General features: G+C 45.5%; 3 protein-coding genes across 10 annotated transcripts; 2 read left to right on the forward strand and 1 right to left on the reverse strand.

Annotated features, from left to right (window-relative positions):
* The first annotated feature begins 3,157 nt into the window (after positions 1-3,157).
* Positions 3,158-63,283, forward strand: MLLT1 (MLLT1 super elongation complex subunit). Of its 2 annotated transcripts, none has more exons than XM_073323691.2 (12): positions 3,158-3,258; positions 9,105-9,285; positions 23,692-23,774; positions 34,041-34,184; positions 36,448-36,573; positions 38,820-39,364; positions 46,234-46,331; positions 47,940-48,051; positions 50,514-50,613; positions 53,357-53,428; positions 56,195-56,266; positions 57,788-63,283. In XM_073323691.2, the coding sequence occupies exons 1-12, from the start codon at positions 3,247-3,249 to the stop codon at positions 57,914-57,916; spliced, it is 1,674 nt and encodes a 557-aa protein (XP_073179792.1). In that variant the 5' UTR covers positions 3,158-3,246; the 3' UTR covers positions 57,917-63,283. The 2 variants fall into 2 exon arrangements, with proteins under 2 accessions (XP_073179792.1, XP_073179793.1); XM_073323692.2 differs by having other exon boundaries at positions 38,820-39,365; positions 46,244-46,331; positions 57,788-63,282.
* Positions 63,284-68,217: 4,934 nt separating this feature from the next.
* ACSBG2 (acyl-CoA synthetase bubblegum family member 2) lies at positions 68,218-106,081 on the reverse strand. Of its 2 annotated transcripts, XM_073324354.2 has the most exons (15): positions 105,976-106,081; positions 95,579-95,696; positions 89,510-89,589; positions 88,697-88,935; positions 86,913-87,001; positions 85,901-86,021; positions 85,008-85,088; positions 83,308-83,457; positions 79,053-79,229; positions 77,961-78,142; positions 76,783-77,016; positions 75,374-75,591; positions 73,270-73,409; positions 71,944-72,190; positions 68,218-70,117 (listed from the first exon to the last, which is right to left on the reverse strand). In XM_073324354.2, exons 2-15 carry the CDS (start codon positions 95,689-95,691, stop codon positions 70,011-70,013), a joined length of 2,178 nt encoding a protein of 725 aa, XP_073180455.1. In that variant the 5' UTR covers positions 95,692-95,696; positions 105,976-106,081; the 3' UTR covers positions 68,218-70,010. The 2 variants fall into 2 exon arrangements, with proteins under 2 accessions (XP_073180455.1, XP_073180456.1); XM_073324355.2 differs by lacking the exons at positions 85,901-86,021; positions 86,913-87,001; positions 88,697-88,935; ... (1 more) ...; positions 95,579-95,696; positions 105,976-106,081 and adding an exon at positions 85,611-85,704.
* Positions 105,773-121,658, forward strand: LOC140903297 (uncharacterized). 6 transcript variants are annotated; one of them, XM_073324359.2, is made up of 4 exons: positions 106,330-106,664; positions 111,537-112,353; positions 113,829-118,266; positions 120,832-121,658. In XM_073324359.2, the coding sequence occupies exons 3-4, from the start codon at positions 117,738-117,740 to the stop codon at positions 120,960-120,962; spliced, it is 660 nt and encodes a 219-aa protein (XP_073180460.1). In that variant the 5' UTR covers positions 106,330-106,664; positions 111,537-112,353; positions 113,829-117,737; the 3' UTR covers positions 120,963-121,658. The 6 variants fall into 6 exon arrangements, with proteins under 6 accessions (XP_073180463.1, XP_073180460.1, XP_078706734.1 ...); XM_078850608.1 differs by having other exon boundaries at positions 111,537-112,333; XM_078850609.1 differs by having other exon boundaries at positions 111,537-111,776.
* Positions 121,659-121,896: the final 238 nt, after the last annotated feature.

Raw genomic sequence — 121,896 nt, forward strand, 5'->3', positions numbered from 1 at the left:
CTGTGCCATTTTTCTCATGCAAGATAATCAGCAGCGCATTGCACTTTCCCATACTGAATCATCTGTCTCCATGGAACATGAAGGACAGTTTAGATCAAGATGACACACTCCATGCTAGGAGACCAGCGTGCACATAGGGAGCTGTACTGTTTCTGCTGCACTGTGTTCTGGAGATTCTCCGCCTCCAGCTGGCTGAAGGGGTGATTCATGTCAGAGCTGTAGCTCTTGCCCTGGTGTGATGGGACCACGGGCCCTGCAGGGCTGGTGCAGGCAGGGGTGCTGGAACAATTTGTACAGTGGGGGTGCTGAGAGCCATTAAATCAAACTGCAAACCTGGCGTAGGATAGAAACCACTTCAAGCCAGGGCATGCAACAGCACCCACAGTTCCAGCACCTATGGTGTGATGGGGCCCACTGGGAGCCAGGGGCCCTGCAGGACTGGTGCAGGGGGTGTGATGGGGCCTGCTGGGAGACAGGGGCCCGGCAGGGGTGGTGCAGGGGGTGCGATGGGAGACAGGGGCCCCCGCGGGGGCTGGGGCGGGGAGGGGGGGCGATCGGAGCCAGGGCCCCGCGGGACGGGCGGGAGGGGGGGGGCGATGTGGGAGCCAGGGGCCCGCGGGGCTGGGCGGGGGCGGCGATGGGAGCCAGGGGCCCCGCGGGGCTGGGGCGGGGAGGGGGGGGCGATGGGAGCCAGGGGCCCCGCGGGCTGGGGCGGGGAGGGGGGGCGATGGGAAGCCAGGGGCCCCGCGGGCTGGGGCGGGGAGGGCGATGGGAGCCAGGGGCCCCGCGGGGCTGGGGCGGGGAGGGGGGGGCCATGGGAGCCAGGGGCCCCGCGGGGCTGGGGCGGGAGGAGGGGGCCATGGGAGCCAGGGGCCCCGCGGGGCTGGGGCGGGGAGGGGGGGCCATGGGAGCCAGGGGCCCCCGGGGCTGGGGCGGGGAGGGGGGGCCATGGGAGCCAGGGGCCCCGCGGGGCTGGGGCGGGGAGGGGGGGGCCATGGGAGCCAGGGGCCCGCGGGGCTGGGGCGGGGAGGGGGGGGCCATGGGAGCCAGGGGCCCGCGGGGCTGGGGCGGGGAGGGGGGGCCATGGGAGCCAGGGGCCCCGCGGGGCTGGGGCGGGGAGGGGGGGGGCGATGGGAGCCAGGGGCCCCGCGGGGCTGGGGCGGGGAGGGGGGGGGCGATGGGAGCCAGGGGCCCCGCGGGGCTGGGGCGGGGAGGGGGGGGGCCATGGGAGCCAGGGGCCCCGCGGGGCTGGGGCGGGAGGGCGATGGGAGCCAGGGGCCCCGCGGGGCTGGGGCGGGGAGGGGCGATGGAGCCAGGGGCCCCGCGGGGCTGGGGCGGGGGAGGGCGATGGGAGCCAGGGGCCCCGCGGGGCTGGGGCTGGGGAGGGCGATGGGAGCCAGGGGCCCCGCGGGGCTGGGGGCGGGGAGGGGGGGCCATGGGAGCCAGGGGCCCCGCGGGGCTGGTGCGGGGAGGGGGGGCCATGGGAGCCAGGGGGCCCGCGGGGCTGGGGCGGGGAGGGGGGGCCATGGAGCCAGGGCCCCCGGGGCTGGGGCGGGGAGGGGGGGCCATGGGAGCCAGTGGGGCCCCGCGGGGCTGGGCGGGGAGGGGGGGCCATGGAGCCAGGGGCCCCGCGGGGCTGGGGCGGGGAGGGGGGGGCCATGGGAGCCAGGGGCCCCGCGGGGCTGGGGCGGGGAGGGGGGGCCATGGGAGCCAGGGGCCCCGCGGGCTGGGGCGGGGAGGGGGGGCCATGGGAGCCAGGGGCCCCGCGGGGCTGGGGCGGGGAGGGGGGGCCCATGGGAGCCAGGGGCCCCGCGGGGCTGGGGCGGGGAGGGGGGGCCATGGGAGCCAGGGGCCCCGCGGGGCTGGGGGCGGGGGTGAGGGGGGGAGCCCATTGGGAGCCAGGGGCCCCGGGGGCTGGGGCGGGAGGGGGGCCATGGGAGCCAGGGGCCCCGCGGGGCTGGGGCGGGGGAGGGGGCCATGGAGCCAGGGGCCCCGCGGGGCTGGGGCGGGGAGGGGGGGGGGCGATGGGAGCCAGGGGCCCCGCGGGGCTGGGGCGGGGAGGGGGGGGGCGATGGGAGCCAGGGGCCCCCGCGGGGCTGGGCGGGGAGGGGGGGAGCGATGGGAGCCAGGGGCCCCGCGGGGCTGGGGCGGGGAGGGGGGGAGCGATGGGAGCCTGGGGCCCCGCGGGGCTGGGGCGGGGAGGGGGGGGGGGGGCGATGGGGAAGGGCCAGGGCCCCGCGGGGCTGGGGCGGGGAGGGGGGGGGCGATGGGGCCGGGGCCCGGGGCTGGGGCGGAGGGGGGGGGGCGATGGGAGCCAGGGGCCCCGCGGGGCTGGGGCGGGGAGGGGGGGGGGGGCGATGGGAGCCAGGGGCCCCGCGGGGCTGGGGAGGGGGGGGCCATGGGAGCCAGGGCCCTGCAGGTCGCCCAGGAGCCGGGGCCGCGGGGCGGGGCAGCATTGTGCACTGGGGCAGCGCCCGGGGGCTGGCGTGGGGCACTTCTGGGAGTCAGGCGCCCAGCCGCTGGCGGGACCCCTTTCTGTGGGTGGCCCCCAGGGCCGGGGGTGAACAGCGCGGGCCGGGCCGGGCCGGGCCGGCCGGGCCGGATCCTCCCGGGGCCCGCGGAAGCGGGGGGGGGGCGGGGGCTCGGCTCAGGGCCCAGCCCCCTCAGCTCCACGCTGCCGCCTGACCCCAGCAATGCGCCGGCTGGCCACGCCCCCACCCGCCTCCCATTGGCCGCAGCGCCGGCCACTCAGCTGGCGGCGGCGGGGGGCTCGCGGTTCCACGCGCTATCTCAGAGTTTCTGTGGGTGGCCCCCAGGGCCGGGGGTGAACAGCGCGGGCCGGGCCGGGCCGGGCCGGATCCTCCCGGGGCCCGCGGAAGCGGGGGGGGGCGGGGGCTCGGCTCAGGGCCCAGCCCCCTCAGCTCCACGCTGCCGCCTGACCCCAGCAATGCGCCGGCTGGCCACGCCCCCACCCGCCTCCCATTGGCCGCAGCGCCGGCCACTCAGCTGGCGGCGGCGGGGGGCTCGCGGTTCCCGACGGATGCCCCGCCTCCTGGATGCGGGCTGAGCTCCCATTGGCGGCGGAGGCTGCCCGTCCGGGCGCGTCTAGTTCCGGTTCCGTGGGGCGGGCTGAGGGGGGGAGGGAGAGGCAGGGACTGTGCCTGTGAGTGACACACAATGAGGCGAGGGGCCGCGGCGGGGCCGTGAGGGGCCGGGACCGAGCGGGGGGAAGCAGCGGGCCCAGCCATGGACAATCAGGTGAGGAGGAGGAAGTCCGGCCTCCCACACACGGGGAGAGGCCAGGGGTGATAGGCCCCTCGCCCCCTCAGCGCCATGGGGGAGGGGCAGCAGCGGGACTGTTGCTCCCCCTCCCCTCCGAGTCATAATTCAGGGGAGGGGCAGCAGCGGGGCTATTGCTCCCCCCCCGTCTCCTCAGAGTCGTATGGGGGGGGAGGGGCAGCAGCGGGGCTGTTGCTCCCCCCCCCGTCCCCTCAGAGTCGTATTGGGGGGGGAGGGGCAGCAGCGGGCTGTTGCTCCCCCCCCCGTCCCCTCAGAGTCGTATGGGGGGGGGAGGGGCAGCAGCGGGGCTGTTGCTCCCCCCCCCGTCTCCTCAGAGTCGTATGGGGGGGGAGGGGCAGCAGCGGGGCTGTTGCTCCCCCCCCCGTCTCCTCAGAGTCGTATGGGGGGGAGGGGCAGCAACGGGGCTGTTGCTCCCGCCCCCCCGTCCCCTCAGAGTCGTATGGGGGGGGAGGGGCAGCAGCGGGGCTGTTGCTCCCGCCCCCCCCCGTCCCCTCAGAGTCGTATGGGGGGGGAGGGGCAGCAGCGGGGCTGTTGCTCCCGCCCCCCCCGTCCCCTCAGAGTCGTATGGGGGGGGAGGGGCAGCAGCGGGGCTGTTGCTCCCGCCCCCCCCCGTCCCCTCAGAGTCGTATGCGGGGGGAGGGGCAGCAGCGGGGCTGTTGCTCCCGCCCCCCCCCCCTCAGAGTCGTATGGGGGGGGAGGGGCAGCAGCGGGGCTGTTGCTCCCGCCCCCCCCCGTCCCCTCAGAGTCGTATGGGCGGGGAGGGGCAGCAGCGGGGCTGTTGCTCCCGCCCCCCCCCGTCCCCTCAGAGTCGTATGGGGGGGAGGGGCAGCAGCGGGGCTGTTGCTCCCCCCCGTCCCCTCAGAGTCGTATGGGGGGGGGAGGGGCAGCAGCGGGGCTGTTGCTCCCCCCCGTCCCCTCAGAGTCGTATGGGGGGGGGAGGGGCAGCAGCGGGGCTGTTGCTCCCCCCCGTCCCCTCAGAGTCGTATGGGGGGGGGAGGGGCAGCAGCGGGGCTGTTGCTCCCCCCCGTCCCCTCAGAGTCGTATGCGGGGGGAGGGGCAGCAGTGGGGCTGTTGCTCCCCCCCCCGTCCTCTCAGAGTCGTATGGGGGGGGAGGGGCAGCAGCGGGGCTCTTACCCCTCTTATCCAGCTCTTAATTTGTTTTAGGGCTTGCCAGGGCTCAGCCCTGGCACTTCTCAGCTTGGCAGTTCAGAGCCCCGGCACCTCTGGGCTTGCCGCATCAGTTATGAATGTGTAAAAAAAAAAAAAAATGCTTGAGGCCTGGCACCTCTTTCAGTACAAATTAAGCCCTGCTTGTCCCCTCAGAGGCATAAAGAGAAGGGTGGCAGCAGAGCTGTTGCCCCCCTACCCCCTCAGAGCCATAATGGAGGGGGGGTATTGCCTGCTCCAGAGGAGTAATGGAAGGAGCGGTAGTAGGGCTGTTGCCATCCTGCCTCCACAGAAGGATAAGGGGGCAGGAACACGGTGGGGCTGTTCCCCCCCATTCAAAGGCATAAGGCGGCAGAAAAGGCCAGTGGGGTTATTGTCTCCTCCTGTCCCCTCAGAGGCGTAATGGTTGGGGCCGGGGCAACAGCGGGGCTATTGTGTTCCCCTGCTCTCTCAGGCATAATTGGGGAGAGGGGAAGCAGTGGGGCTGTTGCCCCTCTGCCCCCTCAGAGACATGAGGGGAAGGGGGGCGATGATACAGCTGGCCTGTAGCCAGCTCACAACCTACCCAGACATGGGAAGGGGGTATGATGGGTAGCAACAGGCCTGTTGCTCCCTCACTCAGACATGAGGGAAGAAGGACAGTATCGGTAGCAGGGCTTTGCATACTGCCCCCTCCCACAATGCGTGAGCAGAGCAACTGCATCTGAGGGGCATTGTCTTCTCTAGGCATTAGTTTGGGGGAGGATTAGCGTCAGCATTAAGGTTCTTGCCCTGCAACTACCCTTCACTCAGCTCTGCTTGAGGGGAAGTCATGTCAGCGGTAATGCTGTTGCCCCTTGTCAGACGTGGGGGAAGAGGTAGCGTTATCAACAGGGCTATTGCTGGCCCTGGTCATGCGGGGAGACCCTGCATTCTCAGAACAGAGTTTATTTCAGATCATCATTTTTTCCGTCTTCTTCCATGTGTCCATGTATGTATTTTGACATATCCTATCCGCACAAGTTCAGGCTTATGAAGTCATACGGGAGGCTCAGTTAGTGCTTGATTGATAATCCAAAAGGAAGAGAGAATAGGTAGAGTTGGTGACTTGAAAACAATTGATACATCAAAAGAAAATTAGAGGGGAGGGTTGAAGACTTTAGTAAATTATTGTAGAGTATGTTCATCCCCACCATCACCAGTAGAACAGGGTTTTTGTTTCCTCAGGGCATGAGAGAAATCTCTTACTCCATAATTTCAAATGGGGCAAATTAAAATATTTTAGGTTTTATTTGGATTTCCTTTCAGCTATTAGCTGGACCTGAAGAGAATGTTGCGAATAGTTCCCACTCGAAGCAGTTCTTTTCTATATTTAATTTTCCCCTCATCCATATAGTTTTAGCTGAGAACTGTATGGGACGCAGTCACTGAAACTGAGGAACCTCCATAGGGTAATAGCCATTTATACTTCTCTGAAGAGTAGAGTGTGTTGGATGCAGTAGCAAAATTTAAGGTGTAGTTGAAGCTACAGAATAAAATGAATCTGTTGAAAAGAATTCCTGTTTGAATATCATGGGAAATATCCCAGATAAACTTGCTTTCAAGAGGTTCCCCCATGGATGTCAGAATTTAGGTAGACTATCTACACAATGGTGCATCACCATGTACTAGGTTCTTGTGTGTTGATTAAAACTCAGTTTGCCTTTTTCCTTGGACCTTCATGATTTTTAAGCCTAAAGAAAGGGAAGCATTTGTTAGGAAACAGAAATATTTGACAATGGAGCACCATTATCTGTAATATTGAGGTGCAGCTCATGGAAATGACAGGTGCCAACATGCAGAAGAAGAAAATGACCAAGCAAGATATCTTTAAGAGGAAGGTGACTCAAGAGAAAGACTTCTGTAGAATGGATTAAGCAGTTAATTAGAAGAGCTGGTACCTGGGTTTTATGGTTGATACATGAACTGCTGATCTCTGAAAGTATTTGATGGTGCAGGTGATAGCTTGGAAGAAAAATTTTAAAATCTTTTTGCCTTAGAGAAACAATTTTGAAGGTAGGTTTTGTGATTGAGGTACTAGACTGGGACTCAGGAGATCAGAGTTAAATTCCTGGCTCTACTATAGATTTCTTGTGTGATCTTCAGCAAGTAGCTTAGGCCAAGATTTCAGAAAGCTGTCTGATTTTTGGCTGCTCTAATTAAGACTCCTTAAAGGGTCTAGATCGGGGTGATGAAACTTACTGACCATACGAGCCGCGTACGACAGTCTTCAGAAGTTCGAGAGCCAGGGCACACCTGTCAAAGCTCGGGGCTTCAGCTCCATGGGAGGCATCTGTCAGGGCTTCAGCCCAGCTCCTGCTGAAGCCCTGGCAGGTGCACCCTGCAGGGGTGAAGCCCCAAGACTCCCCTCCCTTCTGGGCAGAAGCCCCAGCCCCACCACTCCACTGCAAGGCAGAGGTCCTGAGGCACCCCTCCTCCCCCCCCAGCCTGGTAGGTGGAGAATGTGAGGGAGCATGGGGGGGCACTGCGAGCCGCACTTAAACGATAAAAGAGCTGCATGTGGCTCGTGAGCCACAGTTTGGCCACCCCTGGTCTAGATTATCAGAAATTGCTAAATAAACACCTTCTGAAAACCAAGCCCCTTCCAAGTGTGTCAAGTTTGGACACTCAAAACTCATACTCTCAGATCACCATTTCATATATGGAGAAAATACCTTTTTCAACTAGTATCTGTCTAGACCAGTGTTTCCCAAACTTGGGACGCTGCTTGTTCAAGGAAAGCCCCTGGCGGGCTGGACCGGTTTGTTTAGCTGCCGCGTCCGCAGGTTCGGCCGATTGTGGCTCCCACTGGCCGTGGTTTGGCTTGGAGCAGCAAATGGCAGCCAGTGGGAGCCACAATCGGCTGTGGCAGGTAAACAAACCGGTCCGGCCCGCCAGGCGCTTTCCCTGAGCAAGCAGCCTCCCAAGTTTGGGAAACACTGGTCTAGACTAAGCATTTTAGGGAAGGGACTCTTACTAAGTATAAAGAAAAGGAGTACTTGTGGTACCTTAGAGATTAACAAATTTATTTGAGCATAAGCTTTCATGAGCTACAGCTAGCTCACGAAAGCTTATGTTCAAATAAATTGGTTAGTCTCTAAGGTGCCACAAGTACTCGTTTCTTTTTGTGGATACAGACTAACACGGCTGCTACTCTGAAACCTGTTACTATGTATAGGTCCTATGCCTAAAACAGTGGGTACCTTGATCTCATTTGGGGCCCCTGCATGCAGCTGTAATACAAATAATAATGTTCCCCTTAAAAATGCCCATCTGAGACCTGACTAGGTTACACATACAATTTATAAGTGAAATCAAATCCCTTATTCCTCATAAATCTTAGTTGAGTGGGAATCCGAACCAAGCACTGCCAACCTTCATGTGGGTTTGAACTTCTACTTGGTTAATCTGATCATTTTATTAAATTTAGTGTAAGATGGTCTTGGCAACTACTTCAGTTTGTATAGGGCACATACTTCAAACTAGAGTAATACATACGTGGCACATATTCTCAGGTGAGTCTCTGGCTCTTCAAATCTCTCCTGAAACCTTTTGGTGTGCTTTAGTTTTTTTTAAATTAATACTTGCCTTCCCTCTCCTACATCCACCTACCTCCTTCCACTGTCTCCGAGATGTAAATTGTCTACAGTAATGTATGCATCTTAATTTAATTTCAGTTGTTTCTTATACTCTGTGTAGTGGGCTTTTTGTTCCTTGTATGGGGCACAATACCCATTTTTTTCTAGTGTTATCTGTTTAATATTATTTAGACTAGACTTCAGAAACTTTATTTGGGGCTAGGTCCCTATAGTGCTGGGTGTTTTACATATACATACAAAAACACAGTTCCTGCCCTTAAAGAGTCTTGTGATCCTTTCTTTGAAAGAGGTTACATAAATTATTTGGTAAACACACAGAACATCATAGTTACATTTTTTTTTGTAAATTACACAATTCTTCTACTAGCAAACACACAATAGTGTATTGTCTGTATAAGTCCATGTAAGCATAGGCCATGTAAATCAACTAATGTATGAAACTTATAATGCAACTAAATTCTAGTTCCTATGAAAATACATGATACTTGTGTCCTGGAAGTTTACTAACTCAAGTGCTGGGAAAAAGCAGTACTGTAAGATTTTTTTTTTTTTGTGGGCTTTCATAATGGTCTAACCCAGTGAGCAAATGCCTAATACTCTTTTTAAGATTATTTTACTATCTGCAAATGCTGTAAACAATTTGGATCTGAGATTCCAGTTGTTCTGCTTTGTCTTCCTGAATGATAAAGATGGTGGAGTCAGAACTTAGCTTACAGCTTAGTTGATGTATCTGTCTTCTATAGCTGTATTGACTCTGCAGAGTAAGGTGTGACTCAGGCACACAGAATAGATTTATGATGTTAGAAACCATTTTCACAATCACTTTTCTGACTGACCACAGTTTAGTTTTAAAGAATCGCCATGATCTTCTGTGGCAACTTAGTTTCATTGTGATAAACACTTGATTTGATTCTTGTCCTTCTGATACTTAGTATCTTCTGTCTGTAGATCTCAAAGCTCTGTAAAACAATGTCATCTGGCCTGTATTGACTAGTGTCCCACATCTCTCTCCCTTTCCAGTGCACGGTGCAAGTGAAGCTAGAGCTGGGGCACCGAGCCCAACTCCGGAAAAAGCCCACCACCGAAGGGTTTACTCATGACTGGATGGTATTTGTCCGTGGCCCAGAACAATGCGACATCCAGCACTTTGTGGAGAAGGTGGTCTTTCGGCTACATGAGAGCTTCCCTAAACCCAAACGTGGTGAGCGTGCATGTTAACTAGCATTCAGTCTCCTTTCTCTGGGGGATAGTCATGCAGTCTGGGTCTGGCATTGCACTGTTGTTTCTGTGAAACATTTTCTTAAGGAGGAACAAAACACATTGCATACACTTGAGTCTTGAGGTTTGCCACTTTTGTTTGAGGAAGATTAGAGAGAATGTGACCTTTCCTCTAATGAAAGGGTCAAAGGTGAAATGCTTCCTCCCTCTTTTTTTTGTTTTGTTACTGAAGTATTATTATTTGCGTGTTTTCAGAGAACTTAATGCCAAGAGAATGGGGACAAATGACTACCATGTTACATGGTGGGAAGTGCCACTGGTGGCTATGCAGCTGTCTTAAGGGTATATACTTGTCATGGTTATTTGTAAAACTCTCATGCTGTGAAAAGCAACTTGAAAGGTGGTAGTTCTGTCTTAAACCTGTGCAGGTAATACATATAATGATTATGTCTGCCACAAGGTGGTGGCAATAAAATTGATGTATGATAGGAAATTGGACTGCTGAACTAGAAACAAATTTATAGAAAGACTTGAATAAAAGTTGCAGTTTATGCTGGTTGACAAGGATCCTAGCACAGCAATTACCTTATAACAAACATCTTGATGACTATTCATCTTTGCTAACCAGATTACTGTGTCACCCAGCACTAAAAATGGTAGTTTGTTTCCCCCTTCTTGATTCACACTTACCTTGAGGTTCACCATGATGCCAACCTGTTTTTCACCAAAGAGGGGTTGGAATAGAGGGATTTTGCAGTCCATCAGTGCTATTCCTAGACTGGCCTGAAGGGTTGTTGCAAATGACTCTTTCCCTAACCTGAAGCAAGAGATTGCTGACATGGGCTGGGCTTCACTGCACTGCTAACAAGTTATTTTAACAACTAAAATATTGTAGAAACAGTTTTTAATAAAATAAAAAAGGCGGCCTGCAAATAGTCTAAAAATCTGAAATCATTTCATGGTAGGATTTTAATGTGAAATCAGAGTTAAAATCAAGTCAATTGACCCTTATTTCAAACCGGCTTTTTTGTTGTTGGGAATGCAGGGAATTGTTGAGTTACATCTCTTGGCACCCTTACTATGGAGTAAGAGTGTGGAAGTGGGGAAATTAACTTGTGTGGTGTTAGATTTGAGGAAATTGCCATTTCCTAATCAAGCTATTAATTTAAAATTCTTTGAGTGTTGGTCCCTGTATGTATTCCATATGTGGGTGCACGTGTGGCATGCACCTGAGTTTGGAAGTGTTCGTTAGCAGTGTCCTTTGACCCGAATGTGCGTAGTGTATCCCCTCCTGCTTGCTGCTGAAGGTATACTAGGTTGTGTGGGTTGATGTCTCTCCAGTTCCCTCTTACTGCTGCATTGCCTGAGTCGGAACCTTTGTTCCTTTGTGCTCTTAGTTTTTGCAAAAAAAGTTACTTCTGTCCATTTGTTGTAGATTGTAGTTTTAGAGTAGATAATTTAGTCCGACGATGCCCTGGATTCTGGGTTTTAAAAACTCTCTCTCTTGCCCTCGCCCATTCTCTGTGATTGACAAGCCTTTGTTGCCTTGGCAAGGCTCGCATTGTGGCTTGCTGCTCCATTTTTAAGTCCTTCCTGCCCCAAACCTGGGAAGCTCAGGAGCTCTGCCTCCATAAGTTCCTAATGGAGTAAGCTATGCGACCACATGCACTCTCGGATCCAGGACCATCAGATCCCCTGTACAATGGCCGTCAGCCAGAGGTGAGTGATCTTACGAGCACCTCACAAGCCCCAGGTCTGGTGATACTGAAGACAAACAAACTCTAACATGAGACTCTCTCATGGGCACAAAGAGCTGCAGACTGCTCCCAAGTGCAGCTTTTCCTACCTGAGCTGGGCCAGGTTGGATGAGATGTCTCGCATGAATCCTGCTGGACCAGCACACAGGCTTCCCTGGATGGAGGGTGAAGCTCATTGCAAACAGGATTCAGTGATGACTCTGGTACCCATGTGTCTGGAGTGCTCACTGGCATGTGCAACACCTATCCTGCCATTTTCCTCGTGGCTCCTGGAGAAGCTGGCCCTGCAGATGCCACCAGGGCCCTATGGTATCTCCATGGACACACCAAGGACTCCTGGCCGCTTGGAGCCTCTCTTGTCAGCAACAGAGCTGATGCTCCCATACCTGCCATTTCCTCTCCTCTCTGGACCCTTGCTTGTTAGAGATGTCCCCACTCCAGAAGACGAACCTCTTCTGCTGTTGCCGGACAGACCCCTGCCATGCTGCGGCCCTCCTGTGTCACCGATTCCCCCACTGCCAGAACTATCCTTGGAGTCGGAAGAGTTTTCGGAGCCAGAACCCTCATTCTCCCCAACGTCGCGCTGCAGTTCAGACTTGTATCCCTACCAGTGTATGATCCAGCAGCAAGGACCATAACCTACTGCATCCGTGGGACCCTTCCCCTTGGCTGTACCGGGCACCCTCACACCCCTAGCGCCAACAGCATGCACGCTCCCAGGCATCTTACCGTGCCTCCCCTGCTCTTCCACCAGCACCGTTGAGTTCTGAGGAAGAGGCAGACATTGAACTGGAACTGTCTGCTCTGCCGGTCCCAACGGCTGCTTGCTCTTACTGAAGTGCTTATTTCCCTCTCGCTTTCTCTGCCAGACAACAACTGGTAATATCAGGGTAGCAGCAGACCTGGGGATTCCCTTGGAGGAGATTCAGGACAAACAACATCAACTTCTGGACATGCTCCAACCTCAGGCCCTCTAGTTTGGCACTACCTATTGATGAGACCATCTTTCAACCAGTGTGGGCAGTGTGGCAGGCCCTTGCCTCCTGTGCCCCCACACCGAAACAGGCAGAGAGGAGGTATTTTATATCTGCTAAGGGGTTTTCTTTTTTCCCATCCACCCCCCAGCTCTCGTCATCCACACAGCAGCAGAGCACGCATGCCAGCACTGACAGAAGTCGACCCTTCCAGACCAGGCAGCAAAACACACGAAAAGTATATTCTTCAGCAGCACTGCAGTTCCGGATTGCAAACTATCAGGCTGTGATGGCCACGTATGATTTTAATAACTATGTGAGGCTAGTAGAGTGCCGGGAAAAGCTGCCATCACACTAACAGCAGCAGTTTCAGTCGCGGGTAGACTGGGTGCCTAGTGACCACAGTGGGCCTATAGGCAGCTGTGGATGCAGCTGATAAGTCTTCTCGCTCTCTCACAACTGGGGTCGTCATGCAATGACATTCATGGGTCCGGTCATCCGGCTTGCCCAGGGAGGTCCAAAATACAATCGAGGACCTCCCCTTTGATGAGAACAGATTGTTACACGACAGAATGGATGAATCCCTTTATTCGTTGAAGGACTCCAGGGCCACGTTACGGTCCCTTGGTGTGTATGTGTGTTCTGGCGCCATGATGCAGACAACAGAGGCAGCAGTTCTGTCTGTGCCCCCACACTTCCTACTCAGCCTACTATCAGCATCCTCAGGAGGCCCCACATAGGTGGCACCACTCTCAACAACCTCGATTCCCTGCCTCTTCCACAACTGCCTCTGCCACAACCGCCTCCGCGACTTTCTCCCACCAGCAGTCAAAAGCTCAGTTTTGACATGCCGATTGACACCTAAGAACCTCCCCTGACGCCACCCATGGTGCTCCATGTCGTCTTTGGGGGTTGTCTTGCTCTATTTGCATGCAATTGGGGCAAGATCAACATGGACATTTAGGTACTGGAGATCATCCACTATGAATACGCCATAGAATTTCTCTCATCTCTCCTCTGCCCCCCCAGCATCATCTCACTTCCCACCTCCAGGGAGCCATAGAGCATGTCCCACCTCACTACATGGGATGAGGCTCCTACTCACCATACTTCCTCATCCCAAAGAAGAGCAGAGGCACCGTCCCATTCTCGATCTTCGGGTGCTGTACACCTTTATCAGAAAGTCCAGACTGTTCACCCAGCCCACTGCAAATTTCTCCGTTTTTGGGTAGGACACAACCACTACAATTCCGGGTCTTTTCGGCATAGTGGCGGCTCTGCGAGTCTTCACGAAGGTCTTCACTGTGGCAGCAGCACAAATGCATCACCTTGGCTATTTGGTATACCCCTACCAAGACTGACACGACAGTCCGACGTTGTCTCTCTCTCTGTGAACATATGGCAGCCTGCACCTTTGTGACGCTACACATGTCTGCACATGCACTGCCTCCAGATATGGCTCCTCTCTATCTATGAACCATATTGTTCCCCAGATTGTGCTGACCTCTCTCACTTGGTGGACTGATCCTTCCGAGGTCATAGTCGGTACCCCCTTCATCCCTCCCACCCCACAGGCCACCATCACAACAGACGCTCCTCTCGTGGGTTGGGGAGCCCATCTAAACCATCACACAGCCCAGGGAGTGTGAATACTATGGGAAGCCAGGATGCATGTAAACATACTAGAACTGTGGGCAGTCTGTTTTGCATGCCAGGCATTTCTTCCTTTCATCCAGTCCCACCATGTTCAGTTGTTCTCCAACAACAGTGCAGCAGTTGTGTACATCAACAAGTAGGGCAGCGCCAAGGCTCCCTCCCTCTGTTCCAATTCCACCCACCTTTGGAACTGGTGCATCAAGCACCATATGAGGCTCCAAGCCATGTACATCCCAGGCATCCAGAATTCACTAGCCGACACGCTCAGCAGGACTCTCTACCTCAACCACGAGTGGGAGTTGCGCGACGCCACACTCTGGTACCTCTTCGACAAACGGAGCACCCTTCGGTGGGACCTCTTTGCCACTTACGAGAACCAAAAGCTCCCCCTTTATTGTTCTAGGGGAGTAATAGGAGAGGACTCGCAGGGTGACACTATCCTCCTCCCCTGGACAGGTGACCTCTGCTATGCCTCCTCCCACGAGTGATACGCAAGAACCCTTGGGACTGGGTCACTGTGGTATTCGTAGCCCTGTTCTGGCCCTGTCAGTTCTGATGCATGGACCTCCTCAGACTCTCCACCCACACACCGCTCTGCTTCCGAGCCCTCCTGGATCTCCTCACACAAGACTGGGGCCGGAACTGGCCCCCCAATCTGAGCCCTCTTCACCTCATGGCCTGGTGTTTGGATGAGGCTTGAGGGTAGATAGGGCATGCTGCAGCCCAGTGCGACATGTTTTTAACCAGAGCAGAGGGCATCCACCATGGCCTGCTACCGAGCTGAATGGAGATGCTTCACATCATGGGCTCACCACAGTCCCCACCACTGAGTGCAATATCTATACCTATCATCCTCGACGACCTTCTCAATCTCAAAACGTCAGCAGTGCTCAGTGCCTTTCCTCCTCCCATGGATGGCACCGCTCTGTTTACACCCCCAACCACCATCTGTTTCATGAAGGGTTTACTTAATTTAATACCTTCCTGCCAGTAGTCAAACCCACACCCCCATGGGACCTTAACCTTGTTCTCTGTACTCTACATTGAGTGCTGGCAACGTGCTCCCTCTCTCACCTCTCTCTTGGTGGCCATTACCTCAATTAGATCGGTCAGTGAACTGGTGGCTAGGATGGCAGACCCCTCTTACACTGTATTCCACAAGGATAAAGTGTCCTTACGATTACACCCTAAATTTCTCCAGGAAAGTTTTTGGAAAGGGTAGGGGACAATTTCCTCGTGCAAGTGCTGGAGGAAGCAACTAGGGGCAGAGCTCTTCTTGACCTGCTGCTCACAAACCGGGAAGAATTAGTAGGGGAAGCTAAAGTGGATAGGAACCTGGGAGGCAGGGACCATGAGATGGTTGAGTTCAGGATCCTGATACAGGGAAGAAAAGAGAGCAGCAGAATACGGACCCTAGACTTCAGAAAAGCAGACTTTGACTCCCTCAGGGAACTGATGGGCAGGATCCCCTGGGAGAATAACATGAGGGGGAAAGGAGTCTAGGAGAGCTGGCTGTATTTTAAAGAATCCTTATTGAGGTTACAGGGACAAACCATCCCGATGTGTAGAAAGAATAGTAAATATGGCAGGCGACCAGCTTGGCTTAACAGTGAAATCCTTGCTGATCTTGAACACAAAAAAGAAGCTTACAAGAAGTGGAAGATTGGACAAATGACCAGGGAAGAGTATAAAAATATTGCTCGGGGATGCAGGAGTGAAATCATGAAGGCTAAATCACACCTGGAGTTGCAGCTAGCAAGAGATGTTAAGAGTAACAAGAAGGGTTTCTTTAGGTGTGTTAGCAACAAGAAGAAAGTCAAGGAACGTGTGGGCCCCTTACTGAATGAGGGAGGCAACCTAGTGAGAGAGGATGTGGAAAAAGCTAATGTACTCAATGCTTTTTTTGCCTCTGTCTTCACAAACAAGGTCAGCTCCCAGACTACTGCACTGGGCAGCACAGCATGGGGAGGAGGTGACCAGCCCTCTGTGGAGAAAGAAATGGTTTGGGACTATTTAGAAAAGCTGGATGAGCACAAGTCCATGGGGCCGGATGCGCTGCATCCAAGAGTGCTAAAGGAGTTGGCAGATGTGATTGCAGAGCCATTGGCCATTATCTTTGAAAACTCATGGCGATCGGGGGAAGTCCCGGACAACTGGAAAAAGGCTAATGTAGTGCCCATCTTTAAAGAAGGAGGATCCGGGAAACTACAGGTCAGTCAGCCTCACCTCAGTCCCTGGAAAAATCATGGAGCAGGTCCTCAAGGAATCACTTCTGAAGCACTTAGAGGAGAGGAAAATGATCAGGAACAGTCAGCATGGATTCAGCAAGGGCAAGTCATGCCTGACTAATCTAATTGCCTTCTATGACGAGATAACTGGCTCTGTGGATGAAGGGAAAGCAGTGGACGTGTTGTTCCTTGACTTTAGCAAAGCTTTTGACACGGTCTCCCACAGTATTCTTGCCAGCAAGTTAAAGAAGTATGGGCTGGGTGAATGGACTATAAGGTGGATAGAAAGTTGGCTAGATTGTCGGGCTCAACGGGTAGTGATCAATGGCTCCATGTCTAGTTGGCAGCCGGTATCAAGTGGAGTGCCCCAAGGGTTGGTCCTGGGGCCGGTTTTGTTCAATATCTTCATAAATGATCTGGAGGATGGTGTGGATTGCACCTTCAGCAAGTTTGCAGATGACACTAAACTGGGAGGAGAGGTAGATATGCTGGAGGGTAGGGATAGGATACAGAGGGACCTAGACAAATTAGAGGATTGGGCCAAAAGAAGTCTGATGAGGTTCAACAAGGACAAGTGCAGAGACCAGCACTTAGGACGGAAGAATCCCATGCACCACTACAGACTAGGGACCGAATGACTAGGCAGCAGTTCTGCAGAAAAGGACCTAGGGGTTACCGTGGACGAGAAGCTGGATAGGAGTCAACAGTGTGCCCTTGTTGCCAAGAAGGCTAACGGCATTTTGGGCTGTATAAGTAGGGGCATTGCCAGCAGATTGAGGGATGTGGTCATTCCCCTCTATTCAACGTTGGTGAGGCCTCCTCGGGAGTACTGTGGGAGTTTTGGGCCCCACACTACAAGAAGGATGTGGAAAAATTGAAGGGAGTCCAGCGGAGGGCAACAAAAATGATTAGGGGACTGGAACACATGACTTATGAGGAGAGACTGAGGGAACTGGGATTGTTTAGTCTGCGGAAGAGAAGAATGAGGGGGGATTTGATAGTTGCTTTCAACTACCTGAAAGTGGGTTCCAAAGAGGATGGATCTAGACTGTTCTCAGGGGTAGCAGATGACGGAACAAGGAGTCTTAAGTTGCAGTGGGGGAGGTTTAGGTTGGATATTAGGAAAAACTTTTTCACTAGGAGGGTGGTGAAACACTGGAATGCGTTACCTAGGGAGGTGGTAGAAACTCCTTCCTTAGATGTTTTTAAGGTCAGGCTTGACAAAGCCCTGGCTGGGATGATTTAGTTGGGGTTGGTCCTGCTTTGAGCAGGGGGGTTGGACTAGATGACCTCCTGAGGTCCCTTCCGACCCTGAGATTCTTTGATTCTCCCAAAAGTAGTGTCAGAGTTTCACCTACATCGATGCGTCCTCCAACCTGTTTTCTTCCCCAAACCACACGTCTCCTACGCAGACAGGGTCCTGCATTCCCTTGATATCTGCTGTGCACTGGCATTCTGCCTCCACAGAACTCGCTCCTTTTGCACATTGCCAAAACTATTTCTGGCCATTGTGACCGATCCAAGGGCCAAGCGCGCTCCTCCCAGCGTATCTCCAAAGGGATCTCGGCGCATCCACGCGTGCTACACACAATCCAGTGTACCCACTGCCTGATGGAGTCACAGCACACACTACACGAGCACAAGTGCTCCTAGATACAGCAAAGACCATGTGGAAAACTCCTGCCATCATTTTGGCAACTTGTAAATGGGCAATAACATACTATCTCCCCGTGCTCGAGACTCAGAATTTTTGTTTACCCATCCCCACCTAATTCCCTGGTGCTGAATGCCATAAATGAGCAGGGTAGACAACATTACTCTAGGTCTACTCTTTATGACAAGGACCAGAAAAGGTCCTTTTTGAATGGAAGGCCTACTCATCTGCAACCCTCCAGTTTTGAATTGCAAACTATCAGGCGATCATGGCCAGGTATGACTAGATGAATTGCAACAAGTTTGCATCCTTTATTGAGCATCTTCCAGAGGAGCATAGAGAGTGCTTCCAGGCTGTCTTAAGGAGGGTCTTTTATTAGGCAGAACCTCTCTCCGAGCATCTTTGGATGCAGGAGACACTGCTGCTAGATGCATCTCCACAGCAGTTGTCATGTGCAGGGCATTGTGGCTCCAGTTGCCAGGATTTCTGAGAGAGGTTCAGAATATAGTTGAGGCCCTCCTGTTTGATGGTCAGAAACTCTTTTCAGGAGCTATGGACGCATCCCTGCACACCTGAAGGACTTCAGGGCTACATTGAGGTCTTTCAGTATATACAGTCCTGCTAAATGTCCTCTTATTTGTAGATCTCAAACTGCCCAGAGATTGCACCCAGTACAATTCTCTGATTTTTACAGAACCACCGAACATACTAGGAAAAGAGATTCCAGAGCAAAAGAGCTTCCCACCCTCCTTCAGCTCCTACCTAGTTATCATTGAAAGAACAATTTTCACAGGTTGATTGAGAGCTCAACTCTTCCCTCACCTCTAGTTTGCAAGCCGCAACCTTTTGCCTACCTCCCCACTTCTGGAGGCTGCCTTTCCTATTTCCAACAGGCCTGGCAGCATAGTACAACAGATAAGTTGGTCATAGTGGTTATAACCTCGAGCTACACCATCCGCTTCATGTTTCTCTTCAGGGACCCCTTTCATGAGACTATTTTGAGTCAAGAAGTATGCTCCCTCCTTTGTTTAGAAGCCAATGAACCGGTCCCATCCCCTCACAAGTGGAAAGGGTTTTAATCAAAGCATTTTCTTGTGTCAAAGAAGGATGGAGGCTGATATAGATCTAAGACAACTGAACAAATTTATAACGTCTCAAAAGTTCCAGATGGTGACTCTGGCAGCTCTAATCCCTTCTTTAGAGGCAGGAGATCGGTTTTGGCCCTCAGCCTTCAGGACCCCTATTTCTTTATAGTGATACATCCCACCACACAGGAAATACCTGCATTTCACCAGGGGCCAGGATCATTTTCAATAGTGAGTACTTCCCTTCAGCCTCTTTTCAGCCCCAAGGCTGTTCTTGAAGGCTTTAGTGGTAGTGGCTGCTTACCTTCATAAAGAAGTAATTTTAGTCTTCCTGTATCTCAATGCATGGCTCCTCAATGGCTAATGTTATGAAGCAGTACTAACTTCCACTCAGATGGCTCTCCCTCTTCTAGGAGTTGGATCTCCAGTTAAATGTAAAAAAATCCAACTTAGCCCCTGTTCAGAGAATACAATTGATAGGGTGCATATTTGGATTCATTGATAGCCAGGCCTTCCTTCCCACAGACAGATTCATAACTTTATCGAGTCTGGTTGGGACAATTCAAGGAATCCCCCATACTACATTAAAGAACTGTTTGGAACTCTTGGGTCATATGGCAGCTTGCTCCTTTGTGATGGAGCATGCAAGATTATGCCTCTGCTGTTTTCAGGGCTGGTTTAGGGGGACCTATTCCTCAACCAGAGACAGCTTGGACAAACAGGTTACTGTTCTCCTCTAGATGAAGAACTCCCTGGTTGGTGGAAAGATCAATACAATGTATGCACAGGCGTCCATCTATCCACCCAGCTCCAACAATAACAGTGACAACAGATGCATCGCTGTTATTGTGTGGGAAGCACGCGTCAACACACTCACAACTCAGGGCAGATGGTCACCTCAGGAAACTGGTATTCATATCAACTTATTAAAACTCAGGACAGTTAGGAATGCCTGCCTTCAGTTCTTATCCCTCATCAAGGGCAAATCAGTCAGAATCAGGATGGAAGAACAAGGTCCATCTCTCTGTGTGCCAAAGTTATGAAGTTATGGAAATGGTGTATTAGCCCATCAGATTGCTGTTTTACCTTCCTGGAGTTCAGAATGTCACAGCCAATATGCTCAGCAGGTGCTTCTTCCAGGACTATGAATGGGAGCTGGACACTCACATCCTTCATGGGATATTCCAGAGGTGGGGACTTCCACAGGTGCACCTATTCTCCACATCCAGCAACAGGAAGTGCCCATTATTCTGCTTGAGGGGAGGTCTAGATTGCCTTTCTTTTGGGAGACCCTTTCTCCTTCCTTGGACAAATGGGGCTTATTCTACGCATTTCCCTCCAATACCACTAATTCTAAGAGTGATGAACAAGATCAGGCAGGAACAGGCCAGGGTTATCCTTGTGATACTGGCCAGACTGAGGCAAGCTTGGGATCCTTACTTCCTTCACCTGTGTGTCCAACCAGTGCTCAAGCTTCCGACCTTCCCTCATTCCTCTCCCAGGATGCAGGTCGTGTGCTTCACCCCAGCTTAGGGGTCTTCTGTCTCCAAGTATGCTCCTACATGGTTCCCGGGATTAGAGTACTCCTGTCAAACAGATGGACAAGTATTACTAAATGGTAGAAAGAAAAGGAGTACTTGTGGCACCTTAGAGACTAACAAATTTATTTGAGCATAAGTTTTCGTGAGCTACAGCTCACTTCATTGGATGCATTCAGTGGAAAATACAGTGGGGAGATTTATATAGAGAGAGAACATGAAACAATGGGTGTTACCATACACACTGTAATGAGAGTGATCACTTAAGGTGAGCTATTACCAGCAGGAGAGCGGGGGTTGGGGGGGGGGGAGGGAGAGGGGAAACCTTTTGTAGTGTTAATCAAGGTGGGCCATTTCCAGCAGTTGACAAGAGAGTCTGAGGAACGGGGGCGGGGGATAAACATGGGGAAATAGTTTTACTTTGTGTAATGACCCATCCACTCCTAGTTTTTATTCAAGCCTAAGTTAATTGTATCCAGTTTGCAAATTAATTCCAATTCAGCAGTCTCTTGTTGGAGTCAGTTTCTGAAGTTTTTTTGTTGAAGAATTGCAACTTTTAGGTCTGTAATCGAGTGACCAAAGAGATTGAAGTGTTCTCCAATTGGTTTTTGAATGTTATAATTCTTGACTTCTGATTTGTGTCCATTTATTCTTTTACGTAGAGACTGTCCAGTTTGACCAATGTACATGGCAGAGGGGCATTGCTGGTACAGATCACATTGATAGATGCGCAGGTGAAAGAGCCTCAGATAGTGTGGCTGATGTGATTAGGCCCTATGATGGTGTCCCCTGAATAGATATGTGGACACAGTTGGCAACGGGCTTTGTTACAAGGATAGGTTCCTGGGTTAGTGGCTCTGTTGTGTGGTGTGTGGTTGCTGATGAGTATTGGCTTCAGATTGGGGGGCTGTCTGTAACCAAGCACTGGCCTGTCTGCCAAGATCTGAGAGAGTGATGGGTCGTCCTTCAGGATAGGTTGTAGATCCTTGATGTTGCATTGGAGAGGTTTTAGTTGGGGGCTGAAGGTGATGGCTAGTGGCGATCTGTTATTTTAATAAATAATAATATATAATAATATAATAAATCTGTTATTTTCTTTGTTGGGCCTGTCCTGCAGTAGGTGACTTCTGGGTACTCTTCTGGCTCTGTCAATCTGTTTCTTCACTTCAGCAGGTGGGTATTGTAGTTGTAAGAATGCTTGATAGAGATCTTGTAGGCGTTTGTCTCTGTCTGAGGGGTTGGAGCAAATGCGGTTGTGTCGCAGAGCTTGGCTGTAGACAATGGATCGTGTGGTGTGGTCTGGATGAAAGCTGGAGGCATGTAGGTAGGAATAGCGGTCAGTAGGTTTCCGGTATAGGGTGGTGTTTATGTGACCATCGCTTATTAGCACCGTAGTGTCCAGGAAGTGGATCTCTTGTGTGGACTGGTCCAGGCTGAGGTTGATGGTGGAATACCCGCCCCTCGCTGGAAATAGCTCACCTTAAGTGATCACTCTCGTTACAGTGTGTATGGTAACACCCATTGTTTCATGTTCTCTGTGTATATAAATCTCCCCACTGTATTTTCCACTGAATGCATCCGATGAAGTGAGCTGTAGCTCACAAAAGCTTATGCTCAAATAAATTTGTTAGCCTCTAAGGTGCCACAAGTACTCCTTTTCTTTTTGCAAATACAGACTAACACGGCTGCTACTCTGAAACCTGTCATAAATGGTAGAAGGCAGTCAGCTTGAATTACTTACCTTCAGAAATGGAAGAGGTTCAACCACTGGTGTCCACCATGTGCCAGAATCTTCTCTGCTCTCAATTGTCCGCTGGACTTATTTAATAAACCCAGGTTTCAGAGTAGCAGCCATGTTAGTCTGTATTTGTAAAAAGAAAAGGAGTACTTGTGGCACCTTAGAGACAACCAATTTATTTGAGCATAAGCTTTCGTGAGCTACAGCTCACTTCATCGGATGCATGAATCCATGAATCAGTGAATGCATGCATCGGATGTAGCTCACGAAAGCTTATGCTCAAATAAATTGGTTAGTCTCTAAAGTGCCAGAAGTACTCCTTTTCTTTTTAATAAACCCAATTTTTTTAAACTGTATTAAGGTTCAGCTCACCACAATATCAGGATTTTATTCCCGACGAGGAGGGTTTTCTATTTTTACTTCCCCTATGTCATTGAGATTTATTAAGGGTCTGGAAAACCTTTACCCCCAGGGTAAGAATCCTACTCTGACACAGATATGGAGGCCGCATAAGGTTTGATCTGCTCCTTACTTCACTTATCTATGAAGATGGCCTTTCTAGTAGCTATCACGTCAGCCCACAAGGTTGGAGAAATTGGAGCCTTGATGGCAGCAGACCCTTCTTTGATGATATTTTTTTCAAGAACAAGATGACCCATGACTGCACCCAAAGTTCTTACATAAGGTGCTGTCAGATTTCTATTTTAACCACTCTATTTATCCACCAGTATTTTTTTCTAAACCACATCAATCTCAGTGGGAGACTTCCCTTCCCATAGTTGTATGACAGGCATTTGTCTTTTATCTGGATAGGACCAAGCAGTTTTGGAAATCACCTAGACTCTTGTCTGTATCGCAGAAAGATCAAAGAGATCCATGATGTCTTCACAGAGACTGTCAAGCTGAATCTCTGGGTGTATTACTGCTTTCTGTGATGCAGCTGGTGTGTTGCATCCTCAAAGAACTATGGCACACTTTATCAAATCACAGGCATTTTCCATGTTGTTACTCAAAAACATTCCTGTGTCTGAGATATGCAGAGCTCCTACTTGGGCTTCAGTGCTTACCTTTTCTAAATATTATGCCTTAGTCCATGCTGCCAGATCTAGTGAGTCTGTTCTGCTGTACTGTCTTCAGTCTTTTGTACTTAATTCTGAAGCTAGCTTCTCCCTGTGAGGATAGTACTCGGGAGTCAACAGAAGAGGAGAAGCCCTAGGGACACTACTTGAAGAAGAAGAAGAAAAGGTTACTCACTTTGTGCAGTAACTCTGGTTCTTTGAGATGTGTGTCCTTGTGGGTGGTCCACTATCTGCCCTCCTTCCCCTGTGCTTCCGACTGTTCTTCTTGGACGCTCAGCTACAGACGGACGTGACTGTGGTTCCCTCGGGCAGCCCTATATACCTTTGCAGCACAGCATGAGGCTGCGTAGGGTGCATGCGCAGGCAGAACAGACACTACTAATAAAAAAATCTCTGAGGGCTCAAGAGAGCCACTTGCACCTGAAGTGGAGCACCCTTAGAGCGCACATCTCGAAGAACCACAGTTACTGCACAAGGTGACTAACCTTTCATTTTTGAGGGTAGCGGGCAAGCAGTTTTCCTACCCCTAATTAAGCATAGGATCTTATTCTGTGTTTATAAAGGTCAGAGGTTTGCCCTGCATTGTCAGAGGCTCATTTCTCTTCCTTGTAATTGCTCTGATCTTGGATACTGTTACATTATGTCTGAAGCTAATGTTTGTTTTGCTTTTTTCTTCTTAGTGTGCAAGGAGCCTCCTTACAAAGTGGAGGAGTCCGGCTACGCTGGTTTCATTATGCCCATTGAAGTACACTTCAAAAATAAGGTAGAGTCCTATTTGCCTAATTGTTTTGATTGCTTTGAACTGCACCAGACAGTTAAACTGCTTGGCAAAAATGTGCTAAATTATGTGACCATTTTGTGTGGTTTTTATTGCTCTGATAAACAGAAATTGACTCTGATTTTTGGAAGTTATAGCAAGCTTTCTGCCAGACTTTGAAAGGAAACACTCCTGTCTGGTAGAGAGAAAGTTGTAAAGAAAGGTAATATAAGGATAGTGTAGCAAGTTATGGGCTTGTCTAAACACAAGTTTGTATAGTACAGATCCCCAAGTGGGGGTGAAGTTATATTGATATAAAGATGTGTATACCAGAGTAATTTATTTGTCTTGCTGTACAGGAGTAAACTATAAGCTCCTTTTATATTGGTATAATGTCTTCCACACTAAGGATTGTACTGCTATTAAAAAAAATTTTCAAAAAATCACACCCTTAACCTAAATAGTTATACCAGTATTAATATGGTATGTAGACACAAACATAAGACTTGTGTGTCTTGGACATAGTAATTCACAATAGAGACTATAGGTCTGAGTTTGTTCACCCCAAAAGAAAATGCGAAAGACTTTAAATCTTAAGATTCAACGATAACAATGTGAAAGTTAAAATGTAGTATTCGCTGCATACGGTGAAGATAAAGTTTAGTCCTGCCTCAAAAGTCCTATGCCACATGACTTAAAGAAGGTTACGGAGACTAGGGATTTGTCAAACCAACTTTGCACTCGCTGGTTGTATATTCAGTTTCAAATTAACTCTTTGTTATGATCGTTGTGTTGAGCGTTCCCTTCTTTTGGTTACTATACAAAAAATTGGATGTGAACCAGTTGTTTGTTATGTATAATATTGGAATGATCATAGAATATCAGGGTTGGAAGGGACCTCAGGAGGTCATCTAGTCCAACCCCCTGCTCAAAACAGGGCCAATCCTCAATTTTTACCCTGATCCCTAAATGGCCCCCTCAAGGATTGAACTCACAACCCTGGGTTTAGCAGGTCAATGCTCAAACCACTGAGCTATCCCTCCCCCCATAGCTGACATAAACCCAGAAAAGCTAGGAAATGAAACCATTAAGCCACCTAACAGTACATAACCTCTAATTCCTCACCCATGGGTAGATACTTTACCATTACCACAATTACTGTATACCACACACCAATACCGTAACTCTACCTATCTGCCTTCCAGCACCTCCTTTACTGAACACATTAGGCTGTCTCCATCCTTGCCTTCTGCACCTCTCTTCACCACACTACCTCCTCCCAACACTATTAGATGTGAATGTTTGGTGTGTTTGTCTGCTTTCCCTTTGTAGCTTGTGGAGCTCTGACCTTTATTACTGAAGCAGTAATGAGCTGGTGAGCAAGTCCGATAAATTTCTCATGTTTTGCCACAGGGGGAGCACCTCTGACATAGCATTGGAAGCTTTTTTTGCCCAAGATTGTCACTGTTCTGAGGCTGGGACATGGGGGAGTCCAAGGCATGTAAAGGGAAGTGGGGATTGCGGTGCATGGGGCATGAGGGTGGGTGATAGAAGCAGTTTTGGCCAGACCCACAAAAATAATGAGATTTTAAATAGGCAAAGTTTGTGACTTTTCCTTCCGATTTTTTGAAAGCTTTTAGGTGAAAGCCACACCTCCTCCTCCCTTCACTCACTCCAGGTTCAGAATTCACCTTTAAATAACCAAACAAAAAATGTGATCCTCTCCCCTTAGGAGAGTCCCCTCCCAGCTGCCAAATCCTGGTGTGGGTGAACAGTCATTCACTTGCTCTTCACTTCTCTCTCCTATCGCTGTCTTTTCCTCTCTTCCATTTTCCTCCCATTCTTTTGCCCCACTTGCATTCTACCTTATAATCACCTGTCTTTCACATGCCCTCAGTCTCCCATCTCCCCACATTCTCTTTCCTGCACCCACACTCGATTGTCCTTCCTGCCCTCCATATTCTCTTGCTTTCCCTGTCTTCCTTCCCTATTCACATGCTTGTCAGAGTCCGCTCTTTGCCACCTAATGGCATATAGGGCTGCCACCTTCCCTGAATATAGCTTGGTTTCACCCTTTTGGGAAACAATGGGAGGTGGTGGCCATTATTGCAAAAGACTGCTTAAATCTCTTCCTTCACAGATATTAGGGACATGGTGTCCATCTTAACTGATAAAAGCAGGGGGTGCTCTCTTTCCCACTGAGAACAATGGGAGACGGTAGCCATTTTGAGGGTCTTTGCAGAGACGAAAATGCGAAGAGGGGAGGAGGAGAAGACAGGAAAATCCCAAAGATCAGGAAGTGGAGGAGAAACACAAAAGAAGATGAGGAAGGAAAAGAGAAGGCAGGATTACTAGAGTCCCGCAAATCTGCGGATATCTGCTTTATGTCCGTGGACCATGTTTGCAGATCAGATGCAGATACAAATTTTGTACCCACGTCGGGCTCTAAGGATTACTGTTGGCTTATAGGGGAGCATGCTTTCTCACTGAGTGATTGAAAGTGACATTAGTTGTTTGTTCAGTACCTTAAATGTTTGTTACTTAAAGGCTGTATCCTCCCCATGATCTCTGTGCAAACCTACTGATGTTAGCGACAGGTCTGCTATATATTGTGGGCACATATAGTCCTGAATTTATATCACAGTTCATGGGTCATAATTAAATATGGAATTTGGCCCTGACTTCCAAATGAGTTTGATACCCCTGCTTTAGCTCAGTTAGAAGTTTTGGATTTGATACAGGAATCACTTAGTGAAATGCTCTGTAGCCTGTATCTATGCAGGAGGTCAGACTAGATCACACTGGTCCTTTCCGGTCTTAAAATCTCTAAATTTTGACAGTTTTGGCGGATGGTTGAAATGTGTCCGATTGGTGACTGCGGTGTTCGTCAGTTTCGACCCTCATATCCTGTTCCTGTAGGTGAATTGAGATTTACAAAGGGTTTTAGGCCCTGTAACAATACCACTTTTTAATACCTTTTGAAAGGTTGAAGTGTGGGAGGGTGGAAACACACTGGAGAGGCAATGGACTCCTAATCCACGAGGGTAGATCTTTTTCATGGTTTGCTTAAATTAATTTTTAATTCCAAGGTTTTAGTCTTTCCTTTAACTCTTCCACTTTCCCATTTGGTTAGTTTCTGAATTGTTGCTAAAATGGGAAGTATTGTTTGTTGGAGCCAATGTACTCTTTACCTTTTGCGTAATGAAGCATGCTGCCATCTAGTGCTATTGGAGAACCTTACTTTGAGAGTATCTTCAATGAGCTTCATCGGGGACTTCTGCCTGTCAACTCTGTCCTCTGCATTTTCTCACCGCCCAGTTGGAGTTGGGAGAGTCAGCAGCCCCAGCACCGCCATAGCTGGCGCATGTTTGCCTTCTCAGAGAGGCACCAGAAGTAGAGATGGCAGAGTACAGAACAGGTGTTGTTGGGAGCTGTTCTTAACCTCCACCCCATGTGGCCCCGCCTTGACACTGTGTGTTCACCTTCACTATACTGTAATGTGGTTCATCGTGGGTGGGTGAATGCTTTTAAACTCTTGCCCATTTGACTTGGAAAAAGATCCTAATGATCTGAAGGCAAATGATTTGAGTCCTCCACAATGTCAGAGTAGGCCCTGTGGGAAGTAAGACTTTCATACCATAAAGGTGGGGGGGATCCTTTCATTTGCTAATCTAGTGCTGGTGGCCAGCTAGAGCTCCTGCCTCTGGAATCAAGCCTGAAAATAAAATGGAAGGTTCTCAGCAGATTATGTGAAAAGCAGTTTTGTGAAAGTGAAATTGACTAATAGTAACTGCCAATTCATTTGGGACTGTTTGACTGAAAATGTTAGCTCGCCCACTTCTATTTTTAAACCCTTTCTATTTCTTCCTGTAATTGGATCAGTATGAACTGGTTACAGTAAATGCATTGCAATCTTTCTCCTACTCCTTCCCCAGAAATCTGGTGGTATTGAAATTTATCACAGCCTGCTGCTTATTTCCAAATACATATTTCAGAACAGCAACCAGTTAAATCTACAACATAAAATTATAGGTACGGTTTGTGGTTTTCAGCCACTATTATTACATTGTGGACACTGACCAAATGATTATAAACCATTACAACTAAAGAACCAAATACAGTTTCATATTATACCAAGATCAGACAGAAGATATTAATGTGATAGGTATCTAAAACCATTGCATTAGGACCTAAATAAAGTTTACCATCTTCAAACTGCAGTGTTAAAAAGAGAGACGATTTTCAGTATTTACATAATAGAATACATACAGTGAAACTTAGTTTATTCTCCATTACTAAGAAGGGAGATGGGTGGGGAAGGAGAGATACCAATTTGGTTCTTATCAAACATTTTGCTTTTATTTAAAAAATGAGGTTTTTTTACTTTGTCTAATATTTGTTTTGGAAGAAAACTTCTTTTGTATTAGCAAGTCTCCTTCAGGATTTGAGTTAACTGTTTATGGTGATCCAAAAGAGTGTAACTAGGAGAAAAGGGATGGAATGAACAAAGGAAAACTTAGGCTAAATAGCAGGAATCTTCCTGTCAGTGAGATATATTAATTTGTGGAATCGTCTTCCAGGGAAATTGTGGAGAACGCATTTTACCTGAGACACTTAAAACTTTACTGAAGAAAGCATTTTTAAGGTGCTGTATGGGAAAATTCCTACACTGATTGGGGGTGAGAAGGGATAGATTTGACCTCTTTCATCTGTTATTTAATTGTAGCATGCTGAAAAAAACAAGAGTTTAGTTTACTATTTATTTTGTTCATGCTTTAGATCAGCACATTGTGATCTTGCATTTTTCAATAGCATTCCTTACCTGATTCTCAATCAGCCCTGCAACATTTTCTAGTGGGCTGCTGTTGAACAGAGCAATATTTGTACTTCCTCTTAAATTCGTAATTGTTGCTTTGTTTTAGCCATTTTCTTTTTGGATGGACTGGAGTTTGTTCAGTATGTTTCCTCAGCCTAAGTTTTCTGTGTGTCTTGCTGCCTTTCATAGGTCTTCCAGTTTGGTGCTCAAGGATTTATGTGGTGCCTCTTTACGTGCAATTCTGTATGTTACGCATCACTGTCACTCTGGCTGGCAGAGCAGTGTTGTCAAATGTGGTTGCAGATTGGTTAGGACATATCTTAAGCTTTGCAGTAGGCTGTTCCTGGTCTATTTATTTAATGGTGTGTCAGGATTGAGGGATTGTTGTCCATGTGGAGTGGACAGAACCTCAGTTTCCAAAGCCTCTAATTGAAAAGATCCATACAAGATTAACAGCATGAAGGGCTGAGTTAATCCTTGGACTTGAATTTGAGTTCTAGCAAGTTTTAGCATTGCAGAGACACTGTTGAAACATCCCCACTAACTGTCTTCTTGGAGAGGTAGGAGATCTGTCCCTTTAAGAAGGGACTTGAACTCTGCAAACGTTTTGCCTTTCCCCTTATGCATCTGTTTGTCACTTCTTAGAAATTAATCTTGCCACATATCTATTTGAATGTGCCTAGTTGGCTCTTCCTTTCTTGGCATACTTATCAGCATCAGAGGTTGGGCTCTATATAGTGGGATCATTTGAGCCTACAACAGTTACCAGCCCTTATCTCAGCAACTCAAGTAAATAACAGTGCTGAGTCCTCATGTCACGTGTATATGAGGCCTGGGAGAAGAGCAACTGTGCATGCAGCTGTGCACCTAAGGCAGTTTCGGAAAGGAAGAATGGAAAACCTAGTTTCTTATTTAGAATGGCTTTGAAGTCTGGCCTTGTAGATGTACTGGGACTTTCACTTTAGAGTTGGAGGGTGAGTAGCCTGTAATAAATCATATTGTGGAGGTGCTCCTGGGCTTTCCTAGGTGTGTGTTTGGAGAGTCCTAGGGGAGAAACTGGATGATCTTAACCTTCTGGGACCCACAGGGTTCTAAGCTCTAGTGGTCAGTGAACCCAGCACTGAAGAAACACATACTTGCTAGCAGCTCTCTGGTTTAAGGCTGCTTGCAGTCATTTCTCTGGTATGATACCTTTTTTTATTTAAAAATGCTTGTTTTCTAGAGTTGAAAACCTGTGTGAAATGGAGCGTATTTAATGCTTCTCTGACTACTAAATGGATTATTCTCCCATACAGGGCTGTTTGCATCTAGAGAAGAGAGGACAGGTGATCTTATGGGTAAAGCACTTGACTGGGACTCAGGAGATTGGGGTTCAATTCCCAGCTCTGCCACAGTCTCTGACTTTGGGCAAATCACTTAATTCCTCTGTCTCAATTCCCCATCTGTAAAATGTGGCGATTCATCATAGAGTTGTTAGAATAAATACATGGGAAACCCTCAGTTACTTTGAGGACCATATAAGTATCTAGATACATGAGATGAAAGGGAATGATCTCTTCTGCTTCTGTACATGTAAATCTATTTTGAAAACAGTATAGCTGTGCTTCCTCATTTGCCTACTATTACAGGATAATGGTCTTTAGATAAAGCTTGCTTTTGCTAGTTATGTCCTCGAGCCATTGACTCCATGTGGCAAACCTTGAAAAGTCTTTTAGAAACAATTCTATGTACGTCACACTTTCTGGGGCTCTCTTCATCTATTTAAGTTATATGAGGCAATTGCATATGTTTGCAATCTTTTGTTCCAGAATTAATTACTTTTTCTGTATATTTTGCACCTGAGATTGTTACCTCAGCCTTCAGGATACCCTCCATAGCAGCTATAGATTCCCAACAAGTGGAGAGAAGAAAGTGCAGAGGTCTTTAAATTCTCTGTTCATGAAAATGTCCTTTTTGACAAACTGAGAATGAAATTAAACTGTGTCATCCTTACTAAATATATTTTTTTCCACTTTCCTGTGAGGTACCAGTGGCTCTTTAACATAGCACTGAGAAACTGGATTCTCCAAAACTTACCTTAGGGGTTCCTTGGATTTTAAAGACCCTGTCTTCATCTGTGTAATTTGTATGTTCACACTGTGTTTACCTGAGAGCCCCAAAACCTTTGTGCTATAGCACAATCACTTGCACATTAGTCTTCTTCTGGCCTGGGAAGCTAGAGACTAAAAACTTGACTCCCAAGCTCTCTCATAGGTACTACTTCTGATGAAAGGCCAGCTGTGGTCACAGATGTTTGTTTTAAGGTTAACAGTGGCTTAGCTCTTAAGGGGAGTCGCATTTATTTATATATATATATATATATATATATATATATATATATAAAAAAAAATATTACGTGCACACACTAGTATCTCCATGGCAAACTTCCAGAATCTGTGTGGTCTGAGAATTGCCAGCTCTTCATTAGATCTGCTGAAAATAGGTTGACTTGGGCTAGAAGCCCAAGGCTTCTGTTCTTGTATAACAGCTGCACTAGACTGGTAAATGAAATTGCAGGAAGTGATCTGTAGTAAGTAAGACTGTTGTGAAGTTGCTGAATGTTATGGACTGAATGCGACATGCATGGAATGCATGCATGCAAGTATGGGATCTTCTGAAAGGCCCCACATAGCTTCAGAAGGGTCCCCTTTGCTATGCTCAGTAGCATTTCTTGAAGCATTGCTTTCTGGGATGATCCTAGGAAATGGAGTATCAATATACAGGGTGATGGACAAGTGTGTACAATGATCTGAAGCACATGAGGGGAAATGGATTGGTGCTGTCCTGATGTGGACAAGAATGCATCTGAAGAAGCTTATGCCCAAATAAATCTGTTAGTCTTTAAGGTGCCACCAGACTCCTCTTTGTTTTTGAAGAATGCTTTGGTAGCTATAGGACAATCCCTATGACATACTCACTAATGAAATCTGGCATAATAGAAATGCAGCTTCCATCCATACCAAGCCTTATCTTGTGACCAAACAGTTCATTGTTACATAGGAGAAGATCAGGAAGTTTCCTAAGGTCAGGAACATCAGAGGGTGTCTGCGTGGCCTCCAGGAGTGTCGGGTGTGACGCTATAGCTGAGTCACTGGCAAATGTCACCCTCTGGCCATGTTCAGCAGCATTCATTTTGAAGGGATCTCTGAAAGGGATTTGAGTAGTAAGAGCTTATCAGGGTGGTGTTGACTGTAGTACCTAAACAAAGGGGTAGGGTAAAACAAAAGGACTAGGGAGAAGAGGACCCAAGCTTGACTGTCTAGGGAGCCAAAATCTCCCTTCCCTCTCCTTAAAATAGAAACAGAATGTTGGTCTGAAGCAGGCTTCTGTGCTCCCTGTGTTTGTAAGAAAGAAGGCAATACTGGTTCACCCTGGTCCTTGAGGCTTTTCCCTGTTGTAATATAAAGGACATGTCTAATTTCAGTGGTGTCATGAGGACACGTGGGCTGCAAATCCCCAGAGGAGAAAAGCACTTGAAATTATAGTATTAAAGGTGATACATAGCCTTAAATAGGCAACTAGAGGAAGGTTTCTCTTCCTAGAGACCATTATCCATGCAATTTGCCAACTAAAACTGTTCTTTCACTTATTACCACAGACTGGGCTGCAAATTGGGCCGGATGGGCATTCCATTTTATTTTTCTAGTGAAATCTGTTATTGTACACCTCCCTAATAGCGCTGTGTGCTACGTTAAGGATCATCATCTGAGTTAACAGAACTTCCTCGCAACCTCACTCAGGGCTGTGAAACATTTCACTCCTTGTGTGATGTAGTTAGGCCAACCTAACCCCCACTGTAGATGCAGCTATGTTGACATAAGACGGAGAAGTGCATTAACTGCATTGACAGAAAAACCCTTTCTGTTACTGTAGTGATGTCTATGCTACAGCGGCATATCTGCAGCACTGCATCTGTTCCCAGCAGTGATTGTATTGTAGACATACCCTTACGCTTATCTGTGTGTGTAAGGTGATAGATACTCCTGCAGCAAGCAGAGTCCTTCCATTAGCAGTAGAACTAGACACTGCACTGACAGAGACTGATAAAGCATCACAATGGCTGAGAATTCCCCTCTCACTAATGGCTGCACTTACGTTAGTAGCAGCCAAAAAACTAGCAGCCAGTGGTACGTGAAAGGGACACAGTCGGCATAAAACTCATATTTAAAACCCTTATTTCTGTTACTAGCCTCACCTTGGATTACTAACTCAGTTTTAAACACGTGGTTTGTTTTACACCACTTACGTTGTTTATTTTCTCCAATTGCCTTATGGCTGGATGACAGAAAGAAACTAATCCGTTTCACTGATGTACGTCTTCATTTTCTGGTTCTCCTGACCTAGTACAAGGAATCAATTGCAGGAGACAGGGTTTTGTGGGTTTTTTTGTGTTTTTTTTTCATAGCACTGAAGACCAACAATATTCATATTATCTTTTGTAAAACCTTTAATATAAACCTGGGAACTAAAACTAGTAAATGTCTGTCCATTTGCTAACCTAGTATTATCGATTCTCCTAGTTTCTTGATATACGAGGATAGGTGACTGAGGCGATGTCACTCCTACTTTTTCTGAAGAAGATTAAGGAATTGTGTTACCCGTGTGGAAAGAGTTCCAGCAGTGCTCTGCCCCATACTGTCTGTCCCATACAACAAATGCATGAGAACTCTCTTCACTGATGCAGCAAGTGGAACAGAATCAGTTGGCCACAAATAGGAAACCCAGTCTGAACTTGTACACAAATGCCAAACTTCATCAGATAAAGATGGCTCATTTACAGTGCTTGGAAAGCTGAAAGGACTAGGGCATTTGCTCCTTCATCAGCTTCCACCCAACTCATTCAGTTTTTATTTCAAAAGGGATTTTGCATATCTAGCACTCCTTCCCTCACAGTGGCTAATCTTTCTAGAACCCGCATCCCTTTGGAGTGCAGGAGTTGTCCTTTCCCTAAATAATAAAGCAAAATATGTTTCTAATGGGTGGTAACTATAGTTCCATTATTCTCCAAAGAGGCTGAATAGATAGATTGTATGTTTGCACTAAAGAGTGGAATGGATAAAATTTGTACCTTCTTTCTTGGACCTTGGATGCCTAACAAAGACCAGCATCCCTATAAACAATCGGTTTTGGCAGGTGTCAGTCAATATCCTTATCTATAGATTGTCACTCTAGGGAAAATTCATGTCTGAGTTTTTTGGTGTGAGTTTTTTGGCAACTGCAATCATTGCAGGCATTTTAGAAAATGAGATATTTGTACCTAGATTTTGAAAACTCTGTGATTCCCAAGATGAAAAACTGTTATGAATGTGACATTCATTCAAGAGTTAGTTCAGCATTCCTAGGACTGACCATTTGAAACCTCTGACCTAGCACACTTGCCAAAACACTTCATGAGTCTTCTGCTTTCTTGGTTTTAGGAGGAACCGAAGAAAGTTTGCTTCACATATGACCTTTTCCTGAATCTGGAAGGAAACCCACCTGTGAACCATCTTCGCTGTGAGAAACTGACATTCAACAACCCCACCAAGGACTTCAGACGCAAACTGATTAAAGCTGGAGGGGTGAGTGCCGAAAGAACCAGGGATGCGAAGAGACTTTTAGTGAAAAGGTGTAGCCAACTAATTCTATTCTGGGGGTTCTTTCTGTACTTGAGACCCAGCTGTTTTCTGAATAACTTAACTATTTAGATACCCTTATTATAAACAATCTCAACTGAACACTTGCTGCATTTGTCTTGGGGCAGATTCAGGTTCTGGTGACTTAATTGAAATGCTAGCAGCTGCAAGATGTTCTTGTGTGGATCACTTGATGCATTTGTATTTTCAGTGTAAATTTGTCTGCACACTGTGCCAAGGCCATAAACTTGTGGCTGCAGGCACCAGTCTGTGGATGGTGACTTTTTTTGTCCATCTGGCTGTTTTCAGATTGTGTGAGCTCCTTTTGTGAACTGGTTGGTGTCAATAACTTCCTCCAAATGTTCTAATATACAGAAGGAGACTCAAGAAAAAAGATATCCTAGTGTCCCTATTCCTCTTTCCCACAAGCAGGCTTAATAGTTGGCACTTCTGGCCAGTAAGTGTCCCCTAATCCTGGCATCCGCTGCCTATCGCATAGGAAGCAGAACCAGGGAGAAGTTCTGGGTGCCAGATTATTTAAAGCAGGCTAAGAGGAGAACACGCCTCTGCATGTGAGAAAACATTCTTTCTCTGCATATGCTGGTGGGGGCCACCAGTTGCAGAGGAGAGAGGAACCATTTCATCATGTCTGCTTTTTTAAAGCTGGTATGTCTGTCGAGAGGTTAGAAACACAAACTTGGAGAAATAGAGAATTAGAATGAAAGGGAAAGAGAAGAAGGAAATGGAGAGACACGACATGCCAGGAGAAGCAGAAAATGAAGGAAACTGAGTTAAAGGAGAACAGGAAATATGGGGGATCAAGATTGTGTGATGGAGAATGGAGGCAAATAATGGTAAAAAGAAGTAAATAGTAAAAGTAAAGTTATGGAGAAAAGCCTAGACAGACCCTTGAAAAGCTGCAATAATGAAGACTTGGGCAGCCACAGTGGGTAAGTTACTGGTTTTGTGGAAATTGGTACTGAGGAATCATTCACTGAATATTGCCAAATAGTTGTATAAGGTCTAAGCAAATTACCTTGACCCACATTCCCTGTGAGATCTGGCAAATTCGCAGTTGGGGTTCTAATATTTTGACAGTAAGTCTTTCCCTGAGTCTTTTTTCAGCTGAGGTTGTAATGTGACAGGGTTTTAGGGCACACCTGACACATGACTCCATTCCAGTCAAGCACCTTACTATTCCAGGTATTCCTAAATTAATCTGAAAAAAAGTTGTCTACCTAAAACCATCTTTCTGGCCTGGGATGGTAGAAATAGTCTTGTTCCATGAAGAAGTTTGTAAGCAGAAGATCTCAGAAGTGGAACTATTAATTTATTTGACTAAATTCTAAGTCAGTCTATCCAGAACTTCCCTACAAGTCCCACATCCTCCTGCAATGAGGATGAAGAGGAAGAGGCTTATTTCAGCCATACAATGGTGCTGAGCACTGTTTGCTTTTTGACACTTTTTAGGATTTTACTCATGCATTTTTCTTGCACGTCTCTAGGATCATCAGATATTGGAGTAACATCATATTTGGACCGTTATTTAGAAACTGGGTGGATCAACTGAGAGTCACGTCTGATATGACACATCAAAAATCTTATTGGTCCCATAGCTCATTGGCAAAAAATGTGGAAGACATTTCTTTCAGTCCCAAATTCTCAGGGGAATTACTTTAGCTACATTGAGAGGAGCCTAGAGACATTCTGGCCTCTCATGGCTATCCATGTGTGTTTCTGATGTTGCCAATAAATGTTTTTCATGGAGGTTTTTTGGCTGAAAGAATCCAACTATCTCATATTCTGTGAAATCTTGCTCTCCCTGGCCCCCAGTTTGCCTCCAAACTGTTTAGGGCATAAGAGAGGCTGGTGCATTTTACTCTGTGTCTCCAGCCTCTCTTGATCATAGCCACAGTTATGCATCCTACTTGTACACAGGGTGCTGAAGTTCCCCTTGGTGGAAATGAAACTTGTCATTGCATCTTGGCTCCCAAACTCATCTCTCTGAATGGTCTCTATTTAGACATTTGTCATTGGAGCTGGGAATCTTAACTGGAATTATTCAGGAGATATCTTACATCTTTAAAGGGAAAAAAGACCTAAATAATAGTAGCTAGAAATGATCAAAAGTCACTTGCTGAAGAGTAATCATGTTAAAATAGTCAACATTTCTCCTTACTTGTATATCATTTCTCCTCTTTATTACTAGGTGATGGTAATGCCAGAAGGAGCAGAAACAGTGTCCAGGCCAAGTCCTGACTACCCTATGTTACCCACAATACCACTCTCTGCCTTCTCTGATCCCAAGAAGACCAAACCATCCCATGGGTCAAAGGTCAGTGAGGCATGCTGCATTTATTTTGGAGCATTGGAGTACAGGGCTCTGTTGCTGGAAATGCACCCCAAAATTAAGTTTCCTCTGTAGTAACTAATTCTGGTTACTTACTCTGAGCATCTGGGATTTCTTCTTCCTTAGACTCTAGTTAGTGACCCAAGCAATTTGCGTTGTATTTGCTCTGTAGGATTCCCTTCCAAGCAACAGCACTGCGATTTCCTCAGCTTTTAATGGAGGAGGCGCAGCACTTGGTAACCATTGTTGTCATCCTCTGTATCTGACACGTTAAGAACCCTTTAAATGCCTCCGAGGAGCCTAGGTTTCCTTTCTAGTAGCTCATGCACACAGGCTATTATTTAGTCCCTACCTAGTGTAGTGACAAGTGCTTTGGAAATTCATAGATGAACATGTCCCTAGTGGAGTCCCATTGAGCCCACTGCTCCTGTTTCTCTCTATCTCAAGTCCAGAAGGCCTTTAGAATTCTTGTGACTTCCTGGCCCCTCTGAAGAGATTTTAAATAATTAAAGCCGACAGGATTTGTGAATATTTGTGAGCTAAGCCTACATGCTCAACTGCTAGAGCTGATATCTTTAACTGAGTCTAGTAAAGCTTTCTTTTTAAGTCATTTCCAGTTGTTATAACTTGTTTCCATATCACTGGATGTAGAGTAATTGAATGCAGCTTTTGCCCCCTGTCTCATGTAATAGCTGTGGTCAGAGTCCCTGAGGAATTCAACCTCCCAGCAGGAAGGAGAGGTTGACTAGAGAATCAAAACTTACTCTAGCAGTGTGAATGCTTGGGATGGCCATGTAAAGAGCACAAGATGTGCTGGACCTGATCAAGCCAGTAGTTTGAAGATTTTGATATCCTGCCTGTAGCAATAGCTAGTTCCCAGAGGCTCCAGAAGAAGGTGAAATTCACCTTCAGCCTCCACCAGCCTAATGCAGCTGACCTTGTGTAGGTTTTTGTACATAGCAAGGGCAATTCTCGCATGATCCCCACAGGCAATGTGCCTTGAAGCAGATTACATGTATTCTGTCGGTTTGCATAGCTACAAAAATTAATGGCCAAACAAAATGCTCAAATGACCTGAAGAAGAGCTCTGTCTAAGCTCGGAAGCTTGTCTCTTTCATCAACAGAAGTTGGTCCAATAAAAGCTATTACCTCATCCACCGTGTCTCTCTAATGACCAATGAGTTCAGTCCTACTATACGTTTTCTCCATTCTTCTAAAGTTATTGTATTTTGGCTGTGTCTTGATTCTTATGGGATGCAACAGGGAAAAATTACTTTGAATCATGTATTGCTTGTCTAATAGTGGCTGATTTGATTTTTGGACAGGTATTCGATAGAAAATGCTGAATCAGGAAGAAAGACTATGGCCAGGTCTACACTAGCAAGTTTACAGTGGTGCAGATGTCCCGATACAGCTGTGCCGCTGTAAGATTGCTCGTATAGCCACTCTATGCCGATGGGAGAGAGCTCTCCCATCGACCTAATAAAACCACCTAAATGAGCCACGGTAGCTATGGCAGCAGGAGAGTGTCTTCCGCTGACATAGTGCTGTGCACGCGAGCACTTATGCTAGCAAAACTTATGTCGCTCAGGTAGGTGGTGTTTTTTTTTCACGCCCCGAGTGACATAAGTTTTGCCAACAATAAGGGGTAATGTAGACCTGGCCTAAATTAGAGATGCTTTCTCAACTGTCTCATTCCGTACAGACCCTCTCTCTCCTGCTTCCATGATGGCAGAGCAGCATGTGTGCACTAACTGGGGCCAGCCATCCAAAAATGGCAAAGGCAAATGGCTCCTCATTATGCATTTCTATCCCCTGAGATAGGCAGGTGCCTACTGAGGTGTGTTTTTGTACTGCTTGTTAAGCTAAAGATGTGCTGTGGCAGGAAGCCTTGGCTGTGATACAAGTGTCAGAGACCTCAATCATTTTCCTAAGATCCAACATAGTATTAGTTTAATGCTTGATAGGTAAAGCATTTTTGGAGGGGGATGGGTGTGATCACAGCTTACTCTGGCAGAGTAAAAGATCTAATAATTCTCCTCCATTGAATTGTTTTGTTCCTAAAATGTGTCTGTTTTTAAAAGGACAGCTTGGTATAAAAGTTCACCTTATGTTTAACACTTACGTGAAGTAATGTAGTCTTTACCACAGTCTGAGCAAATTTGGATTATAGTGCTGTACTGAGTTTCAGGTTTTTATGTAGCTTCTGTGTTTCTGTCCCTAAATTTTAGGATGCAAACAAGGACAGTAGTAAAGCATCCAAACCACACAAAGTAACCAAGGAGCACAGAGAGAGGCCAAGGAAAGACTCTGAGAGCAAAAACTCCTCCAAAGACCTCGAACGAGAACAAAGCAAGCCTTTGAAAGATTCCTCCAGAAAACCAGCTGAGAACAAACTGCCTAAGGATGAGAAAGCACCTCCTAAAGCTGCTTTCAAGGAACCAAAACTAGCCCTGAAGGAGACCAAACTGGAGAACACTTCTCCAAAGGGTGGACCACAGCCGGAGCCAAAATCTTCCAGCAAGAGGCCCTCCAACGTGGAGTCACCAAAGCCAAGCGCCAAAAAGCAAAAAAAGAGCAGCTCCAAAGGGGTAAAGAACATCCCAGGAACTTCTCCCCGAACTGCGTCTTCCTCATATCCAGAGAAGAAACAAACCAAGGAGAAGATGAATGCCAAAGTGGAGAAAGTAAAATCTGAAAGCGAAGCCAAGGAGATCAAAAAACCCGTGGAGATGGAGGAGTCCAATTCAGAGGATGAAACTTCTTTTAAATCAGAGGTGAGAGAGAGTTTTTCTCCTACCTGGCCTGGTGGGCATGTTGCTTGGGTTTCTTCATGGGAAAAATGCAGACTAGATATAGTCTTTGATCTAATCCTGTTTCAAAGAGGACTAGATGAAAGTGCAATAATGAACTGTTAATGCATGATAGTGGGGCCTTAGGGGAAGGGGTGGGCTGGGCTGGGCTGGGGGCAAGCCTCCCCGAGCCCATGGTTCACCCACCGCCCATGTGTCTAAGTTATGATCTGTCATTCAGACTTAGTTTCTTTGCAGTAACATTTATGGTACAGGCCTGAATATGCCTTCAACTTCTTTGGTGATAACATCATGATTTTATGCCCTCGTCCCAGTTAAAGAACTGAGTAAATAATTTTTCTTTTCGAAAAGCATCATAACTGTAAAAATAGAATGTACTGACTTGTCTGAGGCTGATGGCAAGAACAGAGAATATAGTACTATTAGGCAGGCCTCAGAAACTCTACCTGATTCTTGCTAGCCTAGCCAGAGGACCAAACATACTAAGTGACGGGTGGTTCTACAGATAGGCACCTGCAGTGGCTCCAGGATCATCACAAGGCCTTGTAATAAAATTAATTTATGGCACCAATCTTGACTGAGTAGGTTTAGTTCTGTGGTGTAGATGTCTGCTGCTTGGAGAAGCTCTACACCAGTAGGGCATACCCTCTCTGGGGGGACAAGGAGGAACATCCGGGGGGGGGGGGGGAGGGTTGGGAGGGAGAGGGAAGGTGCAGCAGGGCCTGGGCCAGCCCCCATGTTGGCCTGGAGGGGGACCTCCCAGCCCTGCTCTGCTCCAGCTCCACTCTCGGCTGCCAGCCCACAGCCCCCGCTCCCTGGCCGTGGCCCCCTACCTGGCCGCAAGTCCGCTACCAGCCATGGAGGGGCACACCACATTGCATTACTGGTAAGGTTGGGGCACAAGAGGAAGAGGTTGGGTACCACTGCTCTACTCCCTCTTTTCCTACTGCCTCTCTATGAGCTAGGGTGCGATTCCCAGCTCATGTAGACATACTCGTGCTAGGTCTCATCTGAGCAAGTGTGCTAGCATGGGCAGCAACCCGTCTGAATCCCATATGTATCTACGCGGCACAGCTTAGCTCATGCTGCTGCTGCCTGTACCCACTCAGCTACCGTACTTTTTTAGCACACGAGCTCAGATGAGAGGTAGAATGAGTATATCGATGTGAACAGGGAATCACACCCCTAGCCCATAGTGTAGATGTAGCCTTGGTAAACTGAGAGTTCCATTCATTCATTATCTCTCCCCTATCTTTGGCTGCTGGGAGAGGCAAAATGCCACTTTCTCCCTCAAGGATGGTTGTTTACCTGTTCTGCATTGAATCACAGGAGCACTCCTCTTTTGCCCTTGGAGTGCTCAAGTGGAGTGCTCCGTTGGTGTGTTCTGTGATTTGCTTTTCTGCCTGCGTATTTCAGGCAGAGAGCCGTAGGGGACTGGACCATGGACAGGACATCACATACCCTCTTGCCAATTGGCTATGGCAGAGGGCATTTTTTCCAATCCCTGCCCTTTGCATGTCTTTTCCTCAATGTTTTGATTCAGCATTAAACTCAGGAAGGGCCTTGGATGCCTTGGTGAGAACTGCATGGAATTTGGAAAATTGAAAAAAGTTTACAAAGAGAACAGCATTCTGAATGTGCGCTCAGTTTCCTGGTAGAATGTCCATGCACCTTACTGCTCAGGATGAAGCTGGTCTCAAAAGAACTCCCTCCTTCCTGTTTAGAATGGAGTATAAAATGGTTGAGCTTCCCTCACTGTCGCAGGACAGTGGTCTTACCCACAGCAGTACATAATACAATGCTTAGATCTAAATAAGTGTAATACTTTTTAACTCCATTGTTTTTATAACCGCCTCAATGAGAGGTGATACTTAAAAATAAACAACTGGAGAGGCTTGTTGCTAAATTAGCATTGGTGTTGACACTGATCTGTAAAAATAATCTGAGCCCAAATTTTGGTCAGCTTCTGGACATTTGTCAGAAGATGAAGGGCTACTGTCCATATGCAAAAAATTGAGATAGGTGTAGCTATTGTTATGGGGGTGCAGTTGTGAAACATGTTCATTGAGCAGTGGAAATTGGCAAAGGTAATTCAGCCAGTCACAAGTGATTTTATTCATTTGTAACTTTGATCACATTAGTTAAAATGCTCTAAATTTCTTCTTCTTTTATCCTGGTTATGTCAGTCATAAAATGTACAATATCCATCTGAGGAGGATATAGGTAGAGAGGGACTTCAGGAGTGAAATGTTGACTTACCTGCCAAATAGAGATTTTTTTTTTAAACCCATCATCGCTTATTTGTGCTTCACAACCTCAGAAGCTTGTCTCTCTCTCACCAACAGAAGTTGGTCCAATAAAATATATTAACCTCACTCACCTTGTCTCTCTCTAGTATCCTGGGACTAACATGGCTACAACACCACTGCATGCTTCACATATAGACATAGGAAATAGGATGTGGTTATAAGATCATGTGTGATATGATCACCTGATGCTCATGGATAATCCCTGTCATCCCAGGGAAAGGCATCCAACTAATTTTTCCTGGAGGAAGTTCTTTCCAGGTGTCAATGTGTATGTAGTGTGTATATATAGGTTATGTACAATATGCATGTGTATAGCAAAGAATGACTATTCCATCAATGATTTTTGGAAATATAAACAATCAAAATTTTAGATGGAATCATTTTCCTGGAACTCACTGTAGCCAGTCTTATTCATAATGCAAACTCTGAACTGTTTAAATTTTAAAGCTGCTAAAACATGTACTAATGAACTGATATCTATTTTAAGAGAATGTGTAAAAGTGAAGGAGAGATCACTCCCACAATCTGGAATGACGAAGTGGAAATCTCAAAATAGTCAAATAAGAGTTGGGTCAGATTGTTCTAAAAGTAAAGATTCCTCTCTTTCCAGTTTTAGTATGACATTCTTCTGTATGGGTGAGGTGTTCCAGTGATGCTCTAGATCAGTGGCTCCCAAAATATGGGGCATGTGAAGGGTACTTGAATAGGCCTCCCATTTGTTCTTGAGTCTGAGCTTTTATATAAGGAGAAAAAAATCTCTAGCGGTTATGGTTGAGCAGAAAATCTTCAAAACCTGACGACGTGTAACTGATACAGTGGAGTCTGCCTGAATTTGCAAAGAGCCTGAAACAACAGTTCTGAGGTGTGAATTTCCCTATTTAAACCGATGGGTACTAAATCAGATTACAGTAATATTTCAGATGTTGACACTAACTATTTCACTGCTCCTCAAGGTATGTAAGAGAGAAAAAGTAGTATATTATTAAGGTCTACGCCAGCATTTTATGAAGTTGTGGGAGAGCATGGCACGAAGGCCTAGGTGGGAGGCAGGGGAATGAAAGATGTAGAAGGTGTGTAGGTCTTTTAACAACATGTAGCAGAGTTGCAGGGGAGGATGTGTGAGATTGGCTTCATTTTTCCTTAGTGAAAGTTCAGCTTTCACAAGTTTAGGAAATGTCAAAACCATGACCTTTCTACGAATTGGGGATGCTTTATTCCAGATAAACAAACATAGGTAAATAGTTAGAAACACACATAATTCCACCCTGGATAGGGTGGGGAAAAGCTACTTTAGGTGGTAACGGAGTAGATTTTGGATGCAGCAGGTGACAGATGCTGTGGAATATTGCAGGAGGAAATTAGTCTAATCAGTTGTTCTATAAAGACAACTATTTCACTCAGCTGTTAACTTCAGCCCAACTTCAGATTGTCCTTGCTCACAATAATATGACAGGTAGAACCTCATCCAGCAATCATAAACGCAGTCCAATCTACTTGTCTGAGAAGAGGCCACGTAATTGGAAAATAGCTTTGCCGTAGTCATCCTTTAGTCCATAGTTTAGTATTTTTGTGTGCCCAAAACTATTGACTGGAAAGGTGTTGGCTGAAACAAGCTTATAAGATCCCATGTCGTAAAACAGAGATCCCTTAACCTAGGGTAATTTTGAAACTGTAAATGCAAGGCAAAAAGACCTGTCTTTCAGGACAAGAGCTTCCCACCGAGCGAAGCATTTTAAGCATATTTCTTTGATAGTCTGCAAGGAGTAGAGTAAACTGTAGCTAAGTGGTGTGCAGGGTGTGGCTACCTGCCTTAGTAAAGTGGGATGGACCAGGAAAAGCATCTAACACCTTGCTGTGTGCTCTGCACTGATGCCAGTCGCCTGGGTACATTTATAGATGGTAAAACCAACATCTTGAATTTCTAAGTAGCTTGTAGCCCATGTACCTCAAACAGGTTTTCCCTGTGACTCAGCACAGCTAAGGTTGCTGAAAAGTGCGGTCAAAGGGGGTCCTGTACAGTGTCCGGTCAGATGTACTGACCGGACACACAAGTCCAGTTGCCTGGGTGGGGGAGGGGTGCTGGGTCATCAACCACACTAGCTCCTACTCAGCCGGGGCCACCTCCTACCGGCATCTCATGGGCAGGCAGGCTCTGCATCAGGGGCTGCAGCTCCTGATCCAGCCCTGGAGCAGAGGAAGCCCAGCCTGAGGGAGTGGAGGGATGTGGGGAGGCTTGAGTGACCGGGAGAAGGAAGAGGAGTGAGTGGGGTGGGGCCTTTAGGGAAGAGGAGCAGCAGAGGTAGGGCCTTGAGGGAAGAGGCGGGGCAGGGGGAGGTTCCCGTGCTCCTGCTATAGTGTCCGGTTTTCAGAAATTAGAAAGTTGGCAACCCTAAGCACATCTCTTTGTTCATCTGGAATGCTTCAGTTAACTGTTCCAGGGAGGCCCAAGGAAGCAGGGGGCAGTATGAGTAGTGTGGGGGTTTTTGCTTTGTTTTTTGTTCTCTCCTTATCCTGGGGGAAATGTTGTTTGTAATCTAAGCTGTGCAAAGTGTGCCCAGCTACTGCAATGCTGGATGCCTCCCAAGTGTTTGAAATAAATGGATGCTAATGAATGACCCCTCCCCTAAGTAGTTAGTTGTTTAAGGGGCCAAGAAGGCGCAGTGCAGGGGAAGAACACCTGTTAGTTGGTCAGGTACCAGAGTTATCAGGGTGGCTCCCAGATCTAAGTTCAAAAGCAGCACCTTGGTGAGAGTAGCAGCACCTCCTGTTCCCAGTAATCCTGAAGGAGCTCTGCTGTAGGTCTTTGGTATCTGCTTCTGCTTAGTAGGTTTAATCCTCATGGGCAAATAAGTGTCTTGTGAACTTTCTAACCCTTGCTGCTATATGCCAATGTATCAAATATCCCCAGTGTTAAAATGTTTACTTTGCTATGGAATAAGTTGTAACTGTAGAAAGATCTTGTTTTACACTTGTATTTCCCTGGTTTTGGTATGAGATACATGCATCTCTAGGTGCGCTAGATAATAAACCTACAACATAAAAATAAAAAGAGAAAATGCGGTCACTGCCTTCTTTTGCTAATGTTAAAAGCTGACATGTATGTTGCTGAGTCCACTGCACACTCCTATATCGTATTAATGTTTCCGAGTATATAAAATATATTCACCAATAGAAAAGTAAGGTTTTCAGACTCAGTATTCCATTGTATGAAATAATAACCATTGGCTTTCTAGGATTATGTACAAATTTAAAATGCTGTTTCCTGGGAGAACTACCAACAAATAGCACTGCATCCTGTTACAAAGGGGAACTTAAAGTAAATCTAGACCCAAAGGACTATCTCTTACAATAATCCTTACAACAAATAATTAAAATTATCTTTTTACTTTCTGCTGTTTTGGACCAGAATACTTGATTTAGCCTTGACTGCCACCTTGTGGTCTCTGGTACTACAGAATGTGGGTGCTCTGCAAATACCTGATGCTACATGAAATACTGTAAAAAGATTTTAATACTTAATTTCCATATGTTACTAATAGCACCTATTAAAACTCCTATTTACTTGTCACAATTTTATACTGTTTGTTTCTTGCATTTCTGCTTGGAGGGGTGTCCCTGAAGTTAATTTCATCTGTTTGGTCACTTTCATTTTCAGGTTCTCAGTGTTGGCATTGCAAACAATGCAAGGGAATATTTAATGGTTTTCATTGGTATTTTTTTAAAGATGGAAGCATTTTTATTGATCTTGGCTTTTGTTACAATTTCTATAAAAATCTAAACTGGAGCCAAATCACAGTTGTCTTGTAAAGCAGTCACAGCTAGGAATGCTTAGTTTAAAGATGTACTGTCAGTTTAACATATATAGTTCTAAATAGAAATATTCTTAGTTTAAAGAGCATTTTAGGCTATGAGGATTAAAGTAATCTTAAACATTTAATTTATTTTTCATGATTTATGCTGGTTGTTTACATTTTGCATTTCGTCTTTCACAGTGAAAATAGACTTTGTATCCACTTTCACTTCCAGGTTGTCATACAAGTTGTCATACTATTTCATGCTTTTTGAGATGATCTGAGACTCAGTAGCGAGGGTGGTGTGTATTGGAAGCTTGTGCTGCTGCTGTTTCAGCTGTCTTGGGACTACACAATCCCAAAAACTAGCAGCCCAGAATAGGGTGATCAGAGAGCAAGTGTGAAAAATCAGGACACTTTTTTTTTTTTTTAAAGGGGCGTGGGGTATATAGTTGCCTATATAAAACAAAGCCCCTAATATTGGGACATCTGGTCACCCTAGCTAGTCCAGAACCTTTCACTAATATTAATTAATTGAAATTACATTTTATATGTTTTTAAAAAAATTAGTGAGCAGTGCTGTAGATAAAATGATGTAGAATGGAATGATAATGTGACGTTCTTGAGCACTGCTAGACCATGTTGCATTTTGGTCATTCTTTTCTGTGGATTGAAAGGTTAAGATTTTTTTTTCTTTTCTTTTTTTCTTTTTTCTTTTTTTTACCTTCTATGGGGGGTGAAGTCTGTCCACTCCAGTCCTTCCAACTCCAGTTCCAGCTCAGATTCCAGTTCTGACTCGGATTTTGAACCATCTCAGAACCACAGTCAAGGTGTGTTGCAAGAAGTGATATCCTTCAAAAACCTTCTCGCTTGATTTGTATGTTACATATGTTACATATGTTACAGTCCAGGAATTCCCCAGGGGGATATAATAGAGCCTAAGGGGGGATATGATAGAGGTTTATAAAATCATGAATGATGTGGAGAAAGTGAATAGGGAAGTATTATTTATCCCTTCACGTAACACACGAACCAGAGGTCACCCAATGAAATTAATAGGCAGCAGGTTTAAAACAGAAGGAAATACTTCTTCACACAACGCACAGTCAACCTGTGGAACTTGTTGCCAAGAATGTTGTGAAGGACAAAAGTATATCTGAATTCAAAAGAGAATTAGTTTAATTAAATAAGTTTGATAAATTCATGGAGGATAACTCCATCAATGGCTATTAGCCAAGATGGTCAGGGATGGAGCCCCATACTCTGGGTGTCCCTAAGCTTTTGATTGCCAGATGCTGGGACTAGATGATGGGATGAATCACTTGATGATTGCCCTGTTCTGTCATTCCCTTTGAAGTGTCTGGCATTGGCCACTGTTGGAAGACAAGGAGTACTTGTGGCACCTTAGAGACTAACAAATTTACAGGGCTAGATGGACCATTGGTTCGACCCAGCATGGACATTCTTATGTTATCCTTTTTACACCACCATTCAACAGGCAGAATTTAAACCTGCTTCATCAAGACTATCTAAGGCCAAGGACATAGCTTGGTTTTGCTGAATGGAATTGATGCATGTTGAATTTACTATGTGATTCTATGCAAGGGAAAAAGTAGTACCTTATGTATTTGCCATAAACAAATATTTGTTACTTTGGTAGTTAATCTGTGGGCACTGAATATCTCTGGAACTGGATTTTTCCTGCACAATGTGTTGGCTTCTGCTTTTATTTAATCTTTTAAGATTTTTGTGATCTGTTCAGTTTAAGAGGTTTTAGTTTGTGAATTTGTTCAGTGCTGACTAAAATCTCATGGCATCACCAGGCTTATGACTTTGTCCCACAAATTCAGTTTGTCCCAATTAATAGAAATTAGAGATGGAAAAGACCTATTAATTATATCAAGTTCATCCCCTTGCCAATGCAGGCATGTTCCCATTATTACATTTCCAGTGCTTTGTTCTGTCCAGCTTTAATTACCCGAAGAGATGGAGCATCCACCGCTACTTTCGGCAGTCTTAACAAGCACTGTGGTGCTGCAAATGCCACTTCTTGGGTGACACTTAAAACTTGCCTGGCACATGCACTGAAAAGTGGCTGTTTTTATTTTGACACGAGCAGGGGGAGTAGAAAAACCCTTTAAAGTATAAAAAGGGTTTTTAAAAGTGAATGTTCTTTTCCCAGTGAACTATGTTAGAAAACTGAATTTCCAACACTACTTCAGTCTTGAGAAACACAAGCTGACATATCCTTGGATAGAACTTAAACATCTGTGATGCTTGTCTAATAAATCATGACTCTTCTGGGTTACCTTAGGGATAAACAAAGCCAAGTTTAGTTTGTAGCAGTCAAATACGATTCTGTAGCAATCATGCTGAAGACATATTGCATCTGCGTTAAACTGCTTTTCTCCCTTTTCCTCCCTTACCTCTAATCTCAGGCCCACTGCGCTCCATGGTAGAGGATCTACAGTCAGAGGAATCAGACGATGATGACTCCTCTTCTGAGGAAGAGGCAGCAGTCAAAGCTAACCCGGTCAGCCGGGATTCCAGGTGATAAGGGAATGAAAGATGCCTAGCCATCGCTTCATTTTGCTTATGTTTATTTGTCTTTGTAACGTCTATGACCATAACTTTGTAAGAGAAAGGAAACAAGGGCATTGACATGAATGCTGGGGTGAGGAATGGTTTTTTGAAAGGAACAAATTCATGGAGGTTTAAAGAAGAGGGCCTTGAGTAGTAGTATGTGGCTGCTAGACTTAAGGTCAACAAAGTGACTAAGGGGAATTGGTATGGTAGAAAACCCCTTAGACTTGAAAAGGAAGAAGTCATTAGAGTCTTGTGAGAACTGTTCCTCTGGAATACAGAGGACAGAAGTTGAGTTGGAAGAATTAGAAGAGAGAGATGAAGGGGAGCAGGTCAAAGTGCTTGGAAATAAAGACCATGTTCGATAAGACAATGAGGAATAGAGGTAGACTGAAGACTTCTGCAAAATCTAGGCTTTTTCAGTGAAAGCTGCTAGTCCTCATAGTTAAACCTTTAAACCTTCCACCAGTGCAGTGTTGTCCTACTGAGGCCTCAGGCAGCCTGTGACGTTCTTATTTGCATTGCAGTAGCACATAGGAGCTCCATTTATGAACGGTGGCCCTGCAGTGCTAGGCACTGTACAAACAACAAAATAAACTCCCCTCTCTCTCCTTCCACTTTAATCTCGCTGGAGTGTTGATACTAAGGCCTAATATTTGTGGTAGTGGTGTAGCTATGTTGGTCCCAGGATATTAGAGAAACAAGGTTGATGAGGTTATATCTTTGATTGGACCAACTTCTGTGGGTGAAAGACAAGCTTTCGAGCCACACAGAGGAGTTCTTCAGGTTCCAAAGCCTAATGATATTTTAAAGGTCAGCATGGACTATTTAATTGCTGATCGTTTTAGTGGAGGGGATGCAGTAGAGGTAGAGTGAAGCCTGTGGGCATTGCGGGTGGCATTGGGAACTTGTAGATGCTGCAGAGAAGAAAATGCAGAAGGGATAAAGGGGGTGGGGGGTGGGTACAGAGAAAAGAAGAGATGGAGTAGAAATAGTAAAGATCCCCAAAGGAAACATAATTTTCCATGGAGTGGTGCTGGATGTGACTTAAGGTAATGAACTACTATTAGTAGTAGCAGCAGTAAATATTTATTTATGGTAACACGCAACCAGGATTGGGGTTCCATGTGCTAGATGTTGTAGAAACACAGAAAAGAGAGTCTGTGGCCTGAGTGGGACTTACACCCTAAATATACCAGATGATAAACTGTCACTAACGAAGGAAGAGCATAAAGGCTTTAGAAGCACAAACCCATTGACTTTCAATGGGATTTGTACTCCTAACTTCCTTAGGTGGCTTTGAAAATCTTCTCTGAAACTTGGTTATTTAACACCATATTCTAGCCTGTGACCATGGTGGGAGCTCTGCTGTGGACTGGAAGCAGTAATCAACACTCAAACCATGACTCAGGAACCGTAATTGAATATAAAATTCGTCTCTTTCCACTGAATGAGTTTGATCTGGATAGAATAGAGAAATGGCAAGGCTGGCTGGCTGTGTAATCTCCTTACCTCAGGTTACCAGTACTCAGCCCAGAAGTAATTCTCATTCCTGCTGCTGATTAGACTGTGCTCCTGCAGGACTTGGCCAAAAGTAGTTTCCTGCTTTAGTCAATGGAAATAGTTGGATTTTGTCCATCTCCCCTGAGGGTATGCTGCTGTAGCCAAGATCTGGAATCTCATGCATTTAGCCCAGTGGTTCTCAAACTTTTGTACTGGTGCCCCTTTTCACATAGCAAGCTCTGAGTGCGACCTCCGCCCCCCCCCCCCAAATTAAAAACACTTTTTTATATATTTAATGCCATTATAAATGCTGGAGGCAAAGCGGGGTTTGGGGTGCAGGCTGACAGCTCACAACCCCCTGTGTAATAACCTTGCAACCCCCTGAAGGGTCCCAACCCCCAGTTGGAGAACCCTTGATTTAGCCCAGGCAGCACCTGTAGGTTTTCAATGGGCCCTCTATCCACCACAAAAATATACTACTTTGATTAGCTTCTGTTTATATCATAGTGACTGAAAAGGAGTGTGGAGCTTTTTCAGGGTCTGTCATTGATGGTCAACCTATATTTAAATACAGTTGAAGTTGTGGTGCTTTTGCATGTTTATACACTGAGAATGAGCCTTCAGTGGAAATTTTGTGGTTTTCCTCATTCCTTGTAAATGTTTAGTGCTACTTGTGTACAGTACCTACAGCATTGCAAAACATTGAGCTTCTGTATGGGAACAATTGCAGTAGCATGTCATCATTTGGAATATATTCTTCATTCTGAATTGGATTGAAATGTGCTGTATTGGAACCGCAGGTTGACCAAAACAGAACTGCAACCTCAACTACAAAAAGATGATTTTTGATCCATGTATTTCTCTTATCACTAAATAGCAGTTTCCTACTAACTGGTGATGGTAATTCTATGCTACTTGCTTCTCAGATTGAGTCTTAGCGACAGTGACAGTGACAACAGTGCGGACTCCTGCCTGGCAAGTCGAGAACCCCCTCCCAGTCAGAAACTTCCCCCAACTAATAATAAGGTACTTGCAACGTGGGTGTCGACACAATGCTCCTTTATTGGCTTTGGCTTGGATCTGCATCTCCTAAACAGGCAAGACTGAACACCCTGGAAGCTTTGCCTGTAGAAGGAACTGCAGGACTAGGCCCTTGAAGAGCTCATGTTAATTGCGGGTGGGGAGAGGACACTATCAACTTGACATCTAGTCAATTTCAGAGTTCAAAATTCCAGGTGCTATACCTACCTACTTGTGAGACTCCCTGCAAATTTCCCTGGTTTGACATTCACATTTTCTGACTTCTTAATTTTGTGTTCTCCCCAAGGCAAACTGACTACATACAAAGTAAGCAAATTGAAAAATAGGAATAACTTTTACTCTAGTATCTTTCAATTACAGTAATCTGAAGTTAATTGTAATTGATTTTTTGAGTCAGAAATGATTTGTTGTACAGTATCTCTTTAACACAGTGAAATATGGCTCTTTAGAACTCAGTGATACCAAGAGAACTGTGTGGTGATGGAGAGCAAATTAGGTACAACCGTTAATGTGAGTTGCCAGCCAGAGATGTCAGAATTTTGGGTTGCAACTTGTCTCATTGCAGCAATGATAAGACCATAGCATATTGCATGCAGGTCTTAGCATCTTGCCAGCAAAAGGGCAACAAATTGGATGGAATTCAGAAAAGAACAGATTAATTTATATATTATAAGTAAATCTCTCCGTCCCCTCATTAAACAATTGTTTAATGTTCCCCTCAGGAAACAAAGGGTAGGAATAAATGGTCAGTTTTCAGAATGGAGAGAGGTAAACAGTGGTGTCCCCCAGGGGTCTGAACTGGGCCCAGTCCTATTTAACATATTTATAAATGATCTGGAAAAAGGGGTAAACAGTGAGGTGGCAAAATTTGCAGACGATACAAAATTACTCAAGATAGTTAAGTTCCAGGCAGACTGCGAAGAGCTACAAAAGGATCTCTCAAAACTGGGTGCCTAGAGAACAAAATGGCAGATGAAATTCAATATTGATAAATGCAAAGTAATGCACATTGGAAAACCTAATCCCAACTATACATATAAAATGATGGGGTCTAAATTAACTATTACCACTCGAAAAAGATCTTGGAGTCCTTTTGGAGAGTTCTCTGAAAACATCCACTCAATGTGCAGCGGCAGTCAAAAAAGCAAACAGAATGTTGGGAATCATTAGGAAAGATAGATAATAAGACAGAAAAAATCATATTGCCTCTATATAAATCCATGGTATGCCCACATCTTGAATATTGTGTGCAGATGTGGTTGCCCATCTCAAAAAAGATATATTGGAATTGGAAAAGGTACAGAAAAGGGCAACAGAAATGATAGGAGTATGGAACAGCTTCCATATGAGGAGAGAGTAATAAGACTGGGACTTTTCAGCTTGGAAGAGATGACGAAGGAGGGATATTATAGAGGTCTAGCAAATCATGACTAGTGTGGAGAAAGTAAACAAGGAAGTCTGGTGGCACCTTAAAGACTAACACATTTATTTGTTGTTTTTGTGGATACAGACTAACACAGCTACCCCTCTGATAAATAAGGAAGTGTTATTTACTCCTCATAACACAAGGAGTAGGGGTCACCAAATGAAATTAATAGGCAGCAGGTTTAAAACAAACGGAAGTATTTCTTCACACAATGTACACTCAACCTGTGGAACTCTTTGCCAGAGGATGTTGTGAAGGCCAAGACTATAAGAGGGTTCAAAAAAGAACTAGATAAATTCATGGAGGATGGGTCCAACAATGGCTATTAGCCAGGACGGGCAGGGATGGTGTCCCTAGCCTCTGTTTGCCAGAAGCTGGGATTGAGCGATGGGGGATGCATTACTTGATGATTACCAGTTCTGTTCATTCCTTCTGGGGCACCTAGCATTGGCCAATGTCGGAAGACAGTATACTGGGCTAGATGGACCTTTGGTCTGACCCAGTACGGCTGTTCTTATGTTCTTAAACAGAGATTAGATGATGACTAAAGAGTGCTTACAATTAGCTGCAGGGCAGAAACACCAAGATGGAAAAGAATTTTTTGGGAGGTCCATTAGAAATAATGTTGTTAAACTAATAAGTGGAAAGTGCATCCTAAACATCAGAAACAGTTTTCTAAGTGAGATCTTTTGAATTGTGGATTGTCAAGGATGGAAGCCCAATCACAAGCCAGTGAAAAATGGGCAAAATGCTAGACATACCCTGTAGGGAACAATTCAGTGCTACTCCTAGGGAATGGCCTACTGACCTACTAGGCCATGACTGCCATCTTTTCCTGGCAGGCTTCTCCATAGCTGGTTAGCAGTGTGAATCAGTTTGCCTCTGCTTGCAGGTGCCAGGAGTGCCATTCGTAAAGGACTTTTTAATTGTAAGCGTAACTTTTTCGTACTATACAGTTCACTTCTTTATCCAGCACTGTGAAAAATAAGAGCTGTCGCTCTGCGTTGCAGAGCTGCTGAGGTTGTGATCATTCCCTTTGCCCAAGTCAATCAAGCCAGCAAGTGTTTCAAGCCTTTTATCAATATTTAGTGACAGAGAAACTTTTCCCCTCTCTGCCTTCAATCCCTACATCATGGTTCTGTCCTTGGTGCTGTGGACTGCCGAAGGCAGCTCTCTCCACAGCTCATCTACTTCACTGCCCATGTCAGCCAGAGGATTTCCTTCCATTGGCAGCCAAACCATTACAGTTCTGCTCTGCCTCAATTATTTTTGGTCACAACCCACTATTTGTTTTCCTCTCAGGCCTCTGGAAGAAAGAGTCCAGAACCTTGCAACAAGCCAGAAAAGATCCTGAAGAAGGGAACATATGACAAGGTACTTTTGCTTAGGGTAGGCATAGCATAGTATTGTGGGATACAGGAGGACATTTCTCCATGAAAACAAGAGCTCAGAAGGAGTACTTGCCCCCCACATTGAAACAATTTTGGCCCATTAAAGGCTTGAACCCTGAAATACTGATGCTAGAAGTACTGACTCAAAATGAGGTGATAGAAATGTTATAAGTGTTTAAGAAATGAACCCCACATCCTTTCCAGTGTTGCCTCTTAGATTAGTTCTCTCTTACTTTGGTCTTTGTCTTCTCTTTGAGGAGCATTGTGGCCACAGGTGACAAGGCAGTTTACAGCTGTTTGATCTTTGCCAGAATGTTAGAATGGCAGTTTGATTATTGTTTCACGCTCTGATTGCTCAGAGCCTTGCACACCTAATTGAGAGCTTTATTTATCTCGGTGGATGCCCCTTCTTTCTCCCCTCTGGGGCAACTTAATCAAGTTTTTTGAACCACACACAGTATTTAACTTACTGAAATGCTAAACATGGCTGATTTCTTCACTGTTCGGAAAGGTCTCAGTAGGAGAACTCTTCCTATGTAGAAATCCTTCAAATGTACATTTAATACTTTCATTTCTGAGCCACACATCATACTACTAAAAATCACAATATGAGGATTACCTATTGGACTGCAAGCCGGTTTCTTTTCTGCTTGAATATTATTCAGCCAGAAGAAAGGCAGTGTTTAAATATTAAAGACAATGTGTGTTTGTGATCTTGCTAGCAGAAGGGTCAGAATACACACTTTCAGTGGTCCGCGTAGTGTTCTGGGTGAGATGCTTGTCCCCAGGTGAAACTTCAGGGTGCTGTGGTAAGGTGTATCTCATGACTGATTTCTTTGCCTTGGTAGGATTGCTTAAATGAGCTCAGTTTTGCTGGTACATGCATGAATAACTCTGGGACAGCTTTACAGGTAAAGAATCTGTCCTCTGATTGAAAGCACTAGACCAGTGGTTCTCAACCTATTTACCATTGTGGGCCGCATCTGCAGCTCTCTGTGCGTTGTGTGGGCCGCATCTACACAATCCACGTATTACCTGTGTATCTACCAAAAAAAAGAAAGGTCGAGTATTTGTCATCTGACAGCAATACGATTCAATGCCTTTCATTTCAATAAAGGCAAATGTCTACCAAGAGCATTTTAAATTAGTAAAATAAGACAAAACATTAACTGTTAAAATGAATTAATTTACTGTATGGGTGGCCTGGCATGGTATATTGCCACCCTCACTTCTGCACTGTTGCTGATAGCGTGGCTGCGGAGCCTGCCTGCAAAGATGGGGAGCCCTGCCTGGTGCGGTGTGCCCCCCCCCGCCAAGGCGGGACTGTCCCCATGCACCCAGCCCCCCTTACCCAGGGACTGCCACCAACCCCTTCCCAGATGGCCCCCCAGCCAGGCAAGGCCCCACCCATCACCCAACCATCCTGGGACTGCCCTCCCCTCCCCTCCCCCCCCCCCCAAAACACTGGGCTAGCATACATGCCTGCCCTACAGAGACAGTGCCCTGGCCAAGGCAGAATGCCCCCTGCCCCCAAGGACTGTCCCCTTCTGCATTCAATCCACCGCCCAGGGACTGCCCCCCAGCAATCAATCTCCCCATCCAGGGACTATGTCCCAGTATCTAGCCCCCTATCCAGGGACTGCCCCCAGCCACCAGTTCCCCCACCTAGAGTCTGTACCCCATGTACCAACTATACCCTTGCTCTGCGGCCCTAGTCTGCTATACCCTTGCCCTGTGGCCCCAGCCCCCTGCATGCCATGCCACACCTGCTGGTCTCCTATCTTGGCAGCACATAGCTCTGCCCGCCTGCCTCTGCAGTCCTAATGCTGGGGAGCCTGCTCCAGCTAGGGTCACTGGACCCGCAATCCTGAGGCTTGGAGGTGGGACACTAAGCACCCTGGCCTCCTGCTGATGCCGCTGGGCCTGATCCTGTGCCGTCCCATTTTTGCACGCACACCCCCCCCCTCTCCCCGCTGGCTCTGCGGGTGCCCCTCCCGCCCTACCCTAGTTCTGGCCCTAAAGATGTCACATGGGCCACAGCTGTGCGCTGACTCAGCTGCAGGTTGAGAACCACTGCACTAGAGTGTGCTAACAGAGATTTGCCCTCTTGGCTGGCTTCCCTGAAAGTCTGGTCTAATTCTTAAATTGAAGTGGGTGAGGGTGTAAATGTCCCCGTTTCTTGGATGTAGTATCAGTGAAACTTCCTGGGGAACAATGATTTCAAAAAGTTTCTTCCTCAGTTTGGTTGGAAGCTTCATATGAACACATACTAGTGTCAGTGTATTACTAGAATCCCATCATAGGTGACCACCTACTTGGTATTGTATTTGGGGGCACAGGTGAGCATTTAGCACAGACTGCTCATAGGGCACTAACATGGAAGTTCACCAAGAGACATTCAGCCTGAAATTGGGGGTGCTCTAAGTTCAAAGGTTCAGATCACTTCTCACAAGCCATTTGTTTGGAGGGAGACACCTTGTGGTGCACTATGAAACATACCTGACTGGACCCAACGCAGCTGGATTTCAGTCAGTTTAATTTCCAAGCAGATGAGAGTTGATGAATTAGACTACAGAGGAGGGACTGGAAGGTTTTTTTGCCGGGGGGGGAATGGGAACAAAAAAGTGACAGAAGGCCCTCAAGCAGCTGCCCAAAATCTTCATTGGGGAAGTAACTGCTTTGCTTCCCTGGCAGTACTGGAAACATGCCAGATGTGTTGTTTTATTCCTTTTTACCCTCTCTTTCACAGGCCTACACTGATGAATTGGTGGAGCTTCACAGACGGCTAATGGCGCTGCGGGAGCGCAATGTACTACAGCAGGTAGAGAGTCTGTCGGTTTTGTGTTAAATTACACCCTATATCCTTGTAGCATAGGTAATCTTCTCACATCGCTGGTGTAAGTCAGACCCTTTGTGTTTTAAGTGGTGTTAGGGGGCTTATTCCTTCACCCACTTACTTCCCTGGTTCTTCTCGCATGAACAGAGAGCAACAATACCCAAAGTCCAAAGGTGCAAACAATTCGATGTTTATTGGGGTGAACTTCCAGCAAGCATGATTCCAGTTTCCTTCCTTAGTGTCCCCCTTCCCAGCTCTGACACCACAGAGCCTTACACCTGTGTCCCTGTTCCCATTCCTGCCCTTAGCCAAATGTGATTCCAGTTTCCCCACCCCCATTCCCTGTTCCCATTTCCCCCGTTAGCAAAACATGATTCCAATTTCCCCACCCCCATTCCCTGTTCCCACATCCCCCACCCACTTCCTGACTGACTGCAGACTATATAGTAAAACTTGAGTTCTGCTTAGCTATACCATAACCAATCATTTTCCTGAAATTTAACTAACCAATACTAACATATTGTAACATGATTATGTAACCAATTATATCCCACCACCTTAATTAGTTCACACCCAGCAAAATTAGTTATACAGCAGACAGAAGCAATCACGGAACCAGACAGAGATTATACAGACAAACAATAGGGAAATGGGGACTACAGTGATAGAACAACAAAGAAATGAGGATTTCACATCCCAGCTATTGATAAGTGAGTTCTTGCCAGACAGGATGCTATCAAACTAAGTTTCCTTTTACATCTTCTAGGTACTTCCCTTTCTCTGGAGGCGATAGGCACTATCAGGACAGGATTGTATTCCTCACAGCCCAATAGCACCTTATTTCAATGTGACTAGTTTGGAATGTGAGGATGTGACCGGTTGCTTCCCAGCATATGGCTGCCTCTGTGGCTTAGCCAAAGACCTTAGCCTAAGCACAGGGCCGCAGACTGTCACAGTAGGAGAAGGACCTTACACTGGCAGACAGTGATTTTGATTCTTTCTTTTATATCTCTAACTAGCCAAGTGATAAGAATACACCTAAATTCTTAGCGTATAGGCCTTTACAAACAGGCCTGAATATCTATATCCTAACAAGTGGCACCTGTAATTTTCCATTGCAATGGATGGTTCACCACAAGTGAGTGATCCCTCTTTATTAAAGCAAAAAAGTGTAGAAAGAAGCCAGATACGCGTTGAGTGCTCGTATTGAAAAAGGGTTGAAATATAGTGCACAGGACCCTTCCTACCCGTATTTTGTTCAAGCCATACCCAACTTGGGCTCCTTGGAGCGTCCCGATAATTAAAATGCCTCAGATTTAAGGGGAAATGGTCTGTCAGTGCCTTTTTGTGGCTGGGCACCCATCTCTGCCAGGAGATAGCTTTTAAAGCCCTCTTGTGAGGGTAAGGGAGGGGGTTTAATTGGGCTAAACCGACCCTCCCCTTCCAGTGCACTAGGTATGGCTGTATCTGAGCTCCTCACAAACATCCTTGCTCCTTTCTCTTCAGATTGTAAATCTTATTGAGGAAACTGGGCATTTCAACGTTACCAACACAACCTTTGACTTTGACCTTTTCTCCTTGGATGAAACGACCGTCCGTAAGCTGCAGAGTTATTTGGAAGCAGTGGCAACATGACGCTTAGCCTTGGAAGCGGGCTGCTTTTGAAACCAGAAATCCCATCTCTTGGTACCAGGAAATAAACCCTTGGAACTAGGCCTTTTTACTCTCTCAATTCACCCGAAGCACTGCCTTAGAGAACAGCCATGCTCTGTGAATGCACCCACCGCCTGCTGCACTTTTTCCAAACAAGCACCCGTAGTGCTGAGTCTGTCCTCCCTCACTTCGTACGTACACTCGGGCACAGGTACTGAGCAGAGCAAAAGATGTGCTGCTCCCAGCTACACAAGAGTGTGACCTTGGTTTGGTTTTACTTCAAGAAATTGTGTCTTTCAGAATACATTTTCAGGTATCTCTGAGAGCTGAAGGAATTTGGACAATGCTTTCTTCGCTGGATCCAGGGACCCGACTTGCCCGCAGAGAGACTCAACTGAGTCAGATTTCTCCCAGCTGGGGGAAGAATTGTTCGCGCTGTGTAAGCAAGATTGGCTTTTACAAAGCTAGCCATGTGACTTGCAACAGAGACTGCTTCCCAAAGGGTCCTGTTGGTCTGTTGCAGAGGAAGTGGATAGTTGTTGCTTTTGATCATTTGCAAGTTCTAGAGCGGTTTGGTACAACAGCTTATTGTATGTAATCTGGTCCCTGATCCCTGGAAGGCATTGTTTCATATGCAGAGTGCAGGGCCTTATTCTGTGTTTCAGCTTCTCAGAGAGACAGAGTTTGTGCTCTTTGAAGAGGTTTCCAGAATCTGCTGTCTCCCACTGGGGTTTTGAGACTTCCTGTTGATCCAAGCCCCTAAACAAAGTCTCACTCCTTTCAGTCTGCTTTAACTGTAATAGGACTACAAAACTGTAAGCTGTATATTTTATATATATATATATATATATTATATATATGTATGTACTGTATGTATAAGAAGGGCCTAGTTGGGTCTTAAGATTTTAAAGGTGTGTTTTTTCTGTTATGTTTTTTTTAATGGTAATGGCAGGGGAGGGGGGTGGTTAATAATAAGATTTGACTTGTTTGTTTGTTAAAAGGCCTCTTGTGAACAATTTTTAGTGTATGAAAGCTGAACAGCGATCTTCACAGCGTTTTGTGCTCTGGAAGGGACTCACCTGTCTCACTTTCATTCTTCAGTGTTTGAATAACTTTGCCAAAATATGTCATTGGTTCTTGTTCTATGTTCTCAAGGATGAATTTTTCCTATAGTGGCCCCTATAGTAGTGGCTATACTCTGGGAAAACCAAAATAAGGGAGTATTTTAATCCTGGGACACCTCTAGAAAACGAAAAGATCTTGGAACAAGTGAAGTCAGGTTTTTCTCTCACCTGTTCAAAAGATGGCAGGTAATGGCAAACACTAACCCTAGTTCAACTTCCAAATGGAGGTGGGGGAAATACCTGTCATGTCTTCAGAAATAGATTAAACTCTTCTTTCCTAAAGTCACTATTTTTAAAGAAATAATTTTCACTTTTCCAATCAGGTTCTAAGCTTTTGCCAGATGTAAATGGGCTGCTGGCCGAAAGTTGTGGGGAAAGCAACAGTTCAGAATAACCCTGCACAAACGAACAAACCTCTTTAAAAGTTCCATGTGGGAGCTGGATGAGGTATAAAAGATCATTCTAAAGCTTCTCCCATGTGCTGTCCCACTTTTCAATATGAAATTGTAGTCCCTTGTTTTGGATGTTCCCTTTCTTTATCATGGAAATGTTGCAACTAATAGATTAAAGTGGCAATATAATGATAAGCTTGTTTGAGTTGGGTCATGTTGACCCGATTCCTGTTAATTTTGTCTGTTTGTACCATCTGTCACATGTCTTCATAGAAACGTCAAGCTCATGCCAGGTCTATCCCCTGTCATGCTGACGGTGATCTGATCTGTTTTTGTTTTCCTGATGGACATTTCCAAGCCTGGATAGAAACCGTGTACAAGAATGTGCTATGGCAAGGTTAAGAGGATTACCAGGAAAGGATGAGACTACAGTACTATCTCAAGCTCTGCAACTGGATATGGCTGAGTGAAGGAAGTCGCACCAAACTTAGCTTTTTAATGTTCTGCAGATCCCTTGTGCTGTTCAGGGCTTACTGAGTACATTTAAACTATAAGAACAGTCAGTGCTTGTTGAGACTATTTTTGATGGAGGGAGTGAATTCTGTCATGTTGCAACATGTCCAAGCCCACTCCAAAAGTTTTTGGGTGTATGGAAAATGGCTCCAGGTATTCAGAGCCTCCAAATAGCCTTGCTCCAGAGACTCTAGCCAAGGGATGAGTGAGGCCTTCCCCTCCATGTAACAGCAACAGTGTTAACTGAGCTGTTTGTGTGGAAAGTCCCTAAGACTTTCACCTCCTCTCTTCTCCCGAGATCAACTTCCTTCCCTGCTCCCAAATCCCATTTCTAAATCAACTTCACCCCTAGCACCCATACTTACTGTATTGGTCTTGGGACTAAGTAGTTTCCAGATCTGTAGCACAAAGGACTAGAGAGAGGCACACAAACACTTCCCCATCATATTAAAAACAGAACCTTTATCATGATGCTCCCCAGCTGGGCCAAGGAGCAAGAGTCTTGAGGTTGTCCCTGAACATAGCTGTGCCATGTGGAGGTGCCTAGGGCTCCCCCCTGTGGCCACTGCACCGTCTTGTCCCGGATTTTTACTTCACTTGTGAAATTTAACAAGTATTACTATTTCATGGGGAATCTTTTTTTTTTATAAAAGGTATTTTACATATGAATTTTTTAGACTGTTTATAATAATCTGGGAAACCTGAAATGGAAATGTTCCCCCAACAATAGTGTTCTCCGTTGTGTGCGCCTGCTGGTTTGTTTCTCACAAGTACTTTGCTGGTATTTTACCAAATCATTAGTTTTTTTGGGGGCGGTGGTGGTAGGATTGGGGACCACATGAGGAATGACTCTGCAAACAAGGAAAAATTGCTTAAATCATGGACCTCCCAACCTTTGTGTCCCCTTTTAGTTACATTTAAGAAAAGTTCCACTTGTAGGTTCTCTAGTAGGCTGGCTGGTATTCTGAACATGCCATGTACAAGTCTTTGTGGATAAAGTGTTTGTTCTTGTGTCACTCTTGAGAGCCTGGGTGGATAATTGTAAAATAGAAAGGAGATTTTGATACTGATATTACCACTACAAATCTGTACGACGATGCATAGTAACTTGCATTGTTTAAAATAATGCAATTGTCTGACTGTTTTAGCCATAATGATTTTTCCAAGGAAAATGGTCAAAACTCAAGTTTACTCTAAATGTCCTTCAGCTTGGTATTAAGGGCATGTACAAGTAATGATTAACCTGAAGGCTTTCAGAGTAATTGATTTGAGTAATGTGGATGTGAGATCAGGGCACAGCTTTTCTTTTGCCCTTGGTCTTTGTATAAAAGGGCAGAATAGGGGTCAAGAACACTGTCCAGTTGTCTTGGTCTGATCTGTATTAAGCCTTGAGGCTTTCATTACTGGCATTTACTGTAGAAATGGACAAAAGGTTGTGACCAGATCACAGAATGCCAGGTAGGAAGAACATTGGACACAATAGTAGTGTAAAACAGGCTTTGATGTAGTCAGCCTGAATATATGGAAGTGCAATGATTTAGCCACAAGTTCTTATACTGCTCTCCATGGTGGGAGCATCAGAACTCGTAAGGAGCTATGATGCAACAATCTAGGACCAGTTCTTGTCAGAGATCTTTAACTTATTTTGATGGTAAAACATTTAAACTTCCCTTTATGGAGCTTGCCCCATCATATTCTCTGCATGCAGAGACCTGTGTCATTATTGGTTCAGTAAATTTCAAATGTAATGTTGTCCAATGGCCACTGATGGCTTTTCATGCACTATAGCACAGTTGATATACTCAAAAGAAGCTTCCTTGATCATTTCAGGTGCCTGGCACTTGCTAGTTGACATTCTGAAGTGTCAAAACTAGACACAACCATTGTGCACCTTGTAATGGTTCTTACTTTTAAAGATAAATTAAAATCAGATGGGTATTGCTTTCATGAGGCATGAAATAGCCATCAAGAACTAAAGAGATGAGTTTGCACTCCTAAAAGTGTGTAAGTACTTCAGCTTCTAGATTTTTTTAATTGTATTCTCCCTGAAACCCAAGGTATTAAATACCTTGTCATTTGAGGATATGAAAGGTTGTGCTGGGAAATGAGTTCTTCACTCAACTATAAGAAATTCATCTGGCCCCCAAGATTAAAAGAGAGAAGAATAATGTTTGTAATAAGTTACAGGATTGTTTCTGTCCTGAATTTTAAACTTTTTGTTAAATTTGTGGAATTATGGAGGAGTTTTATAGAAAAACGTGAAATAAAGTAAGATGGAAAAGTAAAAATGAAGGGGTATTTTGTTTCTCTTAACTTCATTCCTGACTTGGAAAGGAGATGCTCTGCTAGAAAATGACCTCCTACATTGTAAATCTCTGCTTCAGAAAATGTTTTTCCTGAGAGAAGTAATATGGAAACAGTGGCCTTAGCTTAAACTTGAAATAATCAACTGAATGTGACTCCTGCAACTCTGCTCTTACAGCAGCATCAATAATACTTGGGACAAATATTAACTATTCTAGAGCCTTGTCATCTGCTCCATTAAACTCAGAACAGTAACTACTTGACAAATGGAAAAGGGCACAAGTGCTAAATGTTATCACACTTCTGAGTTAAACTGTTCACCACTCACATGAAACTAATCTTCATCAGTGTGGTGTGTAGTGCAGTCTGACCTGGCCTGTATTGGCCAAAAGGAACAACTTGCTGTTTAGCAGTGTCAGTGAGCACTCTACTGTCCAGGCAGTTTCTGCTTTTAAAAAATGCTTGCTGCTTAGTTTTATGAGAAATGCACGTCTTGTCTGCTCTGGAAGAGGCTCTGGGGCACAGCAACTTGTGATTATGATACTGGGTACCAAGGAAGGGAAATCTAAGTGAGAGGGAAGAGAGTTTAAAATAATTCAGGTTTCAGCTTTTCTTTCACGCGGGTGTTATTTTTGAATGTTATCTAGGAGCCAACAGATTCTCTCCCCCCTCCCCCCCCCCCATCACTGCAATAAAACTACCTCAGACTTAGGAATTTATGCTCATGGGACCCCGAAAGATGGAAGAATTATCCCAATTTTACATTTGGGAAACTGACTTGTCCAAGGTCAGCTTGTAATCAAAACAGGCCTCCTGAGTTCCCAAGTCAGCATTTTAACTCAGGACTATCTTTGTGCCATCTTCGTTAGAGGCTCAAACACCTTCTCACACTTCCCAGTGTCTTTCAGCAAAAGCAATGAAGTCCAAACTTGATATTTAAGGTAGCAAAACAAGCAGGAAAACTCTCCCAGCCTTTGGCTGCCTTTATACAACACAAAAATGAGATGGAATAAAACTCAATTGTCTTTCCTTTCCAGGTCACCAATTAAAGATCTCACTACACTTTTACCTTGGAAGTTAAAGTATTTGCATGGAATTGAAACTGTATATTGGCAGGTATGGTGGTAGAATTTTATGGCGAACATCTGGAGCTGTTTAGTCTACTGTAAAATCTCTTGTGATCAGTCACGCTAGGACCACTATTTTCTGTGGGGTTAGAATGTTTTCTAATGTGTAAGGATACTGTTTCTGGCTGGAATTATGAGTAGTGTTACTAAAATTCCCTTAACAGGTGTGTTCAAAGGTTTATAAACTTTAGAATACACTGCAGGATTAAGCAATACACATCAGTGTTTATCCCTGCTTCTGCCATATGATACTACCTTTGTCCTCTTCGTTCATGGGCAGTGAACACACCCCCATTAGCAATGCATAATAAGAAAATGAATAATTGCAGGAGGCAACCTGCCCATCAGATTTAACAGCACTGGTAATGGGTTGGTTACAGGGTGGCTGGCTGGCTCACGATCTCAAACAGAATTCTCCATGATGGCAGGACACTCTGCCTATGTCTCTATTCCAGCGGTTCTCAACTTGCAGCCCAATCAGCACACAGATGTGGCCCATGTGACGTCCTCAGGGCCATACAGGTAGAATGTTTGTGTGTATATATAAATAAATATATGTGGCCGTAGCCCACAGTGGTAAATAGCTTGGAACCAGTGATCTAATCTAACGCACCCACTGACTGCAGATTAGTCTGCTGGAGACAGTACAATGCTAAATTAAGACCCAACTTCCTACATTGACTTAACACTACAAATATTTGCAAAAAGAAAAGGAGTACTTGTGGCCCCTTAGAGACTGACCAATTTATTTGAGCATAAGCTTTTGTGAGCTATAGCTCACTTTATTGGATGCATTGAGTGGAAAATACAGTGAGGAGATTTATATATGCACACTGTAAGGAGAGTGATGACTTGAGATGAGCTATTACCAGCAGAGGGGGATGGGGGGGGGGGGGGGAAGAAAACCCTTTGTACAGATGATCAAGGTGGGCAATTTCCAGCAGTTGACAAGAATGTCTGAGGAAGGGGGGGGAAAATAAACAAGGGGAAATAGTTTTACTTTGTGTAATGACTCAACCACTCCCAGTCTTTATTCAAGCCTAAATTAATTGTATCCAGTTTGCAAATTAATTCCAATTCAGCAGTCTCTCCTTGGAGTCTGTTTCTGAAGTCTTTCTGTTGAAGAATAGCCACTTTTTTAGGTCAGAAATCGAGTGACCAGAGAGATTGGGGGGGGCAGTCACTCTCCTGCTGGTAATATCTCATCTTAAGTGATCACTCTCCTTACAGTGTGCATGATAAACACCCATTTTTTTGTGTTGTGTGTATATAAATCTCACTGTATTTTCCACTGAATGCATCGGATGAAGTGAGCTGTAGCTCACACAGGCTTATGCTCAAATAAATCTGTTTGTCTCTAAGGTGCCACAAGTCCTCTTCTTTTTGTGAATACAGCCTAACATGGCTGCTACTCTGAAACTACAAATAGTACAGCTCTCATTGGGCTGGACAGGACATGTGGAAAAGTTTCCCCCTTTTCTGTAGATTCAAGTCCCCTGGGCTTAGAGCAGGCTGCCTAGTCATGCACTCAATGATCTTGGAAGTTGAATTTTTCCAACTGTTGCTTAGTAAGTGCTGTCATGGAAGTATTACCATGTGTGTTACCTCAACCCCTTTCACAGCTGTTTAACTGAAAAAATAGTCACATGTACAGAATTCTCCCTGCTGCCTCATCAGCATTGAGTAATATAATCTGGGGACATCACTGGGAGCCTGGCTCTGAGTTAAAGAGCATTTTGTACTTTTTACATTAAAGCAACCCCAGGAGAATGGCTCTGAAGCAGAGATTTTTAGTGCCCATGGCTCCATGAAGAGAGTGTGTGGCATTAGTAGAATCATCACCAGGAGAAAGCAGGGTGTGATGTGGAAAAGAGTCCCACTCTCTTTCTAGATCCATGTAAAAAGGTAAGTGAAGTGTGAAAGGTATATCAAGCACTTCTAGAGTTAAGTGACATTTTGTAAATGTGTAGCACTCCAGGATAAGACCATGAGCATATTTTTCAAAGAGGTTCTATCCAGAACTAAGGCTTATGTTTCAGAAGAGAAACCCAGCCTCAAACTGGAGAAGGCTAGGAAGAAACTTTTGTTGTGGGCAGGTTCTCTACCTTCCTCAAAGAGCTGGTGCTGGCCCCTATATTGGGCTTGATGGATCTATGTAATGATGCAATTAAATTCCACTTAAAGGAATTAATTACCTTTCCAAAACCAATCCTGTCATTGCTCTCTCCTGGAGTTCATAACTGGCTATTTTACATCACTTTCTAAAGCTAGTATTTCAAGGTAGCTCCTTTGTTGCAACAGCAGGTCCAAGATCTCTTGCTGTACTTCAAGGGAGAAAGGACATTTGGAATAAGGAACACATGCTCTTTAGGATGGTACTTGAATGTGGAGTTCATTTGCAACATGAATACACCCTATTTCACCTTAAACTTGAGGAAAGCTAGTGTATTGGTTATATCACCCTTGTATATAAGGTAGAAATTTCTCTTTGATGCTACTGGAGTTAAATAGACCATGCCCCAAGTTCTCTAGAGACACAAGTCCTGAATTGCCATCTTAATAGGAAAAGGCTCAAGTACTGTTTTGTATAAGGAGTTTCTATTAGCCTTTTATACAAGGTGGCTATTAAACATCCCCAATTCCCTTTTAGGCTGGAACCTGTTTCTATAGGCCACATCATGTATGTCTACTAGAGCTGTCAAGTGATTTTAAAAATTGTGACTAATTGCACTGTTAAATAAGAATACCATTTAAAGTTGGGTGTCTTCTGTATTTTCAAATATTGATTTCAATTATAAAGTGTAATGAAGTGTATAGGGCTCACTCTTTTTGGTCACAAATATTTGCCCTGTGAGAAAAGAAAGTATATTTCCGATTCACCTGATACAAGTACTGTAGTGCAATTATCATGGAGGAAAGTTAATTCTACATTTGTAAGTTTATGTACAACAAAACAAACTGCATTCAAAAAAGAAAAAAAGTAAAACTTTAGAACCTACAAGTCTACTCAGACAATTTGCAGGAGATAATGCTGCCCACATCTCATTTACAATGTCACCTGAAAGCAAGAATAGGTATTCTCAATGCTCTTGTAGCCAGCATCATAAGATATTTGTGCCAGATGCACTAGAGATTCATATGTCCCTTCATGCTTCAACCACCATTTCAGAAGACATGCATCCATGCTGATAACTGGTTCTGCTAGATAATGATCCAAAGCAGAGTGGACTACTGCATATTCCTCCTCTGAGTCAAATACCATAAGCAGAAGGTTGACTTTTTTGGTGGTTCAGGTTCTGTAGTTTCTGCATTGGCATGTTGCTCTTTTAAGAGTTATGAAAGCATGTGCCATACCTCATCCCTCTCAGATTTTGGAAGGCACTTCAGATTCTTAAAGCTTGGGTCAAATGCTGTATCTACCCTTAGAAAGATCACATTGGTACCTTTTTTGCATTTTGTCAAATCTGCTGTGACAGCATTCTTAAAAAAACTAAACATGTACTGGGTCATTATCCAAGACAGCTATAACATGAAATGACAATGTGGTTGAGCAAAATTCTCCCCCCCACCTCCTGCCAGTGAGGTCAGTTTTTTTTTTTTTTTTTAAAAACCAAACTAAACACAAACAGCAGCATAGAAGCATGTCCTCTGGAATGGTGGCCAAAGGGGCATATGAAGGTTTAGCATATCTGGCACAAATACTTTGCAATGCTGGCTACAAAAATGCCATGCAAATGCCTGTTCTCACTTTCAGGTGACATTGTAAATGTCAGCAGTATTGCTTGTAAATGTAAACAAACTTGTTCAGCCAATTGCTATGACAAACAAGGAGGAGAACTGAGTGGTCTTATGGGCTCTGAAGTTTTGCATTGTGTTTCAGTGCAGTTATGTAACAAAAAAAGTTTAAGTTACACTCATAAGAGGTTGCACTACAGTACTTGTATAAAGTGAATTGAAAAATAGTTTAATTTTCACAATGCAAATGTTTGTAATAGAAAAAATTCTTTAAATTTTCAAGTATTGATTTCTAACAATTAAGTGTGATTAATTTGAGTTTAATCTGTTAACACACTTACCCACAGCTGACCCTTAACCAGAGGCCAAGTCACCTGGCAAAAGGACTAATTGTACTGTAGGTGTTCAAGCTTGGCTAGAACTTGTGATCTAGGAGCTTGAGGTCAGAGGGTCCCAGAGTGCATGTTCAGACTCTGGCTGCAGCATCTACACCACAAACAGCTCCTTAGCTGGAGTCCAAGCTACCTGGCACAGGTGGGCAAATGTGGTATTAATTGCAGGGCTGATGGGTAGTTCAATGTGTTGTCCATTAAACAGTACTCTATTCTCCAATGCTTAGTGTTCTCTGCTTCTACTAGTTAAGTCAGCTATAGGGCTGAATTAGTTTGCACTCTATTGTCCACTGCTTGCTTTTAGGCTTCCTCCTCCCTAGAGCAGGGATTGTTAGCTTTGCATTTAAGTTCTAAAACCTGACAGTTAAGGGTCTCCATTTCTCTCCCTACTTTAGAGGCAGTGAAGGTTATGCAAGTCACTATGAAGAAAAAAAAGTCTTGACAGAATGTCAGCACTATAAACCAACAGGATGTAATGTACAGGTGGTGTTCCTAGAGGGGTTGAGTCACCTCACTTAGATTTTATGAAAGCTTGCTCTTTCTGTACCTCTGTTCTAAATCTTGTTACTGTCCCGTGAACCAAGATAGATACTCAACTTCCCCTTCACCACTAGTTTGCTGGTCAAGCTTCATTTAGTGACATTTAACTAAAACCTACCTTGTGGCAAGTTACTGAAATGCTATTTCAAAGACAAATGAGGTTCAGATGTTTATTAAGAGTTGACATTTCACACTTGTCCCATAAATACAGAAGGGCAGTCAATGGTAATAGTGCATAGCACTTGTATCAAATTACAAGCTTATTTACACATGTGAAATCTTCATTATAATTCCAATTACATAGAGCCCCCCTACTTTACAATCCTCAATTTTGTATAAGTGCTTTAAATTCCTTCCCTAGCCATCTTACAGATAGCAGTTTAAACAAACCCTGATGTAGCTCAAGTGATGGCAAAGTTTCATTTGATATACAAGTCAGAATAGCCATTTAATCCTTGTGTCCTGAAGTACTCCTCAGCCTTTTGAGATGCCTTATAGTAATTCATTCATATATATTCCTCTGCCTGACCCATCCACTCCAGGCACTGACAAAGGTAATGAACTGAAAACGACATCAGTAAGTCTGAAAGTAGCTAGAATGATTGCACTTGTTCAATCCTTCACAATCTCATACATGGTTCATACAGTGTTGTTCACGATCACAGATGAATACAAGTTTCTCAAAAAAAATTAGATCTTTAGAACATTTAAGGTCCCTGAAACTTAGTTGGAGTTAGGCCTTCATAATGATACAGATTTCTGCATGACTACCATATCATAACTGCTTAACAGGAGGGGGTAAGCAGAGCTAATTTACTCATCCAGGCATAGAGTAGAAGATAACTGATATGCCTGTTCACATCAGGCAAGGTGCCCCTGAGTAGAATAGAGTTTACTGTAAGCATCCATGAATTCAGTAACAGTTGCTTGCTTCTGTGGAGGGGCCTACAGTGCAAGACTGCTTGAAGTTATAGAAATGCAGCACCACACCTAGTTCCCTCCACCAAGGGGGAACCTCCCCCTAATAAATTAACCCTTTTGCCAGAAAAGGCAATACCAATCAGTGGAGCATTTCCTAATGCATGCATTATTTCTCTTTTCAAAAAGACAATTAGCCTTTAAAAACTGTTCAGTCCATTACGGTCCTAAAAGTATACTTGCAAGAAGTCATTAAGACTTCTCACTCACCCCAAGTGTACTACACCATAAAAACCTAGAAGTTCTACCTGTGAGAAGTTTAAGACATTCCAGGGTTGTGGGACAACTGAGGAACAAGTCAGAAGGGACAGGATTGTGTCAGCTCTATCAGACTCCCTTTGCTGGAATGCTTCTTACAACATATGCACCGTATAGTTTCAACAAGTTTATGGCTTTGATATCCCAACAAAAAAAGTATTATACAATGAACCAAGTAAACCTGTATTTTGTATCCACACTGTATAGAAATCCTTTATATGCTGTATGTATAATTTACTTACAGAAGTCATTGCTATTAAGTACCCCAGCCCTCAAGTGTAACTACAAAGAAACCAAGATTCCTGCTTGTGTTTACATTCATTTTCAGACAAAAAACTTTGGTGGAAAAATAAGTTATATCATGGTTTTTACAATACAAAGTAATGCCATGGTACTATTAAAATATTGTAACTATTTAACTTTTGCTGAGATTCTATTTGCCCATATATGATACTCAACTGATTTTGAGCTGACCATGGCCATTAGAAAAAGTCCATCCAAAGAGAGGGAATGTTAGTGCAGCATCACCAATAACTAGAGTCAGGAATGTATACAAATATACAGTGATTGCAGGGCTACAATATTAAACCTGGTTTATTTCAGAGATGCATTTATTCCTTCATTTGGGAGTCAAAGCAATGAACAGCACGCACACACACTTACACAGCAGTAGAAGAGTTGAGAACTATGTTGAGACCTGCAGTATTCCAAGGTTATTTTGAAAGAGGATTTGCTGATGTGGTTTCCACAGTGTAGAAGTGGTCTATTGTATCTTTATACATCTTTGTTACAACAGGCCTCTTCAGTTTCATTGTTGGGCCTGTAAGAGGGAAGTATTTTAACTGTTATTTATCCTACTAAGACCAATTTCAAAAAGTTTGTCTTGAAGCAAGGCTGCTTCCTGATTCTAGAGAAAGGCACAAAAGACAGTTGGGCATCCAACTTGGAAAGTCTCCCTTAGTTACTATGGTTTCCCATCTTGGAAGGAAATCACTTAACATCAGGGTGGAAGGCACAAGAAAAAACTGCTGAATGGGGAAGTGTACACAAATGGAAGGAAGCAGCAAGGCTGCTGGCCTCAGAGCCAGGGAGAGAAGGTGTAAGCCTTGGCTTCCCATACCATCTAGACTTCCAGGGCTGTAGTGAACAGAAATGCCTGATCTTGGGCTCAAGCCTATCCAGGCACCAGAGTCATTTGGCAGGCCAGGAATTGAATGGTTCTTGGTGGGTGGGCACCACAGAGGGGAGGTGCATGACAGCCTGAGGCAGCTTACTGCAATCCTCCAGGAAGGAGTTTAGGCTCTGGCACATTCTTTAAGAGAAGATGATGGTTACAGTATTCACTTGTTACCGAGGGCGTGGCTACAGATGGCTTGCAGATGTAGAGCGCTTTGAGTTAAACCAGCCTTTGTAGAGTGCAGTAGGGAAAGCGCTGCAATCTGTCCACACAGACACAACAAGTGCACATTAGCAGCTCTTGCAATGGCCAGAGAGCAGTGCATGGTGGTAGCTATCCCAGCATGCAAGTGGCTGCAACATGCTTTTCAAATGGGGGGGGGTGGAGTTGACAGGGAGCATGTTGTGTGTATGGGGGGGAGGAGAGAGTGGGTTGGGGGGGCTGAAAGCATGTCAGCCTGCTGTCTGGTAAGTTCAGATAGCAGCTCTCCCTCCTGATAAGCATGCCAGCTGTCAGAAACTGAGCTTTTGAAGGGCATATCTGCATTCCTGCAGAGATTCCAAAAACGATTGGAAGAGTGGCCACATGACTTAAGGGCAGAGTGCAGTAATGCAACACCTTGTTCACACTGACACCTGGGTGTTTCAGCCAAGGCACAACAAGTGTTAATCTTCTTGCTAGGGTGGAGTACCAGGAGCACTCTATGTGCCCTGCCAGTGTGGACAGGTAGTGAGCTAGGGCACCCAGGGCTGCTTTAAATGTGCTATAACTCGCAAGTGTAGCCAAGCTCTGAGATTAACCGGGTTCCCTCACCTAGTGCAATTAAGCAGCCCTGCAAATGGCTACCTACTTGTGCCCCTCAGAGTACTCTGCCCTTTTGGACCTAAGTAGGAGCAGGCACCAGAAATCATTAACTCCAAAACTGCAAATTTCCATACCTCTGGGGGATGTTCACTTTGAAGCTTGGACATTAAATCAAAGATTTGGATACTGTTCAACTGCTACAGATGCAGCAACAAGTTGCTACAACAGGATGCCAGGGTGCAGATGGTTACCAGCAAGGCTTGTTGGAATTGGGAATGAAATATTAAGTCATCCCACTCTAAGACCAAGGTCACAACCAGTTCCACCCACAAGCCAGACAGCATCTCCTCCCCTCTCTCCTGTCAACCAGAAACCTCAACCAATTTCTGGTTACTACATGCCAGACTTTCAGAGTGCCAAAAGTGGCTGTTGTCCAACCTACCTAGCTGACAGGCTCCTACAGTTCTGTTGCTTGAGTGTCCAGTACAGTGGAGTACACACACTGTACATTCACAGGGCAGTTTAAGACTGCCTTTAGTATCATAATACATGCAAGAGATCACATCACTCAGGACTTTAGGGCAATGAGAAGATGAGCCACCCCCTAATTTGAAATCAGGAGTCCAGCATTTGTTTCTAGTGTAGTAGCAGCTCAGGTCACTTACCTAGCTCTCCACCAGAGATTGAGAAGTCTTTTTCTAGAATGACCCACTTCTGTACTTTCTGAGCATTTGAGGTGGCTCTCTCATTGACTAATGCAATTCCCTTCTGGATAGCAGCATCAACAGCTTTGTCTTTGCCACCTACAATGTCTGAGACTTTTGTAGCTTTGCTGCCTAATCTGAGACAGTATGCTATGGCTTCCTGAGTAAGATCGTCCTCTGGTTCCCCTGATTCTTCATTTACAGTGCACTGTAAGAGGAAGGACAGAAAAACCATGACTTCACTGGTTCAACAGTTTACATATTAGCTACACTACAGAAAATAGTAGTTTTCTACAGTCACATGCTTATTTAACCCAGCAAAGTTTATTTTCTTACTACCTTGGCTGATCCTAAGCAGACAGCCAGAAGCACATCACCTTGGTGCAATAGTTTACCAATTCACTGATGCCTGGTAGTTGAAGGAGATGATGTTCAAGTGAAACCCCTCAGATCTCAGCATGCTGGGGGAAAATTGTTCAGCACCTAGGCTGCTCTAGAAGTAGGTAGAGGATTTCTAGGGCTAATTTTGTTACAGCTACAGTTGTGGTTCACGCTCTTTTCCCATTGATTATTGGGGGCATTTCTAGGAGTTAGAAAAAGAAATGCATTGAATCTGGGAGAGGCATGCAGCACAGGCTTCCCATACTGCTTTGTCACGGTCTCTTAACAGCTCAGCACCCAACAGCTCTTATTATGGAGAGTGGGAACTAGTCTGCAGAAATCTAGAGCTCAATCTTCCTTGGTAAAAAGATCAAGGCAGGTGTTTTTACAGGCTCTTGAGCTTGTCATTACCAACCTGGGAAACTTTTAAAGCAAATCAGATTTAAACAAAGAAGCTACAGCTTGTCACTGCTATGGTGGATGAGGTTTGGGGAGGAGCTACAAGTGAGAACCACATTTTCCCTCTTGCATCTTACTGCTTCCATGTCCTCAACTTCAACTCCCTTCTATTTTGCTGAATATGTATATAGAGGGATGAATTGCACCTTTTCATAACCAAACTATAGCCATAGACTCTAAACATGCAGTCAGTTGCTCCCATGTACTTCTTACAGTCAGGTTCTTGTAATTTAAAGTTACAGCATGACATGCTGTTTGGTGTTTATCAGAAGATTAGTTTGTGAAATGCTTATTTGCAGGTATTAGATACAGTTTCAGATCTTTGATTTGACAGCAACAAGCCCTCTTAACTCTTCTATTCCCAGAGTACAGCTATTCTGGCTAAGGTGATAGATAGCTCATCTTATTTTCTGGCTACTTATTAGGAGATAATGGAAAGAACCATACCTTCAGAGTTAGAAGCATAGCAAGGAATTTTGCCTTGTCTCCAACTAACATAGCATTGCTAATTATAGGAACAGCGTCCTTTACAGCATCTTCAATTGGAACAGGAGGGATATTCTCCCCTCCAGCAGTAATGATGAGCTCTAGAAGACAGTAAGGCATAACTATGAAAATGCGATCTTTCACTAGTTTCAGTTGTGTGTGTTTTGAGAAGTGTAGGTTTCAGAGACAAGTTGACATATGCAAAGATTACAGCACTTGCACATGTTAGACAGCCAACTTCAGTCTTGTAGCTACCAAACAATGATGTGTCCCTAAAAGTCAATTTAATAAAGACATACATGGTCTGCTGTGCTATTAAAATACACAAGTGACTAACAGATTTGAAACTGCTGTAGAGGGGAGTTTCACTAATGCACTGGAGAACTTAGGACTGAAGAATTTTAGGTACAGTTGGCTATGTAGTACATGGGGCCTTGAGTATCAGGTTATTTTTTGGTGAACCTTTTAACAGCTTAGTACTCTAAGATTCCCTGGGACAATGGTCATCCTGACTTGTGCAGATCCAACTAGGATCTGGAGAATCTTCCCATTAGGAAAGCCCAGAGAGGAACTGCCCCCAAGAGCGAAGAGACTAGCTGTTCCTTTGCATTCAAAGAACAAAAAAGGTCTTCAGCCCTATCTGCCATTAGTCGTTCTTCCCCATCCCCTCCCTTGGCCTTATTTGTGCTTAGGTCCTGGGGAGACTCCACCATCTGGGATTATGGAGTTTGAGCTGTTGCTGTAGGGGTCATTTGGAGCCATTAAGCTATTGTTACTTAACTGTTCACTACTCTTTTCCTTGAAGGAAGGAAGGGTCTTGGGCCATACTTCTACACCCCAGGCAGGGAGGGACCCTATTTAACCCAGTCCTTACCAGAACTCTAGTACTGGTAGCCAGGTATCAGAACTGGAGGAGGACCCAGAGGCAGATTCTTCCCTATCTGTGCCAATGCAGAGGGGTGCCTATTCAGTACTCAAAAGACTCAAGACCAGCCATGTATTTGGGTAGGGGTAGACAGCGACAGTCTGAGGTGCCCTAGAGCGGTGAGACAGGAGGGGGACATTGCTACAGTGGCTCAGAACTAGGCAGTTTTAGACCCTTTGAGAAGAGGATAAGGGGCCAGGGGAGATGGGATGAAGGCTATTCTTCCCTTACAGTAGAATGTAGGGGTACAGATAGCACATGCCCAGATAGCATGGGTATAAACAGCTGTATAGAGGAGGCCAAAGAAAAAACCCCCCAGAAAAACCCAAACCAAAAAACCCACCAACTGCCCCCCCACCACTCAGTGAATGGAGTCTTCCACTAGGGTTCTGGTGTGTACAGATACCCTATACGGCCAAGCAGTGCCTCCTACATCTGCAGTATAATGATCTGCTGCCAGAGAGTTTCCCTCCCATCCCCCTGAGGGAAATGCTAATCCTTCCCCCCCACTGCCTCCCTTAGTACGCTTGTGCTACTGACAGCACAAAGGTGGAAGGATCAACTATTTCTCTCTGAAGAGGACACACTAGGACGGATAAATCAAGTTTCTATAGGACAGATACAAAAGCAGATCTGTGATCTAAGTAGGTGTCCTTCATAGCAAGGAGTGGCGTATACAGGCCACTCCTGGGAACGGCTTCCCTTAACAAAGTTTTATATCCAAATAGCTGGCTCATCTAACTGAGAAGGTGGATGATGTGGTAAGAGCTAATACCACAGCCCATTGAAACTAGAAGAGTTACTCTGCCAGTCTTGATTCCCTGAAGTCAGACTATAGCCAGCAAGACTCAGCCTTAGACAATATCATGTTGCAGAGCAGGCCACTGGCTCTTTAAGCCCCCCACCCCCTTTTGAAGTCTTGACTTCTACAATTTGTTCTTTAGTTTTGCAGCATTTTTACACCACATTTAGAATACCCTACCACATCACCTTGATGCCAGGCTAGGTCATAAGTGGATAACTCCTGAGGTACTTATTTGATACCAAGACACGATAGATGCCTACTTAGCTTGCAAGTAGTAACAGTTCATAGTACAGGATGGTGCAGCCAGACAGTTCAAACCAAGGATGAGGTATTACCTTTAATTCTTCCAGTGATGTAAAGGAATCCATTCTTGTCATGCTTGCCAAGATCACCCGAATGGAGCCAGCCTTCATCATCAATGGCCTCTTTGGTTTTATCTTCCATGTTCAAATAGCCCATAAAGATGTGTCTACCTGAGAAACAGATCTCTCCACTGCCATCATTGTCTGGCTTGTAAATCATTGTCCGGCAGCCTATAATCTCTTTTCCACAGCTAAAACAGGGACACATTCTCCTTAAGATTCAGTATGCTAAAAGCTATAAATTGTTAGATTCCCTATCAGTACCACTTAAAATTTAAAAGTATTTGCACAACCTGAGTATGTCTCATGGCTTTGTGGTGTCACATCTTTCAGCAAGGAATTCATTTGTTTATAAGCTGCCTGTCAGTGTAGTGTAATGAGACCTACAATGGATCTGATATTAACTAGAGAGATTAGGATCTACTAGACCAGGGGTGGCCAAACTTACTGACCCTCCAAGCTGCATACAATAATCTCCAGAAGTTTAAGAGCCAGATGCACCTGCCAGGGCTTGGGGCTTCAGCAAGTTTGGCCACCCCTGTACTAGGCATTTAGGCCAGGTCTACACTAGGAAATTAAGTCACTATAACTATGTTGCTCAGGGATATGAAAAATCCAGACCCCTGAGTGATGCAGTTAAACAGACCTAGCTCCTAGTGTAGGCAACACTGGGTTGACAAGAGAATTCTCCTGTTGTTTTAGTTACTGCCTCTGAGGGAGGTGGACTACCTACACTGATGGAAGAAGCCCTCCCACTGGCACAAGTAGGGTCTTCACTGAAGTGCCATTGCAGCCTGGCTGCAGTATTTTAAGCATAGATCTGCCCTTAGTGTTTTCAGAAGATTGTTTTAGAATACCTTAGGTTTAGAAAATTGTATTATAATTAAGCTATTTATTCCAAACACTGAATAAACAGGGACTTGTGATTTCAAAGATTAAGAAAGATAATGTGAATATATTACAAATTACTGAATGTATTAACTATATCATGAAGAATGGTTGTGTGCCAGAGTAGAAGTCATGAGAAACAAATGACTATTCCTTTTACCAGTTTCTCTCTATCCCTCCATTTCTCAGTTGTGCCTCCTAGAGAGCCTGGCTGATTTAGGCTTTAAAACAGAGCTCCTGTTCTATAGGCCACTGCCAAGTTCCACCATTCCTGTACCTCAGCTATACAGTTGAGAAGTTGGCTTGCTCCCAATCCCCTCTTACTGGTGGCTAGCTGATGCTGGTACAGGCTGAAGGAGGGGAGCTGCCTGTCTCAGTGGAGGGCAGCAGTGATCCAAGTTGTCTATAAGTTTCTGGTATGAGAGAAACTAATGAAGTTCTTCTTTATGTAAGAGTCAGTTATCTAGTTCCTCTCCACAATGAGGAATACATACCTAGTGATCCTGAATGTGTCTGGAAGAGAGACTGTGTGAGGTCCAGAGCTCTCGCTCATGCCATACAACTCATACACAGGAATGTCCAGACTCAGGAAATACTCCAGAGTCTCTTTAGTAATTGGGGCAGCCCCAGTGTAGCATTTTGTGCATCGATCCAGCCCGAGACCTTTCCGAACTTTTTTATACACCAACTGCCTGGCTAGACGGAAGTCCACTGGGAGTTCAGAAGCCCTTTAAAAGAAGAATTGAAAGAGACTCAGGTTAGTCTCTTATCATAGACTATTAGGGTTGGAAGAGCCCTCAGAAGGTCATCTAGTCCAATCCCCTGCTCAAAGCAGGGCCAACCCCAACTAAACCATCCTAGCCAAGGCTTTGTCAAGCCAGGCCTTAACCACCTTCCTAGGTAACCCATTCTAGTGCTTCACCACCCTCTTAGTGAAATAGCGTTTCCTAATATCCAACCTAGACCTCCCCCACTGCAACTTAAGACTATTGCTTCTCGTTTGTCATCTGCCACCACTGAGAACAGCTGAGCTCCATCCTCTTTGGAACCTCCCCTTCAGGTAATTGAAGGCTGCTATCAAATCTCCCCTCTTTTCTTCTGCAGGCTAAATAACCTCAGTTCCCTCAGCCTCTCCTCATAAGAGAATGTGTCCCAGCCCCCTAATCGTTTTTGTTGCCCTCTGCTGGGCTCTCTCCAATTTGTCCACATCCCTCTGTAGTGGGGGGGACCAAAACTGGATGCAGTACTCCAGTTGCCAAATAGAGGAGAATAATCACTTCCCTCTATCTGCTGGCAGTGCTCCTACTAATACAGCCCAATAGACCATTGGCCTTCTTGGCAACAATGGCACACTGCTGATATCCAGCTTCTCATCCACTGTAATCCCCAGGTCCTTTCCTGCAGAACTGCTGCTTAGCCAGTCGGTCTCCAGCCTGTAGCAGTGCATGGGATTCTTCCTTCCTAAGTGCAGAACTCTTCACTAGTCCTTGAACAGCCTAGACAGCCAAGCTTCTACTTAGTTTCAGAAGATGCTCTTAACTTTTTACAACAGACCATTAGTTAAAGACAGAATCCTGTATATTACATTTGATAGCATCCCATCAGAATAGAGCAAAATATGCTATTAGGATCTACAGGCTGCATGTAAATTGCTTTTTAAAAAAAAATTTACCCATTCATCCGTTTCAGGTTAGTTTGTAATCCTACTTCCTTAGCCCATGCTGCCACTCTTCTTCTGAGAGCAGATGATTTTGCACCCACAGATTTCATTTTTTCTTGTATTTTCTCCCAGACGCGAGGAACTCCCATAAAAGCTGTTGGTCTGACCTCCCGTAATGTGTCTATCAAGCTGCCCTAAATGAAGTAGAATTTTAAATGTTTAAAACCACTTTTGTTCAGAAGATGTTTCTAGTTGACACCTAGATTTCCTTCCAAAAGCCACCGACAGTGGATTAAGTCAGTACTTATTACGAATGAGTAGAGTACTCCATTCCTATAGTACACTCATCTTCAAGGGGCACAAACCCAGAATCAGCCCTCATTTCAACTTTCAGGAATCCAAATCACAATATGCCATAGTGCCACTATACTGTGGACTCCAGATTAGTGTCAAATGTCACTCCCAAGCAAAAGCTAAGTGCCCCCAGAAACTAACCTCTCATGCTCAGCAATTAGTCTAACCCTGAAACATTCATACTAGCCACCTTGCCTTTTTGTATTGCTAGCAACGTGGAGAGGAGTTTGCTTTCTGAGTGCTTGTCAGAAACTCTGGTTTTCAAAGGCCAGGGCATGTTAATGCCCCTTGCTTGGGCCCCAGATGCACATGTGCCAACTCTGCATGAAGGGCAAAAACCTGGCCCTTTGCATATCAGGGTAGAGATTTTGGAGTATGGCCAGTAAACCCATGGCACTACCCTGCTATTAGAAAGGAAAGTTGCAGAATAGAGTGTCTGAAAATGACATAAGGACCCAATATATTCATATAGATTCAGAGTACATGGTCACCTTATCCATCTTTGTACCATACGCAGCAGAAAGGTGAATAGATGCAAGTTACTTGCTTGTGTCTCAAGTTTAAGGGTCTGTTTTATGTTACAAAATTGGTGTAATTTATTATTACTTGGATAAACAATCTGAATTTCTTGGGATTGTCAGCTTTGTTCATGGCCAACCTAGGTTTCCTCTTGTGACAACACTCCCCTCCCACCAAGATACAGCCCTGTTACTGTCTATAGGGATCTAGATTAAGTAGCGTGGTCCTTACCTTCAGTGCATCTGGTTGAGCAAAGAAAACTTGTGCACCACATTTTATTGGCAGCCAAATATCAATCATTTGAGCAGCAATATGACTGAGGGGAAGATAGCTGATCACCAGCTCCTGTTGCTCAGTAGCGTCTGTCAGTTGTACATAGCGCCCTGCTGATAGTGAAGTCCAAGTTATCTGAAAACAAGCATCTCATGGTTACCATTCACACTAGTGGTTCTGAACAAGCCTGCAAGGACAACACTGATGTCATTTAAAGTTTAGATACTCTGTAGTTCACAGAAAGTATGCTGTGTGTGTTTTAAATCCATTAAACATTTCATTTCACTTTGAGAGTTTCTCCCTTTTCCTGGTCTCTTTGGCTAGTTTGAAACTTGTGTTTAACTTAACCAATTGGGGGGGGATCAGAATGAGCCCTATCAGTTAAGGTTAAGCAGGTAACTGAATTAGATTACTAGATTCCAAGGCCAGAAAGGACCACTGTGATCTAATTGCCTCCTGCGTACCACAAGCCATAGAACTCCCAAAATAATTCCTTTTGAACTACAGATGTTTTTCTGAAAGATCTTAATAAATGGCAGCTAGTAAATTAAGATAGCAGAATCTACCATGAGCCTTGGTAAATTCTTCCAGTGGTTAAGGTCTAAATTTTTAAGAGGGAAATTATTTCCAGTCTGAAGGTCTCTAGCATCAGTTTCCAGACATTGGCTTGTTATATCTTTGTCTGCTAGACTGAAGAGACAATCATAGATACTAAGGTCAGAAGGGACCATTATGATCTAGTCTGACCTCCTGCACAATGCAGGCCACAGAATCTCACCTACCCACTCCTGCAAAAAAACCTCACCTATGCCTGAGCAGGTATGTGTTCCCCTCTAGATACCTGTTGGCTGACCAAGTCACTCTTTAGCCTTCTCTGTGAGACTAACTATCCTAGTGCTCCTTGGGTGGGATTCATGAAAGGACTCAGGTGTTGCAATGCTGAGCATCATGGCACCTAACTTTTAGGCATCCAGAAAGCCACAGGAAAAAACATGGAGATCCATAATGCCAAGTTAGGTACCTAAGCTTCCTCTAACAAATAGAGAGATAGGCACCTAAGAATGCAATTCACAAAAGCCATGTTAGGTGGGAAGCCTGCTAAGATAGCCAGTGGGAGATGTGGACCAGAGGGGTGTGTCCTAAAGGTGCCTCTCTCTGCTTAGCAATCCATGAATGGGAACCTGTCATCTGGAGTGAGGTAGTTTAGGCACTGAAGTAATTTCTCATGAGACTGAGTTAGACTCTGCCCCACTCCACACAAAGTGGCTGGAGGGGGTAATGCCCCCTTACAAACAGTTTCTAGCTCAGAAGTTAGAACACACCTGGGAAACAGGAACTCCAAGTTCCATTCCCCCTCTTTGGCAGAGGGGGAGAAGGGAGCATATGAACAAGTGTGCTCTAGCCATGGAGGTCTGGGATATTCTGATGTGGGGCTCAGTTTCTCCTGAGGAAGCTGTTCCACTGTGTGTAAATAATGTGTGACTGGACCCAGGAGGCGAGTGCCCTACCGCTGGGCTACACAGTCATTCCCATTCTCTTGTCCAGTGACCGCCCCACATCAGAATGTCCTACAGCTCAGTGGTAGAGCCCACCTCAGCAGTGGAAATTCCACCTGGGTCTCCCATAATCCAGGTGAGTGCTTTAGCTATTGGGGCTAAGAGCTAGTGGGCACCACCATTACCCCCTCCTCCAGCCAGATTTTGAATGAGAGCTGCTCCAGTGGGCTTCCTTGGAGGCCACTATGAGATCAAGCTCTGCATGACGTTTTAGTTACTGAAAGCTGGTCTTTCCTTGATTTGAAAGTCACTGTCTAGGCTGGGCTGGAGCATGAAACATAGGCATGGAGGGAACATTTACCCTGAACAAGAAGCTTAGGCACCATGTGAGTTTCAGTGCCTACAGAATTCAGCAGGAGTGGTGTGGATCACAGTGGAGCCAAAACAGGGACTTAGGCACTTGACTAGTTGGATCCCACACCTCGAGCCTATCCATTCCCTATAAGGCATGTTTTCCAATCCTTTAAATCATTCTCTGGGCTCTCCTCCAAGCGCTCCCCAGTTTATCATCATTTTTGAATTGTGGATACAGTAGTCCAGCTATGGTCTCAATGACCAATTTAAAATAAAAAAATAAAAAGGGAAAGCCCCTCTAGTCTTACTCAAGATTCTCCCATTTATGCTTCCAAAGATTGCATTAGCCCTTTAGGTCAGTGCCACACTGGGAGTTCATGTTCAGCTGATTATCCCTGGAAGCAATAACACAAAGATGTGTGTGTCTTGGGGAATAGAGTCCCTTCATCCTGTATTATGACCTACTTCTGTTGGTCCTAGATGTAGGCTTCAAGTACATGTTCAGCCCCCTGCTACTGGAAGGGCAGCAGTCTGCCTCCCCCTTTATACTACCCCTTCTCAGGGGTGACTGAAGGGGTGTGTCATTTATACTCTGAGGAAGCAGAAAGAAATTTCACTTATGGGCAGGTATTTCCATCATTGCTCACAGCAGGGCAGTCTTGAACCTTTTGACAGGCTATTGGACTAGATGGAGCACTGGTCTGGAAAGTCTCATGTTCCCTGTTTGGCCTGTTCAGACACTAAGAAAGCATCCTGGATCCAGTCCTGAATTAGTTTTGATCAAGAGAATTGGGGAAAGACACTCTGTAAGTAGCTTCTGTGTACACACAGAGAAAGCGGAGATTAAATCTGCCATGACATCTCAGTCACGTTCGCCTTGATTGCTTTAGTGTCTGTGGCCAGTACTACTTTGTTTTCAATCTAGAACCACCGTCTGGGAGATTGGGACTGTAGCACTTAGAGCAGGGGTGGGTAAACATTTTGGCTCAAGGGCCACATCTGGGTATGGAAATTGTATGGCAGGCCATGAATGCTTGAAGACAAAGACGAAGTAGCAGCATGTCCTCCCTCCGGCTCCTATAGCAGAGGTGTGGTCAGGCAGCTCCGCGCCCTGCCCCGTCCACAGGCGCTGCTGCTGCAGTTCCCAGCCAATGGGAGCTGCAGGGGCTGTGCTTGGGGTTGGGGCAGTGCATGGAGCCCCCTGGCTGCCCTTACGCATAGGAGCCGAGATGGGACATACACTGCTGCTTCCAGGAGCGGCACAGAATCTGGCGCTTGATGGCCAGATTAAAATGTCTGGAGGGCTGGATGTGGCCCTCAGGCTGTAGTTTGCCTACCCCGACTTAGAGCTTAAGTAGGATTTAAAAGCAAATTGTATGAACTTGCATCCACAGAAGACCAAGTCACAGCCATAAAACAAACCAGTCCAATGCTTTTGGAGTTAGGCTAAAGACTCGATTTTGATCTGACCCATACTTATCCTTCCTCACACACACGGTGTAGCCCTTGAATCCAAGTACTCTGCTTTTCAGAGTCTCTCTTGGTGTCTTAACAGATTCACCAGCTGAACAAAGAGCATAATCTTTCAGAGCATCTCTTGAACCTGTTTTGACTTTTTTTGCTGGCAGACTAATTGCCAACTACATAAGGTGTGTAAAACAGCATCAGTAATACTAGGGAAACAAGCTACCCCAAACTACTTCAGTCACCTCTATGCAGAGACTACCATGGAGGAGTGTCTAGGTTAGTGGCTCTGCCATTCCATTTGACGGAAGGCGAGGGTATGTCATTAATAGCCCACATGAATGCTGGCCAAGGTTAAGCTTTGTAAAATGAAGATACTGATCTTTGTACATTTGAGACTTAAAAGACCTAAGAGCTAGCTATTAGTAGCAGTAATGAACAGTAGGGCCCAAGTCTACAAGAAACCCAGTAACAGTTTCAGTGTCCTGATCTGGGTTATAGGAGAAAAAGAGAACTGCCCTTGTAGTGACAGACTAATTTCAACATGTACAAAATGGTTGTCTGCATTTTTAGGACAAAATATGCCTAATATCTTTTCCTAGAGATCTATTCTGACCAAGCCATGGGTGTGTTGGACATACACATGTGGGGCATGACAATGTAGGCAAGATGCGCCTCACTCTGACCAGAAGTAAATGAATTTTGCCAAATCTTGCTTAAACAAAGTGGTCTTGAAAAGAGAAACTGTTCCAAAGTTAATTTGTGTTTGTTTTCATTATGTCCCAATGTTAAATATTTTGGCTAGAGCCATTCTTCCAACCTCAACACTATTTAAAAAAAAAAAATAGTGCATCCCAGTGACATCTGAACACCAATAGCAGTTAGGCAAGAATACTTACATTATCATGACTGAGCATAACTCCCTTTGGCTGTCCAGTTGTTCCTGAGGTATATATCAGCATACAGCATTGGTTAGGCTTCTGGGAATCGATGATCTTATCGAGCTGGGAATCTGGAACACCACTGCCAAGGCCCATAAATTCACTCCACTGCATTCAAAGGTAAAGAGCTTGGTCAGGCTTTACACCATCTTTCACATATGCAACTAAGCTGTCTGGAAGGGGTGGGTAGGTGGAGGGATTTAAATTGGTGAAGACCACTATTGTTTTTCCAGTGAGATTTCATAGGTTTTGTGACAGGGTAAGGTCAGATGGCTATAGAAAAGTAGTGGGAGATATTAGCTCCAGGCTAAACAAATCCCTGGCACCAGGATAAGTAAAATGGCAGCTGCTCCAGGTCAATTACAACACCTGGGGCCAATTAAGAACTTTCCAGAAGGCAGGGAGAATGCTAGGTTGATTGGGACATCTGAAGCCAATCAGGGGCTGGCTGAAACTAGTTAAAAGCCTCCCAGTCAGTCAGGTGGATGTGCATGTCAGGAGCTGTGGGAGGAAGTTGCGCTGTTAGAGAGACTGAGCAGTACACACCATATCAGGCACAAGGAAGGAGGCCCTGAGGTAAGGGTAAAGCGAAGCTTGAGGAAGTGAGGGCTGTTGTGGGGGAAGTAGCCCAGGGAATTTTAAGTCATGTTTCTAAAAGGTCAGCTACCATAGCTGATACTATTAGGGTCCCTGGACTGGAGCCGAGGGTGGGCCTGGGTTGCCCCCTGATTAATCATGGAGAGACTGTGCAAGGATGGATAACTTCTCACCTCCCTCACTGGCTTATGATAAAAATGGCTGACTGTGATCCTTGTCTCTAGAGAGAAGGGTTATGTGGAGGGTCACAGTGAGCCTCTGAGGCTAGTGAAATGTGCCAGGAAACATGGGACCCATGGAGGCAAGGACAGAACTTTGTCACAGTTTACACCTAATTATATCTTCCATTAGTCCATGGAAGTCTTTCCAATCAAGAATTTACTTCAATTACAATAGTGTATAAAGCTGTGGATATGGGGTATGTGGGGAGGAATACAGGTGTGTTTGGCCCCAGTGCAGTGATTTTGTTCTACTGCCACATGAAGGAAGACATGTTTGGGGGAATAGTTTTGAGGGAGTTTCCTAGGCTGTTAGTGATTTCATTGAGTCTTGCTGATGTCCTGTCTAAGGGCTTATTTAAAAATAGGACAGGGAACACTAGCAGGAAAGTCATTGGTTGTGCTTTATTGGAAAGGGTTATCCTCCAGAGAGTTTGAGAAATAAAGGGCCTACTTCTACATGGCTTTTACTTTGTGTAGTCATTACATCCACTCCACACAGCTGTGGAGTTACCACTTGTGTGAGTGGAGAATTATCTTGTAGTATTTCCCCCTCCCCCTGCCACCTCCATCCACTGCATACAAGGGTAAGCAATTTATGAAAGAACATAAGAGAACTTTCCCCACCCCAAACTGTTCCCTAATGAACAAGAATGTCATCTAGTAGGGGCCCCTCCATAGGTGAGCCATCAGAGATGGCAATGGGACAGTTTGCCAGTATTACTCACTACAGCTGCATGTTGAGGTGTACTTACAGCACCATCAAAGTGTAGCTAGTTATTTACAGAGGCATTTGTTATACGCAAGCAACACCTCAAATGTTACTTAAGTGTCATTACTTACAGTGTAGAGATTTGGTCTCTTCTCCTTAAGCTCTCCATTGTACTGGATGATTGCTTTCAGAAGAGGGAGCTTGTGCTGAACCTGCAGTAAAGTGGAAGCCAGGGATCAGAGTAAATTAGTGTTTCTTGTGCCTTCCTTTCAGCTTGATGTATGCAACAGAACTTTGTTGTAGTCTGAAGACAATAGCTTCACCCACAACTGAAATTGCAGCCACCTTTGGATGGGAGTGAAGAATACTATTTAATGATATAGTCTGAAGCCTGTTGGATTCTAACTTCAGGTAGTTAGAAAGTAATTATCCAGACTGAAGTTTTACAGAACACCTTGATTTTCAGAAAGCATCATGGGATTTTTAGTGATGCTTAATTTTTGCTTGTGGTATTGTGACTGTTTCAGAGCCTTGACTAGAAGGGTTTATAGTTTTAACTTCCCTTTCAAAGTTGCTTTGGCTACCAGCCCCCTCCCATCCACCTCTGATAGGTGAGAGCACAGGTTGGACTGTTCAAATTCAGTTAATGATTCCAGTCTTTATATTTAACATTGCAATCACCTTTCCACTCTAGTCCCAATTTGGCTTCCCTGCCCGCTCACAGGTAGACTTGCCAGCATTAGTGAGTGTTTGTACTCCACCGTATCCCTTTAGAGTGCTATAGCACACACCAGGTGCAGTCTGAAGTCGCAGGGGGAAGTGGGAGTTCTGCTGTACAGTCAAGTCCCCTTCCATCCCAGAAAGAACAGGCATTTCTTGGTTTGACAGAATGAATAAAAAGGAGAAGGAACACACCCTAGGTTAGAGCTAGGGATGGAATTTAAATACTTGCTTGACTATCTAACCCAGCCAAATGCCTTCCATATGCCACAGCCACCCCTAAACTCTATAAAAAGATATTTACTTCTAGGATTTTCTGCAGCTGTTTATGATTCTCCACAACCAGGATATTTGCACCACAGTTCTCTGCTACATACTGGCAGGCTTCAGGAGAGTTTGTGGTGTAGATGCCAACAGCAAAACCACTATAAATAAATCAGAGTTAGAGGGTAATAGTTAAGGATTTCAGTCTTAGAAGTTGGCCTCTTTAACAGAGCCCTCCCACCTGGAAAAGTGCTCCATTACAAAAAAGAGTTTAGATTAAAGAGGATACCTCCTTTGTGCTAAATTCTAGAAATTGAAGTTCCATTCATAAAGATCTGATTTGTTTTTCAGGAGCCACAATATACTAGATTCTTTGCAGAACCTCTGCTCAGTTACAGGACTAGTAGTCTCTCCCCTCCCCTGCAACATGAAGTGCAATGAAACATTCTTTCAGACCAGCATATTATTGCTTCAGCTCAGCATTCTGGAAGCACGACATCCTCTAATCTAGAGATTCTCAACTGGGGTCCATGAGCAGGTTTCAGGGAGTCCACCAAGGATTAGACTCATTGGGGCCCAGGGCAGAAAGTTGAAGACCAACTGCATGGGGCTGAAGCCTGAGGCCCTGAGCCCCACCACCCATGGCAGAAGCCAAAGCCTGAGCAACTTAGCTTCATGGGGCTCCCTGTGGTGTGGGAGCCCAGGCAATTGCCCTGCTTGCTACCCCCTATCACTGGCCCTGGTTTTTATATGCAGAAAACCAGTTGTGGCACAGGTGGGTAGTGAAGTTTTTATAGCATGTGGAAGGGGGGCTCTGAAAGGTTGAGACCCCTGCTCTAACCAAGCTATATATGTATCCCTCTAGCCCACCTTGTTCATTTGTTAGAGGTCTAATGATAGTTAAAGAGGTATATCTAGAGTCTAAACAAATTGCTAACCACAAATAAAGAGTAGAGCCTTTGACATCAATTGTTCAATCATGTTTTTAACACCTATTGGCATCTGAAAATAGCTTGCCCTGGCACTTTAAAAAGACTAAATTGGTTTCTTACCCAGCTAGAATAGCTCCAATGTCAGCAATAAACCACTCTGCAGAATTAAATCCCAGAATGCCCACTCCATGGAAACGCTCCAATCCCAACTGTAAATAAAGATCAGATAGGACTTATTTCTCTTGGGAAAAATAAATGCCTTAAGATGAGTTAAGCCATGTATACACTAGTGAACTTACAGTGGCACATGTGTGCCACTAAGATTGCTTGTGTAGCTGCTCCATGCTGAGAGAGCTCTCCTGTTGATGTAATAAAACCACCTCAACAAGCAGCAGTAGCTATGTTGGTGGGAGAAGCTTTCCCATTGACATAGCCCTGTGTACACCACCGCTCTTGCTGGTGAAATTTATGTTGCTCAGATGTTTTTCTTCCACACTCCTGAATATAGTTTTGCCAACATTAGTAGTATAGACATAGCCTTAGTTTGAACATCTTTTCTATATGGCTGCTAGAAGCAGGCATATACTTTGAGCTTAATCATCAAGAAAAAGCTCAGCCAGTGTACAAGAGGATTCACATTAAAGAAATTCCCTCAAGAATTAGCACAGAACCAAAACACAAGTTTAAATTTAATCTCAATATATTGCTCTGTTTTGTTCAATGCTGACAAAGTGCAAATGCAGACTCCCAGCAAATACAATAAGACCACTTCATTAGCATGAAGTAATACTCTATAGTGGAAGACCAGATCAGGAATCCGAATTCCTGAGTTTATTCCAGACAGATATCTGCTCCCTCTGTGGACTTGGAAAAAGCTAAAGTGGGAGAGTTGAGACCCTTGCATTTAGTACCTCACATAGTTAAAGGGTTAGTCACATTTTAAATTAAAATGTGATGTATCTAATATCGAAGGCATCCACCCTGACTCCATTGAAGCCCAGGGCTGGTATGCTATGGACTTCAACTGTACCAGGATTTCACCTAAAATCCTCTTGGTTTTGCAGCAGGAACTCTTACTGTGCAATTGAAAGGGCAGGAATCTTGGATTGCAGAGCTTTAAATTAGAGCAATAGGTTAACAGAAAGCACATGCTATTTTTAGTTTGACAAATCCTCTCATGCGTGAAACCTGGAGAAGAGGTCTAATATATTCAGCCATAGAATTTCTGCAAGAGGGTGGCAGACAAGACTTTTATGCTAATGAAAAGCCAAGCAGAAAGTTTTGAAGCAACTTTTCACTCTTATACAAAGGTCATTTTTCCCAGTTTGGCCATTTCCTTAATATTGAAATATTTTGATAAAACATTTCATGGACAGTAGCACACTTGCATATAGTCACATCCTTAGTTATTATAATATATTATATTGCATATAATCACATCCTTAGTTCTCATTACTTATTGCAGCAGAGAACATGCAAACAGATTGAGGCTTGGCTGGTAAGTTTGACAGTTTTGTAAGGTGGTCTTGAATGTGGGCAGGGAGGAACATTTATATAATAGATGTCTAGAATTAACCCACATTTTTAGAGTTAAAAACAGAATAAGCCAAGTTTAAATTTCTTTGAGGAATGTTACGTATATCCAAGATGAAAAACCAACTCACATGCCTCCTGAAGAGTCATCCTCTGGCACGAGCACATGAGAGGTTTCAGACAGAACAATTCAGTTAGCAAGTGTATCTCATTAAGACTCCATGATACTGAGCCACACTATCTACTGTGCCCCACCCTCTTCCTGTAAGATTAGGGTATACTTAAACATTGCCTAAGTTTCAGTGACTTAATATGGACATTACTGCAATCAGTAATAGTGGATGGGTGAATAAAAGTTCTACAAAACATACCTTTATAAAGCTTTTTGCTGCCTTCCGGCATTCCTCATAGTATTGCTTATAAGTTTGCTTTATCCACTTGTCACCCTTCTTTGATGCAAGGGCAAAATAGTTACCATATTTTTTAACAGCTTCCTGGAATACTTCATGAACAGTCTTTGGTGTCTCACTACCAATACCATGTTGATCTAGCCTCAGTTTAACTTCTCCATCCCGTCGTGTTGTCCATAGGCCTGAGGCAGGGGATGAAGCTAGTATTAAATAAATAAGGTTAGTGTAATGTCTTGCATTTAGATTTTTCCTTCTGCCACTATGAAATAAGAGGTCAGATCTGAGAGATTATACCCAAGGTATAACGTGAATTGTCACTTATTCTGTACTTTGGGCAAGTTGGCAGGTAGTTCAGATTCTATTTTAAGACTGGAGTTTTGCTGAAACCTGAACTATATTTAAGCTGTATGCAAGAGAACAAAGATGGGGAACTTGAAACCTCTCCCTCCCACTAATACTTTCACATATCCTCTAACAAGGAGGGTGCTATTCTGCCAAAAGATGCTTGTACAGGAACAGCTGGCACAAGAGGCCAAACTCATTCAGTGCCTCTGCCCCAACCCCAGCAGGGGCTTGTGTTACTACACTGTGTGCCAGTGGATATTTACCCTCCCTGAGGGCTACCACCACTGCAACCCAAGCTAAATTCAGCATGGTTTCTCAGGAGACTATCCTGCAGTTCATGTTTCTTGTTTTATGAGATACAATTTTGGAATTCAACAATTTGAAGTTTAGAGCAATGTATTAGTCTACAACAGATTCCTTTTTGCTTACCTTTGGATCTAAACATATTTAACTGAGATTCTTCAGTCTTAGTCTCTTCAGTTGTCTCAGCACTATGGTCCTCAACAGTTCTGCAAGCAATAGCAAGCACTAAGTATTGGATGTTATTTTAGTGCACTGACCTAAGTGCATAGCATATTCCCATCACAGTTCAGATATTCTCAGTTTCATAATTTCATTTTGCTAATCCCTTGATGTTAGGAGGGGGATTTTCCTACTATATTATTGGTCCCCAATATTCTGGATTTGAGTTTGTTGTTCTTTTACTGATAGTCTATGTGGGGCTAACCTAGAAAGACAGTCCCAGCCTCAAAAAGTTTACAATCTAAATCCAAAGTGTTTAACATAAGTTTGAACACAGAACTGGTTTTGACCAACATAAACTGATTACTTGCATTTCCAGGCAAGCTGTGTCTGAACTCAAGCTTAGCATCCACTGGCAGCTAGGAAGGCTGGCACAATTGAACAAAACCAAACCAACTTCCCAAGTAGTAGACTTGCAAAAGCAGATGCCAGAAGTGGAGGAGCTCTCTTCTGCTCCTTCTAGGGAGCAGGTCTTCCCTGCTTGCTACCACAGAGTGCCAATCCAGGACACTTGGCCCCAGCAGCTTTCCCTCCTTACCACTCAGATTAGTGGTCACCCAGCACTCTCTCAGGAAAGTCCCCAAGAGTCCCCAACTTCCCTCAGAAGGATTCAGCAGCCTGAAAGTAGGTAAATTTTCACAACACTACTTTTGCCCAAACTAGTATGCTTCAGCCATCGCTAGTCGGCCTGATGTGGTGGTTTCTGCTAACACCAGATGCTTCAAGAAACCCCCTCTGGTCTGGTTAGTCCATTAAGGGAAGTTTTTCCTAAATGTTATCAGTTAATGATTGGCTTTTCTCTTGAAGCATAAAGGTTATATCCTATTGCATTCTATCTTATGGAACTGTGGATCATGTGAGCCACGTAAGTCAATTTTGACTCCTACTAAGCTGTTTGCCTCAATAGTGTCTTGAGGTCTCTTCCTAGCCCACCATGCATCTCCAGTCCCTTTTAGGGCATTACCATACACACTAGTCCCCACCTCCTCCAAAAAGCCATGGAAGTAGCTTTTCACAAGTCATACAATGTTTGAGATACCTGTTATGGGATTGAAACCACCACCTAACTAGTAAACAAAAGGAGTACTAGTGGCACCTTAGAGACTGACCAATTTATTTGAGCGTAAGCTTTTGTGAGCTACAGCTCACTTCATTGGATGCATCCGATGAAGTGAGTTGTAGCTCACAAAAGCTTATGCTCAAATAAATTGGTCAGTCTAAGGTTCCACTAGTACTCCTTTTGTGTTTACGAATACAGACTAACACGGCTGCTACTGACACCTAACTAGTGTTTCACCATTTTTATGGTCTAGACTTAGTCTCTGATCACTGCCTCAAAGTTAAGTAGGCCTCACCTTGAGCTCAAACCCTATAGTTTAGGCTGCAAGTTGGTCACCAATTTGATGATTGTGACTTCTGGGGCAGCCCATGGACCAGTTGCACCAGCCACTGCTGGGGCAGTCTCAGGCCACTGCCTGCCCCCCAGCAGTGGGAGGATATTTGGTGTGGGAGGGGTGAGGGCTCTGGGCAGTGCTTACTTTGGGGCCCTTCCCAGAAGGGGCAACATGTCCATCCATCCCTCCCTCAGCTCCTAGCTCTGTGTGCTGCCTCCACCCAGAGGCACTGCCTGCACTGTTCCCAACCAATGGGAGCTATGGTGCTGGCAGCGCAGAGCTAGGAGCTTAGGGAGGGACATGTTGCTTCTGAGAAGCCAGGTTGGGAACCTGTCAGCCCCACCAACTCCCCCCACAGTGCCCCCCCGGGGCATCCTCCCCCCAGCCCTCCCCATATTTAGTCAGGGGTATAGTACAAGTCATGGGCCAAGTTTCCTCTAAGCTGCACAGCAGCCTATTAAGCTCCACACAGGTGCTCAGGGCTGCAGCAGGGAGAGATTCCTCTCCTCCCAGCCCCAGGCCTGCTGTGGCCATAGGAGAGGCACCCCCAGCCCAGGTGCTGCTGTGGGGAAAGCTTGGGGGGTCCTCTCCCCACTGTAGCCCTGGGGCAGCCTGCACCCCAGACCCCACATCCCTGGCCCCACCCCAGAGCCTGCACCCCTAGCTGTGACCAGTCCATGACTTACTAAAAATACCAGTGACTAACACAGCCTTAACCAGAGTTAGTTGAGTCATCAACCTAGAGGTTAAGGGATCATCTCATCATGGTGCTGGGCAGCAGCTCTACTCCAGGTTCAACCTTGCTAGAAGACATCTGGTAAGCACTGTCCCTTAACTTTTGTAGAAATTGGGGAGGAAGTGAACTCTACTCTCTTGGCTGCTGATAGGAATGAAGAGACTTTGTATTCTTCCTCTCCAAGACAGGTTTATCTATCAGACCTTCATTCTCTGCCCTCATTAGCCAGGTATATTTGCCATAATGAAGACTGACAGCAGTCACATACTGTTCCTTCCAGATAACCTAACTAGAAGCTGAACTCTGGCCTGGCCTTTGGGGACCCATGAACCACTCACCAGAATGAGATCTCTTGAGCTACAAGTGTAACTGTCCTGCTCGCCTAGTATTCATACAAGTGTAACTGTCCTGTATTCATATGGCTGGTGCTTGCTCCCCTGCACTGTACAACGCCATTCATACAGTCACCTTAACTCCTATTAGTCAGCCATGACTGCCAAAAAAAATATATATATAAAGCTTATTTTCCACCCTAGAAGGATTGAATATTCCCATCTATCTTGCCTTTGTTTCTCTAAAGTCTGTCACTTTGACATCACTGCAGGTCGATAGGCAGGTGAGCACTTTATGTCAGTGCTGAACCTTCACTCTTCATGAAGAGTCAGGTAGGGGGAAGAGTCCCACCTTTTGTTCTGTTAAGTACTGATCCACAGTTTAAGTCTGACTGTATCCCTCAGTGTCCACTTCTAGAAGATTGGCATTTGTTCAGAAAATACTCTGGAACTCACTAGGTTCTTATGACATCACTGAGTTCTGAATTCTAGGCTGTCCCTAGCACTAGGTATCCACTTTGACCCTACATGCAGGCAGGGTCACTTGGACACGAACTGTTGCTATAGAAATAGAAAACCTTAGCTAGATCATTGTGACATACAAGAGTCCTGGCACATGATTGGCTGTAGACAGATCTGTAGTTTCAGCTGTTGGCTTTGGTATGAGAGAATGTTGGTCCAAGGCATGTTTCTGTTTCTGATTCAGTCAGAATTTGTGTCCTTCACCCCAAACTTCTAGTTCTCCCCCTTTTGGAAGGGGAATTGAACTGTTCTGTTTAAAATGTAGTTTTCTGGAGAAACACATACTGGCATTTGAGGTGCTATGTTTATCTCATTGTAAAAATGAGCAGACTTGTTCATTATACATGAGGTGACTTAACTGGCAGTCAAGCAGATGTGGGGGGAGAAGTGTTGACATTTTACAGTTAGTACATTGTCACTGGTTTTGAATCAGTAAAGTTCAGTTCTTGTTCCCATCCCTAGAGTTCCAGGGGTGGGTGCACAACTGCTGTATTTGGAGGCGGTTCTCTCATGATCTGCCAAAATAGAAGGACTCAAACCACTGCAATTAAGTCTGAGGTAGCTATTTTGACACTGCACAATAAAACAAAGCTTGCTTCTCCCACTAGGTCTGCAATCCAGAACCAGAACAGGAGAAAGTAATCAGTCTGTCTCTTAACCTTGCTCAGCAAGCTATGGAGTCTTAACTGCGGGGCCAGCATAAAGTATGCTTATCAATTTGCACTTCTGTTGACAGATTGGCATGAATAACTGTCACTATTAAGTGTTCATTTTGCTGAAGTGTTTGTGCATTTGTGAGAGTAGTTTAGGAGGTTAAAGCAAGGGGAGGGGGGAGATAGACTAAGGACTGCTTTAATCAGGCAGATCAGTACATAAAACTGAAGACCAATGAGAGGTTGCAGAAACTTCACTACTCACTAGGGCATTTGGTAGCTGTAAGCTAGCAGAGGATAAATACTGAAATGGATGCAGAACCACTGAAAAGTCAGACTGGTCAGTCTTACTGAATCTTATGGATCAAACAGTAAAGCCACATCATTAAGAAAATAGAGGAGCAGTGTTGCAGTATTTGCAAATGGTAAAATTTACTCTATTAGCAGTACAATGAGGTTGCTTATTATTGGAAGGAAGTTTGGGAAACTATCACAGGGCTAAGAGGTACCAACTTTTTAACATGGTTTGGTATTCACTAGCAAGATGTGGGTGGTTTTTCTAGCAGGTTGTGGCACTGGAGTACAAACACTTCCACAAACAATGCTACCACCACAACACAAGCTTTCCTTTTGATTTACCTGGAGATTCAGGCTATTTTCCCACACCAGGTCAAAAGTGGTTTTCTTCATGTGTTTCAAATAAAGAGACAAGATCTTAGGCTGAGAGCCTCTGGAGAGTTTGGCACCTAAATCCCACTAATTTCATTGGATTGGGGAGCCTAATTCTTAGGCTCCTTTTTAAAAAAAGAGGATCCCAATTTCTCCAGCAGCAGTTGGTTTGACAAGGCTCTTATGCTATAGTTATGCAGGAGCAAGTGTGAATGAAATGTTATTGCTTAAATCACCTTAAGCCATAACTGAAGATATCTTTTTGCAAGACATTCCCTATTGGCTAGGGTTCAAGGCTATACACAAATCTTTGTTCCAGGCCATCTAAATTAGGGAGGGTTTTATGGGCCATGGAGCAAGAGACTATAGCTGGTCAGGTGAACCTATGGAGTTCTCTCCTCCCCAAACACTGCAGAAAAATGACTGACAGGGAAGCAAAGGAAAGCCACAAGAGTGATCACATGACCTTCCCCAGCAGTATGGTTTGGGTACCCAGGGCAGCCAGCAGAGATGTAAATCACTGTGGGGCAGGGGAAGACCTGGCTAATGGTTTCTACCTTGCATCTGGCTCAGCTGCTAATCCTGGCTAGGCTGGGGAGGACAGGACTTCCTCTTCCCCCACATGGCAGCTGGGTCAGACCCACCCAAAGATTTCTCATCCAGCTGCAGGAAGCTCTGCAAACTTCCCCTGCTTCCTACACTCATCATTCCTCAGCTGCAAGGGGAGGGATCCCTGTACAGGGAAATGCTCCACCATCTGCCCAACCCCCATGCATCCAGACAGTCCCATTCCCCCTGCATCTGGACCACCCTGTTGAGCTACCTGCACCCCCACCCTACTGAGCCCCAACCATCTTCACTTGGGACTTCCTGCAGGGGCTCCATCACCATTGCACCCAGACCCCCACCCCAACAAGCCCATGCACCCAGATTCCTCATTTTGCCCCACACAACCCTCAACCCACACCTGGATTCCCCCCTACACTAAGTCCCTCCACTCTTGGATCCTGCCTTGCTGAGCCTGCCCGCCCACACCTGGCATGGAGGGGAAGGTCCCTGGGGTGTTTCTGGGGCAGGCCTGGTCCTTGTGCAGTGTCAGGGTTGGGTGCAGCCACACCACTGAGTGTGTTTTCTCGGGGGGGGGGAAGGGGGGAGCTGCACAGTGATCTCCCATCTCTGGGCAGCCAATCTTTTATAGTTTTCCCCATGGGCTGTAAGAGATACATAGCTCTACATGGTCTACTTTGACCAAAATCCCCCTTACTTCCCTCATATGTGGCACAAACAAGATGTACTTTCCTACATTTGGAAATTTCCCTGCAGACACCCAATATTCTGTTTGCAGTATAGCAACATTCCATAATATAGAAGTGCTAAGTATCGGCCCATGCCTTTCTACGGACAAGTTTAAATTCTGCCAGAGTTAACATTAAATGCATACTTTTATAAGAAGTTCAGTCTGCCTGTACAGAATGCTTTTTGAACACAAGCTAAACGCAGTGTATTTCAGAAGCTAGTCACCGCACTAAAAGCGAGTTCTATTCTGCTCTTTTCCTTCCTCACAGCATTAGATTTTAATAGTACAAGCCCATGTGAATGTAGATCATAGAAACTATTCTAGTTAATCAAATGGAAATTAATCTAAAAATTCTTAAAGAAACTGGACAAACCTGGATGGAGAGGTCACCAAGACATCACTAAGAGACACCCCACATGGTACTGGAACTTCTGAGTTAGGGGCTGAATCTGCCAATACAGTACCCATTTCTGATTCAGACAGCATTGTCCCTGCAAAAGTTTAAAATGACAAAGTGATAGTTTAAAACTGCTTTAAGGAAACCACTTATCAACATTGTTATCTGAACAAGCCCATTCAAACAACTGTCACTGAAAGCAGCAATATTTGTATTTGCAAAGAATAAAATAAGATTCTTTATCTGGTCCAGTACTAGGATGGTGCTAGATATAGAATATATATATTATGAGATTTGTTAGTTGTCAGATTTTCCCAATTCATTTTTAAAAGTATGGTCTATAGTTGACCTGCTTACAATTTTGAACATCTCATAAAAAGGTTCTCATTTATATCCTATGCTATTTAGCCAGAAATAATGAATTTAGATCTTAACCCCCAAAAACCCAACCACCATCACAGAATTATGGTTTAGAATCTCAGTGCATTTTCTGTGCCTTTGTTCAATCCTCTTCCTCTGCAGTCTATCAGCATGAGCACAGATGTGTAACATCCTTTATTTTTTTTAAACTAGCACCTACCAGGAAGAGCTGTAACATCTTAGGTCATGTGTTCTCTGCATTGCAATTGGAAGTAGCCCATCACCCCACTTTTCTCCTTATATAGAAAGACTGATCATGTGTTTGTTCCTCCTTCCCCTGCAACACCAGCACATGCAATTACTTTCTTAGAGGATGCTGGATAGTTTCCTTTTTCCTGCCTGGAACATGTCCACAAAAACTGTGATGTGGTCACAGGAACAGGGTTACTATGCTACAGACAGTCAAGTATCTATTATATTTGAACACAAAGTAGGCACAGTTTATTTTTATATGAATGACAGTTCAGTAGCTGCCTTCTTCCTGAGTGGGTTTCATAGTCAGCATTAAGTGAATGTATCACTATTGTGTCTTAAAGGTTGAGTTTGTTCATCTAAAATTAACCTAATGCTAGAAGAAATGTCAGTATATAGTCCTCAAACTCAGGATAGTTGGGTTGGGCTTGGCTTTATTTGCCCGGAAGAGAATCACCCTATAAACAGGAAGGAAAACACATTCTTGTTAACTCCTTTAAGAGGCATAGTTCACCATACTATTTTTTTATTTCTTTTAACAGGACAGACATTGCAATAACTTTAAAGTGGTCAATAAAAGGCACTATAACCTAAAAATCCAATAAATGGGTTTAGGTTAAGGGCTGGTTGCTTTCCTCTAGCTAGTCATGAAGCAGAGAGTCTGCTGAACTGTGGGGTGAGAGAAGAGAGTAATAGCAGCTCTGAATCATTTTGCTGCATCAGAACAACTCTTCAAAATATATTGCGTGGCTGCTTCACCATGGCCAATCTATAGTATGCTAGACTCTTATCCCAGTAGAAAATTCTTACAGATGTTCAGTGATAGGAGGGTAGTCAAGCCACCAGTGTAGGAGATAAGGGGAGACAATATGGGAATTCTCTGAAATATTTATTATGAAGCCTTTGTGCCTCTGTTTCCCCTCTGCACTTTGCATTGTAAAAAAGTGCAAGTCTCCTGCTAAGACAGTGCAGGAAGCATGAAGTAGGAGTGTCACCTAGTGGTCTGAGTGGAAGAGCTAAGTCATTAAAGACCGGCTCAAACTGACCCCAAATCAAATCAGAACATCCAGCAAGACTAAGGCCTGGTCTACACTGCCATGTTAGGTCCAATTTAAAAGGACTGCGTCCACACAGCCAAGCCCGTTCCATCAGCCTAAAGGGCTCTTAAAATAAACTTCTGTACTCCTCCCTGATGAAGGGAGTAGTGCTAAAAATTGACCTTGCTGGGTCAAATTTGGGATAGTACAGATGCAAATCGATGGTATTGCACTCCAGGAGCTACCCCAGAGTGCTCCATTGTGACTGCTTGGGACAGCACTTTGAACTCTGATGCACTAGCCAGGTACACAGGAAGAGTCCTAGGAACTTTTGAATTTCATTTCCTGTTTGGTCAGCATGGCAAACTCAGCAGTACAGGTGACCATGCAGTCCCCCCAGAATTGTAGAGTGTAGACTGTTTCTAGGCTCCCCCTATCATCTCCATCCCTGAGGAGATCGCAGGTGGGAAGGCGGGGGTGGGGGAGCACTCATGACGACATGTTTTCCAAGCTCATGCAGTCCCCCCGCACTGATCATGCATTAAGCTGTGCCCTGAGATATTCAGTGGCAGAGGCCAGAAAGAATTCAGTGAGTGTGAAGAGCGGAGGCAGGACATGATGCTCGGCTAATAGGAAAGCCAACAAGAGCACAGACCCCTGCTGCATCCACTGTATAACCGCCTACCCTCCTCCCCATGTTCCATAGCTGCCTCACCCAGACACCCAAGAATGTGGGGAGGGGAAGGAGAAGACTCCAGGCACCCAGTCATTCCACTGGAGAGGATGACCCAAGCAACAGAAGGCTGTCAAACAGTTTGATTTTGAGTGTTCCTACAATAAGCAATGTGGCCTTGTCCTTCCCTCCTCCCTTACCCCACTCAGGCTACCCTGTCAGGTTTTTTTTGTTTTGCTTAATAAGGAAAGAATAGTTTCAAAACAATAGTTACTTTATTTCAAAGGGGGGAGGGTGGTTGGCTTACAGTGTATTAAAAACAAAGGGCAGGTTTGCATCAAGGAGAAACACACAACTGTCACACTGAAGCCTGGCCAGTCATGAAACTGGTTTTCAAAGCCTCTCTGATGTGCAGCGTGCCTTGCTGTGCTCTTCTAAATGCCCTGGTGTCTGGTTGCTCAAAATTGGACACCAGGCAATTGGCCTCAACCTCTCACCCTGCCATAAATGTCTTCCCCCTTACTCAGATATTATGGAGCAAACAGCAACAATGGGAATGTTGGTTGTGCTGAGGTCTGACCTAGTCAGCAAACAGCATCAGTGAGCTTTTAAACATCTAAAGGCACATTCTGCACTTGCTCAACCTATAGTTTAACTGCTCCTTACTACTGTCCAGGCTTCATGAGCCATGGGAGCAAGGGGTAGGCTTGACTGCACAGTGCTGCCAGCTGGGAGAGCCTCCAACTCGCATTATATTCCAGGCAGGACTGAATCTCCATGAGACAAAACTTGGAGAATGACCTGGAGTGTCTGGTTCCCATTCAGTGCTCTAAGAGGAGGATAGCCATGTCTGTCCAGGCACCCTGATCAACCCCACCAAGGTCTGCCAGGAGCACCCAGGAGATGGATGGCTCAGTCCTACTGCCCACCATCTTCCGCAAAGGCAAGGAGCTGCTGCTGCGTTACACATTTCCTTACATGGTATCATTTAGAACATCTAGTCACTTGTTCACACACTAGTTACAAATATTTAGGTATTAACTTACCTAGCTTAGTGAAAACTCATTTTAAAAGGTTACCATAGTTGCTAATTGTCACACAACTGTTAGTAAATGGCTTGGCTGCCCTTGTATACATTCTTAATATGTTCATTCAAGACAGACTCAGCCTCCATTTCATTTAGCATAAGTAGTTGCTTAAACAAAATTTGTTAATGTTTAGCCATTGGATTGGGTAACTGAATATAGAGACTTTGTCTGCACTACCACTTTTGTTGGTAAAACTTGTGTCAGTCATAGGTATGAAAAACCACCTCTCAGAGATAATTTGCTGGCAAAAGTGCTGGTGTGGGCAATGTTATGTCAGCAGGAGAGGCTCTTCTTTTGGCAAAGAGCAGCTACACAGGAGACCTTACAGTGGTACAGCTGTGCTGCTGTAATGTCTGTAGTTACTTAATGTAAGTGAATCTTGTACAATGACCTGGTCAGTTGTTCCTGGTGTCCTAGTGGGGGAGCCAGCTGTGGTCACTCAATTAGGGTGAACTGCAAAGAATGGGGCAGACAATCCCCAAAAAGCTGGTGGATATTCCAATACTTAAATTCACCAATCCAGCACAGCTTATTTATTACCTTACTGGTTACTCAAGTCTAAAGAGTAACCTTAAAGTGATCCAGCATCAGGCCCCCATCCAGGTATGCATGTCAAATATTTCATCATGTAAAAGAACAGGTTCTATCAGTCCCAAAGGATTGGACAGTTTACCTCCCAAGTTAATGAAGGTTTCAGAGCTTACCCAAATATACATGACAACCAATTCTTATTTAAACTAAAAATTAAACAAAAAAGAATGTGGTTAAAAGATCACTATACATACACAGACAGGAGTTCAATTCATTGAGTTTCAGATTCACAGCAGAGATGGTGAGCTTTGTAGTAGCAAAGACTGTTGATTACATGGTCCACCCTACTCATATATAGGTAAATACGCAAACATTATCTCCCCACATGTCTTCTCTGGGTTATTCATTTTACTGGATGTTTAACCCTTTCTAGCCATGGGTCAGTTGTCAAGGCTGGTTTTAAGGTTCAATAGTCTACAACCCCCCCCCACCCCTCCCCAACTGGAAGCATGTTAACAGGTCACTCCACCTTGAAATGTGTTAAATACTTATGCTAAACAATCTGTTCCACCTTACATTTAGCTGTGACACTTCGATTAAGTTTCCCAGCTCTAGGGTATGCCTTAACATGGCTGTGTAAGCTCTGCCGGGGCAGCGCTTTAACATGGCTGTGTAGTCTTGGCTCCACTACTGGGGGAGAGCTCTGCCAGCGCTGTAATAAAGCCACCTCTATGAGGGGAAGGGCTCCCAGCACTGTAGCACTGTCTATACAGCCACTTTACAGCACTGAAACTTGCATCGCTCAGGGGTACCTATACTGTAAGTGCTACATCAGTAGCATCAGTGGAGCTGCGCTGCTGTAGTGTCTCTAGTCAAGATGCTCTATGCTAGGGTTGGCAAACTGTGGCTCTTTTACTGTTAAAGTGCAGCTTGCAACCCCCCCACCCCACCTACCAGACTGGGGGAGCAGCTTGGGACCTCTGCTTTTCAGTGAGGTGGTGGACGTAGGGGCTGCTGCCCAGCATGGAGTGGGAGTCTCAGGGCTTCTGCCCTGCAGGGGCTCAGGGCTTCAGCAGGAGCGAGGCTGAAGTCCCATCAGGTGTCTCCCACAGGGCTCATGCCCTGAGCCCTGGCTGGCATGCCCTGGCCTTTGAACTTCTGAAGATGGTTGTATGTGGCTCAGAGGGTCTGTAAGTCTGGCCACCCCTACTCTATGCAGATGAGAGAGCGTGTGCATGCTCTCCCACTGGCATAATAAATCCACCTCTGTGAGAGGTAGTAGCTATGTCGGCAGAAGCAGCTCTCCTGCTGATATAGCATGGTCCACACTGATGCTTACGGAAATGTAAGTCAAGGGTTCTCAAACGGTGGGTCACCACCCCATTTTAATGGGGTCACCAAGGCTGGTATTAAACTTGCTGGGGCCTAGGGCCAAAGCCCCACCACCCAGGACTGAAGCTAAAGTCAGAGCCCCACCACCTGGGGCCAAAGCTTGAGGGCTTCAGCCCAGGGAAGGGAGGGGGTGGCTAAGGTTATATGCCCCTGCCCAGGGCAGAAGCCCTTGAGCTTTGGTCCCCCCTTCTGGGGTCATGTAGTAATTTTTGTCAGAAGGGGGAACGGTGTCACAGTGCAATGAAGTTTGAGAACAGCTGGTGTAACTTACATTGCTTGAGGGGGTTGGCTTATTCACACCCTACCCTGAGCTACATAAGTTATAAGTGGTAGCATAGATCTGGTCCCAGACCTGGAGAAGAGCTCTGTGTAAGCTTGTGTGTCTCATCAACAGAAGTTGGTCCAATTAAGAGATACTACCTCACCCACCTAGTCTCTCTAATATCCTGGGATTGACACAGCAACAAACATTGGATGCTGGAGCAGAAAGTCTAACTTTAAAAAGTACTCTGGAAATATTTCTGAAACAACTGAACACACTGAAAATAGAAGCTGCACCAGACAGGATAATTTCCGCAAGTCAGCTTCTCTTGGTCAAAAGTGAACTAACTGATGTCCCTTAGTCTAATATTGGAACTTTAGTACAGTTAATATTTCAGTAACATCACTTCAGAGACTGTACTATTTGAACAAGAGAGAGACTATTTGGTGATTGTATTAAAATTAATTTGGCCTTAATGTTTAGAGCAGGCTGTACCTTTACAAAAAAAGGCAGGGAGTAGAGGTTTCAGATTACATGGTTTCTAGTGCAGGAGTACTTTATATTTATGGTTTTAAATCTTGATCTCCTTGTGCAGAAGGCACTGACTTAGAGGAAGCTAAGTAAGACTATTTTCTTGAACATGACCCTAATGGGTGGAGGAAGGGGAGCATGGATTTCAAATGATTTTTCCTGCAATTTCCTGCCATGTACTGGAGAGTTGCTTACATATGGGAAATAGCGTGACTTACTACAGCTTCCTCACTATCTCTCTCAAAGGTTCTTTGTTTTACAGCAGAGGGGTGTCAAACAAAGATAGTTTTGTTACCATAATTATAGTTGACATTTAAACATAATTATGCTTGAAAAAAGCTAAGCTTCAGGTTAAACAGATTGCATCTACATGGGAAACTTTGCTAAAATTCCCCACCAGCATACCTTTACCAGTAGGCTATTTTCTGTTTGTGCATTTGATAGCACATTAGATGGGGTAATGCAAGTTTGACTGGTTTCAGAGTAGCAGCTGTGTTAGTCTGTATCCACAAAAAGAACACAAGTACGTGTGGCACCTTAAAGACTAAAATTTGAGCATAAGCTCAAAATAAGTTTGAATATATAGTCAGTTTCCCTTTGTTTGACTGGGGTTCCCCCCACCCTCACCACACAGTGAGAAGCCACTTTTTCAAGCATGATGCTACAATTTTGAAACCACAAAAGTTGACAGGACCAGAGTGTTGGTGTAGTATTCAAGACTATCCCTTTAACCTGAGTTTTTAAACTGACTGAATTTCAAGTCAACAGTACCCCACTGAATCTTTAAGGTAATTTTAAGCTAGTTTCTACTAATCAGAAATTTACTTCATTGTAGCTATATTTCACCAGGAGGGAGATGGAGAAATACAGGAGACAGGGAAATATAGGTAGGCAGCTAGCTGCTGCTGCTTAGGGAAGAGTAATAGATGTAAACCTCTCCTCCCCCCTCTAAACATTTAATCTTCTTTATTCCTGCCCAGAATGGGAACTGGAAATTTATCCAGCCCTTTCTGGGTGCCAGAATTCTCAATGGACTTCTGACCAGATGCTAAAACCTGTTTTATTGTACATGAGAATTTTTGTGAGGGTAGGCAGAGAAATGTATTCATTTTTCAGTACAGAACTGTAGGTTGAAAAGGACAGAATTCACTGCAGGTATCCAGAACACAAGTGGAACTGGCTAGATATGCAGCCTGAACTCTCCACCACTTAAATTTGGTGAGCCATCACAGCAAGTGTAGTAATTTTTGTTCACTAGTTAAGGCTACACTAGTTATAAATTAGTAGGAGCTGGTTAAGATTCCTCTCTCATTTAACTGTGTTTTTAGCTTTAGTGTATAAATCTGATCTCAAATCTAGAACAGTTGTAGTCCATGGAACACTGGTGATCTGTTGAGACTGCATAGTCACAGGTTTCCAACTTCCCTTGTAGCCATCTGCTAAGCCACCTTGCTTCCACAGAACAAGGTTAGAGCAGTTTCTGTATTTGCCACAGGGGTGTTTTGATAATTACTGGCAGATATGGTGGTCCATGCTACTGCCGAAAACAGAAGGGGTGGTGTTCCATATGGCACAATTATGATGTGAACCACCTCATGAAAAATTCAGAAACCCTGAACTAGATACTACTGTGATCATTCTATATAGCGATCCTACTTGACATCTGGATTTAACTGACATAATATAGTTTAGGAAAATGTGGAGTTTGTTACTGAATGGACACAGGACATTTAAAAATCCTGGTATGAACTATTAGTTTTTTGTGGCTGCAGAATGTTCTGATGTCTTATACCAATGTTAGTCATTTCAGCACCGTTTTCCTAACACTGCAGGCTCCCTCTACAGCATCATGCAAGTGTAACCTGATTATTTCAGCCAATAGACATGTTACAAGTCATCATTTTGACACATGATAGTCTCAAGACACTGAATGAGTAAGCTTAGAGGTTATCAGAGAACATTAACCTGTTGCAGAGGTCACAAGTGCACTTCTTCCTGTCGAGGCAGACAGCAGAGGTACTATGAGTTACTCACACAGATGGAAACACACTGAAAACAGTTTAATACTGATGAAAGTATAGAGCACTGTTTACAGTTTATAGCCATCAGCTTTTCCACAGGAAGTTATGTATGTGGCAGGAAGTCTACTGCTGATTCTTTGATACACAGCTATATTGATCTTGTTTCAATAGAGGCAGATGAGATCTCTCCTCTAGGGTCTACCATAGCACCAAACATTTTTTGTCCAGAACTGGAAATAGGCAGTTAAAATATGCACCAGTTTCTGAAGTATACTGGCAGTTTTTACAAGACAGCCACAGAAGAAAGGGTATAATATATACAAAGCACAATCTACATCATTTGTGCAGCAGGAAGTTCCTCAGCATTGGAAGATGCTTTTCAAAATCTGATCAGATCTCACATTTGATGAGGTCAGCTCCAGTACCAATTAAGACTATGGAATACATTAAGATTTTAGTTCAGAAAAATCAGAGAAACATGAAGTCTTTTTAAACAACTTTGTCACATTTTTAGAGAGACGTGAGACACAAGTGACCAGCCCTCACGCAGGCATAGCGTTGTATTAATATTTGCTTAAGGAAGTGTCAACAAAACAAAGGTCTAGAAACTAGGTGACAACTACAAACATCCTGGCAGATTTCAAATGTAAGGGAACAGACTAACGTTCTTGTAGCTAGGAGGACTTTTACCTGCCGGGGGGGCCTCTGAGCAAGCACACATCAGAAACGCACTAATAAGCGGCCAAACGCTCACTCTTTGCGCCATGGGGGGGGGGGGGGGGGGGGAGAAAGAGGAGACCAAAAGAGAAAATGGAAATTCCAGTTCTCCCCTTAGACACAAAACCTCAAGTGCCCCAGATGACGTGTCTCTTACCCCCCCCCCCCCCCAGGGCCGCCCGCCCCGCGCCCTCAGAGGGGAAACCCAATACGTGGCACGGGTGCTGCGCTTTTCCGTCCATAAAGCGCCCTCCAGCCATGAGCTCATTGAGGAAGCTGCCGTCCACCCAGGCCCTCACTCCGCTGGGGGGAAGTGGGGGGGGGGGCGGTGAGGCACCTGCCTTGCCCAGCCCCTCGCCGAGCCTTTGCTACCAGCCCGAGGGCCCGCCGCAGCGGAGCTTCCAGCAACGCGGCGTCCCGCCCGCGGCACGTTGCGGGCCCTCGGGCCAGGGAGCGAGCGGCTCCACCCGGGCGGGGCGCGTGCAGGGGCGGGGCGGGTCACCACTGCCCCCGCCAGCCGCCTCACTCAGGCGGCCGCTGCCCCGCCAGCTCCTGCCCACGCAGAGGGAGAGGAAGGGAGCGCCCCCCCCACAGCCCATCTCCGGGGGAGCAGCCGCCCCTCCATCACCAAGCCGTACCGGGGGGGGGCCCTTCATCCATCGCCTCCCCACCTGAGGGGCCAGGCCCATCGCTCCCCAGTACCTGAGGGGGGTAAGGGCGGCCCCTCCATCTCCCCCCCCCCCCACACCTGCCTGAAGCAGCCTCGTCCCCCCCCAGTACCTGAGGGGGGGTAAGGGCAGCCCCTCCATCGCCCCCCCACACACCGGCCTGAAGCAGCCCCGTCCCCCCCAGTACCTGAGGGGGGGGTAAGGGCAGCCCCTCCATCACCCCCCCCCAAGTACCTGAGGGGGGGTAAGGGCGGCCCCTCCATCTCCCCCACCACCACCACCACCACACCGGCCTGAAGCAGCCTCGTCCCTCCCCAGTACCTGAGGGGGGGTAAGGGCGGCCCCTCCATCACCCCCCCCACCGGCCTGAAGCAGCCTCGTCCCTCCCCAGTACCTGAGGGGGGGTAAGGGCGGCCCCTCCATCACCCCCCCCACCGGCCTGAAGCAGCCCCGTCCCTCCCCAGTACCTGAGGGGGGGGGTAAGGGCAGCCCCTCCATCGCCCCCCCCACACACCGGCCTGAGGCAGCCCCGTCCCCCCCCCAAGTACCTGAGGGGGGGTAAGGGCGGCCCCTCCACCACCACCACCACCACCACACCTGCCTGAAGCAGCCTCGTCCCTCCCCAGTACCTGAGGGGGGGGGGTAAGGGCGGCCCCTCCATCACCCCCCCCCCACCGGCCTGAGGCAGCCCCGTCCCCCCCAGTACCTGAGGGGGGGTAAGGGCGGCCCCTCCATCACCCCCCCCCACCGGCCTGAAGCAGCCCCGTCCCTCCCCAGTACCTGAGGGGGGGGGTAAGGGCAGTTTCCTCCGTCCCTGCGGGACCAGCCCCCCTCCCTTTACCTGGGGTGGGCGCGCCGAGCCGAGCCTCCTCTCCGCGTTGCAGGACCGACTGGCTGCCTGGAGGAGGCACCAGCTGCCTTAAATTTAGAGCGCTCGCGGGCAGGGGAGGGGCGAGAGGGCGAATCCTGTCCGCGGCGCGTCACCCCCCGCCGCTTGAAAGCCCCGCGCGCGCCCCCTCCCCGCCCCATTGGACGGAGCGCCTCTCCTGAGGGGGCGGGGCCAGGAGCGAGCTCCGCCGTTTTGGATAGGAGCAACTTTTTCGCCAGCAGCCAATAGAGGTGGGTTCCGCGCTGCCTCAGCCCCGCCCCCTGCTGTAACCCTCGGTCATTGACCTCCACTAGACCACGTGGAGTCTGCAGCCGACTTCCTGGCAGGCGGTTGCGCGGTACTGGCAGGGCCGGGAGCTTTGCTCAAGGGAGGTGGGACATAGGAGGGGGTCGGAGGAGCTGTCACCACAGCGGGGGATTGTCTCAGTTAGCATAGATTGCTTATAAACATGGTTATAATCGGCCAGGGGCAGCAAACAAATTGCAGACCTGCTGGTAATAAATTGCATAACCTGCTGGTAATAAATCACAAGCAGGGGATGACAGATACTGGGAAAGTAAGCATTGGGGAACAAACAAAGCAGAACAGCAACAAAGTCTACAGCAATTTATTGCAGGCAGTAACAACTCTTGGAGAAACTGGTGAGTCTTATGATAGGGAGTGATAAGTGGGGGATGGTCATGGGGCTGTGCAAAATGGGCCATATGCTTGACCCTGATGCCTTCTGGTTAATGTTTGAACGGGTGGTTTCAGGAGCAGACTGGGTAAAGAGGGTATGGGGTCTTCAGCTGCCTCCCTCCCTGCCTTTTGGGGTATAAAGGGTATGGGCTCCCTATCAACCTCTCGTGAGAAACTCAAGCTGTTTATAGGGTGCTGTGGGATGAAAAAGCATCAGATTATGATACCATAAAGGCTGCCATTTTAGATCAGATGGGTCTGTCAGCAGATCGATACAGCCAGAAGTTTTAGGCAGCCAGGTGGTCACAGGGGACAAGACCTAGGGGCTTTGCACAAATTATTGGATTGGACCACTGGGTGGCTGAGGCCAGGTGAGGGGTTGGGGAGATCATGGACTTCATTATTTTGGAATAGCTTTTGCAGTGGCCACCCAAAGTCACTAGGTCTTGGGTGCGGAAGGCACTAACCCACTATTCTGGAAGCCACTGTTAAATTCACTGAGGAGTTTGTGGAAGCTGGTGTCCCTAGTAAAACAACATGTTCATTTAAAGAACATGACCTGGGGAGGAAAGATGAGGAACTACTGACTACAAGTTTCAGAGTAACAGCCGTGTTACTGATGAAGTGAGCTGTAGCTCACGAAAGCTTATGCTCTAATAAATTGGTTAGTCTCTAAGGTGCCACAAGTACTCCTTTTCTTTTTACTGACTACAAAGTGCTGGAGAAGAAAAGAGAAGAGAGGAAGGACACCCCACCCACAAATTGCCAAACTGTTTATCAGTGTGGGGGCTCAGGACATCTGAAAAGGGACTGCCCCTATGTAGACGACAGTAACTCCTCATTTAACGTTGTTACGTTGCTGACCAATTAGGGAACATGCTCGTTTAAAGTTGTGCGATGCTCCCTTATAGTGTTGTTTGGCAGCTGCCTGCTTTCTCCACTGCTTGCAGGAAGAGCAGCCCGTTGGCGCTAGCTGGTGGAGGCTTGGAACCAGGGTGAGCCGGCAGTGCCCCTAAGTTCCCAGTGCAGCAGCTGCCCAGCAGGCTTTTCAATTGCCAGGCAGTTTGAGTGCCCGCCCCCCGCTGGGTGCTGCTCTTGCTCTCTGCCTTGGAGCTGCTTCCAGGAGCTTCCTGCTTGTTGTGCTGGGGGGGGGGGGAGAAGGGATGCTGATGTCAGGATGTCCCCCTCCCCCTGCTCCTGTACCCCATCTCCACAGAGCTGGGGGAACGTGACAGGGCTCAGGATGGAGGGAGCTTGCTGGCAGCAGCTGCTGTTTCAACTTGTTGATCTACCTAAAAAGGCAGTGTACTTAGAGTGGGATCAGTGTACTTAAAGGGGTAATGTGTGTCTCTCTCTCTCACTCACACACACACATGCAACCCCCCTGGCCCTGGCAGTTTGGAAAGTGGAGGGACTGGTGCACCCCAGTGGGATAGGGTCATCATCACGTTCAGTTTCCACAGGGAATGTTTGCAGCTACTGCCAAGCATCTATTGTGTCTCTTCCCTCCATTTGTGCTCCTTGTAGAGTGTGAGGCTACATTAACAACAATATGTTAACACTTGAGGGCTCAGACGAGTGCTAGTTTATCATTTAGCAGTAAGGCATTCCCTGGGAAATCACCCACTCTCTTCCACCCTCTGACTCCACCACCTCAACCAAGCTTCACAATCATCATTGCTGTGTACAGTATTAAACTGTTTGTTTAAAACTTATACTGTGTGTGTGGCCAGCACATCCCTCAGCCCACGCAGCTACCCGCAGCCCCCATTGGCCTGGGACGGCGAACCGCAGCCAGTGGGAGCTGCGATCGGCTGAACCGGCAGATGCTGCAGGTAAACAGACCAGCCCGGTCCGCCAAGGGCTTTCCAAAGATTGCCGATCCCTGCTATATAATGTCTTTTGTATGGCAAAAAAAATTTCCCTGGAACCTAACCCCCACATTATTACATTAATTCTTATGGGGAAATTGGATTCGCTTAACATCGTTTCGCTTAAAGTAGGATTTTTCAGGAACATAACCACAACGCTACGTGAGAAGTTACTGTATAATCTTGCCAAGTTCAGGGGGGAGAGGGGAATCTTCAGGAAGCAATTAAAGCAAGCACTTATAGTCTCTCTGAGAGTTGGATGGTGACAAGAGACAGGTCTAGAAGATTTTGCTGAGGGATGCTTGTTGGTTAGGACACTGGGTGCTGGGAGAAAGATTGAGGCTAACGTATCCACAGGGAAAGAAAAATCTCCCAGTGGCCTGGGTGCCTTTGGAAGTTGGAGGAACATTTCAGAGGAAGCAGGCGGGAGTTGTCAAGGCATTGCCCCAATCTGTGTTAATTATGACAAATCAGAGCCCTTTTCCTTTAAGGAAGGAGAGAAATGCCTGAAGAACCAAACGGCTAGAGAGTGAGAGACCAGGGGAGATGCCAAGAAGCCAAAGTAGGAGCTAGAGAAAGAAGGAACAGGACAGACAAGGCAGAAACAGATGTTGGGGTTATCCTTGCCACTGGAATGCACCTTTTGTGGTAATGGGACAGGAAGCTGCCTATGACATTGTAAATAAAGTACACTGTGATGAACCTACAAAAGAGTATTATATGAGGACTGCTTGCAAAGAGAAATCCAGGTGACTAAGCCCACACTTCAACAGCTCTGGTCCTGGAAAGACTCACACACGCTTGATTTTACAATCAAGTAGTCTCATGAAAATCAAGTGTTTGAGGAAGACTGCAGAATTGGGTCCTACTGGAGCTAGTCAGGACACTTATGCTGAAATGACATTTTGGTAAAATACTCTTGTTAAAGCCAAAACATTTGGTGATGTGATAGTTTCCACAAAATCCTCATCAGGAAGGTTTTTGAGATAGACAGACAGAGTTACTCTACAGCCAGGTGGTTAAGGTTCTGACCTGTGCTGTGGGAGACCTATATTCAAATCATTGATCTGCCTGATTTAGAGTGATCTGGAATGGAAAAGCTACTCTTAATCAGGGAGAGCAGGGACGTGACCTTGAGTCTGCAACATGCCGGTCAGTAGCGCTAAGGGAACAAAACCACCTTTTGAAACCTTGAATATTTTTGCAGAACAGAATTGTCATTTTCTAACAAATGACTCTGTCCTCTGTTGGTGATTGTGATGTTTTTCCATAGACAAAGGGAAAACATTTACCTTGTGTCTGGATGGCCTTTATTTTAGATGAAAGGCAATAACAAAGAACGTAGAAATGTAAAATCTTCACAAAGGAAGAGAGCAGTGTGGTTTTGTCTGCACTGGACTTTTGTCAGCAAAATGTTTGTCATTCAGGGGTGTGAAAAAAACACATACACCCCCGAACAACAAAAGTTTTACCAACAAAAAGTGCCGGTGTGAACAGTGCTTTGTTGGCAGGAGAGCTCTCCCACAGCTGTGTCGCTAAAAGGTGCGTAGTGTAGACATAGCCTTGATGTGTGTCTCACTCTGTAACAGCAGTGTTGAACTACTGATACAAGTGAGTGTTTACTTTCTTCTTAATGGTGCCGTAGTTATCCCTGTATACAGCACAGTACTCTTCCAAGTTTCTACCAAAAATATAGTGTCTCTAAAAATAAAAATTATTCAAATCCTAATGTGCATATCAAATGTTGCAACAGAGAGCAGAGTAGATGTTTCCGCTATACAATTAGAAACTAACTAGCAACATACTGACAGGTTTCAGAGTAGCAGCCCTGTTGGTCTGTATTCGCAAAAAGAAAAGGAGGACTTGCGGCACCTTAGAGACTAACCAATTTATTAGAGCATAAGCTTTCGTGAGCTACAGCTCACTTCATCGGATGCATTCTGTGCTTTCAGGTCAGTGCAAAACAAAGCTCATAGCCTGCATCTACGCTAGAAAACATTGTAGCTGCAAACATTAGCCAGCCCTGCCAGCAAGAACAGTAGACGTACTGAGCAGCAAAAAGGTAGTGTGGCCTACTAGATAAGACACTGGACTCACTTAATTCTCCTCCCATGTAGGACTCCAGAGATGCTAAGTAGGGCTAGATGATAAGATAAAAAATGGCTGAGTCTTATCTACATTATAACGTCTGTCATTGCTGCTAATGGTGGAGCAATATGAAGCGGGAATTATGGCTACAAAGTTTGCTATGATAGACAAGGCTATGTGCAGCATAAAAGATCTTACTCTCTCCAGTGAAGGAAAGTGTGTCCACACCTGTCTTTTGCTATGATTCTGCAGTCTCCAGAAAGTGGAAAGGTATGCAGCAGATCTCTCTATGTCTTACTCCTGCTGCCTACAGAGGAGGGACTCTAACCAACACCAACTTCCTCATTGTAACTGTGGTAACTTTGTAGTAGTGGTGCCTCCTCACACAGACCTTAGCTGCCAAAGAACCTGATGACATTTGCCTACTTATCTGAATTTTGAACAGAACATTTGGATACTGCACTTTTCATGACTGCAGTCTGCCTGAGTCACTGTGTTGGAGGCTGACTCCAGTGGGCTGTTGAGTCAGATTTTACTGCAAATGATCTAAAATGCTCCCGATTACTGATACAGCAGAGCATATAAGCAGTATTTAAGAAATTGGAAACATAAAGCCTATGGTCCATTTGCTCCTGCATCTGCCTTTGTCCTTGGCCAATACCTACTGTTCAGGGGAGGAATATGGAATGCTTGAGAATGGAAGATGATCTGGTGGCACACTCCACCAGGAGTGCCAGAACCTCCCCTGCCCCACCTCTTCGCGCCCCCACCCCCGCCTTTCCCCACCCTAGATTTTAAAAAGGCTGGGTCATTTTATGACCAATTGGTAATAACTTTTGTCCATGTGCCAATTAAAGCAAATCTCTTTCATTGCAGAGTGTAAATTGATCCCCTGCAGCTGTTGGGAACAAATCCTCCTCTCCTGGGCACAGCTGCCCCAGTAGCCAGCTGCATTGTAGAGGAGTGTGCTTTGCCCTAGTCTGAAGCATTGCCAATAATACATACACCTTCCAGCCAAGGATCATGGAGAGTTTAACAAACATTGTGAATTTATCCTCACAGTCCCCCAGTGCAAGATAGACCAGTGTTACAGACTCCATCTGACATATAAGGAAGGTGAGACACAGAGAAGCAACTTGCACAGCATCGCATATTGTCAGAGACTGGGACATGGGCAGTCATGCCTCGTGGTTGGAGCAGGAATTGGTAGCCAAGAACGGTAGTAATTAGCTCTGACCCCTTGAAGCAGTGAATGCCACAGGATGGCTATACCCTTTGTGAAGCATTTCCCTTGGTTGGTTCTAAACTCGTGTAGAGTTAACTTAATGGAGTGTCCCAGGGTTCTCATATTATCAGACATCATCCAAGGGATGCACTGGTTGACTGACGGTTAATGGAATACAGAATCATTCACCTCTAGGTTATTGTTTCATATCCAACCTAGGTCAGTGGAGACTAAAAGTTCTTGCCAGGTGCTAGCTGTTCAGTGGCCTTTGTGAAACGAGTTTGGAGAAGGGGGGGTTCGGTCTCAGTCCAATTGCAATGTAAACAAATATTCACACAGTGAAAGTCACCGCCACAACTGGATTAATTAGCTGCCTCAGCAGAGAGGACTGACCGACTGGGAGTGAAGAATGAGGAACCCCTCTCGCTTCTGGAATTGGTCCCTCCAGGTCAGAGGAGAGGCACATGGGTAAAGCTGCCTGATGTCTTTATTCTGTACAGACAGGTTTCCAGAGTTGTAACAGAAATAGGGCCAGGTCCTCAGCTGGTGCAACTCAGGATAAAGTTACAGTAACAGATGCTACAACACTGTCCCTGCCCAGGACAATATTCAGATCAAGACTTGACCAGTTACAGCAAAGTCACACTCAGGCAAGTCAGCTTCCTGTCTCAGTGTTCCCAACTGCAAATCTTGCCTAATAATAAAAATACTGTGCCCGTACCTGGCCCTGTCTAGACTATATAATTTTAAAGGGTGTTTTTAAAATAAGGTAGCTGACATGTGAAATCCCAGCATAAGATAGTGTAGTTTTTTGGGGGGTTTTTTTAACCTCAATGTAGTTTTGAGCCACCACTCCTCCAAGACAATACAGCTCACAAAGTCCAGGCCTAAGCACTTGAGAGCTGGAGATAGCATTCTCAGTGAATCTGGCTGTGGAACAAACTTCTGGAGATCAGGTGAATACAGTTTGACCATACTGAGGGAATGCTGTAAAACTTTCCTCTTTGCAAAATCTTTTCCACTATAAGCAGACATTCACAATACTGACACTCCCATCTGTCCCTGAGCCCTATCCCAACCAGCCAAAAACCAAAACCTGACCCCAAAGATGAAGAAAAGCCAGAGACTTCAGGAAGTCGACCTGAGAATTAGCTTTCGCTATTGATTTGATGTGGAAAAGGTGATGGGTGGCAAGATAAAACCCTCAGATAGATGTGGCTGGTTGAGGGACACCTCCCCGCCCCAACCTACCATCCACATCAAGGTAAAACGACAAGTCGCCTTGTCTAAACCAGGATTTTGCAGTATGTTAGCTATCTCACTGTAAAAAATCCCCACTTTTTCTTGGTGTAAGCACAAGCCATAGACCTGGTTCCCCATGCTCTGCACCTAGTGCAGTCATTTACTGCATTGCAAAATGCGGTGAAATGCTACCAAATCAGGATGGAATCTTTTTAACGCCCACCTTGTGCCAGTATAAATGTCTGGACAAGGTGCAGGGTAACAGAGAATCAGGGTCTGCTGTGTCTGTATCTGTAGATCTCAAAGCACCTGACCCAGTTGAGTATGTTTTACAGATAACACAAGCAGCGTAGATGTGAAGCTGTTTATCTAAGAGGGGCTGTGGTTCTGTGGATGCAGGTCGGGCCTATTACCGCAGAGAGCAGTGCTCTCTTCCCAGCTCTGCCACAAACTTCCTGTGTGGCCTAGCACAAGTCACTTATCCTTCCTGTGAATGGGGAAGTACTGTTTGCACTATGTTACCTTCCTCCCCCCACTTAGAAACTTGACTAAATACATGTTGGACTGTGCAGAGAAAAATGAAAGTAAAAATAGCACCTTGTTATTTAGCCAGACTGTTCCCCATGTGGAGTGAGTCACATCTGCTGACTTAAGCAGCAGAGCCTGATCTGGATCACTTTTTTCTCATGTTTGTCTTGCAGACCCAATGCAGAGATGAACTGGAGTCTGTTCTGACTCACATGCTATCCACAGAGTTGTTAACTAATGTTCCTGCTGTAGAATCATTATCACTGGTTGCCAGCACCCCAGGAAGACCCCAACTGCACTCCCGGACAATGACATGCAAGATAACTGGAAAAATGTAAACCTGGAAGTGGACAGATCTAAAGTTAAGTGCAGCATGAGGGTAATACACAAACTCAGGAAACAAGATGGTAAACAGCTTGGGGGTCAGAAAGAGGTGATGAGGACAGGATCATCCAATGGTCACAAGATAGTTTCTAAATGTAAGCAGGCCTGACTGTTTGTCGTTCACAATAAGGACTCTACACCACATGTAGAGTAAAAGGAACTTTAAGTCTTAGAATTGGATCAGATTCTCAGCTGCCATAAATCAGCAAAGCTTAAATTAAGTCAGTGGAGCAACCCCTATATACACCAGCTGAGAATCTGACCCTACTGAGTCAAGTTCAGGTCACTCTGAAATAATGGCCCTTTTGCAGTCTGATTCTCACTGCAGTAGAAAGAGAGAGTCTGGAGCATGGCGCCTGGTGCAAGGCCTGAAGCCTGAACCAAAGTCAGCAAAAGTTATGCAATAAGCAAAAGTCAGGCCCTGTCAAAAAAGCAGATGCTTGCCTGCAAGGTCACTGTCTGTTACATGAACTAGGCACATTGCTAAAGCAAACTGAATATGTAAACACATTCCTGACTAGCACAACTACACCCAAACCAAGCACAAGATAAATGGTTTGACGGAAGTGATGAATAGTGATGTTTTGTCTGAAACATAAGGAGTAAAGTGCAAAGACAGGTGGTGAATAGGGGCGTATCTCGCCTTAACCCTTTTTCAGCCTAGGGGGCAGCAAAAAGTTCCACTGCTGGCTGAGCTGAGTCCTTGCCACTGGGTACTCGGTGTGTTAGTGTACCTGTAAATATTGATCCAGGAAGCTCAATGTAGTTTTGAGCCACCACTCCTCCAAGACAATACAGCTCACAAAGTCCAGGCCTAAGCACTTGAGAGCTGGAGATAGCATTCTCAGTGAATCTGGCTGTGGAACAAACTTCTGGAGATCAGGTGAATACAGTTTGACCATACTGAGGGAATGCTGTAAAACTTTCCTCTTTGCAAAATCTTTTCCACTATAAGCAGACATTCACAATACTGACACTCCCATCTGTCCCTGAGCCCTATCCCAACCAGCCAAAAACCAAAACCTGACCCCAAAGATGAAGAAAAGCCAGAGACTTCAGGAAGTCGACCTGAGAATTAGCTTTCGCTATTGATTTGATGTGGAAAAGGTGATGGGTGGCAAGATAAAACCCTCAGATAGATGTGGCTGGTTGAGGGACACCTCCCCGCCCCTCGTTTTATTGCCTGTGTCTTGAGGGCAATAAACCTGGCTGAGCACCTTTGCCACTGAACCGAATCTGTGGTCTTTCTGGGTATTACTGTCAAGGTCTGCTGGGCTAGCTATCTGCGTAGAGCTGAGACAGCACACGGAGAAAACACGCACGCCAACTGGCAACAGTCACAAGCACTGTATAACAAACCCTAAAACCAACCATGACCAGTGTATTTTTTTAACTCTGTGTTTACTGTCTTTACTATGCACAAAATTCTGTTTAAAATCCTGTTAGTTAAAACCTGTTATGAACACATTCTAACACAACGTGTTTTCCTAGTCTGGATGCAGCCTTTGCATTGTCATTTACACTGTACAAAGTGAGTGCCAAGTGGGTATATGATTTGCAAATGTTTTACACCCATGTTGCAAAGGGGTAAAAGTCTACAAAACGTGCAAGTCAGTGGAGAACTGGGCCCAGAATTTATAGCCTATATTATTCTCAAGCATATATGCTCTTGAACAAGAATTTTGATGGAAAATTAATTTGATGCAAAATTTGATTGACGCAAGCAATTCACAAGAGTGGGTCTATTTTCAGAACTCCAGCAAAAACAGCGGGTCTCAGCAGCTTCAGCTGTAGTTAAATCAACCTAACCCCTGGTGTAGATGCAGCTAGATAGATGGAAGAATGCTTCTGTCCTCTGTTGCTTGGGGAGGTGGTGTTCCTACAGAGATAGATAAACCCCTTCTGTCACTCTTGGCTGCATTTACACTATGAGGTTATGCCAGAGTATAGTCCCCGTAGTAGGCATGGCCTGAGTCAGGGGACCCAGTTACTCCACAGTTGGTCCCTGACTCTGCTGCAACAGGGTTAAAATGTTGCAAGGACCGGCCAAGATGTTAGCCCAGTTACAAGGACAAGGTTAAATCCTGTCTGTGCTCAACATATGAGCTGTGTTGTAACTGGGTCAGAGAACAACTGTGTTGTAATGAAACTAGGGAAAGCTGTGTTTGTAAGCAAGTCTCCTCACTGGATTAAAACTGAAGTGTAGATGAGTCCTTTTTGTCTTGGGACAATTTGGACAGAAAGCTGATGACTCAGTGACAAGTATATTGTAGACAAGGGTTAGGTCGCTGCGAGTTTAACTCGGCCCCAAACACATTAACAGTCACTAGAGCTGGTTGAGAATTTTTTGCCACAATATTTATTTGTTGGAAAATATCAATCTGTCTAAACAAACACTTTCCACAGGAAAGAGTCAGCTTTGATGAATTTTTCAACTTGAAAAATAAAAAAAAAGTTTTGAAATTGTCAAGTTGGTTCCTTTTGACACTTCCAAAATGAAGAATTCCAGTTTTCCACTTTAAAGCAACTTTGTTTTGAAATTTAAGCTAATTTTAAATTTAAAAAAAGTCAAAATGGAAATTACAGAAATAAAATGTTTCAGTGTATCTGAATTTATAGTTATTTGTTGGTTAATCACATTTTTTGAGATTTCAATTCTTCTTCCTGATTTGGGATGGGAATTTTTTTTAACAATCTTGGTGGTTTGTGTGTGTTGGGGGGGTGGGGTTGGTGGGACAGGAAAACTCTTTCCAGTCCAGCTCGAAGCCAGTCTTGTCACAAAGCCAGCTTTATTACAAGAACTACTACTTGACTTTCCCCCCAGAAACAGCTACTTCCCATGGCCTCAGTCCTTCATTCTGGGTGTTGAGCAAGTGGTTGGCCCAGTTGTTTAGCCTTTGCCAGTATGGCTGTGGTTATCTTGCAAACAAAGAGGAAGTCAGTTCAAGCTATTACATTAATAAGAAATTGTGTTGAAATGCTCCATTGAAATCTTAAACACTGGTCATCAGCCCAGTGGCATTCTGATACTGAGGGCTTGTCTATCTTAGTGCTGCCTACACACAGAAGTTACAGTATAAGTTAAATCAACAGACCTATTTCAGCTGAGTGCATTCACACTGTTAAGCTTGCATTGCATTAGTGACATCGCATTTCAAGGCTTTTGTTCACAGGAAATCATGCATGCAGCATTAGTTTAACATTCTGAATGGATAACACAAAGTACCTTGCACTGCCTCTGTGCCCACTGCATTCTGGGAAACTTGCTGTGGACTGTGGGATACCTATGGTATCTGAGAGCTTGGCTACACTTGCGAGTTACTGCGCATTAAAGGAGCCCCAGGCGCACTAGCTCACTACCCATCCACACTGCAAGGCACGTAGAGCGCTCTGACTCCGCAGCTAGAGCGCTTTTGGTACTCCACCTTGGCGAGTGGAATAACGTTTGCTGTGCCCCCACTGGAGTGCCGTGGCGCCAGTGTGGACACCATGGTCTGTTAGTGCGCTCTGATCGGCCTCCAGAAGTGTCCCACAATGCCTGTTCTAGCCACTCTGGTCATCACTTTGAACTCTACTGCCCTGTCCTCAGGTGACCAACTGTCAGACCTGCCCTTTAAATTCTCTGGGAATTTTGAAAATCCCCTTCCTGTTTGCTCAGCCAGGCGTGGAGTGCTCTCAGCGAATCTTTCCAGGTGACCATGCCTCCATGTGCCAGGCGATCCGCAGTATGGAGCAATGGCAAGGTGCTGGACCCCATCAGTGTTTGTGGGGAGGAAGCTGTCCAGTCCCAGCTGCACACCAGCCGTAGGAATTACGATATCTTCGGGCAGATTTCAAGGAACATGATGGAAAGGGGCCATGACCGGGACGCACTGCGGTGCAGGATTAAAATGAAAGAGCTGTGGAATGCTTACCCCAAAGCCCATGAGGCAAACCACCGCTCCAGTGCTGCCTCTGCAATCTGCCATTTCTACAAAGAGCTGGATGCAATACTTGGGGGCGACCCCACCTCCACTCCAAGTACCAACATGGACTCTTCAGAGTCCAGTTCAACAAGGCAGGAGGAGGAGGAGCAGCAGCAAAGTGGGAGCGAGGGTGCTGAGGTGGAGGAAGACATGTCGGAATCCCTAGATGCATGCAGCCAGGAGCTGTTCTCAAGCCAGGAGGAAGGTAGCCAGTCGCGGTGGCCGGTGCTTGGGGAAGGACAAACACCAGAGGAGGTTCCCGGTAAGCGGCTTTTATTCTGGGAAGGAAGTTATTCTGTGCGGGGTCTTGGGGTGAGGAGGGTTAGGGCTGCATGCATGCCCTAGATACAGAATAGGGCGTTGATGTGCTCTCTCACATTGCGGTAATCAGCCTCAGTGATCTCTTCAAAGATCTCATCCAGAACTTGGGCAAAGCGCTTGCGCAGGTTTCTCAGGAGAGCTACTGTATTTGTTGTCCCAGTAAGGCTAACTTGTCTGCGCCACTGTGCCATGAGGTAATCAGTTAAGGTGAGCTATTATCAGCTGGAGAAAAAAAACCTTTTGTAGTGATAATCAGGATGGCCCATTTCCAACAGGTGATAAGAAGGTGTGAGTAACAGTAGGGGGAATAAATAAGCATGGGAAAATCGTTTTACTTTGTGTAATGACCCATCCACTCCGTCTTTATTCAAGCCTAATTTAATGGTGTCCAATTAGCAAATTAATTCCAATTCAGCAGTTTCTTATTGGAGTCTGTTTCTGAAGTTTTGTTGTTGTAGTATTGCGACTTTTAGGTCTGTAATCGAGTGACCAGGGAGATTGAAGTGTTCTCCGACTGGTTTTTGAATGTTATAATTCTTGACATCTGGTTTGTGTCCATTTATTCTTTTACATAGAGACTGTCCAGTTTGGCCAATGTACATGGCAGAGGGGCATTGCTGGCACACGATGGCATATATCACATTGGTAGATGTGCAGGTGAACAAGCCTCTGATAGTGTCGCTGATGTGATTGGGTCCTATGATGATGTCCCCTGAATAAATATGTGGACAGAGCTGGCAACGGGCTTTGTTGCGAGGATAGGTTCCTGGGTAGTGTTTCTGTTGTGTGGTTGCTGGTGAGCATTTGCTTCAGGTTTAGGGGCTGTCTGTAAGCAAGGACTGGCCTGTATTTCAAGATCTGTGAGAATGAGGGATCATCCTTCAGGATAGGTTGTAGATCCTTGATGATGCGCTGGAGAGGTTTTAGTTGGGGGCTGAAGGTGATGGCTAGTGGCGTTCTGTTACTTTCTCTGTTGGGTCTGTCCTATATGAGGTGACTTCTGGGTACTCTTCTGGCTCTGTTAATCTGTTTCTTCACTTCAGCAGGTGGGTATTGTAGTTGTAAGAATGCTTCATAGAGATCTTGTAGGTGTTTGTCTCTGTCTGAGGGGTTGGAGCAAATGCGGTTGTATCTTAGAGCTTGGCTGTAGACAATGGATCATGTGGTGTGGTCTGGATGAAAGCTGGAGGCATGTAGGTAAGTATAGCAGTCAGTAGGTTTCCAATATTGGGTGGTGTTTATGTGACCATCACTTATTAGCACTGTACTGTCCAGGAAGTGGATCTCTTGGGTGGACTGGTCCAGGCTGAGGTTGATGGTGGGATGGAAATTGTTGAAATCATGGTGGAATTCCTCAAGGGCTTCTTTTTCATGGGTTCAGATGATGATGTCATCAATGTAGCGCAAGTAGAGTAGGGGCATTAGGGGACGAGAGCTGAGGAAGGGTTGTTCTAAGTCAGCCATAAAAATGTTGGCATACTGTGGGGCCATGCGGGTACCCATAGCATGACTTGAAGGTATACATTGTCCCCAAATGTGAAATAATTATGGGTGAGGACAAAGTCACAAAGTTCAGCCACCAGGTTTACTGTGACATTATCAGGGATACTGTTTCTAATGGCTTGTAGTTCATCTTTGTGTGGAATGTTGGTGTAGAGGGCTTCTACATCCATAGTGGCCAGGATGGTGTTTTCTGGAAGACCACCAATGGATTGTAGTTTCCTCAGGAAGTCAGTGGTGTCACGAAGATGGCTAGGAGTCCTGGTAGTGTAGGGCCTGAGGAGGGAGTCTACATAGCCAGACAATCCTGCTTTTAGGGTACCAATGCCTGAGATAATGGGGCATCCAGGATTTCCAGGTTTATGGATCTTGGGTAGCAAATAGAATACCCCTGGTTGGAGTTCTAGGGGTGTGTCTGCAGATTTGTTGTTGTGATTTTTCAGGGAGTTTCTTGAGTAGATGGTGTAGTTTCTTTTGGTAACCCTCAGTGGGTTCATAGGATAATGGCTTGTAGAATGTGGTATTAGAGAGCTGTCTAGCAGCCTTTCGTTCATATTCTGACCTATTCATGATGATGACAGCACCTCCTTTGTCAGCCTTTTTGATTATGATGTCAGAGTTGTTTCTGAGGCTGTGAATGGCATTGTGTTTTGCACGGCTGAGGTTATGGGACAAGTGATGCTGCTTTTCCATAATTTCAGCCCGTGCATGTTGGCGGAAGCACTCTATGTAGAAGTCCAGTCTGTTGTTTAGGGGCCCCCTGCCGCTGATGGCTCTCCCCAAGGCACAGAAACCCAGAGGACAGTACAGCTGTGAAACAATCAGTCATGCTTGACCCTGTGCTTACTCACCATTTTGGGGCTCCCGTGGGTTATGTGTGCTTGCTTTGGGACAGGCAAATTATGCTGTTTTGTATACTGTGCTTGCCCTTAAGTACGGGGGAATCATTGCTCTGTCTGGTGTGAACAATGCTGCCTCTGTTAAGTATTGCATTTTGCCTTTACAGATGCAACCTTGAGATCTCAGCCGTCCGTGTTATCACTGGCCAAAAGTCTCCAAAGAATCAGAAAGAGGCCAAGTAGAAGCAAGGAAGACATGTTGCATGAAATAATGTGGCATTCAAGTAATGAAAATTGAAAAGTGCAGGAGTGGCAGGACAGTGAAAGGAGGATCCGCCAGCAGAATGAGGAATGCTGGCACAAAAGCGCAGTGCTCCAGCAGCAAAGCACGGATCGGCTGATAAGCATAATGGAGCGCCAAGCAGACTCGATCCAGGCGCTTGTAGCCATGCAGGTGGAGCACTACCATGCCCGACCACCCCTGCAGCCCTTGTCCCAAAACTCTTTCCCTTGTGCCCCCATGTCACCTCCAACCCACCTTCCCAAACATCCGGGTTCTTACCGTCACCAGCTCCAACACCTGTAGCTTCACCACCCAGCCCTGAAAACTACGACCCTTACCCGCTGCACTCAACCCCCATCACCAGGCAGTATAGCCATCCTGAAGTGTAGCACTCATTGCAGAACACTCCAGACAGGAGGCTGAGTATGATAGATAACAGGACATATGCAAATCTGTGATTGTACCGTTCTCTACCCCACCCCCTTGCTCTTTTTGTTTCCGAAGCAGTTGTGTTTCTTTTCAATAAATGGATTTTTTGGCTTTGAAAACATTATTTATTATTGCATAAAGTAAAAGATAGCCCAGGAAAGAAACATGCACTGCAAGTCAGTGTAGCAAACATAGATTCCTACTAACATTGGAACCAGTGCACTTCACTCCTGTGCAGGGCATCATACATTACTGGTGGCTTTCAGCCTCAAATTGCTCCCTCAAGGCAACCCTAATTCTTGCAGCCCTGCACTGGGCCCCTCTAATAGCCCTGCTCTCTGGCTGTTCAAATTCATCCTCCAGGTGTTGAACCTCCGAGTTCCATACCTGAGCGAATTGTTCACTCTTCCCTTCACAAATGTTATCGAGGGTACAGCACGCAGATATAACTGCAGGGATGCCGTCATCAGCCAGGTCCAGCTTCCCATACAGAGAGCACCAGCGGCCCTTTAAACGGCCA

This window comes from Lepidochelys kempii, chromosome 25 (assembly GCF_965140285.1).
Source record: "Lepidochelys kempii isolate rLepKem1 chromosome 25, rLepKem1.hap1, whole genome shotgun sequence".
Taxonomy (NCBI): domain Eukaryota; kingdom Metazoa; phylum Chordata; order Testudines; family Cheloniidae; genus Lepidochelys; species Lepidochelys kempii.

Coding starts and splice junctions, on each gene's coding strand:
- ACSBG2 (XM_073324354.2), bottom strand. CDS start 95,691: ATGCTGTCTGAATCAGAAATGGGTACTGTATTGGCAGATTCAGCCCCT. Junction 88,936..89,509: donor AAATATGTTTAGATCCAAAG/GTAAGCAAAAAG, acceptor ATTTAATACTAG/CTTCATCCCCTGCCTCAGGC. Junction 78,143..79,052: donor CTCAACCAGATGCACTGAAG/GTAAGGACCACG, acceptor TACTTCATTTAG/GGCAGCTTGATAGACACATT.
- LOC140903297 (XM_073324362.2), top strand. CDS start 117,738: ATGCCTCCATGTGCCAGGCGATCCGCAGTATGGAGCAATGGCAAGGTG. Junction 118,267..120,831: donor AACACCAGAGGAGGTTCCCG/GTAAGCGGCTTT, acceptor TTGCCTTTACAG/ATGCAACCTTGAGATCTCAG.
- MLLT1 (XM_073323691.2), top strand. Junction 23,775..34,040: donor AAGTACACTTCAAAAATAAG/GTAGAGTCCTAT, acceptor TCTTGGTTTTAG/GAGGAACCGAAGAAAGTTTG. Junction 34,185..36,447: donor AACTGATTAAAGCTGGAGGG/GTGAGTGCCGAA, acceptor CTTTATTACTAG/GTGATGGTAATGCCAGAAGG.